A 122,383-nucleotide genomic window follows, 5' to 3' on the forward strand; every position below is an offset into this window, starting at 1 on the left:
ACAATATGTAGCTGTTAGGTGTTGGAGTAGGGTTATCTAAAATCTGTTTTCCTAGTCGAACTTCTGTATTGCAGCCGAATAAAAGGATTGAGTTTGGAAATTTCTTTTTTTATAAAGGTGGCTAGTGCCTTGTGTTTATATTCATGTGCCCTTTTGTAACAGGGCTTTGGGATCTGTTCTTTACCATTTGCTTGTAGCCTCCAATTATTCGGAATGGGTAAAAGAAAAGCGTATCTTCTTCTCTTGAAAGCGGATTCGAATGATTTAACGTAATATGAAAATAATGAACTTCCCACAAAGCAATACAAACGGAATTTTCTTGTTACAGTTTTGCTTAAATATTCGTTGGTGTTCAATTATTGGGTGATACTACAGGAGTTCAATTTCCCTTTGGATAAATGGAAGTACATTGACAAAAAATACACTCGTCAATTTATTAAATGGAAAATCAAAAATAAAATAATAGGGAAAACTTTTTACAGTTACCCATATTTTCTAAAAGTAATCCAAAGCAACATACAGTACACAGAGGTAACCCAAGCCCTAAACCTTGGCCTTCCAAGCCCCGCACCCAGTGTTAGGTGCCTAAACACCCGAACACCTAAACAACCCAAGTACACAAGATTACAAGCAAGGAGAAGCTGAGTCAGCATTTTTTATTGACAACAGTTCCCTGTATGCGATGAAATTGCATGCAGTGTCAATCAGCCATGTAATGCCCATTCCCACATATATGTTCACAGAATTGCTTCGAAGCGGGGTGTTTATGGCTCGTTGTGCATAAATATATTAGCTGGGAATTAAATTGGGCATAGGTATACGAATGCGAGAAAAAGTGGTCAACCAACATTAGAGTTAGACAAGCCCCAACAAGACTCAGAACACCAATGAAGGTATGGAACATTTCAACACATTATGCAGCCAAGAATACGTTGCCTCATTAGCTATTGCATTTTTGTCGGCCTATTATATGCGTTTATTACACACAATCTTTAGCCAGTGATCGCAACTGAAAGATTGCTGATTTTAGCTGTGTATAAGAGGTAAACATGTCAGTTTTGGGTTCCGGTAAAACAAGGGTTACAGTTCTGAAGATAATATTATATGACATTGCAGAATCACCAGATTAGGATTTCATCATATGATTTATGAACTGACGCACTAGGTGAATAATAACAAGTTGATGCAGGCAAGCAAAATAACTGGGGCAAATCAACCTGCACAATCAGCTGTTCTTCCATCAAAATTCATTGCTGGTTAGAATGCAACTGCAAGCCCCAAATGCCGATGTAATGGAAAAAATTAAAAGTACAATCACTAATATCACCACACTCTAGCAACTAATTGGCATTGTATTAATGCATGATACATGAAACAGAATATTTAACCAAAATTTCAACAAATAATAAACTAACAAGATCAACAAACAATCCAAACAAGTCCACAGGTTTGATTGCGGAAAAAGAAAAAAGAAACTGGGTAATCCAGATAGATATTGAGAGAAAATACTGAAATGGATCTTTAGTCTTCCTCCTCTCCCTCATTCTCAGCAATATTGAAGTACCGCAGCTCATAGACACTTCGGTCTTTGTTTGATGCAATCACCCGAAGCCAATCTCGCACATTGTGTTTCTTCAAGTACTTCTTAGTCAAGTACTTCAAATACCTGACAACAGAAAAGAACGGTAATGCAAAACTGTTCAAGCACATGATAATTAAAATGACCTGTTCGGTATACACATGCAATATCAGTAAGGCACCATAAGTAATATATAACTTGTTGAGGTATTTGCATCTTACAAATTCTACAACACCTTTCTAAAAGATTTCTAATAGATAAGTGCTTATTTAAAATATAAGTACTTCTGAAACTTAAGTTGTTTGGTTGTGCCGCAGAAGAGAATACCGGATTTTATATAAGATATTTTCTGCCGACTAGGAAAAACTCAAAATTTGAGCTTATTTAAAGCGTTGAAATTTCAAAAATATTTGGCAATTTAATACTACAAAGCTTGTTTAAATTTTTCGAACCAAAGAACTAGCAAATTTTTCATAAAAGCTTTTACTCTTGTAAGCTTGACTTCAGAAAGCCAGATCATATAAACCCTAAAATCCTTCTAATTTGAAATATCAAAGCTATCATCACAATATCTGCAATGGAAATAATCTAGTGGAAACTAACAAGTAAAATCATCTCACTCCCAGCAGGATGTCCTAGCCATAAAAGATAAGAAAATTTGGCATGCAGAAGTTACTATCCATACCATATGCAATCCAACAACACCAAAAACCACTGCACGAACACAGGTATCCCAATTCAATAATGATAACAAAATGACATGTAAAGTAGTTGTAGTGTCCAAAAATATATAGTTTTTTCAGGTTCCTAATACAACAGTGATTTACTTCCTTATTTAAGAAGTTGATGGCAAGCAAAACCACTTGCATAACTTAATGTTAAAAAGGACGTGCCTAGCAGCCATTGCGATCTAATAAAATCAGATGACAACTTAAAAGTCTAATTGCGAGTTATTTCAATAAAAGTTCTGTTTGCGATCTAATAAAACCACAACGTGCCTCTAACTTTCAACTTTCACTAAACAAGAGCAAATTGTTAAACAACTATTGAAGTCAAAACTTCCAATAAAATTGTCTACCATGCAGCAGATCTATTTCCCTAATCAAATTACTAAAGAAGGCACAAGTAATCAGTAGAGTGACGCATTTTCAACATAATTAAGAAGAATAATAGATTCGAAAACAGAACTAATAGGTACGAAAATACCTTTTAGAGAAGTTGCTGTCGGATGTGACAGTGATCTTCGTCTTCTCACGAGTAACGGTCACGGAGTCACCAAGAGCACCAGCCTTGCCACCGACCTTGATCCGTTCCTGGAGGAACTTTTCGAGAGAGGCGATGTCCATGATTTTATCCTCCACAGGCTTCGCGCAGTCTATCACGAACGTCGCTCCCTTCTTCTTTCCCTTGGCTCCTGCTGCTGCTGCTCCGCGACTCATTTTCGCTTCTCTTCTCAGAGACTCTGAATCAACTAATCAACAAGGGCTCTATCGGGCAGCTGTGGCTCTCTTTAAAATGAATGAATATATATGGAGGGTTATCAAAATGTTGATAACTCTCTAGGGTTTCGGGTTTGCATCGCTCGAGCGACGTCGTTTCAGTCCCTTTTTCAAATAACTCCTCCCTTCCCCCAAAATTTGGCTAATTTAATTACTTGCCCTTGCTTTTAATATATTATATTTCTACATATTATATTTATTTTTAATAATATGTAAATAAGAAAATAAAAATATAACAAATTGTTGAAACTAGCAGTGTTCAAAACCGACTAATTGAACTGGCTTATCAATTTTTGAGTAGAACCAAATTTTTGGTTTGAAAAAAATTATGAATTAAAATCTAATTGATTTATAGATTAATCAATTTTAAACAAAATCAAAAATATCAATTAACTGAACTCAATTATTAATTAATTAAATTTTTAATCAAATTCAAAAAAATTATATTTTCTTATTTTTTTTAATTTTTTAAATTATATTTAATATTATATTTAATTTTTATTCAATTTTTTAAAAACTGATGTCATCAATTAATTAATTTTAAAAATCAAATAAATTAAACTGAATAAAAAGAGCAATTTTTTTAATATTTTTTAATTAATATTCGATTTAATTTTTTAAATAACCTATTTTAGTTCAATTTTTTTATTCAAAAATCGATTGGATTTAGTTACAAGATGATTTTGAACAGCCCAGCTGAAACTGATGGTTAGTTGTTGATGGAGAAAGTGAAAACTGTGAAGCACCCAAAGCTCCAAGCCTCCAAGAAAGTGCAAATAATAACACCAAAAAATTACCCCCACTTTCTTCTCATGTTGTAGCGAGTAAAGTGACAGTAAAACTAAAGAGTAAATCGGAACTGAGACATGGAAGAATATATCAGCGACGCCGTTCATGCTCTTCCCTTACCGTTGATTCCATGCTTCGTGTCTGCAAGGTAACGAGAATCAATATACTATTTCATCATTGTAGTTCAACCTTCGTAGCACCAAACCCTTGCTACTCAAAAATGATTTGGAATTCTTTTGCAGGCGAGCGCAATCCATGGACTGTGTACAGGATCTCGTAGAAGAAGTAAAACGCTTACAAAATTTAGAATCAAATCAACTAGACTTCTCTTTTCTTTCTTTATATTAAGACTAATTTCCTGCCATTGCTATATTTTGTTGGTCTGACTGGTATTCTACAAGTTTCTTTGTGGTGTTATTGTTAATATGCTATTGCTACTTTGCTCAATTCCTAATCTAAATTTGACCTTCAAGATATTGATACATTGTTTTAATCTGATTGCAGACAAATTCAAGCGGTAAAATTGGCTTTCAATGTGGTAAGTAGTCTGTGTTAATCTTATTTTGTCTGCCGTGTCTAATTGTTAATTGCAAAATTAGGTATTGTGTTGCCGTCGAACTTCACAAGGTAGTGAAAGTAGTATGATATATGTTATGAGAAAAAGCAAGCTTTCGATAGTCAATTTTATACCGTAATTTTCATGCCGGAACACTTTCTGAGCATTTTAACTCGCGAAAATGGGGAATGATGACGTATAATCTTTGTGCTGTGCTTCAAAATTATGATTTTATACCATATGACATGCTTGCCAATATTTTCTGTTGCTCTAATCTTTCACTGCTTCTCTTTTTGGTTATTCTATTTTTACTAGATCATCAAGCCAGCAATCAGTCCTAAGGTGTTTCTTGAATCCCCTTTTTGTTTTTTCTTGATGTAAGAACTTGATCTTATTTTACTTGCTTAGCAACTCAGTTTTTTTTCGGTCTTATTGCTTACTAGTACTCACTGTGGAATTCAGGGATACCGAAGGCAAAATGATTGGGTAAGTTTTACAAATGATTCATTTTAATTTCATGTTTTTAGTGATTGGTTCCTTCTGTTGACACAAACATAAGTTTGTTATTCAGATACTATCAGTCTATCAGCATCGACAGTTATTTACCTCAATCTATTTGTTTAATATTGCTAACTTTGACATGAATTTGTATGGATCATAAAGTGTGTATTGTATCAAGCACATAGTCCTATTGGAGCATCATGATGTAATTCACATAGCAAGATTTTCACCCTGCTAGTACCAACCTCTGTGGGCAGAAGGGAGTATGGTGACAACTTCTCTGTCTGAGACTTTGGAAGTTACATGATTGCAGGAAACTTGACCTTAAATTAGTTTCCCTAAAGATGTGTGGGCTGATTTTTTAATGTATTAGGTAATAAACTGTATTGCTAATGAGTCTAGAGATAGTGTGAAGCACATGCAATTGAAAGCATCGTCATAACTAGAAAATTTCAGGTGCTTGATACACAATCATCTGTGTAGAAAGCCATACCAGAAATACCTTAGAGTGAGGATTATATGATGTAAACTCAAAGATTTTACCTTGTAATTAAAGATGTGACAGGATGCTTATTTATCTCCTGGTTTGATGTATATTTTTATTTTGTCAGGTGAAGCTTTTGTGCTGGGCAGTTGCTCCTATGGATTCATTGATTTTCATTAAGTGATAATTCAAGTATGTAGTACATAAATGTTTTGTTATCTCATCTACCTTACAATATTAGATAGGACAAGGGTGATATTGGGTCGTTCAATTCTTGTGAAAAGGAGTAGGTTTGTTTATATTAGGAGCAATACGAAGATTCAAAGAAGCTGAGCTTCCTGATGCTTATCATGAATATGAACATGGTTTGATGGCCTAAGAATGGACATTTTCAAATTAAGTTGAAATGATTCCTAAACTTAATTTCAGATTGTAAAACAGTCATATGCTATGTGTCGTCTTTTGTAGCATGGTAAGTCAACTATCTTAAAACTTGCTGAATCAATCACAGTGGTCAACAATCCATGGAACTAGTTTGTTACTAAACACCTTAAATCTCAGGTGATCTATGAAAGCACCGATAAATATGTTTAAAACTTTTTTGGGTTGGGTTGGTGTGGGCGCGGTGTGGGTGTAGAGGATATGGCCGTTGTTGGGATTTTAGTGTAATCAGCTAATCAGCTAACCAGTGTCAGGTGAAAACAAAATTGATATTATCAAATAATGAAGCAGACTGAAACTTTCTTGTAGAATGAGGATGGATTGCTAACGTGCTGCATCCTCTGTGGATAAGGCAATACACGTTAATAAGTTTTGTTTGTTAAAAAGAGCCTCCCCGAAGACTTGATACAGTTACATGACTTACAGATGCAAGATGAGTAATGAAAAAGTAATTTTATTTTTGGCCAAAGGACTATTTCCCACCCACCAACGCGTATACAAAATTTTAAAAATTCAAATATTCACTTAAATTTAATCTATTTTCATACATCCAACAATTTTCACTTAGAATTAAAGGTAAGATTGTTATTCTATTAATAATATCAAAATAAATAAAATTATATTTCATTTTTTTCCCTTAGTTTATAAAGTTAATAATTTTTTTATGATTAAGTTTTGAAAAATTTACTTTTTTCTTTTAAGATTTGGAAAACAAATTTCACCAACTAATCTAGTAAACGACAAGCTCCCTCTTTGGTATTTCTCTCTCAATGGCTCTCTCTTTAACCAACAAATGACTCTCTCTTTAATCAACAAAACCTTCACCGAGAAAAGAGTCATTGAGAGAGAAACATCAAAGAGAAAGATCATTACTCATCGGATTTATTTTTTAAACTTTAAAAAAATAATAAATTTTTTAAAATTTAATTCTTAAAAAAAATAAAATTTTTCAAATAGGAAAAGAAAAATAAGGTATAGTTTTATTTATTTTTTATATTATTAATAAAAATAATAATTTTATCTTAAAATTTTTGAATGTATGGAAATGATTCAACGTGTCACCTTGGGTGGGAAATAGTCCTCTCGCCTTTAATTTTTATATGCAAGCCAATGCCTTCCAGTTCTCACAAGTCGGCATCAGGCGAACTTCTATTTAATGCCGCTGCACATTCGAAACGGAATTTATCGGCCTCAACAGCGCCGCATTGATGGCTATCATTGTTTGGTACATTGCCGATCTTTTTTAATTTTTTCTCTCCAAATAATAAGCATTTGAAAGAGATTGAAAATGAGACGTTCGTGAGCTCATAATGTTTCATAGTTTGGCTTTGAATGATTCACCCATGACTAGGATGGCAAATAATTGCCCTATCAGTATCTGTCCCCGTAAACATTTATTGGTCAAATCTAGATTCTGTATTTAATATACATTATTATAATTCGATTCCTTCTGTATAATTTGGCTTGAGCTTGTGAAAAAGATTTCGAAGAAGAGATGATGGTAAAACGAGAATCCTAATACTTCATTTGTTGTTTTGTCTCTTTTTATTTTGCTATGGCGACAAGCGAATTTGCGTTCGTTTAAAAACAGAAGAAATAGAGACACCACTGAAGCAGATGATTGATTAATTTGAAAATTAGAATGTTCAAGTTCAATGGTCATTTTCCTGCCGTTTTTTATTAATATTTGAAGTTGCTGGTAGGCAGGATATGATTAAATAAAGGATAGGAGCCACGGGAGGGAGAGTTGGATATAATCTAGACCACAAGACTTGTTCCCACCTATGGTATGAGGTAATTCTAAAATCTGAAATATCAGTTCTAAAAAATTTAATATCATTTTCTTTTAAATTTTTCAGTTAAATATAAATGTGAAATTATTATTTCAATAATAACATTAAAAAATATATAATTTTTTTTTTTTGTAGTTTTAAAAACTAATAATTTTACTTTTATCTAAATTTTTTTAGTTTTGAAAAGTAATTTTTTTATTTTAAACATAAGGTTTTTTTTTTTATTCTGTCACTATCTCTGACATCGATAACTTCCTTTTTACTTCTTTGTTGTCGATGAACCAAGACAACAAAAGTTGAAGACCAACAAACAATGATGAGTAATGAAGACGATGAATCTTTTGGCCTTTGTTCTTCATCATTATTTGTCAGTCTTTAGCTTTTGTCCTCTTCATTTGTTGATGGTACAGAAAAAAGAGGAAAATTGCTAGTATATGATATAGTGATCGGAGAAGAAAAGAAAAAAATTATTTTTTAAAATTAAAAAATTTTAAATATGAATGAAATTAACAATTTTTTAAATTAAAAAATATATATAATAAATTATATATTTTTTAATATTATTATTAAAATAAAAATTATCTATAATTAACATTTTAGGCTTTTAGAAATTAACCTATGAGACTGAAATTTCGCCATTCTTGGGTGGAAACAAGTCTTTTGGCCTGCACTCCATCCCACGTTATGATTAATTGGAGGCTTGGTTACTGAAAGGTGATGTTTTCATCTCCCAGTCAAACTGACTTGTATTAATAATATATATATATATATATATATATATATAATTATATAATTATTAATTTTAAAATAAATAATATGTAATTATGTGTTATAAAAATTTAAATTAAAGAATGGATGTATGTGAAAGCAGCTCAGAAATTTACATTTGAAGATGTGAGAAGGATAGGGACGAGACTTCTGAAATCATAATAGAGTACAGACTGACGCAGCAATAGCATCTAAAGAATCTAGAAGTTCTCTGATTGACGGTATGGGGACGTGCCACCTCATCAGCACTGGAGCTTGTCAACGTGCATAGATAATAGAGGCCGCATTAGTTTCCTATTCTATTTATTTGCCTTTCTACTTCTCTATCTTTCAACCTTTTCTTCGCTTTTGTGTCGCAAAGCAGTTGGCTGGAGCAGAAATTTCTCTCTGACCCGGCGCCAGCCTTCATCGCATTACTATTTTCTGCATATTTACTTATCATTCTCAATATCATATGCATAAATATCATAGATCCGGAGGGAATGTTCGAGTAGATTGTTAATTTGATAACGTTGTGTTCTTTGCTTCTACAAGATGGAAGTTGAAATTCATCCAAATGGCAAGATGGTAGTCCAGTATCAGGAGGTAAGCATACTTTTGTAAGATTTATTTTTTTTTCTGTTGGCTGTGAGTTTTTTGGTTTATGGGAGCTCGGTGTTGAATGATATTAGGAGTATATAAGAAATGCAAGGGGAGTTGAGCTTTTTACTTGCAAATGGCTGCCTTTCTCTTCTGCAAAAGCTGTTGTTTTCCTTTGCCATGGTAGCTCCCTCTCCCTCTCTACCACTCTGATCTTCTCTCTCTGTTTGCTGGTTGGTTGTGGTAATTTAATTTATTAATTGGATTTGCAGGTTATGGCATGGAATGCAGCGGTTTCATGAGAGGTAATAAATACTATTAAATGACCTCTTGCTTTATTATTATTATATTCTCGTCATTTTGTTTTCCAGTACAGATGATCATCTTCATTAATTTGTTTGTATTTTTCTCCTGCCTAAGAAAACAATTGTTCAACCAATCCAACGGTTGTGCCCTTGCATGTTACGCTAAATAATTCTTAATCACAAATTTTCTTCTAACCATGAGTTAGCTCAACAATTCTGACCATTGAACAAATTGGATTGAAAATGAAATCCTTCCTGAAGCGTCCCAAAAATAGCTCATCTGTGAAAATTTAAGTTAATTGTTCATTTTGTTTCTTTTTTATCTTCTCTAAATACTGATTCATGGCACCCTTTTCCATTCTCCCGGTCTATTATTATACTTATACGTCAAGACTAATATTATACTGAACGTATGTTTGACTGAGAATATTTATCCTTTGAAAGTGATGTTTATCAATAGTTTCAGTATAAATGTATATACAATTTGTGCGGGCATGTGGGTCAGTTGTTGAATTGTGACCTGAGGAAATTGAGTATGTTGGTCAGCTAACGTGGTTTGGTAGGCTAACAATCAATTGTTGGGTTCCACTGTTTCAACAAAACGTAACAAACTTAAGAGAATCAAGGGCGTTGCATTTATCTCAACTAGTGTTATCAAATGTTGAATGGCTTAGGAATAGTCAATTTCATTATATTTGTTTTCCTACCTAACCTTGTCTTTGAATTAATCAAACAAAAGAAATTTGAAGACCCAGTTTTAATGTGATTTCATGATTTGAATAGAATGTGGAACCAGGCTAGCAAATGGCGGATATGCTGTGTTTGGCATTGACTATGAAGGACATGGGCGATCTATGGGTGCTCGTTGTTACATCAAGAAGTTTGAAAACATTGTTAATGACTGTTATGATTTTTTCAAGTCTGTCTGTGGTATGCATTCTGCAACAAATACTTTGTACAACACACTTTTGAAATGAAATGGCATAGAATGTTTCATTGTTTGGTTCAATTTTCAGCGCAGGAAGAGTTCAGGGATAAGGGAAGGTTCTTGTACGGTGAGTCGATGGGAGGAGCTGTGGCTCTTTTACTTCACAAAAAGGACCCAACTTTCTGGAATGGTGCCATTCTTGTTGCGCCAATGTGTAAGGTACCAATTATAATTAACTATTTCTAATGAAATATAATTATGATGGCTAAGTAATTTCCTTTTTGACATTCATTAAATGTTTAGATATCAGAGAAGGTGAAGCCACACCCTGTAGTTGTCAATATATTAACTAGAGTGGAAGAGATCATACCTAAATGGAAGATTGTACCCACAAGAGATGTCATTGACTCTGCTTTCAAGGACCCTATTAAGCGAGAAGAGGTGGGCACCTTTAATTAATTTTGATAGTGTTAGCAAGAAACCATTAACTGAAGATTTAAATGTCACTTTCCTCATGAATGTCCCAGATAAGAAACAATAAGTTGATATACCAAGATAAGCCCAGGCTGAAAACAGCATTGGAAATGCTCAGAACAAGCATGAGCCTTGAACACAGTTTAAACGAGGTTAATATCTTTCTCTCCTTAGGCCAGTCTTGTTATGTTATAACACAATCTAATGCATTTTCTTTAGAAGCTCTGAGTTAATAGGGAGTTTGTGTTTTGTGTTTGGCAGGTGACAATGCCATTCTTTGTGTTACACGGAGAAGCAGACACGGTAACAGACCCAGAAGTGAGCAAGGCATTATACAAGCGAGCCACAAGCAAAGATAAGACCATGAAATTGTACCCTGGAATGTGGCATGCTCTAACATCAGGAGAACCAGATGAAAACGTAGATATTGTATTTGGTGATATCATAGCTTGGCTTGATACGCGCACCAGTGATGCTAATGGCATTGTAGTAATACCCATTCACCCATCCTTTAGCAATGGCATTCAGAAACTCTCTGATACTCTCTCACCTATATCAATACAACAACAACAACAACAACAGCGTAGCTATTTATGTGGTCTGAAAGGGCGTCGCATGTTCCATCACTCCGCGATGTAGCTTTAATTCATTCTCTTTGTGTTTTGTATTGTGACTGCCAAAAACTTCTATTAGTGGTTTTTCAGCCCTTTCAAATGCAAAATGTACACTTTGAATTGCAAATAAAGTGAGGGTTGGAATTGATGATTCATTTGCTAGACGCTTTGCATTCGTATAAAAAAAAACGAAAAAAAAAAAAATGCACCTGCTCAACTTTAATGGTTATCACATTGGTCAACAGATTGCCCTACCTTTAAAGGGGTGAGCAGTGATAATCCTGGAATCAAGTTTCAAATAAAAGTAATATTTAATTATATTGAGACAACATAAAGTTCCATTACTCATTAAATTTTATGTTCGTACGGTTTTCCATTTTTCTGGATGGTCCAATTGTATTGAAACTTTCAAGGTGAGTTCCACGGTAAAGCAGAATTGTTTGATAGGCATGGAAGTGTACCGTCTAAACGAGTGTTCTGTTGGTTTTCAACAGAACTTAGCATTATACATGTCGGACCAACATGTTTCAGTTTTCAAAATTTCCAAAAAGCCATTGTGCTTATCAGCATTTGGGCCATGGAACTTCTTGTACTGACTTGGGAAATCTATGAGTGAATATTTTAAGGATATGGCTTCCTCTGCTGTTAGTCTTGTTGATTAACATTATCATGCTTGGCAGTGTGAGGGTATTTGCTTGACACTGCTAGATGGTTCTCGAAAATGTGAGGGAGATGTGGAGGCTGGTTCCTTTGCGCTGCTTTTATCGCTTGTCATGCTAATTTTCTAGCAAAGACAGGTACCAGAAACCAGGAAGGGGAAGAAGAAAGCTCTTCCGGAAAACAAAGTGACATAGCCAGTTCCTTGTGATCCTTATGATTTGCTGTGTCATAACCTCTCCTTTTAAAGGTGGTATGAGTAAGCCATTTGCCTAACTTGTATGCACTCAGAACCTGTTTCTTCTGCACTAACTAGTTGGTTTTGAATAATAATGCTGATGGTTCACATTGACATTGGATCAGGCCAAGTTGCATAAAAACAAACAACAAAGTATATGTTATTTATTTAGTCCCAAATCTCATTGTCTAATAAGCTTTGAAGGGCGAGTAGCATAAAAATTACAAAGATAACACATGCCAATCAGGAAAACTTTGAACCTATATAAATTGAAACAAGAGGCCTCATTTGCTACTACTGCTGCTGTTGATGTTGCTATTGTTCAAGAGAATGAAAAGAAGGGAATCCTATGGGATTAAACATTTCTGATTTTCCTGTCACTCTCAATGTATGGACGCCAACTTAAGATGATGATGTTGTGGTGGAGGAGGTTACACCACCTTCCTTATGATCACCAAAGATTCGTTGCCGAAAATCTTGGACCATTAAAGGAAGACCCTTCCTCAGGGACACCTTGGGTTGCCAACCAAGATGCTCTTTAGCCTTAGAGATATCAGGCTTCCTCTTGTGTGGATCATCTTCAGTGTTAGGTCTGAACTCTATCTTAGCATTGGGGTCAATTGTCTCCTGGACCACCTGCAACAATGAAATGACAGCCCTGATTTCTGAGGAATCACCAATGCAGGTAGAAAACATATATGTAAAACAGTAGCCTGCGTTTATGCTAATTTCAAATGCAGAAACCAATCAATAAAGCAAGATGTATTAGAAATTCTCTTGTAAAACTTTGTTAAAAGCTCAAATTTATAACTGGGTCATTGAATTAGATGTTATTTGTCTTGATCTTCATTACAATAGAGTTTACCGTGACTTCCTCAAGTAAAGAAACCAATTTATTCTAGATATATGATATATCAGCTTAGGTAAGGCAATTCTCACAAATCAGTATCTTCAATTAACCAGAACAATGAAAGGAAAAAAATATGAAAGCAACAATGCCAGAAAGTCAAAGAAAAATAGCAATTAGAAGAAGAATGCCGTCTAACAAAGTGATGGCTTACCTGAGCAAGTTCAAGCATGGTGAATTCACCTGGATTTCCAAGATTAAAAGGCCCCACATGCTCTCCTTCCATCAAGCGCATCAGACCCTCCACCTATTTTGACATACATTCAACAAACCATTTTGTTATCCTTAACAGTATCACCAAGCCAAATTTTTAAAATATGTCGGGTGGAAAATGTAAAGTTCCCTAGAAACCTAACTAAAACTATTAAAATACTCCTAAACAGTAGAATCCAATAAAACCTTACTCAGGAAAAGCCTACCCCAGCACCACATTCCAAACTCTGAAAACAAATAGTCCATTTCCTTTTTCAAATGGTTTGCCAATAAAATCTGAGCATTTATTTTCCAACCTAATATTAAATACATAGAAATCGTAATTTAAGTGCAGAGAGATTAGAGGGACCCGAGAATCCTGTCTTTGATACTGTCTTGTCCATGTTATGTATTTTCTTTTGCAACAAAAATTGATAATGCTAACAAAATGTGTCCAATACATCTATGGAGAATTAAGATAGCTGTCCCTGTTGGGACTTGATTGGGCTCTGGTCACATGGTATGTGCATCTTCAAGTTATAACTTCCCACAAAACATTTTAGACCCTCAACAGGCATTTTGGCACTAGTGAAGTCCTTTACTACGCTACAATGCCATAAATAAAATTACACTAGTAACTATCTCTTCTGCACAAGCATACATGCTTGAGAGAGAAAAAGACTCTTTTTTTAACTGTTCTGCAGCAGGTACCACATGCAGAAATCGGATCCCCCTTATACGCTAACCCCACATGGAAAAAATAATCTTAATTTGCATTTTAGTACATGCCCAATGCCAAGTGACTATCATATTACTTGTATGCTTTATTAAGAAGCAAATGGGAGTGAACAATCAATTACTGATCCTAGAACTAGTAGAAAAAAGAAAAATGAACAAGCAAGAACTCCAATAACGTATCATAATAATATAATAATAATAAAAATAGAAAAAAAAAATTTTCGTCTTACCAAATCAGAAACATATTGGAAACTCCTTGTCTGCTTTCCATCACCATAAACAGTCAAAGGCTCTTTCCTTAAAGCCTACATCATTACAGCTAATTATTATTAATTAATTAAAAACAATATCAACCCACCAGCCCACCACCATATCTTTTGAAAGTATATAATAACAATATCATCATAAAACAAACAAGCAAATCCACCTGGGCAACAAAATTGCTAACAACACGTCCATCATCAATGCACATACGAGGCCCGTAAGTGTTGAAAATCCTAGCAATCCTAACCTGAAAAACCAAAAAATATATATATATATAACCTCCAAAATTTCATCTAATATATGAATATAAATACACGCGCTAACTTTATTTTATTTAATATCTTCACGGAAAAAATATTTTAAATTAAAAATAAAATAATAAATTTAATAAAAAATAAAAAAAACAACACGCTGTTTTATTTAAAAAAAAAAAACGTTTTGTTTAAATTTTACCTCGACGCCAGCTCCACGGTGGTAGTCCATAGTCAACGTTTCAGCTGTTCGCTTTCCCTCATCGTAACAACTTCGGACACCTGTCACGCATTCGAAAAAATTCTGTCATTTAAATCAACTCTAAGAAAACAGCATTTGTCAGATCCGACAAACAGAAAAATTCAGACTTCCAGGATGACCAATCTACCCTCAACATTTCATTTGTTTTACTTTTTTGCCATTTCAACCATATGCGATGCGATACCTCACTGCTGAATTTTTCAAATACTGGAAAGTTCTTTTTCAAAAATTTTCAAGCATTGTAAACCCTGAGATTGCTGATTACAGCACCGCCAATCACGGCTATCAAAATCAGATCCCAAGTCATGAGCGCAACGTGTGTGGTGTCCATGTTAAACGGAAAACAAAATGAAATGAAACGACACAGGTTTTACTCAGACGGAACCAAAAACGCGTCCGCCAAAAAATACTGACCGATGGGATTAACGTTGCCCCAGTAAGTCTCCTTCTGTGGATGCTGAAGAGGATCACCGTACACCTCACTTGTGCTAGTTAACAGAAACCTCGCTCCAACTCTCTTCGCCAATCCAAGCATATTCAATGTTCCCACCACATTCGTCTTGTAAACTTCACGGTTAAGGAAATTTTTTTACTCTTAAAAAGTAAAATAAAAAGTTCTAACAGAGAATTTAAATTAGAAAAACTTTGAATAAAAAGGATATGATAGTCTTGACGGGATTGAACTTGTAATGAACAGGTGATGCGGGACAAGCGAGATGGTAGATCTGGTCAACCTCCAGCAAGAGAGGCTCGACGACGTCGTGTCTGATGAGCTCGAAATTTGGATTCCCAAAGTGGTGCATCACGTTTTCCTTCCGTCCCGTGAAGAAATTATCAACCACGATAACACTGTCACCCCTCGCGATCAGACGATCCACGAGATGCGAACCGACAAACCCGGCTCCACCCGTAACGACAATTCTAAGACCCTTTCGTTTTAGCCCCAAGGGCACCTTCCCGCCCGAATTAAACGACCCGAAACCGACGCGCGGGTTGTAAATTCTCTCGAGTGTCTCCACTGGGTGGTAAGACAATGAATCAGAGATGGCAAGGTGGTTGTGAGCGTAAGGGTTACTAGATGACGGGATGACTGTAAAAAACAGAGTGGCTAAAGCAATGCCAACGAGGACAAACACCAGACGCTGATTCTGGAGCATGTAACGGATGGGTCGGGTCACGACGAACCATGGTTTTATTGGTTTAGGTTGATACGAATCTTTCACAGAAGGACTCTCATGGCCTCTATATATAAGCTCAGAACTCATTTTTGAAACAAAAATCTATAATATAATCTAAAATTTTTAAAAAAAAATATTGAGATCAAGAGATAAAGAACAAGAAAAACAAAAGATGTGGACTGTGTTAGAAGGGCGCTGACGAGTAACGACACCGAGAAATGGGTTTCACCCGCTTGTGTTGTGGAGTTTCTCAGTTTTCGCCTGGTGGGTTTTGGTTTGGTATGGTATATAAGGTGTGTCGACTAAGTAACAAGGGCTAGATTTTGAGAATAATACGAAATTGCCATTACTCTTTTGGTTTGAAAAGTAAAAGTAAATGGCCTTTTCCTTTGGGTTGATTTGGTAATTAATTATTGTTTATTAAGGTTAATTACTTACTTTAAATGCTCCTCACTACACTTCAATTTCTTAGTTGGCTCATTTTACTCATTGGCACATTTAATTGCTTGTCATTTTTCCATGCGTATTCATAATTTATTTATCATATTGTACAAATTAAAATTATTAAACTTTGAAATAAATTAATGATATTATTATTAAAATAAAAAATTAATTTTAAATCTAAAATAATATCTACTCATTTCACATTTATTATATGTTCATGATATTAAAATTTGGTGGAAATATTGAGTGATTTGGGGGGAATGCAATGCAATCATCCATTAAGCTAACTTCACTCACTTTGCGTAATAAGGAAGAGGTCACCACGTTTATTAAATTAATTAATTTTGATGGTAGCTTACATAAGTCGATCATGGGAAAAAGAAAAATAATAAATTCCGAAGATTTCTCCAGAAAAATGAAAAAGAGAGTGTGTGTTTCACGTGCAATGCAAGCGTCATTCACATTTGTTGCTAAATTTATTCATGGTGGGATAATTTCAATTTTAATTTTAATTTTAATTTGGCAAGCACACAATTTTATTTGGATCCAACAGGACAGGGGGACGTGACATCTTGTAGACTTTGAAAATTCCAAATTGTTGTTTTCAGATTCAACTTTGTTTGATACAGAAAAGACATGAAGGCTGCTTTTGAAAGTCCAACCCCGCTATTGAATTGAGCTCTATATTATTTTTTGGCCTAAGAAATCAAATTTAAGTTATATTTTTCATTAATAAATCAATCACGGCCCAATAATTGCAACATTGCACGTTGTCTTTGTATTAAGGCCAAAACTGGAACACCTATTTACTGCTTAAAATTTATTAAATCTTGTTTTTTTTTAAATTAGAATCAAAGATAAAATTATTATTTTATTAATAATATTTAAAAAATTATAATTTTATTTCATTTTTTTTTTAATTTTAAAAACTAAAAATTTTACTTATATTTAAATATTATAAGTTTTGAGAAATGATTATTTCCTCTTACATTTAGGTTTTTTTCTTCTCCCTTTTTTGGTTACCACTTCATTACCGATGACTTCTTCTTTTCACTCTCATCGTTGAAATCTCTCAATCGATCGCCTTAGAAGCCTATGCGATGAAGAGAAGAGACTCTTCGTTGTCTTTTCATCTCAAAAGAGATCGTTAAATGAAAAGACGATGTCTTTTCGTCAGAAGACCTTCCACGATAGTCGTCCAAATGATCCCAATGATGAGGGTGGGAAAAGAAAAGCACATGTGACAGAATAGTAGTCAAAGAGGGGAGAAAAGAAAAACCTAAGTGTAAAGAGGACATAATCACTTTTTAAAACTTAAAATGTTTAAGTAAGAGTAAATTTGTTAGTTTCAAAGTATGAGAAAATAAATGAAATAAAATTATACTTTTTTAAATATTACTGATAAAATGATAATTTTATTTTTAACTTTAATAAAAAAGTTTAATAAATTTTAAATGATAGATAAATATTTAATTTTTTAAAAATTAAAAAATTTAAATTTAAAACTTTACCATACCGCAAGTGAAAATAAGTCCATTGGCCTTGTATTAATCAGGAAATAAAAGAGAAAATATTACAAAGGAGTGGGGGTGGTGATATTCGGACCTTGAATTACACGTGGAGGGAGGATTTGTTTTCGTCATTATGAAGCGACGTTGATTGTCCAGCTCTGGTTTTGTTTGTTTGGTTTATTATATTACTTTCCTTTTCTTCTCCACTAATTGTCGTATTACTATCACTCTTAATAATTATTTTATTTTAATACGAATATTGTGATTTATTAAACAAATTATTAATTAAATTTTCTGAGTGGCCAATATCGGTGACAATTGTCAATCAATTAGCCCATTGTTTCAGTTCCGATTCCTCTACTAACCTTTGACTTTTTTTTTTAAATTAATACGGATTCCGATTTCTTTGAAAACTCTCCAAATGCACATAATTCAAGATGGTACTGAAATAAAGAAATAGAAGATACAAGGTCCCTGTCCCCAAATAAAAACTACTCCCATTTATTTTTTCATTTGACGATTTCATTTTGATTCAAGGGCTCAATGCAATCTCAGCTATTTAAGTTAGAATCAAATGAACAAAGCTTGAATAAAAGATTGGACTTGTTTTATAAAACGGGTCAAGTTTAATTGATTTTAAATGCGGCTCTACCAAACTATTTGTAAGAAGAAAAGTAAAGATAATTTTATATGATGTCCTAAAGTGTATGTATATTCAATGTTTTAAGAAGTTTGAATATAAGAAGTGACGGAAAGCTCAGGAATCACTGCAGACTGCTCGCTGTTTACTTGGACCGGCTTGATAATCTTCAATTGATCTAGGTTCAACCGATGGTTTCTTAATTCTCTTCAACAAGAATATGCCAGAGTCAACAAAAGGGTACCTTCTCACTTTGTAAGCAATACTAGTAAAGGTGAGTTTGAATTTCAATGCAGGGGTTTGACAAAGATGACTAAAATTAAGCTTCCCTAGAATGCGCAATGGCATAGGGTAATACTGTACAAATTAATGTATTTTTGTAGGTTCCTTTTATCATGATGGCTTTGGTTTTTATTTTGTAAGGACTTGAAGAATAAGATGAGACAACAAAGATGAAGATATTAATTTCATTGGTACAATTCTTAATTATAAGTTTAAGTACTAGTCTGTGTGGCTTTAAGAAGCCTTTACTAAAGTTTCTTGATGAAGTTGTCGAGTATCTTTTTAGCTCAACAACAAGATTTCCATCGGTTAAATCAGCGATGCAGTTCACATGATGATAATAACAACGCTACAACTAACTTCACAGGGATCCTTTTAGTCGAATCATGAACACTCAAGACTAACTGTCATTCATTATTTCAAAGTTCATTGGTTTCATTTTGTCATAGATAGCTAGAGAAGCAGCTGTAATTGCCCATCTATTTGTGTAAAGATGACTTGATCTCTTCTTCATTGTCCACTGTGAAGAACTCTTATCGGTTTAATTATCGCATTCCCCTTTCACGAAGCTCCTCTCTTCTAAAGAGTTTTATACATAATCATCAATGAGACATAAGGAAACATAGCTCATTTTCAACACTTGAATGCTCCATAAAACCAGACGACCTAGTATGCTTTTTACACTTGCTACTCTGACTGTGATGTCATGAAACAAGGTTTTGACATTTTCTCACACTCATTTAAATGCACAACCTTGCACATATGATTATTACAAAACCCTGCAAACTTCTATGGCTTTGGCTCTTACACTCCCCTTTTATATAGCCCCTCTCTCCCAAAAAATCTTATTAGACTGGAGGCCTCTTATCAAGCCAGAATCATCTGGACCTTTCTCCAACGTTTGTTTTCATTTTATTTGTGGTCGGTCAACCTAACTGCAAGAGAATTGGGTTACTTAATTACAATAAAGACTCAGAAGTTACTGATTTTTGGCATTATTCTATCAGACCACAGCCCTTAGGTGTTAGTGTATAATAATACTGAATGTAGAAATTCCTTCAATTGTGGTGAGCATTTAATGAGATGTTATTGTTTGGTGTCGATTATGTATTTTGTTTCTCATCACCCCTTTTCCTTACACCATCGAAAGGCTGGCTATGGGTCAGATCAGAAAGTGAAGTTGATGATGACGCAGCAACAATGATTATGATCTTGGTAGAGTTATAAAAAGTGCTGCCAAACTTGACGAGATTGGACCTAGAATGACTACATATTGAGAAGATATTGCTTATAACATAACCATCCATTCTCTCTTTTCCTTTAAACTTATTCATCTTCTCCAGGACCTGTTGGTGACAAGAAAAAGCAGGAGAACGAGGAAGACGCTCAAGAAAGTGAGGATGACGCTGAAAATGTAGAAGATTAATACTGTTCCAGATTGGGGTATCGTATTATTTCTGGTAAATGAAGTAACTTCTGATAGTTAGCTTGGAGGTGGGTGCTTGTGAAGATGAAGGGGCTCCTATGAATTGGCTTACTTATCAAAGGATTGGGCAGCAGTAGTACCTCATATTATCCCATACGTAGAAATTATTTTATTTTAGTTTTCTAGGATTGTTTTATAGTCGTAAAGATAAATATATAATTTAATTTCATAAAATAGCTTCTGCTTTATAATTGCATGAATTATGTTTATTTGTCTGCTTCCTAGGCCACAAAGTAAAAAGCAAAAAACGAAATGCATAATAATTGATATTCAATAACACACCAACTAAACGAAGAGAAAGAAGCAGGAGTACTTGACAAACTTTCACTAGTTATCCAGACTTTCGAAGAAGCTCTTCAGAAGGGATCTCAAGTGTTGCTCCCGCATGTTCCTTACCAGGCTTCACTTCTGCATCAACCATGATTGGCATTAAAAATTAATAAACAGAGAAATTCAACACTTGGAAGGTCAAAATATTCAATGCTCTCTCACAGACAAATTAACGAACATATAACAGAGATTAAGGAAAGGTAATGAGAGGAATAGAAGTAGCGTACCAAAGCCACCACGTTCATTGAGTTTAGCTTGGACGATCATAGTTGAGATGAAATGAGAGGCTTCACGTGCCTCTTCAAGGAGTTTCTGGATCTCGGCATCAGAGGTAACATGGCGATTCTCATTGAATTTCTTACGGATCTCTTTGGCTGATTCTCTAAGCATCAGGGTGTCTCCAGCGAATGATTTCCTTGTGGCTCTTATCAAATCTCTGTATGCTCTCAATGCCTCGCCTCTCACCATCTTCTCTCGATTCTCTTGAAATCCGGACAATCAAGAACCCTTTGCCAGTTGCTCTGGATTCGTAACATTAAAACCATTTAACCCTCAATCATTTATGGAACACCACAAAGTTACGACGCCGTTTTTCACTTTCCTTTTAAATATTTTAATAGGTTACCTTAAGTGATATTAATTTTAATGCTTCATTATTTTAAGAAATATATATTATTAGGTTAATATCTCACTTGCATCTTTTAAATACTAACAAATTTTCTCCCACCAACTTTTAAAACTAATTAATTAGAATTTATTTTCGATTAAAAAAAAACTTTAGACTGTAATATTCTAAACGGTAATAATAGTACATCCTGATGTTATCTCAATCAGATTATACTTAAAATATTATAATTTGACTAGAATTACATACAACGCGGTGCAATTTGTCTAAATTTACCATCACAAATGTGATTTTATCAAAATTGCTCATAAAATAGTGTAATCCAACTATATTTTCAACTCAAATTATACTATTTCAAAAATAATTCGGATGGGATCCCACCATGTTAGACGTTATCTTATCAAGTTTACAACAGGTTTTAAAATTATTTTTTATAACCAATAATTAATATAAACAATTATAAAAAATACATTTAATAAAAATTTTAGAGTAAATCATTATCCAACTTCACTAATCAATATAAAAATCAAATGAAATATGTCAGTTAACATAACTAAATGACAAGTGAAAAATATGATTTTAAAAATTAAAAATATATTATTTTATTTTTAACTCAAAATCATATAATAATACATTATTATTGTTTAATTTCATATTAATTTTAAATTCACACAGATTTAACATATTAATATAAATATTGAATTAGTTGCATTCATATTGATATAAATAACTAACAATATTCAACATTTTAATAAAATAAATCTCGTCCTTTAAACATGAAAGAGTTACTGATTTTTCTGTTTATGATACAGTTAAATATTATTAGTTTTCAATCTTTTATAAATGTCTGGGAGAGAGAACTGGAGTAGCACCACTGGTCATGCTGTCCATATTCTTTTTGTGATAATATATATCTGGGACAGAAAAGACACATTTTCATGATTTGAAAAAGGTTAGCATAAGCACACTAGAAAAATAAATTACAGATCTTCAGTCATTAACATTATATAGGAAAATACAGTTTCATATTTGAACATTTTACAATTCACGCTGGCTTCAGGATACTGCTGTTATCCCCTCCCTACAGAGTTGAAAAGAATCTTACAAAATTTCAAAGAGTATGATATGAGACAGCATAGCACAGGGTCACAGAGATCATTACATTGTGAAGCAAATAAAGGAATTGGTAAAATTTGCTGAAAAGAAAGATTACTTCAGTGAATCAACCATTCTACAGTCATGTTTCTTGCGGCGGCACCTGTAATGTGATTTTTGATCAGAGAATGTGTTCTCCCCAACCATCTCCAGTTTTGAATCTGAACATGGCACAAGAAAACAGCATATCAATTAATAGCAAATCAATTAATTGAACAGTTTACAAGAGCGAACTAGAGGTCTGCAGTATAGAGAACCTGACCCTCTGAGTGGGATAGAAGATCTACACAATATAAAACCAAAAAGTCCTCATACCATTCTATATCCATGTAGGTTCATTCATCTACAAAAATCAGGGACTTAAATATGAGTAAGTCACTAAATGAAAAAGCACCTCCTCCACACCCAACAACTCTACTTCATCAACTCATGAACAAATTAAAATGCAAAAGAGAAATCACAAAAAATAATAATAACACAAACCAGCAGTAACTTTCTGAAACCCACAGTATTACACATTCTTTGTTATTTTCACAACCAACAAATATAGAAAGGATGAAGCTTATGTTGGTTATTCTAAATAGCATAATGCCCTCATCATAAAAGATTCTAACTTTTCCAGGCCAATTAGATCCAACATATAAAGAGGATCCCCTGACACAAAAAAAGTAATGCATGAGAAGCTTTGCTGGATTACAAAATGCAGCAAATGCTAGTACTTTATTATACATGCAGTTTTCATGATTCCAGCAACTAAGTTATTATCATTCCTTATAGAGTTCAGATGTTCCATGATAACTAGCAATTGGGTCGTATAACTTTGATCCAGCTACATCTAAAACCTACATACATGCCTACTTCTCACAATTTTCCACAAGTTCAGATTACTGACACCAGTTGTGACAGAACACATTATTGAAACCAGTTACTAAAATCGATGGCAAGTAAACTATGCAAGCAACATTGATGTAAATATTTCCAATAAACACACTTCCTCAAATAATAACCCGTTTCTACCTTTGGTTAGTTCAGTGAATTGCCAAGAGGAAGATTAGCTACTCACTAATCTTATACAAATCAGACATAGCATATTATTACACTTAAAACAGGGAAAACAAAAGAGTAAATAACTTATTTAATTAAAAAAAAAACCCATAGAGTATTCAATACCTCCCGAATGTTCTCCCCAAAACAACAACCTGCCCTCATCCTCCTCCTCATCAAACTCATCGCCATATCCAAACTCAGCATCACCACGGTAACCGGGTTCACTCCCATACCCAGATTCATTTCCCGGAGCATCTAAACCCCCAAATTGACCAAAACCAACTCCCAAATTCTCCTTCTCTCCACTTCCATTATCTCTATCCCTCCTTGAGTTTTTGGCTTCACTTACATCAGACGCCCAATTTGCCTCCCCGTTCATAAAAAGTTCGCCGCTTGAATCCGTGCCTACGGCAACATGAAAATCTGAGCAGGTACCATAGGCCGCAGAGGCTCCCACAGAGCAGCATCGGCGAGTCCCCCTACGATCGCTACTCCGACCGGAGACAGACCTGGAGCCGCGGCGGCGTCTTTTTCTGTGGACTAATCGAAGAGTGGGCCTCTTGTAAGAAGCAGTGGTGATAGATTTATCGTCGTCGATGAGGGACAATTTAGACATGTCAATGGCGTCCATGATGGAGAAAGAGGTGGCACGATCGGAGAGACAAGGACGCTTACTGTAGACTCCATTGGAGGAAGAGTAGGGTTTAGAAGAATCGGAGTCAAGGGTGTTACTGTTCTGGAGATGAAAGGGTCTCCAGTTGTGGAGGTGGAGGGTGCAGGAGTCAATAGAGTGGCGTGAATCTAGATGCTTGTGCGAATGCGACATCATCTATCTCTCCAACTCTAGGTTTTCATTATCAACATCAACAACCATTAAAGGCGATTTCTTGTTTTTGAATTTGCTGTTTCCGGAAGAGGGGAGAGGGAGATGCAATTACTTGCACCATCAATTCGACTTTTGTCACGGACTTAGACTTACAGCTGGTTTCTACTTGCCAATGACCTCAACACGTGTCGCTTATTGATAAGGTTGGTAAAGAGAATCCTGATGCTCTTTTGTAAGGGTTGATCCAAACTGAGTTAAACTTGAACTTGACTCAATTTATATGTAATTAAACTTTGGTTTAAGTTCATTTTAAATAAATTTCAGCTTAACTTATTTCAAACTCGAATTTGGTTCGAGTTTAAACTTTTAACTCGTTTGTTATTAAAACGATATCGTTTTAATACATATTGATTAAAACGATGTTATTTTATATCAAAATTTTTAATACACAAGTTTAACGAGCTAAACATTCCAAAGCTCGAGCTTAAGCTCAAAATGTTAAAGTTGCAAGCTCAAGTTTGTTTAAAATTAGCTCATTTTAGACTCATTCGAATTAAACTCAAATTCAAACCGGTTCGAATCCATCCATTGCTTCTTGTAGATTTTAGAGTGGATATTAATTAAATTAAACACTCATTTTTTCCTCGTAAACATTTTTAGGTAAATTTATAGTGATTTTATTTTTATAAGTAAAGTTAATTTTATTTTTGATAATATCTCTCTCAACTAATGATATTATTGTTTTATTAATTATGTCAGATTCAGTATAGTTTTTTGACAACCTTTCTTTCCATAATATACTATATTTAGTAAGTTATAATTCGAGGATTCAAAAACTTATTTGAAAATTAATCAATTTTTATTCTAATACAGATCAGGAAAAAAAAAAAACGTAGATGTGAAAAATGATATAAATGTATATATATATATAATTAGTGCGTGTGGAAAGTACTTGCACCACGCACCTGTAGGCACCGTAAGCACTTGTACATACCCGCACGCACCCTCTCGCATTTACGTCTATTTTTTGCATTTATGTTCATTTTTTTGTTTTGATACGTATTACACCAAAAATTAAACTGTTTTTTAATAAATTTTTAATTTTTCAGATCATAACTTATTAAATATAAAGTATGTGAAAATGTTGTAAAAAAAAACTATATCAAATATGACATAATTAATAGAGAAAAACATTATTAAAAATAAAATAAAATTTGTTTGAAAAAATAAAATCATTCAAAGTTTACCTAAAAAAATTTGGACAAACTTTTATATATATTTTAATTAATATCCCTTTTAATAGTTTGTCCGATAAAGGGTGAATAGGTTGGTCGGCCCAATTTACTCTAGGCACAAGTGTCAAAAGAACTATACTGTCTAGCCATAAAATACTTTTTGCATTAATTTAAATTTAAACCAAATTATTTTTCATCCTAATTATGAAAAAATTTCAAATTTTCAATAATTGGGTTTAGTATTTTTTTTCATCTATTTATAATTTTTTTACATTTATTATTATTTTCTTAAATGGCAAAAAAAAAAAAAAAAAAACTTCTGTCTTTACTAAAATGAAACAACACCATATCCCAAAAAATTATACAAATTTTAATTAACTTTATACACAACTTTTGGACAAAACTACCCTTGGTCACCACCAATTTGATTATCATGACTAAGTAGTTTAGAGTTAACTTGCAAGTTTTGAGATATTGATGATGTTCCTAATTTTTACAGGTTTTAGGCGGGATTGGTGGAATTGTTGAATAAATAGTGAATTTAGTGACTCCCTCAGGGTAATTTTTCGATGGTCAAACATTGAGAAACAAAAATAAATAAATAAAAAAGAAAAATAAATAAAAATAAAAAAATAGTAAAAATATTGTTAATATTATTAGAAGTATAAGTGATATTAACAAAATTATATTATACAAAATGGTAAAAATACTCTTTGATTCTTAAAAGGCTAAATGACTATTTCCCACCCAAGGTTTGATGTTTTCTCAAATATCTATCATTTAATTATAGAAACACCAAACACCCACTTATAGTCTGTTAAATTTAACAGAACCCTAACGCCAGAAAATTTTATCTCTTTTTGCTCTTCTAAACTTTAAAAACTAAAATTTTTCTTCAGCCTAAGTTTTAAAAAATGACAGTTTCACCCTAGGGTTTCATTTTGAAATCTCCGACGACATCTTCGGCTCCATTGCCGACGACTTCTCCCTTCCGAAGCATCCTCTTCTTTCGATGATCTCTTTCCTCCCATTTGGACACCTGATCGACGTCGGAGAAGCCTTGGGAGACGAAGACGACAGCTTCGTCTTCGTCTGGGAAGATTCGTCTTCCCCGATAAAATTCTTTGTCTCCCAAGGTTTCTCCGACGCTGATCGGACATCCAAATAGGAGGAAAGTGATCATCGGAAGGAGAGGATGTTTCGAAAGGGAGAGGTCATCGGCAATGGAGTCGGAGATGTCACCGGGGATTTCAAAACGAAACCCTAGGGTGAAACTGCCATTTTTTAAAACTTAGGCTGGGGAAAAATTTTAGTTTTCAAAGTTTAGGGGGGTAAAAATAGATTATATTTTAGTTTATTTTTAATATTATAGAGAAAATAACGATTTTACCCTTACCACCGTTAATTTTAACTGTTCATGGGTGGGTGTTTGGTGTTTCCATAGTTAAAGGGTGGATATTTGAGAAAACATCAAACCTTGGGTGGGAAATAGTCCTTTGGCCTTCTTAAAATTAGCATTTTGATGGATGAGTGAAAAAAATAGGTTTTCAACCTTAGAGGGTATGAAAATAATTTCGTTAAAGTTTGGGTAGACTTAAATTTTTCTTTTTTCGACCGGGTATATGCTACTGGGAAGCTGCATCTGACAGGCTGCAGGCAGACATCGAAAGCATCGGTTAAACAGTTCGGCGTAGAGGAGAAATGGCGTCTGGATGGGGAATCAATGGAAACAAAGGGAGGTGTTACGATTTCTGGGTGGATTTCAGCGAATGCATGTCCCGTTGCAGGGAGCCCAAAGACTGTTCTCTCCTTCGTGAGGACTACCTCGAGTGCCTCCACCACTCCAAAGAGGTCACCATCTCTCTCTAGAACCTTTAATTTCCTTTGAATTTTGTACAGATATAAAGGTTACCGAATGTTGTGCGTTGTTAGTGATGCTTCAAAACCCTAGATAAATTTCTGTATTTTATTTTATCATTAGATTTGATATTGATTTTAGTGGAATAGAATTATTGTTTGTTCCAATGTTCAATATCATTTTAAAATATTGAATCTGAACTGATATCCAGCTTTTTAGGCCGCATTTAGTAGCTTATCAGTAGTTCTTATGATTGTAATGATTTATTCTGAAATAATGTAATGATTAGATTTGGATGTGAAAATTACTTTCCTGAGGTTTATTTGATTTAACAATGAAGGAGAAAAATGTCATCCTAGTTTACCGTGAAATTTACAATTGTATGTTTGAGAAATTCAATGGTTAAGGAGTGTGTACCATATTAAGGTACTACTGATGAACTGATTAATAAACGTAAAATTTTGAATTTTATGAGCTTTATTATTCTTTGTTTAACCATTTAGCATCACATGTCATTAGGCGTTCATCTTGAGAATGGCAACATTCATGGGTTGTTTACACTGCTTACATATTCATTTTACATTCACATAAGAGTGGACATCTTTATCATTCTGAAAACTAAGGATTGTTTTCATCTAAAGGTGATTTATTTCAAACAAGGAGAAAGAGGAAACAATAAGATATTTCTTCTTACTCCTTACTTTTTACTACTACCAGTGCAATGTTTGTTCATGCAAAAAGGCGAGTAGTCATAATTCAAAAATTCCAATAGCTATATTATGTTGATTTTCAGTCTCTTTTTATGACTGGGATCCTCGAACTTCCTGTAACTGCTTTCTACTCAATTAGGGCCATCATTGTCAACGATGGTGCATATTAGAGTTGTCAATGATTTTTTTTACCCTGTCTAGTATAAGTATTGTTAGTTCTCTCTGATCTATCATAGAAAAAAGAAAATCTAAGATTTTTCATAAGCTTATTTTTTCTTTTGAGGTTGACACTTCAAAGTTACTATTTTTTCTTCTATTTATTTATTTAGTTTTTTTTTCTCTTTTTGAATGGGAATTTAACTTTAGGTCTGAATGATAATCTCTTCTAGCTATCCTCAACCACCAATTGAGCTTTTAGGGGAACACAATTTTAGTAGTGTCTACCAGTTTGAAGTTGCCTCCAATTTATGACTCTCAGCCTTCCACTTCAGATTTTGAGATTGTCTGATGTAACACATCAGTTGGTAGATCCAGATAACACCCACCGGCATCTTTGACCTTAATTACAGGCAACTCTTGTCATCATCCATGTTCCATTTTTGTCATCTGAGTCAAAGTCAATTGACTCACTATCTGTAGTTGGTTTTCTTTGGATTTTGCCAAATTCCCATTTTGATCCATTGGGTATGAAGAAGTGTTCAGAAGGGTTGAGCTATTTGAGTGGTGAGCTTGGGTAAAGTTATTTGGATTGGAATAATTCAAATTAAATGAGCTGGATTTGGTTGAATATGGATTAGGAATTAGGATGGAGGATGATAAACAAGCTTGGCCACTGGTGTGGCTGGAGCAGGTAAAACGGGTTGCAGTTTGGGTTTTTTTTTTCTAGTTGAGTTCCTCCCCCATCATAAGTAAACCCAATCTAAGAGTTTACTGCAATTTCATTTCCTTCGACAACAATTGGAGATAACCAAAACAACAATCATTCCCAACAATCGTTGTTGTCTTATCATTTGAGGCAATGGACTACACTTTGACAATTGATTTTTATCAAACACTATTGAGTTAACCGGGTTGCAGTTTGGGTTTTTTTTTTCTAGCTGAGTTCCTCCCCCATCATAAGTAAACCCAATCTAAGAGTTTACTGCAATTTCATTTCCTTCGACAAAAATTGGAGATAACCAAAACAACAATCATTCCCAACAATTGTTGTTGTCTTATCATTTGAGGCAATGGACTACACTTTGACAATTGATTTTTATCGGACTCTATTGAGTTAACCCCAAAATCTGACCACTATTGGATTTGTAAATTTGCCAAAATTTGTCGATATGTGGTCGGAGTCGCTTGAATCTACCATTTTTACTATATCAACTTTTCTCTACTCTCAATTCTCTTCACTCACGATTAAGATGACATGTTCATCTAATCCATCCTCATCCACAAGTAGATTTGGAATCATGAGTTGGTTCTGATTTGCATTTACAACGGAGACAAATTTTTAGTTCTGATAGTCGCCGAAACCATAACCACCTCCCATTTTCTTGCTTCATAAAATCTATTCTCCCTATCACAACTGCTCTGATACCACTTGATAGATATGTGCACTCGACAGTTTAGTGACTCCATCATTCCCCAACCAAACAAAATTTAATAACCAAAATGAATGAAGAAGAAATTAGAGTGGTTTGTATTGATTTGTGATATGTGTATGAACATATCATCCAGGTTTATCACATCCAACAAGCAAAAGGGAATTGAAACCCCCTCCCCAAGCCTGGTATTCTAGAGACTTGGTTCTGTCCCAATTATTTCCCACAATATTTTTTCTCTTCTTTTTTCCTTCCCCCAATCTTTCTCTTATTGTTGTGCACATCCTCTAACAGCCTAGCCACAATCCTGCAATGTGTTGTTTGTTGTCCCAAATGGTCTCCCGTCTCCCGTCTCCCTTGTGTGCCATTTGTACTCCTTGTACCTTTCTCCTGCATGAGTCCTAACATATATGTATTTCCCTTGAATTTTCTTCCTTGTAATCTTTTAGATCTAAGGTTTAGTCTAGAGTATAAATTGACTTGCTTGAAAGTTTTGTGAAATATGACAAAACTTTTATGAGTGTATTGTTACCATGTTTGAGAAGTTATCATTTAACTTGTTCAATTTTTCTACCTAGATCATTCAGAAATAATTTAATACAGTGCTTGCATCTCACTGTTTTTAATTTATGACTGTTGGTTTTGGTGGTAGGGCTGGATTCAATCTAAGCTGAGCCCCAGCAAGGGCTGGCTCAAGATTGATGAGTTGAAATTTCCTTAGCTCGAGCTCGAATAGATCGACCTCGAACACGGCTCATTTGATCCAAGCTGTGAGTTAAGCTTGAGCCAGCTTGGATTGCATCCAATCCTATTTGGTGGATTATCTCAATCTTTTGAAGGACTGACATTTTAAATTGTAACTAGTTAACTGTTTGAATGGATCCATATATCATCTTCTAGTATTCAATGTGTAAGTTGACTCTTATGGTTTTTGTGAATGTTTATTTCAGTTCCAGCGAAGAAACAGAATTTACAAGGAAGAGCAGCGAAAACTAAGAGCTGCTGCACGAAAGGAGAAGGGGGGTGGGGATGGTGTTGTTAGTCATCACACCTAGCCGTAATTTATAATCATTTGAATTTCAAGAATAAATATTATGGAGATGTATTTTTTCCGGACTGGTATTCTAACTTGTTTCAAGTTACTGGTTTTCTTGTTTTGCCTGATATAGACCTTTTTTTTTTTTTACTGGTGCGTGCAATAAGGCCAATAGTTTACCTTCATATGCAGTTAGACTGATATGCTTATCAGCAGAGTTAATTGTGATGGTTTTTGAAGCCTTGATCGTCCTTTTTTTGTGATTCTTATGGATCAGTTTGACTAACACCCTCCTCTTTTTTCACTTTTTATTTTTTTACTTTTTATTTTTATTGTTTTATTTCAGTAGATTGGTAATAATTGTGTAAAAGAAGAATTTGTACTACCCCAAATAAGACTTGGAAAATTTTCTAGGAAAAATCTTAGTAGTATAGCAACACATTTCAATCAATTTAAAATATTTTTTCTAGATTGTATTAAATTATTAATTTATCATTATGATAATCAAGTTTAAAGTTTTTTGTCTGTTTATATTAACATTAGTCCTGCTAAAGTTATTATTTTATTGATTATAAAGAGTGATTGGATTTTCTCCCTTAAGGTTTGGGCTCGAAACAATTTTTTGGGTGAGTGGTTCCTTAAATCTTATTTTAAATGTGGGAAACAAGACTGAAACTTGTTTGAACAGGTTCTTATTGCTTTGGATTGTAATAATAGTTTGAAGCTGAGCGTAAATGGTTGCCTAAATATGTTTTGGTATATTCCTTTTCTTTTTCATCTATTTATAATTGTAGTTATTGATATTTTGAAGAATTGAAGTTGCCAAAAAATAATCAAGGTCAAAGAAACAGTGTAAATAAATTTCGAGCTACGAATTCAATCTTTGCCTACATATCAAACCGAGTTTGAGCTATCCAAATGTACATGTTGTCAACCTCGAGAGTTTGAGTAGATCTATTTCTTATTTGAGTCGAGCTTGAGTGAATACTTGATGGAGCTGGTTTTGGATTGAATGCACTGCTATCTATTCATTTTCCTCACTCACTTTGACCCGGCGGATCCATTGTGCATCTGATCAAATATATCATGGAGCTATCACACACAAAAATGAATAAACAAATAAATAAATAAAGGGCAAAACTAAGGGCTGGCTGTTGAGATTTCTTATCGCTCTAAAAATGGGAGGGCCAAGCTCTGTGAAGTGACGGCAAAAAACAGAAGTTACTGCATTTTCAACGAGGGAACACTCTTTTCTTTTGCCTTCTCCACTTACTTAATTGCTCAAGTCATTGTGTGTGTTATAGACCACAATTTAAAACATCCAACTTTAATGATTTGTCGTTTCTCACTATTTAAAGCAAGAAAATTATTTGAAATTCAATTACATCCTAAAAGATTCTTTAACAAATACGTATAAAAACAGAAGACAGGTTTTCTGATCCCATTCTTGTCGTGGTCCTGGACCATTTTGCAGCCTGGACAGTAACAAGTGTGTTTGTTTACTAATTAATTCCCATAAAGAAGTAGCACCAAGTGTTTTGGATACGACTAACTCTGCCTATTCAAGATTGTTCTCCTCTGATTGCATTACAGTGAAAAAATGTTTCGACTTTCTTTCTTGCTAATCATTCTGCTTCATTTAGCTGTATCAGGACTTGCCGCTGATAAATTCAGTAGACATGACTTCCCACCTGGCTTCATTTTTGGCTCTGGCACTTCAGCTTATCAGGTCAATCACTTTTACTTAATATATTTTGTTCTTTGTTTTATGTTTAAGTTTATACATAATAAAAAAAGTTTACTAGAAAGGTTATTACTTTTATATTATCAAATTTATTATAAAAAAAGAGATAAAATTATATGATTGATAGGTGGAAGGAGCAGCAAATGAAGATGGGAGGACTCCAAGTATTTGGGATACCTTTGCACACGAGGGTCTGGTTTCTTAACTTTTTGGATGAAAATTAGTTTGCAAAATTCCACTGAAATGGAATATGCATGTGTAGCATTCTTGCGTTTTATATCAAACCACTTTCCATTTTAGACTAATTTCATCAAGTTGCTTATAATTCCTTGTTATTTAACTGAATCATCACTCCTCGTTTTCTGGGGTTTGCTTGAAATTTGAAAGAGAAGATGTTGGTAATTTTTGGATCAGTAGAGTCGAAAGTTAACATGGAGCCAAAGAAGACATAACATGTATGTTCTGAATATTATCGAATATATGTCTCCAATTTTTTATTTTGCACCTGTCAATATTCAGGGAAGGCACAGGGAGGCACGGGAGACGTAGCCTGTGATCAGTATCATAAGTACAAGGTGCATACACGGTGCTAGATAAAGGCCGATTCTCTCTATACAACTAAGTCACATATTAAATTTCGATTAATCCTTTTTTATTTTTTTACATCTTTTGCAGGAAGATGTACAACTTATGGTGGACACGGGCTTAGATGCCTACAGATTTTCCATTTCATGGTCAAGATTAATCCCAAGTATGATTTTTAATTGAGACTCTAACAGACTGAAAAAGTAACCAATCACATATTTATCCCGATGTTATATTTTTTCAGATGGAAGAGGACCTGTGAATCCAAAGGGCGTGCAGTATTATAACAACCTTATCAATGAACTAATCAATCATGGTGAGACCTAAATTTTCATCAATAATGGCCTGACATCAACTTTTTTTGCTTCCCAAATAATAACAGGCAGTGTCTTATCTTTGTTTTGATCAAGCAGGAATCCAACCGCATGTTACATTATTCAATTTTGATCTTCCCCAGGCACTTGAAGATGAGTATGGAGGATGGATCAATCGAAGGATTGTGTATAATTCTCAACCATTGGTGACTGATTAGATTTCTAAGCTCTGAAAATGAGTAAATGACTCTACTTGAATCATCTTTATGGGAATGCAGGAAAGACTTCACTGCTTACGCAGAAGAATGTTTCAGAGAGTTTGGCGACAGGGTTTTGTATTGGACTACTGTGAATGAGCCTAATATATTCGCCATTGGAGGTTATGATCAAGGCATTGTGCCACCTCAGCGGTGTTCTTTTCCATTTGGATTCAACTGCTCCAGAGGCAACTCCTCCTCTGAGCCATACATAGCACTTCATCATATTTTGTTATCGCACGCATCAGCTACAAGACTCTATAGGAAAAAGTATCGGGTAATATTCAATTTTTTTATACCATGTGCTCAACTTTCCATCTTTCTTATGACTCAGACAATCATATGATTCAGCAAAAAGAATCTTCACTTGCATCAATCCTACATTAAAGTTGTCTTTGCATTAAACTTGTATTTTCTAGATGCCAGTTTAGGCCATGATTATGCAAAATGGATTTTAATGGCAACACACATTGGTGCAGGGCAAGCAGCATGGTTATATAGGTGTCAGCATCTACACATTTGGGTTACTGCCTGTAACAAACTCCACAGAGGACATCATTGCTACTCAAAGAGCCAATGATTTCTTCATCGGTTGGTAAGTTAAGAATCCTACAAAACATAAGAACTGTTTCTTGTCTGCTCATAATCCTTATAGAGTGGCATGTTCTTTCAATTGTACCCTTCGTTTAATTAGTTTGTATGTGGAGGGCAATGCAGGGTTGCACATCCTTTGTTGGTTGGAGATTATCCCGATGTAATGAAGAAAAATGTGGGCACCAGACTTCCAGTCTTCACCGATCGCGAGTCCAAGCAGGTTAAGGGTTCTGTTGACTTCCTAGGATTGATACACTACTTTACACTTTCCATCAAAGACAATTCCCCCAGTTTGAAGCAGGAAGTCAGAGACTTTAACGCAGACATGGCAATACAGCTAGTTTACAGTAAGTTCTTTACATATTAGTTCTTCACTAAACTGAATGGTGGCTGCTCAATGATCTGAACTCATTTTATTTGGAATATTTTCTGGCTACTTTAAAAACTAAAGTGATTGCTTCTGTTTGTGGCAGCAATGCCGGATAATACATCTGCAGATGAGGTGGGATTTGAAAACCCATATTTATATTATTGGCTTAATTTGGTTGGGTTAGTTCACTGAATTCCTAATTTGCTTTATTTGATTCAGTTCCCTCCACAGCCCTGGGGTTTGCGAGGAGTGCTGGAGTACTTCAAACAAGTTTATGGCAATCCTCCTATTTTCATTCATGAAAATGGTCTGTCTCTAAATAAACACTTCTGCTTAAAACAGGTTCATGCATCAATTTCATGAAACACTTGTTATTTCACCAGGTCAGCGTAGTCGGCGTAATTCAACATTGGAAGATAGATCAAGGGTGAAATATATACATGCGTACATTGGGAGTGTGCTTGATGCTGTGAGGTATTCCAATCTTTTACCCTGCCAAAACTTTTTTTTTTTTCTGGTTATTAGAGTTACTTTATATGATTTAACTCTTTTATTATTATTATTATTATGTCTCTAAATCCCAAAGAAATGGATCAAATACGAGGGGGTACTTTACATGGTCCTTCCTGGATGTATTCGAATTGCTGGATGGGTATGGATCAAGCTATGGACTGTACTATGTTGACTTGGATGACCCTGATTTCAAGAGATATCCCAAGCTATCTGCCCATTGGTACTCCCACTTTCTCAAGGGAAACATCATCGATTCTAATTATGCTTTCAAGCTCAACAATAATTTATCTACTCTCCGTCAGACCCAATGCCTTCAGTAGCTCTACATACACGCATACATACAAACATCTATGTATTCCTCATATTACTCTTATACTGGTATTCCCGTCAAGAATAAGTTTGCGATGATCCTTTGTTTATACTGGATTCCTCAAATTTTCAGTTCAATCGTAGCAAAGTATATGGTGGTGCATTAAATTCACATTGATCAATAAAAACTTTGAGAGACAGTTGAGAATTTTAATATCACTGTACAGAGTAATGAAACATCCGCCTGTGACTTGGCAAGTCTAATGTAACAGTACAAATTGCATTTGCACCAAAGCTTATTGCCAAAAGGTTGAGTTTCAGGGGCCACGGGGATACAGCAACTTTCCCACGATTTACAAAATTCGACAACAGCTAAGGGTGATTGACTGTGCCAAAATTTACAACAGCGAGTTTTGCAGTTCACATATTTAACCTTTTTAAGTTCAATATCATTGAGTTCAGATGCATGCAATGCAAGCAACTTTCTGACAGGCAGGACAAACTTGCAAGAAGGTTTTGATCCCATCCCGTTAAGACAAGTGCCAAAAGCTTCCTGACCTGTTTCCTGACTCTGAGGTCCCATTAGTCTGATGAAATGAAACCCAACTTGAGTCTCTTGTTACAGCAGGGAAATGAGATAACCTCTCTCTTTCCCGTACATGGGAACGATTCAAAAACGGAGATTCTGCTTCTTGCAGGTTCTGCCCTGATGATGAACTTGGCGGAAAAATATAGAAATTACCATTCTGATCATGTTGTGGGAGTGCTGGCACTACTGCAGGCAAGCTCCTCGAACCATCAAATCTCCTAAAACCTGGCACTACATGTGTGGGCAAGCCTGATGCACTGCTCGACTGCTGCTGAGGAAGGAAGGAATGAGAAGCCTGGATCCTTTCAAGGTTCACAGTAGTGCTGCCAGGATGACAAGGACCAATTGAGGAGACAAATGAGCTCCCAGCTCTAGGACCAGAACTGAGGAAGTAAACGCATGCGAAATTAGCATTCTAGCTATCAAGAGGACAAAAAAATGAAAAAGGACATCATACTATTCCAAAATGTGCAACATAATCAAACTAAACACAAAAGTTGCCTCTTGTAAGCTTTCACAATCAAATGATTGATATATGCTCCTCATTATTTATAGAATTCAAAATATGCAACTTTCAAAAACATTATCTCACAGACAGACAAAGAAGGGAAAGGAAGAAAAAAGGATCACTATTAAAAATCAACCTTACTGAAACACAGGTGAGATACTAAGAAAAAAGACAGTCAAGCTCAACAGAGCTAATGGCTTACCCATGATCAGAGACAAATGGATGTAGGAAAGATCTGGACATTGTTACAGCATCAGATTCACCATGAGAAGATCTCAGTGTGGCAGGAGAAACAGAAGCTGGATCAACACCATTTATATGTCTATTGGATGTCGAGAAAAGGGGGGAATGATGACCCCCACTATGGTAATGGATGGCAGGAAATGCATGGGGAGGAAAAATCTCATTGTGTCCCGATGGACCATTCCAGTGATAATTTAAAAGAGAATCATCAACATTATTACTAGATCTCAGGGTTGTAGGTGGAATTGGTCCAACATATGCAACATACGAATGAGCCATAGATGCTACTTCTTGTTCAGAGAATATGGGATGGTGTCCTGGTAGGTCATGATCTACATGGATAAGATATTTCATTTCTTTGTTAGAAAGCTGGCTAGGAAATTTTTATCAGGAAAATATTTCAAAAGTAAATATCTTACATATGGTTGATGGAGGTTCCACCTCCCTGAAAGATATAAAGTATAGAAATGTCAGAAATAGTTCAACAGATGTCACTATGAGAGGAACTGTTAAATGGTTCAGGAAAAGTATACAGGAAAATTTTTTAAACAAGCAGCTCATGTTCTCTTTGTTTTAACAGTTTCACAATACGATTTCAACGTAGAATTGTAAAATTCCAACATAAGAAAAGCTAGATAAGTAGCACCAAACAAAAGTAAAATAACACATATCAAGATTGATATAAAAAGAATCTAAATGAACAATCAGCCTAACTGGAATCTGATATGAATACATGAAAACTGACATCAACATCCCCCAATATAATCTGCAAATTTACCATCCCAAAGTCTACATTTCCCTTACTACAGTAATACTGCTCTGATTGTAGTTTTATTCCTCTGAAGGTGGTGAAGTCATAGAAAACAACAGTACATGCAACTCAAAAGTAGTAGCTACAGAATATCAACTGTAAAGAAAACTGCATGAAGGGAGGTCCTTACTCAAAAGATGAACCAACTCGTGCCAATTCAGCAAATGGGCACCAGTGAACTCTATATGGCTGCCAAAACAAATTATGAGTAAGATGATGACAATCACAAATATCATGAGCAAATTCGTAGACTTTTTTTGAGTAAGATGATGACAATCACAAATGTAAATCACCATTAAAACATAGTAAATATTGTAAAGTTGTTAACTCTTTTGGCATGCTAACTCAAAAGATATTGTTTTCAGTTATATCAATGGAAGAAGCCTAGTCTCTGGCTCATAAGTTAAGATAAAACCATGAATCTAAGAATGGATCTATGCAGAAAAAAAAATTAGAAGCAAATGATTAAAGGAGCTGCCAACGTTCATTATGCAAAAATTGATCTGTACAATTTCAGGACCCGGAGGCAAACCTCAATGCTTGGTCCAGTGTCTACACAGCATTGGCATTAAGAGTTCTATGAGGAGTCTTTTGCCATATCTCACTGAAAAAAGAAACTTCTAAAAGAGAAAAGTCCTCATAACATTACATGGTTGAAAATAATTACATTTAAAAATTTTTCATTTTTTATAGCAAATCCAATGCCAAAAATCAGGACTTGAAGAAACTGAAACATGTAGAGGTGTTTGCTTGACCATGGCCTAGATGGCACTGAAAGACTACACTTTAGAATATATAATTGGCCAGTACAAAATGCAGAAACAAAAACAGGGGCAATAATAAAAAGTGAATTGACAAAGCTAGACCTATTTCAAAATTTTCCCCACGAAAGCAGCACGTTAGAAGGCCTTTGTCTTAATAGAGAACATGACACTACTAGAGATTAGACAATACACTTAATTGTGTTTACCATTTCAAAATTGAGAACAGAACTCAACTAAAGACAACACAATATGCTTAATTGTGCTTACCATATCAGAATAACTTAAATCATAGAAGTCCTCATCAGGTATCCAATCTTCCATACTAAACTCAGGAAGTGAACGACTAGAGCCATTGGCATACAACCATTGACCTTTTTCAATCTTCCGACAATTTGGACATTGCATAGCCCCCTTTATATTAAATGCTGAACCAATGCAATCTGCAAAATAGAGGGTTTTTACAGCTACAACAATGCATCATAAAATAACAATTTTAAAAGATATGAAACACTAGTCAGATAGAGGAATAAATCTAAATGCATGCGTTGAGCAAACAACATAAATGCAATCTCAATCTAGCCACACAAAACCAAGCAGTGATGTCAATGAAATTAAAAAAAATAAGCCTCACTGAGTTTTCAACAGCATCACAGGGATCAAGTTTCACCAATGATGACATGTCTATGTCCCTAAATTAATAGCATCCCAATTTAAGGCCTTTAACATTATCCCCATCACCCTTAAAGCCAAACCTAATCACTTTCCTCATCATGCTCTTCACACATTCAACTCGGACATATTTTCTCTTACGCCCTTAGCAATCCGATTGCACAATACCACAGAATCTGAAATCTAACAGCAATTAGCTGACTAATCCAAAGTGCTGGTGGAATGAAAAAACACAGATCCTTTACAGCATAAAAAAAGTCAAAAATTTTCTCCCCAAAATGCAAATTTTTAAATCGGCTATAAAATAATTGACCAAATATTACAATCAATTCGCACCATTTATACACATTATCGAACCTTTAAACATCTATACGTGATCTCACTAAGACCTGATGGGCATCTTCACACAATCCCAGTTATACTCACATTTTCATCCCCTTTACTCTCTCCAACACCAGAAAGTTCTAAATACTCGAGAAATTTCCCAAAATTGAAAAAATAACGATTGACAGTTGGTAGTAACTACATTAAATGAACAGAATTGAACATGCATGCAAGTTAAAATCAGACAGTTCTACATTGTCGCCGGAATTCCCAAAATTGAAAAATGAAATTTAAAATAAAAAGCTAACCAAGATGGAATTGATGGCCACAATGGAGCTTAGCGGTGGATCTGGAGCCATTATCAGAGACGGGGTCAAGACAAATCGAGCAGGAAACCAACGAAGAAGGGGGCTCAGTAGCTTGATCATCATCTTCATCACCACCAGCTTTTGAAGGATGACGATGAGTGGTCGTGGCTATAGAGCCCACCATGTTGTCCTTCGTCCCAAAAATTAAAAATCCTAAGCGACAAATCTGAAAACTTTTGTTTGCTCCTATCTATCTAGTTGTTGTGATTGTGAACCCCAAATCTACCTTTAGTTCTCTCTCCGACCTGTCAGTTTACATGGTTAAGACCTCACATGAACTGCCGTTGAATTTAACATCATCAATTCATCATCACCAAAATGGACGGTCTGTATTTTTCTTTTGGGCCAATTACATGTTCGCACCCAGGGTTTGATATAATCCATTCACGCCCACTAACTATCAAAAATCTAAAATCTAACCCGTCAATTAAATTTCACTATTATTATCAAAGATAAAATTGTTATTTAAAAATTTTATTTAAACTCATAATTTTTATTATTTTTAAGTTTTTAAATGTTTATTTTTACCCTCTAAACTCATATTTTTCAGGTTTTAAAATTCACTTTTTCTCTTCAAGTATAAGGTTGTAAACTTTTTTCTATGTATAACTTCCCCTCGACGTTGTTTAAAATTATAGGCGAACTTAGTTTCCTTTTTTCTTCTCTTTGGTGACAATTCGTTGAAGACGATGGTTGAATCTCTTTCTCCTCCCTTCCATCTCCCTCTCAGTCATCCTCTCTTCGCTATCCAACTGTCTTCGTCTAAGATGAAGACTTAGCACTGAGTCAATCTTTGTCTTTGTGTTTGACGAAGATGGTTGCACAGCTAAGGAAGGGTGATCGAGAGGGAGAGGGAAAGGAATAAAAAGACAATCATCTCCAGTAAATCGTCATCAGAGAGGAGAAAGGAAGTTGGGTTTAACTGTAACTTTTTAAAACTTTGAAGGGCAATCATATAAAAAAAATTTACAACTCTAGACTTTGGAAAGGGGGGGGGGGGAGTGAGTTTTTAAACCTAAAAAATATAAATTTAGGAGGTAAAAATAAAAATTTGAAAACTTAAGGATAATAAAAAATATAAGTTTAAATAAAATTTTTAAATGATAGTTTTACCTTAATAGTAATAGTGAAATTTAATAAACATGTGAGAGTTTAAACTTTTGATAATTAACAGATGAAAAATTGAGTTTACATCAAATCTTGGGTGGGCAATGTCATTTGGCCTTTTTTTTTTTTGGTTCATTCCCTTTATTGTATTATGCTACTGCCTTTCCATTATACACCGAAGTTTCTACCACAATTTTTCAAATAATTAGAAAGGTAAATATTAACTTCAATAAAACTATAAATATATATTTTGAATACATAAATGGTATATTATCATATGATTAAATGAATTTAAATTAAAAAAATAATATCAATCATATAATGATATATTACTTGTTTACTAAAAATATGTAAACATAATATTATTTTATAAACTGTAGGGTATTTTAGGATTATTATTATTATTATTATTATTATTATTATTAATTGTGTATAGTAACGCTCCTAATTAGGGCTTTCATTTATTTGATTTGCTTCCTTGTCTATTTTGATTTATTTCCCTAGTTTTATGGGTTAAATTATTAGTTTTATTCAAACTTAGATTGAATTGAAAATTTTTGAAAATATTGTAATAAAAAAAATTATATATACATATTTTGTATAAATCATTTGGGTACATATATAATATGTCACTTTGTAATCGAATGATTTTAAATTAAATATAAAGTAATATTCAATCATATGATGACACATTATCTGTATACTCAAATTATATATAAAAAAAAGTATACGCATAACATTATTTTATTGTAATTGGGTATTCGTATATATAATAAAAAATAATATTATACATACACATTTTTATATATAAATAAATACATATATAAATGTATCATTATGTGATTGAATATTATTTTATTATTAATTTAAAATCATCAAATTATATAATAATATATTTATGTGTGAATCTATTTGTGTATGCATAGTTTTATTATTAATAAAAATGACTAAGATTGTTGTATACAAAGATGAGTTGAATTATTATATATATTACATACCATATTTGGCAAATTGAACAGCAATGGCAAAATAAATCACTGAAACAATACGCGTAATATATTGAAAAATCAATTGTGAAGATTGCACAAGCACTACAAGGGCAGCCTTTTGTGAGCTGACCAATTTAGCGGCTGGTGGAGTGTCTCAGTGTTTGATTTTAGGCTTCTTCACAATGGTCACACACAGTGCAGTGAGCATGGTGAGCGCAGTAATCACTTATACTGCCCAGAACCGCCCTACAAAATCATTAAATATTAGATCAGAACAAATCTAGGGAGAAGAAACAGTGATCAGTGTCTTCAAAATTTTCAAATATATATTTAATCTCATGAAGCTCCAGTCAAGCAGAAATGACGTTGAGGATGGGATTAAGGAATGGATGATGAGCTTACATTTTGATGGCTCCATAGCCATGAATGCCCACGACTAGAATACAGGCATGGTGTTTTTCTACAGCCTCGCACAGCACATTCCTAGGATCTCCTTCTATAGCTTCCAATACTACTTCACTCACCTGTACACGTACAGAACAATCCATCACTAATTGAAACAGGAATCATAAACCACAAATAAACATCTATGTTTTCCTTTCCAGTTTGCTGGTGCAGATTTCCTTTGCCTTTTCCAAAACCCTGGCAGCGATTTTCTTCAAATCCGACTCCACATTCGGAAAAATCTCGACAGCTCCTGCAACTAATTTCCTTGATATCAACATAATTCTTTTAAAAAATATATTATAACAAGAGCGAAGAAAATTATTTTTTCAACGTCAGAACCATGTAGTATCTATCAATCATCAAGAACAGAAGAAGCCAGTTGCTTAGAACCGAAAAGAAAATACAACGGAGTCCATTTTTAATTAACAACCAACACCGTAACAGATTACCAGGGAATGGTTAATTTATTGTTAAAAATATAATTACCAGGTCCAGCAGGGCCGAGCACAGAAGAAGGAAGAGGTTTGGCGTGGACAATGACGAGCTTAAAAGGAGGATTTGTAGGGAAATTTGTAAAGAAATGATCCAGAGTCCACTCCAGTGCGTAAAAGCTGTGCTAACTGTCATCGATTCCTACCACCATCGTTTGCTTCTCAGAGTTCGCCATTGAAATTCAATACAAAGTTGCAGAGTTCGCTTCGATGAATGATCCAGCAAACTGAGTTGACAAAATCCATTGAATCTATAGATGCCGGAACTGAACCGGACAGAGAATGTGAATCACAATTTGTGATTGGTTGGTGTCTCATGTGCAATCATTGACCTGTTGGCTGAGGTAAAACGCGGTCGTTTAAGTAAAATAAAGTGTTTCTGATTTGTCAAATTGCGATTTGAAGATAGCAATTAAAATACTCATTGGATTTGAAAAGACCTTATAAAAGGGACAAAACAGCGTTAGAACGAAAAGGATAATTCACGATTTGCACGAATTTAAAGCTTGTTGAAATGTTACGATCTCATAAACTTTTATTATTCTTATTTGTAAAGGGGCAATAAACAAAGAGAACGTAGAAATCTGGCGTTTAGTATAACACTAAATTGGGAAATATGAATGAACTTTTTTGCCCTTAATCCTTGAAGACGTAAGGGAAACGCATCCGAAAACTATCATCGCCACCTGCTAAAGCCAAATGATAAAGCATCCCTGAGTGAAGACGCACTTTAATTGTTCATGGGTCAGGTCCGCAAACACAAATACAATGTAAACGAGTCGCAGGAGAGGAAAGATATTTAAACGTATTTTCTTGCTATCTGTTGCCCTAAGTGAAGAAGTACCAGCTGGCTGGCTCCATAAAGCTAAAAGTGAGTTTGGATGGTGTGTTTTTACGTTAAGATTGCCGTATACAGTGGAGCATCTAATCATATCATTAATGAAGCCGTGTAGGCCCTTCTTTATATCCAATAATTGAGCGACAAATATCTTTCCTTTTCCGTGATGGCTTCACATATTGACACGTGTAATTGATATCACCTGTCCCAGACGAAAATTTGAAGGCAGGTGCTGTCATATTCACACTCACATGGACTTTTATCGTATATTCTCCTTTATCTTTATGATAAAATACTAACCATTGTTTCTATCGCACGCTTTCCATAAAGTGACAGAATCTAGGGAGTGAAATAAAAAACGACCCTAAAATAAAATCAACCAAATAATATATATTTATTTTAAATATATAAATATATAATTTTAAATTAAAAATAAAATAATATTTAATTATATAATCATATATTATATATATATATATTTATTTATATAAAATAAATAAATACTCACAATATCAACCAAATAAAAAATATGCAACCCATCAAATTAATTTTTCAACAACATGGGTCCATGCTTGAACTGTACATGTTTATTAACCCACAAAATGTCTGTTTTTCATTTAAATCAAATTAGGAAAAATTAGGCGTCAATATCCATCCTACGTTGTTCATTTTATCTGATCAAAACATTAGGAAAAAATAGGCATTAGCTATGAAGTTTTGCAAGAAATATCAGGAGTACATGCAAGGCCAAGACGAGAAAAACCTACCTAGCCTTGGTATCAAGAAGCTCAAAAAGATCCTTAGAAAGTGCAGGAATGACTCTCAGTCTCAACAACACCTTGATGGAGTTATTGACGTCCAAACCTGCCTTCACCAATGCTCTGGTACCCCTTTTCTTTATAATTTTTCCCTTTATGTTTGTTTCATCTCTCTCTTACAGTGTTCTTTAATTTTATTAGCTATTTTAGTTCTCATTTGTTTCCTAAATCAAGGATTTTTTATTCATGTTTAGAAATTTGACGGTGTTCTCAATTCCTCAATCTGTAATTCGTTATAACTTTTTGGTTCATTCATTGCGGTTACTCATATATCCTGATTCAACTTGATTTTTAGTGTGCGATGGGACCTTCTTCCCTTCCCTTCTCAAAGAAATGTCAGCTGTGGTGGGGTGCTTCAATGAGCGTGCACAGAAATTGCTTGAGATTCATTTGGCTTCTGGCTTTTCAAAGTGCTTTCTGTGGTTTGAAGGCAAGATTCGAGGAACCCATGTTGCTTTAATACAAGAAGGCAAGGACTTGGTTAACTATGCACTGATTAACGCCATAGCAATTCGAAAAATACTGAAGAAATATGATAAGGTATTTTGTCCGATTTTGTAAAATGGATTTAGTATAATACATGCTGTTTCTGGTAGTGGCATTTCATATTAATTTTGGCTTGATGCAGGTTCACTTCTCTAAGCAAGGTCAGGCCTTCAGGTCACAAGCTCAAAGCAAGCACATTGAAATTTTACAGTCACCTTGGCTGTGTGAGCTTATGGCTTTCCACATCAATTTGAGGGAAACAAAAGTCAACTCAACGAAGGCCTCTTCATTTTATGAAGGGTGCTATCTCAAATTCAGTGACGGCAAACCATCACTCTCCTGTGAAATCTTTGATTCTGTTAAGCTTGACATTGACTTGACTTGTTCTATTTGCTTGGTAAGTTTAAGTTTTTCATATTTTGAATGGCATGCATATTTAAAAATGCTTCATAAGCAGTTAGAAGCTAAGGCTTCTGCTTCTATAACTTTGGCCTCTAGTTGTGCAATCTGGTATATCCAAGATCATTGTAAAAATTGAAAGCTATCATTCTCTGTTTGATATGGGAAATTGTTTACTTTGATTTCATTTTGCTTCAGTAATCTTTTTTTGTTTTTTCTTGAAACAGGAAACTGTGTTTGATCCAGTTTCTCTTACATGCGGCCATATATTCTGCTACATGTGTGCTTGCTCTGCCGCATCGGTCACCATTGTTGATGGACTAAAGGAAGCAGAACCCAAAGAAAAATGCCCTCTGTGCCGAGAGGTAATAGCCTTGACGATTTAGTTGCACAATCAGAATATAAATCAAGTGCTTAACTGTTTATTGCAATTTAAATTGATTCTGATTTCAGGCAGGAGTATATGAAGGTGCTCTACGCTTGGAAGAGCTTAGTATGCTACTTAGCAGAAGGTTTGCTTCCTTCAGATTTAGCTGGTGTTTAACTAAGTTATAGTGTAAAGAAAAATGAAACATTTTACTAGTGTTTCTTATCTGTATGATGCTTGTTCTAACAGCTGCCATGAATACTGGGGGGAAAGGCTTCGAACAGAAAGAGTGAAGAGGATTAGGCAGGCAAAGGAGCATTGGGAATATCAGTGTCGATCATTTATGGGCGTCTGATTAGGCAGACTCTCTCTTTGTAGTTTAATTTTTCAGTGAAAACATGGGGCAGTTTTCTCGTTCTGAATTTCAGTAACAATAAAACCTGGAAAATCCTTGTTTTCATTAAAAAACTTGTAGTGAGCCATAGAATAGTGTAGAAATATATTAAATTTATAATTGTAAAAAGGCCAAACGACTATTTCCCACCCAAGGTATGCTGTAATGACGAGTTTCCACCCTTTAACTATGGAAACACCAAACACCCACCCATGGCCGGTTAGATTTAACCAAACCCTAACGGTGGTAAATTTAATTACATTTCCCCCCCTAAAAGTTTAAAAACTAACATTTTTTCCCTAAGCTAAGTTTGAAAATATTGCATTTCCCCCCCTAGGGTTTATTTCCAAACCCTTCCAATTTCCAAACCCTTTTCCGTCGCTTTCTCTGGCGCCATCACCGGCCGTCTTCCCCTCCCGACGGTTTCTCTTCCACCGACGGCGCCTCTCAACTCGACCTCAACGTATCCGACGCAGAGATAAGCCGTCTGGGAAGAGAAATCGTCTTCCCAGACGACGAAGACGAGATCGATCGATCTCGTCTTCGTCGTCTGGGAAGACGATTGTCTTCCCAGATGAAGACGACTCGTCTTCCCAGAGGACGACGAGTCGTCTCGTCGTCTCGTCTTCGTCTGGGAAGACGTCGTCTTCCCAGACGACGACGACGATTGGGAAGACGAAGAACTTCGTCTTCCCCGACGAAGTTCTTCGTCTTCCACAGCTTCTCCGACTCCGATTGGAAGTCCAAATGGGAGGAAAGAGTTCTCTGGAAGGTGAGGATGCTTCGGGAGGGAGAGACCGTCGGCAGTGGAGCCGGAGACCGTCGGCAATGCTTCGGGAGGGTGAAACTGCGATTTTTGAAAACTTAGGCTGGGGGGGGGAATTTTAGTTTTTAAAGTTTAGGGGGGCAAAATATATTCTATTTTAGTTTATTTTTAATATTCTAGAGAAAATGACAATTTTACCCTTGCCACCGTTAGGGTTTGGTTAAATCTAACCGGCCATGGGTGGGTGTTTGGTGTTTCCATAGTTAAAGGGTGGAAACTCGTCATTACAGCATACCTTGGGTGGGAAATAGTCGTTTGGCCTTGTAAAAATCAAAACTTATATTACATAAAACTAATTGATTTATATTAAGGTTCAATTTATCATATTTATGTATCATTCATTTATATTATTTTTATTTAATGTGAAACTTGTATCGTCACTTAATATGTAAGTGAATAGTTTGTATTGCAAACAATTTCATCAACAAATTCAATTGGCCCGAATGACTATTTCCCTCATTAATTTTCTATTAAAATATTTTAACTTTGGATATTTCATATTTAATGTACCAATTTAGTGTGAAAAATTCGATTCTTTCATTATTTTTGTTAGAGAACTCCAAAGCCGGTTTCTAAGTACCTATTTCTGAGGAGAAATTAACATTAAAGTAGGGTCGCTCAGGAAAGGGAATACAGATGGGACAAGCAAGAAAATTCCTTTTGAATCAACGAGACCAATCTCCTGTATCAATTCTTACTTGGAATCTTTCGTCATAAACTTGGAGCTTATCTCATACTAGTAAAAAGGGCACACTAATCCTTCATTTTGAAACTGTCAATGGTGAGGCCATGTCACTGCACCCATCAACAATAACCCCAGGATGCATACCAGGCATAGAATGAAAACGATATCATCGAGCAATAGAATCACAGCCCCAAAACTCCCCCTCACAGTTCCTTCAAAAGCTGTGATTCTGTGGCAGTAATTGAGTCTTGCGGAACATGTCATTCTTTACTGTTCAACTCGAGCTTATATGCTTGTGATGCATTTGGTGAAGAAGGCCTTACCAGACAATCTTTGGTGTCGAAACCAAAGTCATTTTTGTCACAACCACTTCCAAAATGCTCTTCTAAAATTTCATTTGCAATGATGGTGGTGATAAAGATGAATGTTCCAAATGAAATTCATAGAAGATTGTAATTGATAAAATATGATTTTTTTTTTTTGTATATTAAAATTTCTAAATAATGCATGTATTTATATATATAATAGATTCTATATAAAAAAAAAAGTATCAATATAACGGTGACAATAAAAAAATTATATTTAAAATAATAGATTATATATTTATAATAAATTTCAACACAATGATGACAATGGCAATAATACTGCGACTTTACCCAATGACTAGAATTTAATACGAAGAGGGCAAGATTTCCTGGCATTATCAACAGAGCTGTCAATCAGTTTCCTGTATTTTCTTCTGGAATAATGTATTTCTTTTGGGTATAGAAGGTAACATAGAATGGTTTATTTTGTTAATATCACACTTACAAGAAGTGTTCAAATTTATTCTTTTTGAGTATATTCAAGAAATTACACAACATAAAATTTGTATACATTCATAGATCCAACCTTTTCCGGTGGAAAAAAAACAAAAACTAACGCAATAGTTCAAGATATGGCAATGGATCAGGTCAGGTCAGACTAGGTTAGCTTTGTTTTGATTTATTGGACTTATAGGTTGAGTCGGGCCCATGACCCATATAGTAATAAGCCTTAAACTAGTTGGCCCATATATATTTTTAAAGTCCAAAGCCTGACCCTGTATAATTGGGTCAGACCAGACCTTAAATAGGTCAATCCATTTAAATAATTTTTTAAAATTTTAAATATAAATTATTTTTCAATTATTAAAATCAAGAACAATACCTTAAAAATTTTATTTATGATCCCTCATTTGTGGCGAAGGAATATTGTGGTTATATAATGAAAAATATTATAAGTTTATAATATAGTATAAATAAATTGATTTACATACTGTATAAATTACAAACATAAATAAAATATATATATTGTACCATTTATCTACTCATTTTTAACATCCAAATCTCTAAATTCTTTTAATATTGGATTCATTCATAATATTTTGTAATGATAAAATTAAAATAAAAATGAAATTATAAACACAAAGAATTATAATTTATAAATTCAGATAATTTTCGAAAGAAAGTTGATGAGAGAAAATGAGATTAAAAATATAATAAAAGAATTGAGATTAAGAAAAATTGAAATCGATGAAAAAATTGATTGGTTTATATAGAAAAAAATAAATATATAAAAAATTAAAAAAAAAAAAGAGTTAAAGGTTTTTGCTTTTGTGGCTTTTGCCACAAAAGCTGAAGCCTTGGCTGCTGCTTTGGCAAAAGTGTTCTGTATAATTTATTTTTATTTTTTTAAATAGTAATAGATCGGACTAGGTCACCCATAGGTTTAATATTAAAAATCATGACCCGACCTGAAAAAGGCTCATAGACTAGACCCGACATGCTATAGTACCGGATCAGATTTTATTAAACTGGGTTTTAAATTCGTATTTCGAGTTGAGCTTCTATTTGACCTGGGTTAATTGACGTGTCTAGTTCAAATAGAGTGGCGTAGATGGGCTAGGATAGTGAATCAGAAGAGTGATGTCGATGGGATTGGAAGAGTAGCCCTCTCCTCTTCGATTTTATTGCCAACATCTTCGACTCCCATTGTATATTTTCCAATTGTCAAAATATGAGAAAAAAATGACAAATAATAAAAATTTAAAGAGATATGACTGATTAACTTACAAAAATAGTCGACCTATTAAAGACCTGCAAAGACACAATTCAGAACCTCTAGGTTATTCTCCAAACCTTACCATATCATGGGTTGATAGTGACATACCCTATAAACCTTACTATTTGACAACATTGCATTTGGTCCGACATAATTCTCTATCATATTTAGAATTATATAGAGTATTTTTTTTTTTTTAGCTAAATAGAGTTATACGAAGTTTCAACTCTATAAAAAATACAATCGGCTAATAATAAGTATAATCTCTAGTTAACTAGCCTTTCATACCACAAATTTTGTAAACACATTGGAATTATTAATGGGGAAAAAGTGCTAGTGCACATAGGCATGGAATTATCTAGATGCATACGAGTCCGTCATCCAAAATAAAAACTCTAATGCAAAACCTAATTGTAATTTAATGAAATTATATATATATATTTTTTTTAATAAATAATTAAGTATATAAATGATATGTAAACATATAATTTAATGATTTTTAATAAATAGAATAATATTAATGATATTATGACACATCACATATATACTTAAAACGGTTTACACATAATATTGTTCATTCCAATTAAAACCCTAATTCCATTTTTATCTTGAAAGAGGAGATTTATCTTTAATTGATAACACCTATCAGAAAGGAATATTCCAACCTTACAATTTTCTCGTATCCTTGTCGGCCAATTAGAAACACTCCTTCTCAAATTAACATATTAATTCTCCTCTCTACCTCTTCTGCCTAAACTAAAGTAAAATTATCTTTACAATCAGTCACCATGTTCTCCACAAAATCAGTTCGAAGAATCTTTTGCGGTCTCATGAAAAAATTAGGGTTAAGTAATTCCAAGAATTCGTACCAAAAATTTGCAATTTCTGAGGGGTCCAGTGCAAGAGGTCACATTGTAATGTACGTGGGTGAAGATCTTAAACGATATCAAGTTCCGCTCAAGTATTTGTCATTGCCCAAGTTTCAAGAATTGATAATGCAGTCGCTGGGGGATGATCTTGATGTTAAAGTCGACGGTCCAATTACGCTTGCTTGCACAACTGAGACGTTCGATCGATTATTGAAGCTCGCTAGGAGGCGCCGCACCGAAGTTGCTGTCTAGTCTAAAAAAAAGTGCGATTTTTGGGCTGGGGAAATTCAAGATTGATGTTTTACAATCTTTGTTTCAATGGAGGTCGTCCCAAACCTAACTGCTATTGCTTTCGGTGAAGTAAAATTTTGGCACAACCAAGTAGATTGTTTGATTGTCATTATTTTTTGTTTGATAATCCATATTGATTTTACTTAATCTGATGACTACCTTCTTCTTAATAATCTTTCTTTTGCAATCTATGGTTGTTGGTGCTTTCAATGTTTATTCAAAACCTGTATCAATTTTGTATTCTTTGATAAGAAGAACAATACAGACTAAACAGCAAATTACGGCGAAACAGAAGGACAGATAATTGGAATGAAGAATAAATTTATAGGTATTCATATTCAATCAATGTGAAATTGCATTTTCTTGTTATTAGTTTCATTACTCTGTTGTTATTGATAAGTAGAGCTAACAATTTTCAATACGGTCCGTTAATTCGATATGACATGACATAAATAATAGTAGATTAGTATTGAGTTTTTTGTTACAAAATTTCTTTTAGGTCAACCCTATATGATACAAAATTAAATCGAATAATATTAGGATTCACACGAAAATCACTCATACGATTCGAATTGACTCGAATATTTTGGAGACATGTCATTTAATAGTTTATAAAAATGTTAAAAGGCAATATCAACAACAGTTGAAATCTTTATAAATTGTATATAGTTATATCTTTGTATAATTATAATTATTCTTATTATTGTTTATTTTTTATTAAAATATTTTTATTTTATTATGAAATATCAGATTATAGACATCTTTTAAAATTCTTATATGTTGTATCTTTATAATAAGAATTTGAAATATTTATATATTGTATATAATTGTTTCTTTGTATAATTATAAGTATTCATATTATTTTTATTTTTATTTTAATATTAAGTATTAAGAATTTAATTTCGTTAGTCAAATTAGTAACTTGTTTTAAAACTCTTAGTATATAAATTTTTAGACTGTTTGTCAATAAGACGAAATGTTATATTATGTGTTGGCTGAAACACTATTTCCCATTTAAGTTTTACCTTAATATCAAAATCACACTCGTGGTAGTTCTTCTATTAAAGGCAATAGTAAAACCGTCATTTACCATAAAACCTAAAATTTATATTATTTTCTCTTTTAGTTTATAAAACTAATAATTTTTTCTTCATAATTAAACTTTTGAAAAACTACTTCCCCCCCTCCCCTAAGGGTTTCAATTTTTTTGCTGCCTCAGCAAAATCCATGGCAAAGGGAATCTGGCCATCGTGGAGAAGATGCATCAATGAAGGATTCAACAAAGAAGAAGCGTCCTTCGTCAATGATTATGGATGACAAAGCATCAATTTTTCTAGATACTTCTAGACAATACATCATCATTTAGATCTGGATGACAATATGTCATCTAGAAGTGTCAACAAAGGATGCTTATAGATGAGAACGATCTCAAAGCTATCAGATTCTCTTAAATCATCTTTGATCTCATCTGGAATCATCAGTCTCCAGTCTCATCTGGAAATCGAGCATCGATCTTCAATCCCAGATGCTTCCATGTGAAAAGACTCTCCTTAGACAACTTTTCTTCATCACTGTGGTCAAATTCCCTTAAACCATTGAAAAAATTGAACCTTTAGGGGGAAATGCAATTTTTCAAAGTTTTATTATGAGGGAAATTGTTAGTTTTTTAAACTAAATGGGTAAATGATATAAATTTTTAAAGTTTTAAAATTTAATGATAAAATAATGATTATACATTTGCCTCTAATAAAAATTTCTAACAGAAGTTAAGTCATAAATGAGTATTTAAGTTTTTGAACTAACGTAGGTGTAATTTTGATACTAGGGTAAAACTTGAGTGGGAAATTGTCTTTTGACCTTATGTGTTTTATCAAAATATATTAGAATAATTTAGCAAAAAAATTAAAACGATAAAAAAAATTTTTAAAAATAAAAATAATAGATAATTTCATATCAATTTAGATCAATTCAAATATTAAAAGATTCGATTAAAATTAAAAAATTTTGATATAATTTTAATTTGAGTCAAATTATAATTAAAAATTTTTAATACAAAACCTAATCTGATACAATATAAATATAATTTATTGACACCAACGACAAGTCTATTGATAAGAAAAAAATATATATATCTACGAAATTGTGATGGATTGGGATGAAAAGATATGATGGAGATTTTTTTTCTTCTATAATTGAGATTCACTTCCTTTTCATAGTCTTCATCTACCATCAAAGGATAATTCTATTTTAACGGTATAATTTAACAAATTGCCATGGTAAAATTATACTTTACCAGAAGATACACATAACCATAATAATAATAATAATATATACATACGATAATTTATTTTTAATTTAAAATTATTTAATTAAATAACAAAAAAATTACGCAAAAGGGTAGGCGTTTTCCATTATTAAAATTATACTTTCCACCAAAAACCTCCTTCGCCATATTGGAGAACAGCTGTTAGCATAAATTGCATGAGCAACATTCAATTATTTCAGTCACAGCTGCTACAAAAATCAAAATGAGAATGCATAAAAGATAAGAATAAATAGCGAAAGCTTCGGCTTTGGAAGGAGAGAGGAGAAAGCTGGCTTGAACACGTGCGGGCTCTTACTCAGAACCTTGGGCATCGAATTCTTGTACACTTCCTTCTTGACCTGCCCATCGCTTCTTGTATGCTTTCTAGGGTTTTGCTCGCGGCTTCCAGGTAGCTACGAGTTTAAAAGGGCTAGGGTTTTTACCTTTCAACGGTAATTCTTATGATATTATCACAAAATGTTTGATATAGAAAATTATTTATTTACGTTGCTACAGTTGCAATTGTTAAGAACAACATCCATGAAGATTTGCTCTATAGTCCTGCTGATCGATTTGCATACTCCTGAACCAATGACCCGAAGATTGAACGCCTCTCAAGCAAACGGGATGGCTTGTCAAATTCTTTCGCCCATCCTGTCAAGGAGAAGATTTCAGAGGAATAATGGTTAAATCTTGCCATGTCCGGCCACTCTACTAATTTCTACATGTTGAACTGTTAACCAATAAAGAGTTGAGAGAAGCACCCACCTGCATCTATAACTAAAACCCTATCGCAATCCATGACAGTTGGTATTCTATGAGCGATGCTGATAATTGTACAGGCTGCAAAATCCTCTCGAATGATCTTTTGAATTACAGCGTCTGTTTGTGAATCAACAGAAGCAGTCGCCTCGTCCATAAACAAAAGCCTGCTGCGCTTTAGCATAACCCTGCCCAGACATAGAAGCTGCCTTTGTCCCACACTCCAGTTGTCTCCATTATCAACCACTGAGGAATCAAAACATATGAGAATGAGATAAATGTGGGATTTAAGCGGTAGAGTAAGAAAAAGGAGAACGTCAGTTACCTAAAGAATCGAGTTTATCTGGTTTTGCAGCCACAACATCTTTAAGTTGGCAACGCTCAAGGCTCTACAAGAATTATAATATTTCCGGTAATGCAAATAATAATAGAAGTTCCAAAGATTACTCAGATGTGGCGATGAATATTAAAAAACAGGAATGACTTGTTTACCTTCCATATTTCTTCGTCTGAGTGCTGACCAATTGGATCAATGTTGCTTCTCACAGTTCCTTCAAAAAGGACTGGTTCCTGAGGAATGATCCCAAAGCGAGACCTAAGGTCATGAAGCCCCAGAAAGGAAATGTCGATACCGTCAATAATTATTCTTCCCCCTGAAGGTTCCACCATCCTAAAGAAAACTTGGATTAAAGTTGACTTCCCACTTCCTGTACGACCAACAACACCAATCTTCTCTCCCCCATGAATGCTGAGAGTAATGCCTTTGAGAACCAGAGGAGTATTGGGACGATATCTCACCTGTTTGCAGAATTTGTAATGCATCAGCATGAGATTAAGTTATTTGCCCGCCACAACAGTAATGAGGATGCCAACTTCAATGGTAATTGCATGTTTATGTAATCTATGATTGCTTGCATTTAGTCAATACTCAAGATAAATTCCAATAAATCAATAATTTTGTTGAATATTCCTCATGATTTATGCTAGCAATTAACCAGTTCACTTGTCTATGAACTACACTCCGACTACTTGGTAGAAAATAATCTGGAGAACCAGTTACCTGCAGGTCTTTGAGGTCAATGTTGCCACGCGCAGGCCAATTTGGAGGAGGAAGACGATCTTTAATCTCCCACGCTGCTTCTGATGGGATGTTTGTAAATTGCTTTATCCTCTCAACAGAGACCATCCGATTTTCCACAAAGCAACTCATATATATGGCCCAGAACAGCACAGCATTGAGGGACAACCCATACGAGAGGGACAAACCAACATTCTCTGCATTCAGTAAAATTTGTCAATTTTCTAAAATAAAAATTGTACAAACCAGTTTCATCCATTTACGCAGAGCCATGAAAATCAGGCTGGTTTGGCGGTTAATGTTATTATTTTGTTTATGACTATGCTAGGCTGTGCTAGACAAAAGTAAGTGTCAACATAAATATATAACTTACCTGGTTTTATAATGCTACTAGGTAACAAGATCATAAACAGAGTGGCAACGCAAAAAGTAAAACTTCCCAACAGTTCCAGACGGAAACCCAACCACTCATTTGATCCATTGTTGTGGAAATCCATACGCAAATTGGCATTAACTCGGTTAACATTTTCCTGACAGAATTCATGCTGCTTTGCGAAAGAGCGAATGGTCATAACCCCAGAAATGCTTTCAGAAAAGTGATGAATAACTGGCGCTTTGGTTATTGAATCGAGTCTAGTTAATTCCCGAGATGTTGCAAGATAATATCCCTACAACCCAAAAGAGACAACAATAATTAGTATGATTGATCTTGTCTCATTGTCATCACTAAAAACTCTTCCAAAACCAAAAAAGCAATGAATCGAGGAAGTTCAGAGAAACACAAAGTTCATACCCGGTACCAGTAATTCACCCAAGCAAGTGGTATTAACAAGAATACTGTTGGCCAAGCATATTGACAAGTGATTATGAAGATGCTAAGCAGCGTGATGTACATGGCAATGGTAATGCCAATAACTAATGGAAGGAAAAGATCAATGTTTGTTTGATCACTTGATGCCTGAAAAACAAAGAAAGAAATGAATCATCAGTCTTATAACCGTACTAAAATGAAAATGGAATGGAGAAATTCAGAATATTACTTTAACTATTAACTTCTTACCCGACTTAAAATTCTCCCTGAAGGCGTTGTATCAAAAAATGACATGGGGGCATGCAAGATACTATGAAGAATTTGGCTGAAAAAAATTTGGGCCGTCTTGAGCCCCATAAGCGTAACAAAAAAGGATCTCACCACTAACAGGAGAATTGATACAGCTGCAATAATTGCATAGACACTTATGAACATGGAAGGATTGAATGACAAAGCGCGCTCTGCTGCTGTTTCATATGACAGCCAATAATCACCAGCCATCAAAGACGCTTGCCACAACAGAGAAAATAGCAACGCTGCTATTACACCCCACCATCCAAATGCCTCCGTGCAGTATATTTTATATACCTGCAAGCTAACTTTACCAGTTTCTCTTTCTTCCTCATTGATTAGCTTAGAAGTTCCCTTAACAGAATTTGATCGATCTACAAGATTCTCACCATTTGCTTCCCCTTGGTTAGGAGATTTTGGTGTTTTGGGGGAATCTGCGTGGGGCATGGTTTTTCCTACTTCTACAAGTTCCATGGATGTTTCGTGAGCAGCTACTAATGCTCCAAAATCCATACCAGAATTTAATAGATCATTGTACTTTCCTGATTGTACGATCATCCCATCTCTCATTACCTGGAATCAAACACGAATTTGCACACAAATTTTTTAAGGTTTATATGAATTAGCTGTTGAGTTCGACTTCAGACAAGCATTAACTTTGAAGATTGAAACGTGAAAATCATACTCACAAAGATATGGTCAACATTATGCAAGAAGTCCACTTGGTGCGTTACAAGTAATATGGTTTTGCCTTTAAGAGCTCTTCTTACACAGTCCTATAAGAAGGCAAAAAAATGGTTTAACAAATTTAAGCATTGTTCCTACAGATTATCACAAATTTTAAATAATTTTACCGAGTTCTCTTGGAAAATCAATGACTCTGATTGCCACATTGAACAATGATTTTTCTGACTACTATTCAACCAAAAATTAATGTCCTTTTTATGGATTTGAAAGTTAAATAAACAAATCACCTTAAATATATCAGATCCTGTATGAGCATCAACAGCACTAAAGACATCATCAAGAAGGTAAGTATCACAATCCTGATAAACAGCTCTGGCAAGTTGAATCCGCTGCTTCTGTCCACCACTGAGATTAATACCACGCTCTCCGATTTCAGTCTTATCTCCAAACTCCATCATTTCCAAATCTTTCTCTAGACAACAAACCCTGATAACTTCCCTGTATTTCTCCCTGTTCATTGGCAAACCAAAGAGGATGTTTTCTTGAATTGTCCCATTTTGAATCCATGATGTTTGAGCTACATAAGCAGTTGTCCCACAAACTTTGACCTGTTATTGAGAAGCATATATATTCTATTAAACAACCATTTTACAACTTCAATAGTTTAACGCATTCTTATCTTCTGATGACAGGAATGACGTGTTTGAGGCATTGAAACTTAGCTACCTAATTAATGAAACAGAAAAAGGCGACTCAACAACTTGTTAATCACAATTCATACCTTCCCTGATACTTTGTGCATCTCACCAAGAATAGAGGCCAAGAGAGAAGACTTTCCAGATCCCACGGTCCCAACAACAGCAGCAAGTTCTCCTTTCTTGACCTTCAAATTTATATCTTTTAAACATTGTTCTCCATTTTCATCGTCCCAACTAAACACCCCATCTTTAACCTCCACAGCAATTCCCTCGTCACACCCCTCCACTCTTTCAACCGAATCATTCTCCAATTCCCTACTCATCATGTACTGATCCAATCTTCCCAGAGATATCATCGCTTGTGAAAGTGAGATCATAGATTGAGGGAAGGTCCTTATGGGCTCCTGCAAGATCTTAAAGATTGTTGTTGTGGTAAATACAGTCCCTGCATCAAGTGGGACTCCCATTAAAATGGCAGTACCAAATGTAATAGTTGATATCAGCACTGGAGTGCACCACATTACTGCAATATTCCAAGCTATTGAGTACATGAATTTGGATAGCCAACCAAATTCTGATTCGCGGAGGGACTGGATTCTCTTATTAAAATGTTCTTCCCAAGCCTGGAACTTAATCACCCGCATGTAATTTAGCATCTCATTTGTTGCCTTCATTCTGGAATCGCGTTTTTCCATCAGACTGAACTGGAACCTGTTTCTTCTTTGTGTGCCCAGCACAACAAATACAAGTACACCAAGTAGTCCGATAACTGCTGTGATGACTGCAGCACCAAGGTAGTTATATAGCAGAACCAAAGCAACACCGACTTGAAATGGCATTAACCAGATAGCATGTAGCTGTAGCATCATATCAGAAAGTTGCTGGGCATCAACAGCCATATAATTCACTATCTGTCCTAGCCCATGAGCCTGCCGGGCAGAGCAGGATAGCCTGAGCCCTTTTTTGTATAATGAAGTTATAAGAGTGGACCTAATAAGCATTCCAAGTTTCTGGGAGTTGAAGTTGAACTGGTGAGTTGATAACACTTCTATAAATTTTGCAACAAGGAGAATCAACACAAGGTAGTATCCTTCATAAACGGAACTCCTTTTTCCAGCAGTGTAATCAACAAAACTTTGAATAAGAACAGGTCCAACGTACATTACACAAAGCCTCACAATTGCAAGGAATGCAGTCAACGCAACTTCCTTCCAAAAGCACCGCAAGAGTGTGATTCCAACCGGGTGCTTGGATTTTTCTTCTGGTTTTGGCCAATGTAATTCAAATAACTTGGACATTTTTTCAGCTCTATGTCCTGGCGACAGTGATGGGACTTCTTCAATCTTGAGAGGGGACTTGTAGCCTTTAATAAGCAAGGGATTTATCCAAAGCCAAAAGGTCTTAGATACTGCAGAAGCTGAAGCAAATCCACTGACATTGGGTTTGCTCACAAGTGGTTCGTATAATTTGGTTTCTTCGTCCATTTCAGGTTCAGAATCTCTGGTCACTTTAATTCCAGTTGACCCTCTAATTGCAACAAACAGAAGGACAATCGACAAAGGAAAAGACAGCACGGAAACTATATCATCCACTCTCAAGCTGGGAGAAAGGGTTGCTTTAAAAGAGACCAAACGAACTATCCCGGAAGCCGAGAATAAAGAAACGATGACGAAATATGCAACCCAATAAATTCTAAGAGAAAGCGGATGAGTAACAGCTTCAAATTTTTTCTCGTGAATGATTAAGATTGCAATCACTGCATGAGTTATGGCTTGGACCAACCAAAACAGTGCATCAACTAGCTTCCATGACCATTCGGTGCTTCTACTAAAAGCTAAAATGCAGATAATTGTGAAAGAAAATGCTAACAGAACAGTGACAATCAGAGAGAGTTTGAACCATATTGTAGTTCTCAGAAGGGCTCTGTTGTTTCTGATGAGGGGCTTGTTGATATCAGAGCTGGGTGGTCGACCATCGGCTATGAACCTAGAACGAATCTTTTGAACTGAAAGTATAATGAGATTGAGCAAGAACAAGAGGTCAACCGCAGATGAAAGGACTCTTTGAGGACAGGGAGAGAGGAAAATGAATCTTAACCACTGGAATATCAATGGAACAGATGAGTCCTGTGACGATTGTATCACAGAGCTTGAACATGAGAGGGAAAGGATCCAAGATACAGAAGACATGATTCAGGCTTCACGAGAAATACTACAGAATGCGTCTCTCGTGGTTGATTCTCGTCAATATCCTTCTCCTGTCCTGAAACTGAGAAACAAATCATGTACCAGAAAAACTGAGAGCCCGCAGAAGGAGAAATCAATCCAACTTTTTGTTACACTAAAAATGCGTGCAAATACTGAAACTAGCTTAAAGCTTGTATTAAATAGACAGAAAAGTACAAAGTTTTTCTCTGTTTCATGAACTAACCTAATAGCAAGATTGTCCGGATTGAGAAAATATCAGTGAAGAACAAACAGCATCACAGAAAAGATCATGGCAGTTTAAACGTCAGGGATGGGAGATTCGTTAATAAAAAAATGATCATTTTAAAAAGCAGGACCATGTAAAATTAAAAAAAAAAAATTGCACTCATTCATAACCAACTAATTAAATCAAATATGAAAAAAAAAGTAACAAAAAACTTAAAGAGAAAAAGCGTTGGATGAAAACTTTTAGAAAAGAAAGATAAGTGAAAGATCATCTAACGCAGAGAAAGTGATAAGAAGAAACCATGCAAGAGCAGCATCCTGAACTTACCGAAAGAAGAAGAGAACCCAAAAGTTGAAGAAGAGAAAAAAACTTTGGTTGTTGGAAAATTAAAGCACAGAGATTCGCAGCATAAAGTTACTGCAGTATTACACCAACGAAGACACGGTCTCTCCTTTCACCAGAAGAAACGATCGAAACTGCGAACAAAATCCAACCAACATCTTACAAAAACAGATACAGATAAAAATAATAGAGACTTAATAAATGACTCGTAAATGCCACATAGACTCTGACTTGGAAAGACGGTGGCCTTCTATGAATTTATCAATACGTAAGTCCTCATTTATTTTGTTTCTAATCTTTGAAGCCGGGAGACTTAATCCTTTGTTTTAAGATAGCGCGTGAGGCCACTAACCACAAAAGTGTGTTAGCCTATGCCACTCAGGCTTCGGGCAGGTCAATTGGACAGCGGATAAAACCAGAAAATGGCACAGCCCAATGACGTTAAGACTGCGTTTGTCCAGATCAGCATGAGAAAGGTCATGTACGTAACGTAAGGCCAAAAAAAATTTCCTTTTATTTTATTTTTTACCCTTTTTATCCCTCTCTTTCACGCGCCCATCGCCTTTTCTCCCTCTTTTCCTAATCTCCAGATAAAACAAAAAGGAAATTTTTAAATCCCTCTCTTCCCAAAATAAAAAATAAAAAACTAAACAACTGCAATCAATTTTTTACACAAAAAGAGATTTCCGAACTCTTGGCTACGATGCAGTGTATCATTATTTAACTCCTTTTCGTTTCCCTTACATCCAAAATGAAACCTCATTCTGTAGATCCATGATTTGGCGGGTTTGCTATTCTTCAAGAACGCTGCTACAAAGCATAGAAATTAATTGTTTTCTTGCTTTCAACAGCGTTTTTGGATTTGTGGTTTGAATATGAGAAGGTTGGTAAGAAAGGTTATTTTGAAAAATAGATGAGAGGAATTATAAAGAAATGATAACGAAGAGAGACAATTTTCTCGTGAAGGAAAAGAAAACGAGTTTCTCGGAAAGATTTTTTTTTCTCGAAAACTAAAAAAAAAGAATTTTAAATTCATATAAAAATAAGACTTTAAATAGGTACTGTGAAATGAAAGGGTAAAATAGACTTTACATTTAATTTATTAAATTGGTTAATACTATAACATGTCGTTTTAACGGACTGTGGTATTTATGAACACCGTCCGAAAGCAGCGGGGCGCTTAGCGAGTGTTTGACTAGCGCGTGGGAAAATTATGTATTTGTTGATGTAGAATAAAACAATTTTAATTGTGCATTGACTGATAACAGACGGGCACCACCCTGTATTGACTGATAACAGACGGGCACCGTTGTGTATTGACTGATACCAGACGGGCACCCATTAATAGTTCCACAAGCCAACCTTTTGGTTTTTTTGTTTTTTAGTTCACCACCAATTGACTCAAATAGTTGACGGTGTTGAATGTTATATTCGATAACGGAAATGAGATGATTGTTAAACCGAAAATTGAATTAAAAAACAAATTATTTAAAAAATCAATTTACTGAATAATTTAAGAATAAATTTGAAATTGAGATAGTTTACAGGAGTGATAAAAATAAATAGTAAAATGTTAGAACCAAATGATAAATTAGCTGGCATAGGAAAATAAAGTTTTTTTTTTTATGATTATACAGTAATTGATATTCTTTCCGTTTTCAAAATGGTGTCTTATTTTAGAGATAGACATACATAGTAATAGTTGGAAGAATCATTAAAAAGGGGTTCCAAATTTGGCACACACGGCTTCATTTTTTTTCCTATCATATCTGTGACAAAATAGGATTTGCCAACACTAGAACATCTTGATTAGGCTTTTTTTTTTTTTTAAGGCCACATGATTATTTTCCACTCAAGGTTGGATATAAATTTAATTTTTAATTTTTTAATTATTAAAATATAAATATTCATTCATTTATTAAATTTTATTATTATTGTTTGAGATAAAATTAATATTTATTAAAATATTTAAAAAACCTAAAAATTTATCACATTTTTTCTGTAATTTTAAAAATTTAATAAATTTCTCCTCATCCAAGGTCTTAAAAATCAACATTTCTACCTAAGGTTGATGGTTGAAAATGATAACGATGATATTCTCCCTCCCTACCAACTTCTCTTTTTATCGCACTCCATTTTTGGCTATCATCGGTTGAAGAAACTGACCATTAGGATAAATTATTCATCTCCAAACAAAGTCGCGATTCGTCTTCGTTGACCAGTTTTCTCAATTAGTGATGGACGAAAATAAGTGGAACTAAGAGAGAAACTCGAACAGAGAGAGAATGTCGTCATCTCCAGCCGCAAATAACATGCTGGAAAAACCTTATGGGAGAATTGTAAATTTTTCAAATTTTGGATGAAAGAATTTATTAGTTTTTAAATCTTGAAATGAAAATGTGATAAATTTTTTATTTTTTTAAATATTTTTATTTAATAACAATTTAACTTTTAACAGTAATAATGAATTTTTATAGATGGATGAGTATTTAGGTTTTTAATAATTAACGAATGAAAAATAGATTTGCACCAAACCTACGGTGGGAACAGTCATATGGCCTTTGTTTTTTTTTTTTTTTTTTCAAGAATTTAGCCCTACTCCTATCTTAAATCAACTGCAACCATTCCCAAGCAAATTACACAAAGCAATTCAATTTGAATACATAAAAACTGAAAACCAGTAAAATTGAGAATTATTTAAGAACAAATTTTTTTCAAAAATTCATAAAAAAATTATTCTTTTTTCTCAATCAACATACAAAATTAATTTTTTTTTTCAAAAATTCATTATAAAAACTTAACTACAATACCTTATTTATCACATTATATCATTAAACTAAATTTATTTTAATATTAAATAAGTCAAATTATATAATTAATAATAAATCATACAAAAAATTTTAAATATTATTTTTAAACAATTAATCGGTCTAACTATCAATCAACTGATTCGATCACCAGTTGAACTAAATTGCCCCTTTCACTAAGTCTATATTTGATTATATTCTAAAAATATTTATCCAAATCATACATTTTCAGCTCTCTAATCCGACATGTATAATTAACTCTAATAGCCATAACCCTACCCAAATCCACCTTTCCAAATAAGTAAACTGAATTCTCATTTCCATTATCATTACCATGAGAATTTGAAGATGAATTATATTTGTTCTTAGTCTTGAAAGGGTCCAACCAATTCCCGCCATGACCATGAAAACGTCTCCGTTAAACCAGTTCAATCACCATATAACAGGGAAAACAAAGAAAAACAACAGCAGTCCACTAAAGTTCTGAGAGACTGTGAGGATGAGATGGGATAAAGAAAAGTGTTATTTTTTATTTAATTTAAATTTAAATATTAATAATAATATATCATAAATATTATTTTATATTTAATTTAAACTTACTTTTCCCTCTTTCTCTCCCGAGAATATACTGATCTATTCTGATATACAAGTTGGCGGGAACATTAGTGCATTAAAAAGCTTTCCTTTTGGAAAAGAAATTAAAGAGCGAATCCAGAAAGTGAACAAAAACGATATCTTGTTTGGATGAGAGCGGGCATGAGTAAAATAACTTTGAGGGTATTAACGTAAATGACTAACTTTGTTTATATCATGATTGAAACAGTGAAGGATTTCACATTATATTTTTCATATAAGTATTTTTAATTATTTTATTTAAAATTTTATTTTATATGTTAAAATAATTTTAAAAGATAATGTACAAATATGGTTAGTAGATAACTTATAGGTTTATGATTTATAATTTATGATTACATAAATATGGTCTACATTTTAAAGTTTATAATTTATAGTTTAGAGTTTAAAATAAAATAAAAAAGTTTTACTTTTAGAATTTAAAGTTTATGATTTATGATTAAACAAGTAAAATGTTGGGATTTGATTTAGAGGTTATTATTTATGGTGTATTATTTATGGTTCCAAATTTATAGTTTATATAGTTTAGGATTCACAATTTACGACTAAAAATTTATGATTTAAGTTATGGTATATGGTTTATGATTCATTATTATAATGCTTACTATTCAAGTTGTATATGTTTAAAGTGTACACTGTATAATTTATGATTTACGATTTACGTTTATGTGTTTAAAATTTAGATTTGATTAATAATTTATGATTTATGATTTCCAATTTAGGATAACACCGTCACACCTTTTTGTTTTGTTTAACTTTACAATGGTATGAATAATAAACTAAACATGGAAATTATTTGTAAATATATATATAAAAAAATATTCTTCAATAGATACTTCAATTTTACGCTTCTATCCTTTAATTATCTAAACAATATGTCGATAAAAGTATCATCGAACCTCTTTTGAATCAGATAGCATTTTAACCTTTATATTATCAAGTGTCATTTCATCTTCATTTTGGCTTTTATAGGAATACATAATATGCTTTGTTACAGGCAGTGGCTAGAGAGAGTTAGGGCCGGTAATCATTTACGTTGAAAAGTAAAATGCTTATTAATTCGTCAGACGTGACATCAGGGGTCAGGCGACAGATATGCATTATTGCCAGCAACAACCGTCAAGGGGTGGACATGTTGTCTCGGACTCGACCACTTCATTAAAGACTGAAGAAACAAAGCATTTTTGTCCATTTTCCACAAGAAAATCTAGACTAAAATAATGGAAGAAAGACAAAACAAAAAGGAGAAGGAATTCTGGGGTCCCCGATGGCAATGGGGTTATATTCATGGACATACAAACAGAATACGCAGTGCCCACGTAATAGTAGCAAAGTTGATTATCATAACACAAAGAAAGTTGATTATTTGGACTAATTCAGCCTCACCACCGTCTGGTTGATCTTTAATTTTTCAGCCAAAATTATTATATTTTTCAACGCATGGCAATAATGTCTTGTGCAGCAGGGTTGAGACGTAATGTTGACACTTCTGATTCAATCACTTTGAGACTAATCAAGGAGAAAAAAATGTACAAATGTGTCACTATAATTTGAAGCAACTTTCTTTGTCGTATCTTGGAAAAAAAAAAACGACTTGTAGAAACATACAAAGCGTCCAAAAAAAGAAAATAATAAATTATAATGTGAAATAGAAAAGATTGGTCCATCAATTCAACTCTCAAAATATATGCATTTTCTTTTTGGGGTTAACAAGATCCACACAGCACATGCTGGTTAGGAGGAGCGAGAAGCCGTAGGTCACGTGATAATCAGGCTGTCTATACAGTCGATTATGATTATTTCTAGCAGAGATTTGGCAATAAATATAGGATTTTATTGGTTCGTAATTTTTGTCGTCAAGTAAGTAAGTACATTTGTCTTGGACTCAATAAAGAATTGAGATAAAGTTTAATTTAATTTATTCACGAGGTCATATCTAATTTAAAATATTTAATTGAATAGTCTAGTCTAATTGTAATGGAATAATTTAAGGAAGATGCACCGTGACTTTTGTCACATTACATTTCATAATTTACGATCACTTTTCTATGCAATAATTTCTAAGAAACTGACAGCTATGGCAGCTAGCTGGGGTGGAGAAGGAAAAATTATTCAATCAATCACGTTCCATTCCAATAAAAAAAGAAAAAGGAGGATGGATGGATACGAAGACAAACTGTATACATGTGGCCGTGGAGATTCACAATTACTTCCCAAGATGTCGCCATTGATTCTCAGGAATCAACAAACACACATATATTTCCAAAAAGAAAAACAAGAATGATGTAAAAGTGCAAATTGTTCTCCGTCATTCGATTCGCCGAAGAACATGAAGTTTTCGGGTTGCCAGGAACCACATAACACATATCTTTAAGTGTTAATAAAGTCAGACAGATTTTTGTTTTTTCAAGACACAATAAGATATTGGGAGCAACAAGTTATTGTACCGGTCGAAGAGACCTCAGAAGTCAGCTCACCTCCCACGTGAAGATGCTGATTGTGGACCTGCACATCTGATAATTTACGGGTCTGAAACTGCCGGTGGGTGGGCTTTTACGAGAATAGCAAGTTTACCACAAACTCAAACGTCAACGTCATTAGTGTCAGTGGACGTTATTTCTCTGTGCCTTACAACTATTTTTAGAATGTCCCAAGGCTTGGGCTATCGTGAACAGCGGGCTTTTTATTGAACCCAACAATTCTTAGCTCATTAGGTCATTTACCTTTTCTCTAGTGGGCTCAGTTAGTCCAGGCCTAAAATCTCTTCTACCATTTCAAAATATTAGCATCGTTAATTCATGATCCATGATTCACAACTCGCACTAGTGGTCTGAGCATATTCGTATAATATTGTTGGAATGGAAATATCTAGAGCCTTTTAAGAAGTATTACAAGAGACGCTTATATAAGCCTTTGGTTAGTTGTTGTGTCCATAAAGTCTCAAAGCGGTTGCCTGTATTTAGGGTTTTACAGATTTATTCCATTTCTATACACAATGAGGTAAGCTCTTGAGCTCTTCTCTCTCGTAGATTTTACGCGATGCGATATTGTTTCTCTTTCTCAGACATTGCGGTTCTACTTATTTACGATTATGCCACCTTTATTTGACTAGCGTTTTCCTTCTGTTTAATTTGTACGATAATCAGTTAATATTCCCTTTGCTAATACTTGGCTCACTAAGGTTCAACTGCTATTTTACTTCATTTTGTGAAATATGGCCAATCTAAAGGCATTTTCTGTGATGTGTTGGTCGAGTTAGGGCTTTTTGATCTGGTGTGTATTTTATGCATTGATTTGTATCATTCTACTAGCAGTTGCACGCTACAGTTTTTTTTTTTTTTTTTTTATAGATTGGATTATTAGCTTGAATTCAGTCTTTTCTTTCGCTGTTTGATTTTTTAATATATTTTACAGGATGAGACAGTGTCGAAATATAAACAGTTTAATAATAAAATAGTTATCTTGACACATAGTAGAAGAAGATTACTGGACAATCACATTAGAGTAGCTTATCCTGTCTACAAATGAATTCTTATGAAAGTTGCTGTATGGATTAGTATGTGTAATCATGGTTGTTTGGTGTTGGTGTAATGTAAGTTGTTATGTCTTTCCAGTTTACATTTGGTTTAATCTGCATGCAAATTATACATTTATGATTTGTTGTTGTGGGTCTTGTACCTGTTTCTCCAAATCAAATCTTTTATTGGTTTAATAAGGGTCCATAGCTTAGACAATATTTGTATCTCTGTATTTTAACATCTTTTTGGGTTTTCCTTTCTTTGAATATGCTTTATATATATTGTAGCCGTGTACCGGAGGTGAAGTGGGCCCAAAGGCAAGACAAGGTTTTCATTACTGTTCTGTTACCTGACTCAAAAAATGCAAAAGTCAATCTTGAGCCAGAGGGAGTGTTTACTTTCTCTGCTAGTGCAGGAGCAGAAAACAACCTTTATGAGATTAAATTGGAACTTTTCGATAAGGTCAATGTGGAGGTAAGATGTTGCTTCTATCATACTTCAATGGTAATGTTTTATTGATGTGATAGGTTGTTTGATAGTAATTAGGTCTACAATGTTCATGTGGAAAATATGTAGAAAAGAGTGACTTAATATGATGATATATTCCTCCGGGATATCTAGTTAATTTTGAAATGCATTTGTCTTGGTCTCTAGTCATCAGACCTGGCCTACTAGCCTGCTGACCTAGCCCTTGAATTCCAGCCAGTCTACCTAATGAAAATTCCAGATTTCAGCAGTTACATATTTCCCAACAATTTGACCACAAAAACATAGATCGACTTAATCTGATGAATTTTTCCAGTGGAATAACCAGTAATTTAATTAATTTTACTATGAAACAATAATATGTATCAAGAACTAAAGATTTAACAAATAAAATCATTAATATTGTTGCTCAGACTCAACAAGTGTTGAGTGAACTAACTAAGACAGGGTTTTTATATTACTGTATGCTAGTAGTTGAAATTATTGTCATATCGGACAATTTGGTTTCATGGTTCTCAGATATTTTTGTGATGTGTCTTACATTTTTTGTTTCTAATTGGTTTAGGAAAGTAAAATTAATATCGGAGTAAGAAGCATATTCTGCATTTTGGAGAAGGCAGAGAAGGGATGGTGGAAGAAGCTATTACGTGGAGATGGCAAGGCACCGCATTATGTCAAAGTTGATTGGGACAAATGGGTGGATGAAGATGAAGATAATGGTATGCACTATATGCCTCTTTGAATTATATGTTTTGCTCCTGATATCTTGTTTGGGTTATGAATGATGATATCATTGAGAAATTTACTAGTGTTTCTGCTTTTCTTTATTAGGTCTAGGTGATTTGGATCTTGGAGGGATGGACTTTTCGGTATGGTTTTAATAACTCATGAACATTGCTGTTTTGAACATTTCACTGGAATATTTCCTCCTAATTTTTTCTCTATTTTCTGCAGAACTTTGGTGGCATGGGCGGCATGGGCGGCATGGGTGGCATGGGCGGCATGGGCGGCATGGGTGGCATGGGTGATGATGGAATGGGTGACATTGAAGATAGTGATGATGAAGGTAAGGATGCCATAAGTCTTTTTTAGTGGATTTGCTATAATCTTCATCATTTCCTAAAGGGATTGGGGTGTCTTATAGTACTTGTTCTGTCATAAATCACGTGGGTTAGATACAAACAACATATCATGATAGTGCTAAATAGACTGTTGAAAGTATGTTACAGACCCAGCCAAAACTGTATTTGGTGTGTGTTTCTTGAAGGGCATTTTACAATTACTGAGGCCTTTCATTTTTCTGTGTTTGGATTGTTCTTGAAGACTTTCAACTACAATTGTTAAAAGTGTATAAGGTTAAAACTGTAGATATATGTGTGCACTAGGATCTGCTGTAATTATGCAAGTCATATCATTCACCTAGGATATAGAAGGATAGGCATGGGTAGCTTCTTATTTGTGTAATATTTTTCATTTTGGTTATGAATTCTAACTTCCTGACTCAATGGACCTAGAAGTAGCAGACCCAGGGGAGCAAGGAATCGGCACAGCATCCGAAGAAACAAAGCCAGACAAGGAAGGTGAAAATTCGGAAGCTAATAAGGAAGCTGCTTCAAGCACATGATGTTGTGGTAGTTGGGAATGTCGGCTGCCATAATCTCTGACTTCAGCATAAAATTTTCAGTCTGTCTGAGGGGATCAATGAGTGTGTGTCTTATTACATGCCAGAACTCTAACTTGGATTAGGATGTTGTTTTTTTTTTCTTGTCACTGCATGATTAAGAGTGAAAACATTATTTAGGTCATATTTACATCCTAAAAACAATTCCATTGTTAACATTTCATATTTAAAATTAGACTAGCTTGCTGGTTTGTGTGGAGTTGTGGTTTAAAATTAACTTTCCATATCTGACTGGTTGATATGGTCAGAGTGGGATAATTTAAATATGATCCTTTGAAGAATGGTTTCCATATTCAGTTTTATCAAGGTTTAAGTTTGGTGAAGCATAAATGGAGCACCCATGTTAATCGCAGAAACATTCTAAGGGGGTATGTCTTGGTTTTCAAATTTCAATCGGATTTATTGAAAAATGGGTTGGCATTGCATAAGATTCAACCACTGTAAATGTGGTAATGCGTGATATTTATGAACGATAATTGACTGGTAAAAGATGGTCAACTAAGTACGACTTCGCTGGATCATAAATCCTAAAACCCTGGTTGGAAACGGTAGAGCAGAGGCATAGGAGACAGAGAGAGATGGAGATTTGGGCTCAAAAACTTTATTCAGACCAACTTCGGCGACGACTATGTTGTCCAAATTGTCACCAAGTAATTCTTCCCCTTTCAATCAATTGTTTCTATCTGAATTTTGAACCGAAGGGATGATTGGTCTCTAATGGCGGTGTCACAATCAACGAACACACTGAAGCTTTACTCGCCAGTTACCCGTCAGTATTATGGTGAATGTAAAGGTCACTCTGGAACAATAAACCGTATATGTTTTTCCGCTCCATTTACTCCACATGTTTTGCACTCTTGTTCTTCTGATGGTACGATCAGAGCTTCGGACTCGAGATCTATCCATCAGGTATATAACTTCTCTTTTATTTTTATTTTTATTCAGTTTGCTTTTCTACTTATTTTGTCTGTCTCAATTCTTAATATTTCACATGTCCAGTATATCTGCTCCCTCCTCTCAGGAGATCTTCAGCTTCTCATTTGGAGGATCCACTGATAATCTTCTTGCTTTTGGATGTAATTCACAGGTTTCATCAATTTCAGTATTTAACAATTGAATGTTTTATTAGTTGTCTAAGACATTGGGTGCCTGTACAGTTATGAACTGTGTGCCATTGCATACTGAAGTAATGGTTTGCGTTCGTTTTGGCCTTGTGATCATAATTCAAAGTTAGTGATTTCAGTTTTTCCCTTTTCCTCTGGTTCATCATTGGTGGAGTATTATGTATGTATACGCGTCAAAATTTATAGTTTCATATTTTAATGCTCATTGTCTTTTCTTTGGTTCAATTAATTTGAGTCAGATGCTCTTTTGGGATTGGAGGAACAAAAAGCAAGTTGTATGTTTGGAGGAGTCACATGTCTGAAACAATGTCTGTGCTATGTGTTTTTATTTTTATTTACTTCTGAAGTGTTTTTTCATCCTTGAAGATGATATCTACATAATTTGAATTTGGCTTAGCTATAGAGGAGAAAGGTGGGACATAAACCAACTACTATTATCAAATCACTTTTATGCATGTAAAATAAAAAATTAACCATTGTGATTTATTAATTAATTCTTTTAAAATTATTTTTCACTTGATTCTAAAGAAATCAGTGTTATTGTTGTGTTTGGGTGTATACACAATGGTTTTGGTACATTGAATCTAGAAAAATCTTGGTGCATGGACAAAGTTGTGTTGTGTTTGCTGGAAATGGCTGATATGCCATGCATCTACTCTGTTTTTGAATTTGTGTATGCATGGATGATTATATTACTTTTTGTGTCAGTGTTGTACATTTCTTTAGCGAGTTAACATCTGCTGTAGATGTTTTCTTCGATCTGTAGGTTTTGCTGGTATTTAACTGTAATTTACCACTACTTGTTGTATTGGGGACTGGAAGGATGGAAAGAATGAAGCTTTGAAAATGCTCGTCATTACTCATTATCCTCTGACAGTTGGACACTAGATCAAGTAAGTTTCATCACCTAAAAGAATTATGCTCGTCTTAGAAGACTGGTAGAAGCAAAACTTCATGCACAAATACCTTTTTGTGCTTATTCTATTACTACTAGATGCATCATTATCATGAGGTTGAATCACTGCTGTTGGAAGTATCCCGAAGTCTACTCTCTTGGGCAAATTGCTGTGAAGAATGAGAGTTCATATCAACTTCAAAAACAACAAGATTTTGTTCAAGATAGCATTCCCTTATCCAGTTGCCCACCTGATTTGACAGGTTGACTATTTCGATGATCCTCACTATTCAGAGGACTCTGGGAATTTATGGGTTATTGGTGGTTGGGGTGAGAAAAAAACCAATCTGGAACCGGAACTGTTGGGTACCGAACTTTTGGTTTCAGTTCCTACTCGGAACAGGCTTACCATGGGTAGGTTCCGGTTCTGTGCCCTAAAAAACCGGAACAGATTCATTGTAAGCTTTGTAAGATATATTTAAGTAACAACAATCAGCTGCTTCAAATTAATGACCTTCGGCTCTTGATCACATAACAGGGACTGTATGAAAGCATAAAATTAAAAGTAGAACATGTGTTGAGACTGGAAAAGTAAGCGATGAGTACATCAATGGAGATGAAGAAGTGAGGCTTTTAAAAAATGGACCGACGGGTTTACTCGTCAAGATCATCCCACTGTTATTCAGGTTCATTTGCATTCAACTACCTGATCAAAACCACCTGTATTTCCATACATTAATTTGTTCTCAGTCTGACACATTGTACATCAACATGTCTTATTAGAGAATAGCAAAGACAGAGACGTTACTGGGGGTTTTTCTTGCCCAATCTCGTGTATGGTTCCAGGCAGAAAGGCAAGACTTCATGCGACAATTTTAAAGGTGGTGCCCTCAAAAAACCGAAAGCAGCCGGTTCCATCCCCAAATGCAAATGTAATTTGAGAAGAGGATTATAATAACCTAGACCTAAGGCTTAATATTAATCTTCAATCATTAGTTTTATTCAAAATTTTAAATCCAAAAGATATGTTTTTAAAAAAAATTTAAACTTTTTGTAAAACACAGGTTCCGGGTAAGAATCGGAACCTACAGGTTTGGTTCCAGATAGGAATGGATCTTGTAGGTTCTAAGTTCCAATTACTATTTTTCAGAACCGGCTGGTTATGGTTTTGGTTCCTGTTTCCTAGATTTTTATAGGCATCCAGATCTATTCACCCCTAATTGGTGGTACAGGTGCTGGTACAGTAGCAACTATGATGGAGTGGCAACAATAGGTTCTGCAGAACAGTTCTTGGGGGTGCACATATTGCAGTTGTTCGGGGCAAGTTGCCAACGCCAAGTATGCGGAGTAGGCCTGCCCAGAGCCATGGTAATTTTGGATCGATGAATAGTGAGGACGGCCGCTTATGTTGCCGGCTGTCTGATGCTTCTGTAGAGAGAAATAGATCCTGGATTTCGGGTTCAATGGTTATGAGGTCACCTACTACTAGCGAGGAAAACAGACGTAATCCTTGCTGACAAATTTCAGTTAATTAATGTACAAGGTTCTGTGTTTGTTTCTTTTTTTTTTTTCAAGCTTGCTAGCTACTTAACTTAATGGGTGCCATCCTGTATTCGTTGGAATTAGTGAAGAGCTTTTTCTGGTAAGATTACTGAAATTATCTTACCATCTTGATTAACTACACTCCACACATGGCACAGATGGCTTAATTTAAGGTTGTAAACTGGTTTGTTGGTGCTTGTAAAAGATTGAACGTGCAATAAGAATAACAATACCATTCCCATCTCTCAAATACATGCAGGCAAAAGAGGAGCATTATCTAAAATCATAAACTGGACATTCAACTATCATAATTTCGAACCTCAGCATGGTAAGAACAACAACCGAGTAAAAAACAAACCATCATACAAAATCCTAAATTGAGTACTGTGATACAGCCTACATACATTTGTTACTAGAAACCAACCATTCAACTTCACGGGCCAAAGATTAAGATATATTAATCACCCTAACAGTTCAACATGGAAAATGGCCCAAAAAATTCCTTTAAAATGGCAAACTCACCCTCAGTTTTAAAGAAGCACATCAACCTCGGCCTCGGCCTCCACCTGCCATCAAATTTAAACATAATTTGTCCATCATTCAGACACTATGCATTATGATATCAATGAAACGAACAAAAACATAATTTATAAAATTCTCAGAGTTTCATGAGTATATGATGTAACGGCTGATCCACAAACTGAAGCTTCAATTTTTGAAATGAATAGGAAATATGTCAAGCAGCAAACTGCAATGTCAACCTTAAAAGACCAGCTAAAAAATAATCTTTCACAAATACATACATCCAACTTTAAATTTTAGAGAAGAAAAACCACTATTTCTTTTTGTCGCTACTTTTTCAGAAAGGTCTTACCTCTGCCACCACCAGTCTTTCCAACTGGTCCAGCCCTGCCTCTGCCTCCACCAGGACCCTTAGCACCTCCATCATCTATCCCACGACCAATTCCTTTTGTTTGCCTTCCACCAGGACCATCCTCTCTACCTCTTCCTCTGCCACGCCCTACTCCAGGTGGTTTGCGATCTGGAAGAACTCAAATTTAGATTTCAACCATGTATGGTGGAACAAAGGTCAATACAACTCAAACTGAGAGCAAATTAAATAAAATACACAAAGTAAATCCTCCAACATGGGTAAGGAAGAACATGACTGTCAAAGAGAGCTTTATGAATTACTAAAAGCCATTTGTTATGTTTATGTTGATTTAACAGACCTAGACAGTAATCAATCATTAAAACTGCAACATTCAATTACAATAATAGCAACTTATTCCTTGAAATTTATTGGATGTAGAATATTCAACCATGTTTTTTCACAGATTGATCTCTTCTTTAGAAATAGAGATAAGATAAACAGCTACGTCACTTGCTTAAAAATAGTGAGAAATAAATCATACCAGAGCGACTCTTGGTTTCTTCCTGAACTTTATCAATCACCTGAAATGCAAATGTAATGATTGATTAAAGTCAGCCACATAATGTTACCAACAGAAACAAGTGAACTACAACATTGTAGTTCCGGTCTACATGTTCAAGAGAAATTTCAACATTGTAGCTCTGCAGATTAAGAACCACAATGAACTTCAACCAAAGCAAAATTAGCAAGACCTTTATTTAAGTACCACTCTGGCATGCTTTATGTTGACCTTAAGACATCACTGTTTTTGAATTATTTCATATTTTGTAACATTAACAGGAGGCCCACATTTGTGGAATGAAATACAGCACGAACCATAAATTCAGTTCATCAAGAGGAGCTATATCCTCACAATTAAGTGACTTTTAGTACACAATATATAAATACAACTACCTTTAAACAAAGAAGTGTGTAAAGGAACAATACAAAGCCAAATAAAATTATTTCAACAAAGCAGAACAAGTATCTGTTAATGCATCAACAAACATGAGAGGAAAAAATTTAAGAGGTGATAAACAAAAGAATACCAATTATGATCCCCCGATGATACAAAATTGTAAAAGAAATGTATTCACCTTATTTTGATTTAAAAAAAATAAAAAGAGTGAATTCACCTAAGCAAAGTGAAACAACAATAGCTTATATAATATGTGAATAGATCACATACCTCGTCAGGAACTCGAAGATACTTGATTGTGTTACCACGGATGTAGCATTCAGGCATTCTCCAAAACCTATCTCCATCCTACATTATAATTCCAATTAAACCAAGTCTCTTATAGGAGAGAATTCATTTTAAATTGTCAATCCTAACATATCTCAAATAATATATGTGAGAAAGAGTAAGAAAAAGATAAACCCTATAAAAGCATAAGTACCTTGGAAGTACAAATTACTTCACGGAGATGGATGTTCATCCAAGTATCACAATTGACCAAATGCCCATTGTACGTCTCCCCGTTTTTAAGCTCTACCAACTGTCTCAAAACATAACCACTAAAAATTACAAATTATAACCAGAACACCGTGAGAGTACTAAAAAAAAGAAAAGAAAAGCAAAACACAACTTTATTTTAAACAAAAAAAAAATCATACGAAAGTGAATTATTGAGTTTAAGACGAAAACTGAAGACAAATTTCTTACCATAGGATGGCCCTGAGCAGTTTTAAGCAGAGAAAGAGGAAGCTGCAAAGACAGATTAATTTAATTAAAAAACTAAAAGCGTCAAATTACAAGAACGAAAACCAAAAAAACAACCCTCATCTAATAAAAAAAAAAAATAGAGGAAGACGATGCAATGTTGCTTTGGATACGAAAAAGACGCTAAAATCTCATCCCTTCAAGATTCGAACAACTTATTGCAGAAACTACGTTGAAAAAAAAAAAAGAATTGCCAAATATTCCTAGAGAAACTAAAAGAGCACAGAACGGAGGAAAGTTAAGAATCTAGCTTACCATGTTTTCTTTGGCAAAAGCTCGGCAATCAAAAAGAAAAGCAAAGAGCCTGCGAATTAGCCAAAGTCAGAAGTACAGAAAACAGTAGGAAAAGATTACATTCAAAGTTGAAAACCCTAAACAAATTGTAAAGAGAATGCACAGACTGATTTGTTTGAAACCCTAAGAAAAAGAATGGTTTATACCTATAGTGGAGAAGGAAAAGAAGAAATCGGATGTCTCTTCTCTCTCCTTTTAATTCTGAAATTGGGATCCACCGGGTTTCAGCTAAAGACGGTACGGCTGGCCAGTTACTCATCGACACTATGCAGTCAACCAAATATATAACACACCCAATTGCGCCATTTTTTTTTTAATGTTACTACTTAGCTTCCAAAATTGCCCTTAATAAATTATTAACTTTCAATTTCAATTATCATTTTTTCCATCCTTCAAGAGTTGAAACAAACTATTTACCCTTTTATTAATGGCAGTCATCAATATATCATTATTAAAATATTAAAAGAATAGCGTTATAGCATCTATTTTTTAATATATATATATAAATTATTATATAATTAAAAATTATTTTATTTTTAATCTAAAATTATTTTATAATACATATTAAATATATATCAATTTTATAAGTATTTTATAGATTAATTTTAAATAATAATTATATGTATATTTTTTTAGTTTTTTTTTTTTTTGTCTCCACTCTAAAACCAAATGCCTGTTATAGTCTGGAGATTTAAAAATCTAAAATGAAGTATATTATAAATATAAAATAAACACGAAAATTTACGTTACCGATAGATCACCTTGTCAAAATTTCCTATGGTGCTGTAACTAAAATGTTTTGCCACCGTATGATTAACTGATGGTAAACCCAAAACTTAGTAAATATGCATAAAATTGAGACATAAAAATAATGAAACAACTAAACTTCTTTTACAGAGTAATTTAGACAAATACCTTGGGTGAAACGCCCCGGGCCACGTCCACGGCCACTGTCAATAACCAGGAAATTGTGGCATTGGAGGAAGTGGGATTCTTGGGACACAACGAGGTTAATCAATTGTATAAAGTTATAATTAGGGTTGGCGTTAGAGAGATCGACGGGAGGAAGACTAGTTCGTTAACCGTGGAGTTTTTGCTGCCAAAAATTGAAGTGAGGAAGTGTAATTAGGATGTTTTTCAGTTATGCCCGGCTCCGGAGTTTCTCATGTCTATATTATACTTTAGACCATAACAGTGAGTGAAACAAAAGTTAAATCGACTATGCAATCAAATCCTATGCAACATTTGCACCAAAATCAGTTCTTAAATTTATTATATCACTCTTAAAAGAGTTAAAAAAATTTGTCACCTTACTTGCACAATTGAAAAATAATCTAATTGGCACCTTAACCTGGACTTTACAGTTAATTTATGCTTTTAATTTTAGAAATATGACATAGGGAAGAATCAATCATCTGAACTCCACAAGGCCACAGCAATTCACATCCTGGCCAACCTTTACGCTTGCAGACCTTGTAGGCGATAACCCTTTTTTACTTCTTAATTGAGATTGTCCAGAGAAGATCAGAGTCAGATGTCACAGTTATTTTCTCCCCCTTGGCAATATTTGATGTACTTACTAAACCGCCGAACCTCATCTCTGTATCATCTGTAATAGAAATCTCAGTAAGTTATCAGACCCCAGTAGCAAATGACATGACCAAACCTGATAAAAAAAAGGAAAATAAAACTAAAATTTGCAATTGATCGAATCACTAATTCAATATTTTACCAAATCCACAGGTAACAAGCAGCAAAATGGTGATCAAGAAAGGACTCATAACACAGGGAAAAGATATATCTGGCTGTTCATGGGTAGTTGTGACTACCAGTGTATTATCCCATGCAATAAGCAGTATTTGGATTAACATAAGAGACAATAAGTGGAGCTCTGACTATTTAAGTACCGTGAATAGGGTTGGATTCGAACCGAGCCCATTTGAGCTCAGCTCAAACGAGCCCGAAACAAGTCAACCATATACAAGCTCGTTCGAGCTCGAGCTCAAACTACTCACCAAATTTGCTAATTAAAATTTTTGATATAAAACGGCGTCGTTTCGATTAATATGTATTAAAACGACATCGTTTTAATAACAAAATAAATAAAAACTCGAACTCGAAATGAGTCGAGTTCGAGCTTAGCTTCCTCGAGTTCGAGCTTAGCTTCCTCGAGCTCGAGAACTTGAGCTCTACTATATAAAAACCGAGCGGCTCAGTTCGAATCCAGCCCTGACCATGAAAATTAGGAAAGTATGAAGCTAATGTGTTTGCAATAAACTTACCAAGATCCCATTGCAGCCCAGTTGTTGAAGTTCTCCCAGACGGCATTCCGATCGGAATGAGTCCACAATGTGAACCCTCAACAGACGATTGGATGTAGATCTCATGGTGGTGAGTTTTTGGAAGAAGGTGGATAAGGCAATCATCAGATAAAAGGATTATGCGCATGGTTGAGAATCGATAAAGAACATTGATGTTTCCAGCCTCATGGTCAAACCTTCCACCAAGTGCACCCGCAACAAGAATGCAGAGCTGCCCAGGAACACAAAGCAATAACAATGCCATTCAAGCACATAAACCAATGACTTTCAACACATTCAAGATGCATGAGGTACAGAAATAATTAGCCCAACCAAACTTACAATGACAAAATGAAATAATATTATTGATTATTAACATAAAAAGGTACCTAAGAAATTATATATGAACTTAAAAGAACTAAAGTAACTAAATGTAACTTACATTAGACTTCTCCAAGTTTGGTGTGAAGTCCCGAATGTACGCTACACATTTATGTAGATCTGTGGTGTCCTGATCATGAGACTCATCAATTACCTTGGTTCCCTGCATTAAGAAGCATGAACATTTGGTTCCCCACACCATATATACACAAAGCCATGGAACCACAATAAAGCAAGACTCTCAAAAAAAGGTAACTCACGCCCTTAAAATAAAACATTCAAAACATTAAATGTTAACTTGCAGTATGAATAATTTTGTGTTTTCATTTCTGTTTTAAGTGCCTGAGCAAAAGATTAAGGAATCATCTAGAAAGCCATGCAAAAGGTTAGCCTACCAAGCTTGCATAAAACTCCAGTACTTCTTTTCGAATTGAATCCATGTCTCCTTTAATGAGGTCTGGCTTGTACCTGATAGAAATCCGAGAGTTAGTGTTATGAGATGATCTGCTCCACATAAAAAGCATTTGTTCAAGAAGTTGGAAGACATCAATCCATGGAAACTCAAATCAAGCTGACAAGAAGCAATAACGCCTTATAAAACTCAGGGTAGTCTGCTGGGTTCATGCTCCAAAAGAGGCTCTGTAAAATGTCCATTAGTATGAAAGCGTTTAATTTAAATAGGTATTCCAACTGAAATTATCAGCAAAGTACGCACAAAAAGTAATAATAGTTCCGTTATCACGTTGGATCTAGGTTAGCTACAAGGGTTTATTTAAAAAATAAGTAAATAACTGGTGATTTATTTTGTTTTCCAGTAGGAATTTTAATGCTTGTTGGCCTACTTTAAGCTTTTCTCTCATTATCAGCTGTCGATATCCACTACATGACAGAATATTTTTTTTAAAACTAGTAATGCCAAATCACTGCGCAACGCCTACCCAATCTTAAAAAAATCAATCCAATAAAGATAAACAGTCCCGAAAAGAAGGCAGAAAGGCATTGCATATTTCGGAAAGAAGATTTAAAAAGGATTGATCATTTTCAGTATATGTAACTCGTACGAATCCTCGAGAAATACAAAAAATAGGCAGACCAAACGGAGAATTCAAAATTGAGTCAACAACAAACATAAATCTAAGTTTTAGCAAACGAAAGAGACTTGAGCAGAAAAACCTGTTTCGAACATGAGAAGCATCTTCATGAGGAAAGAATTGAGGGAATTCGTCGTACACACGGTTAGCGCCTCCATCAGCACACAAACGCAGTTGTGCTAACTTACGCAAAACAAAACAACTAAATCCTCGAATAAACAGATAAATATGAATTAGTGAGAGTGAGAATGAGAACGAGTACCGCGGTCCCAAAGAAGGGGAGCAAATCTGGGAAGGCGTTGATTAAGGACGATAAGTGCGTAGGTTAGAGAAGGACGAGTGTCGGCTGGGATTGTAGGAAGGAGGAAGGTAGATGAATGAATCATGACCTCCATAACCGAAAAGTCTTCACTTCTGTGCCGTACCACTTCCCCATAATTTAAATATATTTATTTATTTCGTAAAGCACATGCGTATTCCAAAAATAACCCCCACGGAAGGATTTGGTTTTGCTAGTAAAAAGATCGCACAACCACGACACGCATGCATGACGAGCAAACTTTTCCTCAAAAGTAAGCCAATACAAACTCAAAAATTTCTCAAACACACCGCAGTGAAAATAAAGCATAACTGAAGCTACTTCCGTTTCAGTTTCGTCGGAATTGAAGATGCCATCTCTAAATCCGATGGATCCCATTCAGATCCGGCGGCCATCGGCTAACCTACTAGTACTAAAAATTCCTCGAAACAAAAAGCACAAATTTAACATTAAGAACAAACATTACATAAACCAAAATACTTGCGCCGTGTGATTTCGAACTGATGAAGCTGATGATCAAATGGCGAAAGATATAAATAGGAAATTTATAAGTATATATTTACACATTCATTGTGACAAATTCCGCAGAAGCGTAAAGAGAATTGGCTGAAGACGAAAGCCTAATTTACTGATTTTTAAATCTTAATCAATCAATAATTAAATATATTTAAAAGAAAAGAAAAACAACTCGCAACAGTACAACTAGCCTTCCTGAAACCCGTTAATTAAAATACAACAACGCATAGCCAAGCCTAACAAAAAATAACCGTTTCAGTTTATGTAAACGCCAGAAAAAGGTTGAGGGGGAAATGTAGAAAATCATTCTTATTTAATTGGTAATTGATATGTACAGGCAGAAGGAAGAAAGAAATGAAACAGAAAAAGGAACTCTTCTCAAGTAAGTTTCCTGCTTGATTAAATATTGAAAAATTCCTACAAAAATTTCAGAAACCTATGTATAATACAATGGAAATGGGACCATACATGAAATTCCATAAATAAAGGTCCCAGATCTAAGCCACCTTTTACGATGACAAAGAAGAATGAACTACACAAGAATGGGCTATACATAATGATACCTCCTCTACATGAAATAGCTTAGTGATTTCTTCTTTCTTGATCCGCCTTCTCCATACATGTCATTCCACTGAAGGAGCTCATTCATATTAGTAGACTCTGATGATACACTGGCACATACCTGCATAAAAATGTAGATTCAAAATGTTTAGTTTTGACTGTAGTAATGTTTATAATATTAACAAATATATAAAGAAGAGCAAGACATTCATATCAAGATGTAAAATTATGACTGTCATACAGCCAAGCCACCATACATAGACAATTGTTCACTCTTACATATAACCCATTGTAATCTCAAGCTCACAGTAAGAAATCCTCAAATTAAAAAGCATGATGATATTTCCAAATACATTTTGTTAAGCTAAAACGCTAATAGAGCAGAGAGCCAGAGAAAAAGCATATTTTAGCTGATTACCCTAAAAAAAGAAAAAACCCATATTTTAAGGATTCAACTTGTAATACTGAACTTAGCATATATTTTGCTGTTGATATGGAAAACTATAGGTTTTGGTTCAGCACTATCATTAATCGAATATAAAATTAACTCATATATAAATAATGATTGTTTTTTCCTGTATCTTTCGTCTTTGTACGATGTTACAAAACATTTTTTATGGAATGCTTTAATTATAAAAGAGAATGAGGGTATCATCAAGCTTTAGCCAACAGCTATGCAGAGCAACACAGAATGAAACGCTCATACTTCTAACAGTTGTACAATTATTATTAATTGCTAAGAAGTGACGGCCTCAATATCAAAAACAATGTACTGATAACAAATAGCAAGCACAAATACCTGCTCATGTGCATATCTAAAATCCTCCATCTTCAGAGGACGAACATCAGCACTGTTATACAATGCAGGTGAAGGTCTATTCTCAGCCAATGCTAAAGCTCTCTCCTGAAATTTGAGCAATAAATCAAAATAAGTTTTTGGCCACAGGTCCATCCTCAAACGATACAAACTCAATAACCATTTATACAGCACTGATAAAAAAGAACTTGGCAAGACACAGCTTTTATGTTTCATTGCAACTTGAAGAACACAAATATCAATTTAAGCTAAATATACTGCATGGAGACAAGTTACAAGAGGCAGATTACATCACTATGATTTTAAACCATCGGAAAACACAAGAATAAAAGCCTTAAGTTTTCTTTTTTTTTAATAAAAGCATACCTATCATATGTATCCTTAATCTTCAATGTGTGTATACAACTTCTTGGCCAAGAGATGGCATTTACAAAAAGAGTAGTAAAAAATGCCAACCAGTGAAAGAAAGAGGCAACGATAAAACTGCTTGCTTGCAATTGCATTAGTTTTGTTCAAAGATTTTGTTATATAACTAAAACCAGATACAGTCAAGGTATTACAAGATGACTGAGGACATTTATAAATAAAATTCACTAGTTAAATAAACTCGGCCAACTATACTGTCAAGTATTCCAATAATGGCATATATATAAAATAACATTTCTAACAACTAAACCACATGGTCTAGTTGTAAAAATTATTTGCCAGTCCTGAGAATGATCCAGAGAGGACAGGTCATAATGCACCACCATAGGAGTAAGGGAAGAAGCAATTATCAAATTTCAAATGCCCAATGTTGGTAAACATTTTCCAGGTGCTATTTCTCAAACTGTATCACTATCCTATGCAATTGACATCAGCAGAAGCAATTTGACAGACCCAGAGGTGTTTGTCATGTTTGTAGGAACATGATGCAGCTATTCAAATACAACATGCAAGGCCACAAACGTACAACCAAGTATTTATTATGCATTTAGTGTTCCGGTAACATACACTAAGTCTGAAAATAAAACAATAATTAACATCAAATTTACTTTATTTTCACAAAATCACCCAACGAACCTTCTTTTCTTTCTCCAAAATTTCTCTTATGGGGCAGTGAGCAGCAGTCACACAAAGGTTCTGTCAACACAAACAGTAATTAATAATTAGAGGGACCAAAGCACAGGTAAAAAATTCCATTTTTAGATAAAGAATATGCACACAAAACTTTAAAAAAAGACATACCTTTAGATCACTACCAGAGTACCCATCAGTCATATTTGCAACTGCTTCCAAATCAACATCCGGTGCCAATTCCTCTTTGGCTAAAATAACTTTTAATATTTTCTCTCTGTTTGGGGCATCCGGCAAGTTAACCATCAATCTACACAAAAAGATAGTACAATAACATCAATGATAGTCATTTTCCTGCAAGATAGTAAGAACCAAACAAAAAGTATGCATAAGGCATTTACCTCCTGGGAAGCCTCCTAACCACAGCCTCATCAAGGTCAAAAGGCCTATTGGTAGCAGCAAGTACCAACACACGTTCTTTATCCTTTGTACGTAGACCATCCCAATTTACCATGAATTCATTCTTCATTTTACGCATAGCCTCATGCTCTCCTGGATTTTCCCGTCTTCCTAACATGCTATCAACCTAAAACAACCACCCAAGTGAATAAAATATCATTTGCAGCCAAAAAATATAAAGAACAGCAAAACAGTATAATTTGATGACAAGAAAAAACAGGGGATTAATAAAAACGATTGAGCCCAAAAAGAAGCAAAAGTGATTAACTGACCTCATCAACAAAAACAACACTAGGAGCAATTTTACTTGCCAAAGAGAAGACAGCTTTAACATACTTCTCTCCTTCACCAAACCACTGCAATTTATACAGAAATGTTAGGCCATGCAAACTCAAACTCAGGGGGAAAAACAAAGGCAAAAGAAAACAGATTGCTAGAAAATATATAAACCTTTGAGGTAATGCTTGACATAGATATGTTGATAAAGTTGGCACCGGCTTCAGTTGCAACTGCCTTTGCAAGCATTGTTTTCCCAGTGCCAGGAGGCCCAAACAGCAAAATCCCCTTGCAAGGCTGCAGAAAAAAGAGTATATCAAATGAAGAAAACATAAGATAATGCCCAATTCACTAGAATATTCAAACATATACAGCATGTCAAAGTGAAAACTTTAAATCACAAATATAATTGACAATGAAACCTTTGTCAGCTGTCCTTTGCAAAACAGCTCAGGCCTTTGAAGAGGAAGCATCACCAATTCCTTTAAGGTATCTTTCACACTTTCCAAGGCACCAATGTCATCAAAAGTAACCCCAATATCACTGGGGGGGATAACATCAGCAAGGAGTTTCTTCTCAAATTCATTCTCAGTAACTACATCCTGAAAGAAGTCAAATCTAAATTGTAATATATGCATATTTTCAGTGTATATTCCAATTGCCAGAGTGATAAAGCATGAATAAGATTGTGACAGAGAAAAGAAATAACAATAAATTTTACCTTCAGAGACTTTTTTAAGCTTTTGCTTTCACTTTGAATGCCCTGCAGAATGGTCAGCCCATACTTAATGCTGCAAAATGAACCACACGTAACTACTGTTAACATAAGAGGTGGGTTAGGAGCATTAAATTCCATATTTTTACTTAGCGGCAACTATAAGAGCACAGAAACCTTTCAGTAGATATCTTAAGTTTGGCATCTTTTTCAGGAGCTTCTGAACAATGCATAAAATGGTAGCTTAAAGCCCAGCCAACTAACTTCTCCACACCTATTACAATGGCAAAGTATAATGAATAATGTTGAAATACCACATAAAAGATTTATGATTTCAATAATCAGATAAAGAATACCAACTTTCAGTTGTAAGGTTTTGATCTTTAATGCACAGAGTCTCAAGATCAGGGCAATCCAAACCATTTCGGGCAAGGACCTGGAAGCAGAAATCATTATAAATAACAAAAACAAACATGAACTCTGAACTATAGTAATATTTGTAAGTAACCACTTGACCCAAAAGCTTGGGCAACAATTGACCTAAAAGCTTAAGCTAATGGGTCAAAGCCCACAATTAGTATTAAACGCTGTCATAAAACCATAGCATGGACCTAGATAGAAACCACAAAAACCAAAAAAAAAAAAAAAAGATGTAGATACATTACAGATATGGGTCTGAATAAATGTAAGACTATGTTAAGTAAAGGAGCCAAATCCAAAAGCTTAAACTTATATTAAATTAAGGATAAATACTTTGATACCATGTTTAGTAAAGGTTTAATCCAAAAGCAAACTTATAGGTAGCAGCCCAGTGGCTCTCTAACAATGTTTATCAGACCACTAAATGCATATAAATATCCAGAAATAATAAAAGAAAGATTTAACCCCAAACCTAGTAAAAAATAATAATTAATTGCAAGAATACAAGAAAAACACATCTTAATTAGCCCACACCAATTTACAATAGCCTAATTATTGGAGATATTTATATGGTTCCATGTAACTGTAGAGAGATGAGGGTACAAATGAGGGATCTCAAGGAGAGAGAGTGCTTAACTAGAGCCACGTAGGACAGAGACCTAAGTGCCTCTAGTTAAACTCATCTTATTCATAGGTTAAAATGCTGAAAGATCCTTTTCTCATTCGTGGCAAACATTCGATGAAATTTACACTTTGTCAAGTCCCTACAAGAGGCATTCACCATCTTGCCAGGCATAATTGAAATGAAGACAACTCAAAATCCTCAGGTAATACTCACTGAACGTATGCTAACAATGTTTGACTGCACTTTTAGAGTTTCAATATCACGCTCCAACTGCTGCTTCCAGTCCGTAAGTAAAGCTTCATCCTGCAGGATACTCAGAAAACTTAAATGAGAATTCCATATAATCATACAGCACTGGGGCACCACAAACAGATTCTGAGTTCAGTACCTGAGGCAGTTGAATAATCACTTTGTTTGGAAGAAGACGAGAAACTTGCTTTGCTGCTTTGGGGGTCTCTTTACTCCTATCATGCAGTCTACTAAAGTTATCCTGGATGAGAATCAATGAACATACATAATATATCATCTTAGTTTTTTTAAGAAATTGAAACTGCGATTTTCACAAAAATAATTGGAGGCTCAATGAACTCTAATAAAAGTGCCCCCAAATTATCAAAGTACAGCTAAAAGAGTAATAAACCCACAGATGTTTACATGAGGCAATACAGTGGGATATCAATCAATTAGTAGATTTGTAGACAATTAACAGGACGCATAATTAAATTTGAATAAGGGAAAACCTGTAATGACCCTTAGGTCAAATTTAAAAAATTTCAGCAGAAACACACAGAAAGCAAATCAAGAACGAGGAGTGAATTATGAGAGATGGGTCCTACTAATGGATCCAAAACAGAACGCGCTGTGAGCTTACAACTCCAACTTTAAAATAAGATAGGAAACCGAAAATTATCAATTATGGCTTCTATTTACCTTGGAATCTGTGTTGACTAGAGGCCTGTTATATCAGGAACATACATAAACTTGTTGATTTTCACCAGGACCCATATAGAAACCACAGAGAAACTAAACCCAGAGCACCAAAAAAAAAAAAAACTTAATCCAGTCTTCAATAAAATCACCAACCCAAGTTTATTTATTTTATTTTTAGGTAAAAAACTGAACTATCAGGCTACACTATGATGCCAGCTCACTAGTGTCAAGGAATGCTAGTCCCCACTCAGCAAAGAGTAAAAGAATAGAGTACATAGCAGTTACATACTTTACAAAAACAAGATTGCTCTGAACAATATATAATAATCATGTTATGTGTACTTACAGATTACTAATGCTGCCCAAACCTAGAAACAAAAGAAAGTGCATCCTGAAGTACAATACATGGTAAAATGTAATGAACATCAAAGTGGTGTGTAGTACAGATTCTCATCTCACATAGGAATCCTCATCCATATTAACACCATAAAAGAAAAAAAATGTGCAAACATGTTTTAAAACCACTAAAATTGCAGCAAAATAACATAAAAACAAATTGCAAATTTAAGAAGTTCTTAACCTTCCTAGAATGCAAAATTCTGCTAGACTTTCCAACTCAAACCATACAATAAACAACACAACTTGCATGTACAAGTATGAACATAAATCAATAGTTATCAGAACCCAAACACTTCAGAAGTGAAGCCAAAAGAAAACTCCTTTTGCCATGATCTTACAGGACCAAAATGGAACTAAAAGAAACATAATGTCAGTGCTTTGCATACCGGAAAAGCAAGGTCAAGTAAAGCTGTTTGATTGCTTCCAAATTTCGTAAATAAGAGGCCACCTGGATGAGACTGAAAAATAAGAGATTGAAAAAGCCAAATGGTTAGCAATGGTTCATTAAATCACAGACAGATATCATGAAAAAAGAATAAATCATGACTATAAAACTAACTGACGTATTTGAAGAGTACCATTACCTTCTCCTTGCGATTGTCCATTTGGGCATGGGATCCAATCACAACAATATTGCTGGGTAAATTTTCAAGGTTACCCTTTAATACACTATATGCATCACTGTTCCCCACCATAGACTTCTCCATGTCTTTCACAAACAATATTAGGGGGCCACTTTTGTTTTCATTTCTTGCAACCTAAAGATATGAGTCAATCAAGTGTTTAATACTTGACAATAGCAGTAGACTGGCAATAAATATCAAACCACTGGAAAAGTAATAAGTACCTCAAAAAGTTCATTAATTGCAAGCTTGTCAACATCATCACCTACACAAGGATCCAAGCGAAGTGAACTAGCTGTGGTGTGAAATGAAAAAACAAATATTAGATAATGGACAAAACCACAATATTTCCACAAAGAAAACCTCATTTAATAAGGGATACTTTAATTATTAAAGGAAAAACCTGGGCAAAAGAAACCGTAATGATCTTCACAAAAGCCACCTAGATTATTGCCATCTATGACCGTTTTATCAAACCTAACACCAATCTTTGAAGAATCATTTTCTTCAAAAGGAAGGACTACTCTTCCTTTAAGCCCAACAGTTGGCCCCCTGCATAAAAAGTAGATAGGGAAGTTAGAACCAAATACAAAAACAGAAAATATAATTATCACAACTTCCCACCAAATTGAAAGAAAAAGGACACATAATCACAAACCAACTTTGTTTCATACTGTTCAATTATTTTAAAAAAAAAAAAACAAGATAAAGGATTTGAGCAAGCATAACAACACCTTCACATAAATGCCAAAGATCCATACACAAATCTCTGTGCTTAGTATGCATACAAAATCCAGACATATATACATGGAAGCAGACTCCTGAATACATCTTTATGGTAAAGATATGACAGGGCATATAATAACTAGTAGTTAATACAAAAAAATAATGCAATAAAACTATTAGTGATATAAAAAGCTTGCAAACTGTACAAAAGTTTACCTTAAATTAGGTTGCATAGGAGAAGTTCCAGAAGGTAGATTACCCACAAACCTCACTCTATCACCTGAAAAGAAAATTTATAATCTTCAATCTGGCTAATATTGTAAGTTGTTAAGAAATAGTGGAAGTGACAAATTAACAAATCAGGATTGGCCCCACCACTACCAAAGCTAAATCAAGAATCTTTGGGGAAAAAACACTGAAAAGAAACAACATGCCTTTTTTGAAAGTGTAATTTTTGGATGATGCAGTCGATGCCTCTGGCTTTGGCAGTGCCTGTGAGCTTAATGCAGACCCACCGGTAATATCCGCCTCCACACTAGAAGTTGGTTTCTTGTGCACAAGAGCAGCTCTTTTAGCAAATACAGATGCTCTTTCAGGCCTCAAACTTTCTTTCACAAAATCAGTTTCTTTTGCCAACACCCCCTGAAGAAAAGATGGAAAAAAAGAAAATGAATTTTTTGGTGAATTAACAGTAGAGAGAACTATTTTATTTCATTAAAGAGAGCCAAATTAGTCATAACTCCCGGCTCACACATAAATCATATCTTTGATTTGACAACCTTATTCATGAAATTAGTTTTAGTAACATGATATAAGCCCCTTAATGAAATTAATTTTTATGAATGGCTCTCAATTATCAGCAACTTCTCATTCCTGTTTTATATCAAATATATGAACACAAAAGGAAAAACAGGTTAATAAATTACATAAATCAACTGAATACAAAAATTATTTTCTTAGAAACAATGAACAAATTATACTGAAAGGAGCAAACTGAACAGTGTAGTTAGAGAAACTAACACCAGGCAAGAGAAGAGAATCAACAATAAGCAACCTAGCACCAAAGTGCTTCGCAAGTGCCTTGGCCAAAGTCTCCTGATATATTTCCGAACCTATATGAAGTTTACAACAATGTTTCAAAAGGCCAAAACATGAGAAGGGAAAAAAATTAGCAAAAAAACTGCATAACACTGATAAAAAATTGGAGCTACCTGCGGGACCAGATAACAATATGCGAGGACACATGGTAGGAAGATCTGCTGCATACTTCACAAATTTATCACACTTCAAATGAATGTATGTTGATGCTATCAGAACATTCTTTGTTGTATCACTGTAGAAAGCAGATCATCAAATCAATACTAGAATCCAAGAAAACAAACCAAAAGATGTAAGAAAATACCTTGCATGCAATGCATTCATCTATGCATATGGAAATGCGATAAAATATCAATACCAAAAAAAGTACAGAACTTAATTTTAAAAAAGTAGAAGTAGGTTTGTACCATAAATAATACGGGAAATTCTCGAATGACACATCTATATTATCGGGACTCAGAATTCCTTCCTGTAAACTATCCTTAAATGCTTGCCGTCTTGAAGACATCAGAACCATTGAACGTCCAGATTCCTTAAAGAGTTCTCTAAGCTCCCTTTGGTCATCAAGAATTCTGGAAAGACTACCACTAATATCAAAGTCAGGAGATGAGGATCCAGCAATCATCTGCAGGAGTGGCCTTATTTCATAAGTTGTAGGCTCAGGGATCTTCCCAATTTCAGCATCTACACATGAATCAAGTTCAATGCTATCAAGGTTCGGATTTTCATTTGCAGCATCAGATGTTGGATTAACAGTCTTCCCCCTCGAAGAAAGATCGTTATTACTTGTAGTATCTTTCAATTCAACATCAGGGTCATCTGATCCATCACAGACAGAAGGTAGTGAACATATCTCAGTATTTTGCACATCCTCGGCAGTTTTAGCAGGCGGTGGAAGAAGCGACAAATCTTTCTTGAAGCTCGACAAAGATGCTAATATTGATGCTCCTGCAACAGCTGAGGGATCTCCTGATCTTGCCTCTACATGAATCGAATTCAGTGGAGCACTTTGTGCCTCCAAAATGCTCAGTGAAGAAGGTATGCCAGGTGCAGCTAAATTTTCATCATCAAGCTGCTGAAATATCTATCTCCTTGTCAAGGAATTTATTGAATATACCTCAAGGGTAATGACTGTCAAAAACAATTCAAAGTTACAAAAGTAATCATTCAAGATTGTTTTCACTTTTGCGGAGTCAAAACAAGCAATAGGAACTAAAAAAGAAATAAGTAGCAATATAACTCCCTACAAGGCTGATGGAAATATTTTTAATTAAAAAAGGATACATAAGAATGTTTTCCAGAAACACTAAAAACCACTTCATCACCTCCTCTTAAAATTACAGTAGAATCTTTATGGTGATGATTGCCATTCACTTCAACAACACCTTTGCCTCCTGTAATTTCTAGTTTGGCACCAGTTGAACCTCCATTCTAAAGTGTCATTAATGCAAAAAATAAATAATAATTGCCATCATAACATAAACTGAAATGAATCATGAGAATCATTTAGACCATGAGCATCCGCTTAATGGTGATGTCTACAAAATGCAATTGTAACAGCAAAGTTCTCTTACCTCTATGCGCCTCAGTCTACACAAGCTTTTGCTAACAGATGGGTCATTAAGATATAAATCACATTGACGATTCTGACCAACAGTAAAAACAGAACCATACATGTCCACATGACGATTCTGCATCGAATGCAAACACTAAAAAAGCATTAGAAACAACATGTGAATAATAAGAAAAACAGAAAACATCTAGATCTGTCTAAAGTTTTAGAAATCCTCACTCATTGACATGATGAAGCAAATTCCACAATCAAATAGAAAACATAAAAAGAAAAAATTGATTTTTCGTTCTAGAAAGACACACTTCCAAGAAAAGATTAGCCAGTTAAACTATTATAGGCATTTCCTTAACATAACAATGATTGAATATCTAATGAAAATAAATAAATTTCAATAACCAGGACAAGACAGAGTAAACAGGACTAACAGATTTTATTAAAAATATCTACACAAATTACTGTTGCAAACACATATCAACAACCAGAGGAACTATAAATATTATCCCGTCAACAAAAACTTTAACTAAAAAGCAACTTACAAATAGCACTATTTAAAATTTTTCAAGCAAACATCCACAATAAAACAAGAGACAAGAAATAGACAGGTGGCGGACACAAAGAATGGCACCTACAGCGTTCTAATAAGAAATTTACTAATTATGCAAATTAAAGCATGATCCATCTGCAAGAGGCATCACTAAAGAGCACTTTAAAAGACCTAAAAGAAACAATCATTTCAGCTGTTTATCTGACAAATACCAAAATTTTACTGGCCTTCTTTTTCAATAAGAACATAAAGACTGGCCTAGTTGCCACAGTGGCACTGGAACACTATCCCTCACTTGTTTGCAATTGCTGAACTCTGATTAGCAATTACAAACAAACACACCATATGCAGACCCTAAATTCAGTCAGAAAACCTTTCGTTTCCAGTTAAATAGACAAGAATAACAATAATTTTCTCAGACTATAAAAAGACGAATTAATATGTTTAACATGTTTACAGATATCCTCCAGTCTTGTTTCCAATCTTTACACAACCGACCAAACAGATCATAGATCACGAAAACAAAGAAACGCACCTGTGAATACTGTGAAATAAGTCTCGCCCAAGGAATTTTGGAAGCCACTTTCGCTAATTTTGTTGGGCGCTTCTTCACACGCCCACTGTTAAAAACTACGCCAACAGACTTGGATTTCTGTTCGTCCACCACGTTTTCACCTAAAACCCCTCACAAAAATAAATTAAAAAATCAAATTACGGAATTAATCAGCAAGAACAAAACCCTCGAAAACCCAGTCTTCAACAAAAATTCGAGATTTAAAAAGCATGCAAGAGAAAAACCACACCTGGAGTCAGCGGAGACACCAAGGCATCGGCTTCCATGTCAACATCATCCCGTTTGTTGGCGACAAGGGTCTTGGTAAAATCAGCGTTCTGTGGATCAGAGGATCGGCGCTCAGGGTCTCGAGATTCATAACCATACTTTGTGGTTTCAGTCGGTGGCGGCGGTCGTGCAGATACATCGTTCGTCGATGACGATGCCTCACTCGCCTAGGGTTTCACCAAAATTCAATCCAAACATAACCCAAATCAGACCCAGATTTAAATATTTTTCCTTTAAAAAAAAAAAAAATTAATAAACAAGATTGTACCTTGGACCGCTTATTAGAAGGAGGTGACACTGTTTGAGAAGAAGGAAGGGCGCGTTTGGCAGAAGAAGAACTACTTCTGGTTTCGACCATGTTGTTGATTGGGCTTGTTCTCTGATCCAATAAGAAAGAGCGTTTGTTTGTTGAGGAGAATCGAGAGAAACAGGCTATATGAATATGATTGCGGGAGGTCAGTTATCAAGATTAAAATAAAAAATAAAATAAAATCAAGAAAGAGAAACAGAGAGGGCATGAAATTTATAGGAGTAATTTTATGTGTATTTAATTGAGTAGCGTACATGGTAATATTTTGATACTTATTATAAATATAAAAAAAAAAAAATTACTTAATTTAAAAATAAAATCAGAGCATAGACGACTACTCTTGGTAACTATGGTTAAGGTAACTCTAAACTTATTTTTTATTTATATTATTGAATATCAAATCTCATAACTTTTTCAAAAATGGAAACCACAATAAATCTAATATATTTTTGAGATATGATTTTTTTTATGACAATTATATTATTATCCTATATGTAGATTTCTATTTCTTGCCTAAATTTGTTAATAAAATCGATTAGATTTTTATTCTTAAAAAAAAAATATTTTTTAAATAACTATACAATTTAAAAATTATATACATAAATTAATCCTAAATTTAGAGATCAATAATAATCACAAAGAAAAGTATAATAGTGTACATCTAGTTCTTTGTTTACTAATGACGTTACACAAGTGTTTTGAAAGAGAAAATAATTAAAAGTGAAATTAGCTTGAAAGGGTCATTTGTACTTTCATAAGGTCTGAAAATAGTCTAGTGTCTATGTGATTTCAAGATTCGTAAGAATTGTTACAAAAATAATTTGAAAAATGTCAATGAGATTTGCCCTAGATGTTAGAAGGCTTATATGTACGTCAGATTTGTTTGTGATTACGATAAATAATCATAACTTGTATGCTTTCAATTTGGTGAGAACGAATAGGGAGGGTGATCGAGGATGCACGTGATAATGTCAACAATAGCTAAGGAAGATGGGGAGGATGATGGTGACATTAGGTCAAAAATAGTATTAACAACAATATGAGTGACGGTAATCATAGTGGTGAAGTGTTCTCTTCAATTTTGTTGCACTCTTGCCCCTTCTTATGTTTTTATTTCATTAATGTTTTGCCTCTTCAACATTTTGATTTTGTTGTTGACTTCTCCGACTCTTCCTTGGGTTTTTTTTGATAGTCAATAAAGGAGAAGAAAAATAAATAAAAAAACCAATAAAAAAATAATCTGATTGTATAATTGGGGTGTAAGTGATATTAACCATATTATATGATGTTCAAAGTGGAAAATATATTTGATATATGGGTAGGAAAATAAAATTTTTAACCTCATTAAATTATATATAATTATAAATTCAATAACTTTTTAATAATGATTTAAAGGGTATCTTATTCACCAACCAAACTTAAAAGAATAATGATAATGAATAAGTAAATCAAATAAAAATACAGGTTAATGAAAGTCAAACAATAATACATGATACTAATATTATGGTGTCAACACGTAACACATTTCTCACCTAAGAGATTACAGTCCAACGAAGATTGACAAAGACTTGCCTAGTTCATTGACTATTTGAATCACAAAGCATAGTATAGTCAAACTCCTGCTCTACACAGATCTATAATATATTTTTTTTAAGGGTTACTTTTCGCCAAGTGTTGGTGAAATAACAAATATATACATGTAATAGATGAAAAACTCAAATATTTACTTAAGTTTTAGTTAGTTAAGATACATCTATAAATTTTATGTTAGGGTTAAAAGATAAAATTGTTATTTTACTAATAATATTAAAATAATTAAAATTATATCTTATTTTTTTATTTAATTTAGAAAATTAATAGTTTTTTTTTCAGGATTACATTTTGAAAAATTCACTTTTCCTCCTAAAATATCAAACTTGAAATCTAGTCACTTCCTTTGACAAATTGCAACCCTACAATAGATGAAGATGACATCTTCCAAAGAATGATGAGCGTTGTCCAAGGATGACTTTTCATCATTTGGAATGGACGATGCTCTGTCATCCAATGAAAAATGATGAGCATTGTCCAAAGATCTCGATAAGAAAAAAAGTCATTTTTTGAAGTTAAGATTTTTAGCTGAAATGTTAATTTTTAAAACATAGGAGAAAAATGAGATAAAATTATATATATTTTAATATTATTATAAAATAAGGGTTTACCTTTATATTTAATAATAATTTTAATGGAAGTTTAAAAATGAGTGAATGTCTGAGTTTTTCATTTGTCGTAAATATGCTTTTGAAATTGAACTAAAACTTAAATGGAAAATAGTTCTTTGGTTTTTCTTTTAGCTAAAGCCTTAACACTCAAATTGTTGGGCATCCAGGGTTTTGGTTTCAGTTTTTACTTAAAACTAATCGATCTCGAATAAACTTTGTATTTTTGAAATTAATCGGTTCTAGTTTTGGTTCAAACCTTTTAAATAATAAAAAATGATAAATGAATCAAAAACAAGTTTGCTATACACAACTAAGATCCGAATTATAACAAAACAATATCATTTTGTTCATGAATTTTGTTTGATTTTGTTCAATAAAGAAAAATCCTATTTCACTGGTTGTTTATTGATTTAGATATATTGAAGAAAAAATGAAAGAAATGCTAGGTATGAAATCAAAACAACAATTCCAAGTATACAACCATCATCCCTCCAAAAAATTCAATTCAAATGTGATTAACAAAAAATTCAGTCCATTAACCAAATATTTTTATTCGGTTCAGAACCGTTTGTTATTCAGTTTTGGTTTACTGGCCTTTCCAAACTGAAGGTCCAATTCAGTTAAGGGAAAGTCAAATGGCTTCCGCTAACAGATTTTGAGCACTCCGGTTAAGCATTACAAGAAACAATGGAGCAATTTTGGGTTGTTAGAAATTGAAAGTTGGATGGGGCTGATGTGATGAGAAGCAAAAAGAGGCCAACCATTGAGGCTGAGAAACAAGAGGGAGTATATGGGAACACGTAATCTCCAAATGAATACAAACAAAAATACACACCACCGCACAACCACAGCCTTGGAAGGCTACCCAACAAAACTCTATTTCAATAACACCAAAGCCAAATCAAAATTCTCTTGATTTTTAAATCCCGCACGATATTATTTTATTATTCTTTATAGTTAAAATATCTAACATATATTTCTTTATAATGAATGTGATATGTCTACCTATTCTTATAAAACATTAAATATTGTTTGTGTAATTTTATGAGAATATACTTTAAATATATAATAAGTAAGAATTTATATGTGTAAGATTTTAATAGTTAGTAAAATAAATAGTATATTAAAACTTTTAAAATAAGAATTTAAATTTGAATTTTTGTTATATTTATGAAATTTTAACTTATTTAGTATAATAGTTATGGTTTTGATCACTATGCCTCATATCCAATAAATACTGTCAGAAATATATATTTGACTTATAAATGAAAAAATTAAAATTTATATTACACAAAACTAATTGATTTTCATTAAAGTCTAATCTGCATATTTATCCACTCACTAACATTACACTTATTAGATATGAGACTTTAGTCTTCAATACTTTCGCTCAAGTACAACCACCTAAATTGTTAGATTCACTGTTTGACTTAGTTAGTACAAGTTAGGCCATTTGTTTAGTCGATTTTTGTTAGACTTGTTATTTGACTCAACTAGTTTTTGGTTGGATATGTTGTCATTTGTATCCAAAAACAAGTTAGGTTATTTGTCAGAAATATATATGAGACTTACAAGTATAAATATTGAAACTTATATTACACAAAATCAATTAATTTGTGTTAAACTTTAATCACACATTTATGTACCACTCACTTAAATTATATTGATTAGATGTGAGATTTTACTCATCAACAAATACAGATAGAGCAATCATATAATTGGATATTAATTTATTTTTAATTTAAAACTATTTAATTATATAATAATATATATATAATATATATTGGGAATATTATTATTTTAGAAATTCGAGTTCAAAAATTGGTAGATATACGGAAACAAAATGAAGGGCAGTTGGGTAATTTCAGGGTGGATATGAACATCAAAATATTCACCTACAAGCCTAACAAGAGCTGAAAACCGACTCCATGCGGCTTTGATAAAAATAATTTCGTCACTCAAGCGCAGACACCAACAACGGAACCTTATCTCTCTCTCAGTTGCCCTCTCCCAACGATTTTGTGTCTCTTCAAACCCAATCCAAACGCCAACCAACCAATTTAAATCTAAAACCCTAATCCCCTTTTCTAGTAAACCTTCCACCATGGACTCCAAAACTTCTGCTCCTGAAACCATCTCGCATCTATCAGGTTTTTCTTCTGCTTCTCTTTCTTATGATAATCAGAATACTCATAACTCTATGAACAACAATGATTCTTGGCCTGTTCATAATGGTAAGACTACTGGTATAAACGATAGCAATGGTGCTAATAGTGATGTTGGTTCTGAGGATGAGGGGTTTGTGAGCGGAGAGGAGGAGTTTGAAACGCCGTCAGAGAAGCCGGTTATGGCTAGACCAGTTGATGAAACCGTTAAAAAAACGATTGAAGTGGATGATACTGATGCTCCGTCTGTAGATTCTTCGGAATTTCCGATGCCCAACAGTGTTGCCTCGATTGAAAAGAATTCCGTGAATGATGCTGATGGTGATAATGTTTTAGGAGGTTCGGAAGTCAGAATTGTCAGAGGGAACGAGTCATTTGGTGATGGTGAGGGGGGTTTGAAGGGAATTTTGGGTGGGGTTTCTGTGAAAGAGATTGAATTTGGGAGTGTGGCTTCTGGTGAAAATGAGGGCTTGGTGGAAACAGGTGCGAGTGCGAAGGATAATCCTAGTGAATTTGTGCCTGAGAAGCTTGAGGACGTTGAGGAGCTGAAAAGTGAACGATTTGTGGAAACAAGGGAACCTAGTGAGGTGGTTGAGATTAAAGCAGAGGGTGTGAAATTCACAGACAGTGGGGACCTAGTTGTCAATGATATCAATCTTGATACTTTAGAGTCTGAAGCAGCTGTTGTTATTGTTGGGAATGTGGAGGAAGTTAAGGATATTGAAATTAAAGGGTTGGAGTTCCCAGTTAACAGAAATGTGGGCTTGGAAAATGGATTTGGTCCGATTGTCTGTACTGTTGAAGAACCAGTGGAGTTGAAGCCAGTGGAAGAGGTGGTAAGCAGTAATAATGTTGAAGCCACAGAAGTGCAGCCTAGTGGACAGAAAATTGGTTCTGCTGTTGTGGCAATTGAGGACAATTCTGATACTGTCAATGTTGAGGATAAAGAAGTAACAAAAATCGAACCAAGAACTGATTCAGAAGCCAAACAGATTGAGATTGAAGCAGAGAGACTTACTGATTTGTTGGAACATGAGGCTGAACATTCTGAAAAGGATCAGATGTTTTTGAGTGCTCATAGTGAAAACTTGGAAAATGGGATATTGGGGAAATCAGGATCACCTGAATCCGCAGAAAAGAGTACAATTTCAAATGTGCAAGTTTCTTTGGAAGCTGATGATGATGAAAACCATCATTCTGATGAAGTGTATGAGATTGAAGGATCGGTTTCTGATGGGGAGAATGATGGAATGATATTTGGAAGCTCAGAAGCAGCCAAACAATTCATGGAAGAGTTGGAACAAGCATCAGGTGTTGGTTCTCATTCAGGTGCAGAGAACTCTCATGATAATTCACAGAGAATAGGCGGTCAAATTGTCACTGATTCAGATGAAGCAGATACTGATGAGGAAGGGGAGGGAAAGGAGTTATTTGATTCTGCTGCATTGGCAGCTCTATTAAAAGCAGCAACAGCTGCTGATGCAGATGGTGGTGGCATAACGATAACCTCTCAAGACGGATCAAAGCTTTTCTCTGTTGAGCGTCCTGCTGGTTTGGGGACCTCCCTCCGAACTTTGAGACCTGCTCCACGACTGAACCGTGCTAACCTTTTTACGCCTTCCGGTCTCACAACTGGGGGAGAGACCGAGCTCAAGAATTTGAGTGAGGAAGAGAAAAAGAAGTTGGAGAAGTTACAACAATTGAGGGTGAAATTTTTGAGGCTTGTTCACAGGCTAGGTCAATCTCCAGAAGACTCTATCGCAGCACAAGTACTCTATCGATTGTCACTTGTTGCTGGGAGGCAAACTGGCCAATTATTTAACCTTGATGCTGCGAAGAGAACTGCCTTGCAGCTTGAAGCAGAGGGGAAAGATGATTTAGACTTCTCCTTGAACATACTAGTTCTTGGGAAAACTGGTGTGGGCAAGAGTGCTACAATAAATTCTATTTTTGGTGAGGAGAAGACTTTGATTGATGCTTTTGGGCCTGGTACAACTTCTGTGAAAGAGATTGTTGGAATGGTAGATGGAGTTAAGATCAGAGTCATTGATACTCCAGGCTTGAAATCTTCTGGTATGGAACAAGGTGCCAATAGAAAGGCCTTATCTTCTATAAAGAAATTTACAAAGAAGTGTCCCCCAGATATTATCCTCTATGTGGATCGGTTGGACAGCCAGACCAGGGATCTCAATGATCTGCCGTTGTTAAGGTCAATCAGTAATACGCTTGGTCCCTCAATTTGGCGAAGTGTTATAGTAACTTTGACTCATGCTGCTTCTGCACCTCCGGATGGGCCATCAGGATCCCCTTTAAGTTATGAAGTTTTTGTTGCCCAACGTTCCCATGTTGTTCAGCAATCCATTGGGCAGGCTGTTGGTGATTTGCGTCTGATGAATCCAAGTTTGATGAATCCAGTTTCTCTTGTTGAGAATCATCCTGCCTGTAGAAAGAATAGAGATGGACAAAGGGTGCTTCCTAATGGTCAAACTTGGAGACCTCAGTTACTGTTGTTATGCTATTCAATGAAGATCTTATCAGAAGCTAGTTCTCTATCAAAACCTCAAGATACTTATGACCATCAGAAACTCTTTGGCTTTCGTGTCCGTTCACCTCCTCTTCCTTACTTGTTGTCTTGGCTGTTGCAGTCTCGTACACACCCAAAACTCCCCACTGAACAGGGTGGTGACAATGAAGATTCTGACATTGACTTGGCTGACTTGTCTGATTCTGATCAAGAAGAAGATGAGGATGAGTACGATCAGCTCCCACCATTCAAACCTCTCAGGAAGGCTCAGATTGCTAAGCTTAGCAAGGAGCAAAGGAAGGCATACTTTGAGGAGTATGATTATCGGGTGAAACTCTTACAGAAAAAGCAATGGAGAGAGGAATTGAGAAGAAATAGAGAGATGAAGAAAAAAGGAAAAGTTGCTGCTGATGATTATGGGTATATTGGAGAAGATCCCGATCAGGAAAATGGAAGTCCAGCTGCTGTGCCAGTCCCATTGCCTGATATGGTCTTGCCACCTTCCTTTGACAGTGATAATCCAGCTTACAGGTACAGGCTCTTGGAACCAACGTCACAGTTCTTGGCAAGGCCAGTTCTGGATACCCATGGTTGGGACCATGATTGTGGGTATGATGGCGTTAACATAGAACAAAGTTTGGCTATTGCAAGTCGGTTTCCAGCAGCAGTTACTGTTCAAGTCACCAAGGATAAGAAAGAGTTCAACATTCATTTGGATTCTTCAGTTGCTGCTAAGCATGGGGAGGATGGATCAAGTATGATGGGCTTTGACATCCAGAATGTTGGGAAGCAACTTGCTTATATCATCAGAGGGGAGACCAAATTCAAGAATTTCAGAAAGAATAAGACAGCTGCTGGAATATCTGTAACATTTTTAGGTGAAAGTGTTGCCACTGGAATTAAACTTGAGGATCAGATTGCAATCGGAAAACGCTTAATGTTGGTGGGTAGTACTGGGACTGTCCGATCTCAGGGCAATTCTGCATATGGAGCCAATTTGGAAGTTAGGCTCAGGGAAGCTGATTTTCCCGTAGGCCAGGATCAATCAACTCTGGGTTTGTCATTAGTGAAGTGGAGAGGTGACCTGGCCTTGGGGGCTAACTTTCAATCTCAATTTTCGGTTGGGCGAGGTTCAAAGATAGCTGTCCGTGCAGGATTGAACAACAAACTCAGCGGTCAAATTACTGTTCGTACTAGCACATCGGATCAACTTCAGATCGCACTTCTGGGTATTGTTCCAGTTGTGATGACAATTTATAAAAGCCTCCGACCTGGGGTTAGTGAGAATCACTCTATATACTAGAACCTTTGCTAAGTTTTTTTGCTGTGCTTAGGAGTTGAATTTTCTGAATAATGCTTGTTATTTGGTGTAGAACTTTATCGCTATTACTAAGTTCGTATTATTTTGCACACGGGATTGTATTGAATATACGTTGGAAGTGAGAGGAAATTTGAATGAATGCATTTTTCTTTTCCTTCTTGTTCAAATAAGACACCTCATTCTTTATTAAGCAAAAGTGTGTTGGTGGCTTTGAATTGGGTGCTCTGATTGCACCCAACACTTTCTTTGAGCTACGTAATGTTGATGTGCCATAAGTGGAGAATGACTTTTTCATACTTTAAATGTGCCTATTTGTCATTTTATTAAAACTTGGAACTTGGATGAGAAATAATTTAGCAAATTAAGATGCATAATAATAATAATAATAATAATAATAATAATAATAATCATTAAAATGGATTGAAATGATTTTTTATTATTTATAATATTTTGATATTAAAAAATTATTAAAATAATTTTTATTTTATTATAATATATTTTATATTTTTTTAAAATAATCTTATTATTAATTAATATAATAAATAACATAAAATATATTTTAAAATAATTATATGAAAAAATATTTAAATAAAATAATATATTAATATTTTTTATCTTTAATTAAATATAATAATTCTTTATATTAATTTATTTTATTAAATTTTATCAAATATAATATTAATTTTATTCAATAATTTTTTTAAAAAATTATTTTTAAAATTTTAATAATAAAATATTCTACCAAACAAAATCATAAAATTTATTGTTAATATTCTTTTAAAAAAAAAAAAAAACAGATTTATTGCTAACGTACTTGACAGACATGCAAAATCAATAGTAACAACAACATTACACTACAGGTACAACCGAATAAAAAACCCAAACCAAAATCCAGCTATTCAGTTCTCAGTCTCTCCATTCGTCGAAATGGTGGGCCCTATCTCATTCTCATCAAAAACTTTTGCGATCCTCTCGATTGGAATCAACGGCAGATACTCTGCCACCGCATATCCCCTCTCGTCCGTATAACAAACCGCCTGGTTATACTTGCCAGACCAGTAGGTAGCCGTTGGGACAACGATCTGAGCCACTTGCGGGATAATGGGAAGCCGATTCAGCGACCTCCAAGCCGAAACTGCATATTGTTCGGCAACCGGCTCGTACCTCCAGTATAGCTCCTTGACCGTCGGCTCGTACTTGTAATACACACTGATTGAAATGTGCTTCGCAGTGTCCAGTACACCGGCGCGGTGAACTTCAGAAGCCACAGCTCGTGCCTGACTCGATGCTTGCTTCAGCAGAGAAGGCACATGCTTTTTCAGTTCCTTCAAAGACTCGTCCACCTGCAATTCAAGTGAACAAATGGATTTTCATTAATCAACCCCAACAATTAAAAAAATAAAAACACAAATAAACAAAGAACGTCTTCACGACGCGGACCTTGTGATCGACGAACTGGAGGAGTTCAAACGGAACATCATGAAACTTCTCGTAAACGGGACCAATAACGGCTTTAACGTTTCCTTCAACGGTTTCCACTCCGTGTTTAAGTGGACCGGAATTCTCCTTAGCGTATGCGTAGAGTGTTGAAAAGCAGACTATAATGTAGATCGCTGCCACTTGGACGAAATCTAGATAATCGAGTCTTTTTTCATTTTCTTGAATCCTCTGACAAATTGAACGACAATGTTATATATAGAAAATTACACCTAACAATAATAAAGATGAGAAGAAGGAAAAAAGAGGCTTTACCATGTCTGTATGATGATTGGCATCCGTATCGGACATTTTGAAATACGAATCAGCGTTTGAGTGGGATTTCAAGAGATTCTTCGAATATAACGGAGGGTCGTTGCAAGGATGCTTTTATAGGCCTGAAGAGGGGCATGGTGGAGGGGAAGGCGAGTGAATGCTGTAGTTGACACGTGGAGGTAGTAAAAGAAATATGATGACGTTTACCAATAAAGTGAGAGCGAAATGAAGAATATATTCTCTGAATGGCACGGACAGGTATGCATTTTGTTTGGCACGAGAATTGAGGAGGTGAGGCTCACTCTCACACCCCCGGCGTCACCCCCACCGCCATCCTACTTTATTTTGTTGAACGAAGATAAGATTCCCTACGGACAAGCAGGCAGAAGTGCTTACTTACTACAATTTTTGTTTCCCGGAAATTCATACTCTCTTGAAACTTAAATTCAAAATTTTAATTTTTTTGGAATTATAGTAATTAATTGTGCTTTCATAACTAACCATTAGTAAATTAAATGATTAATAATAGATTTTAAATTGTCATCAAGCAATGATATGATCGCATGCAGGCGATTGAGAAGCGTCATGTATGAACAATAATGTTATATAGTGCCAATTTGGAAATTACAACTTTCTATAGGATTTTCTGTGAAAAATGAACTTGAAAATTGAAGAATAACAATATGCACCCAAAATATGCAGGTAAACGTGCCCTACTCAACAAGGCAAACTTTTCTTAGGGTTATGGTGTTCTCCTTTTCGATTTAGCTCCTTCCCTTCCCTTCCCTTCCCTTCCCTTCCCATATCTGAAAGCCTGGCTTGCGAGTTATCTCAAGCTTCCAATGTCAGTGAGCTTCTCCTGACATTAGAACCAAGGACCCAGGAGTTAAGGAAACTGTAAACTTTTCGGCTGGTAGATGCTCTACTCTTCTCTCATCAGTTGAAGAAGCTTCTTTGACTCTGGTAAAATGCATCACACCACAAAGTCTCCAGGGAGGCAATGACAATTCCATCATCAAAATACATTAGATCAACATGCGCATGGATACCCTATAATTATGGAAACCTCGACATCAATGAGCTAGCTACACATATCAACTCACTAGTATTTTCAAATGTCACTATAAATGCAAGACAGGCACCACAGATAATAACCGACTGCAATAACATGATTTATTGATTTGAAAGTTTTGAAGAAAGATGCCAATTTTTATTCATCCTTAAATTTAATTGCAGCAGAAAAACTTTTAGATGGTGCACCTGGACTCTGAACAAGATAACCAACTCAGAAATTTCACATTCTCAACCATAAAATCTGCTTCAAAACATTTAACTTCCACACGCAAGGGCTGAAAAATAAAATTTATTATACTAAACAGGCAGATTGATTCCACCAGTTCATGATAGCAGTTCATATTGTCCATGTGACAGTAGGGACCCTATATAATAGGTAACTGAATATTGAAAACAATACATGAATGTTCCCAACCAACCTTTTCATCTAAAACTTAATTTCTTTCACAATGGAGAAAGTTAAAAAAAAATGATTCCAGAGAATTTTCCATACAACCCACAAGGAATGTTTCCCTCTTCATCAATCAACACAGCCTAAAACACCTGACCTTGCCACCCATCATTTATGGAATGCCTAATTCTTAATGATAAACAGGCAACAACCAGAAACATGAGGGATCTGCCAAACTCTTGACTTTGCTATTTCCAGAACCATCAACAAGCACCAGTTTAGGGCTAGAAATAATTTCACAAAAAATTAACCAGTTAATATACTAGAATTGGTACACCGTATAATTTAAGCTACTCAATAGCTGATTGATAATATTGACAACACAAATGACAACCAGTAAAGTAATTTACAAATGTAAATATAAAGCTAATTAGTACGGTACCTGGTTGTGTGATGCATCGATGAACCATGCTTCAGTAAAACTACGTATGAATCAGCATCATCAGTCTGAATGATTGTTATTAAATCAAGCAAGACAGAGAAGAAAAGTGCCATTTTGAATGGCAGAGAGCAAACAGAATTGGTGTCCAGGAGACAAAGTATATTCGTAAATATAATCCAGTGACTTCTTTAATAAGAGTTTGACAGAATGTCGGATCTTTTCCATGCTGCTGTGGTTGTTCAGAGTTGCCGGAGTCTGAAACACTTGTTTTAGAAATGTCTCCTCATCATCCATTTTTCCTTTAGAGGCACAGGAAACCTTTCAACCTGCCAGGGCAGGCATCCTTCCAATTTTGCTCTTACACACAATTAACATCATATAGCAACAACTTTTGTTACGAGACAGATGATCGTATTATTCATACATTAATTTATATGTATGCAAAATTATTATTATTATTAACAAACTAAGAAATCCTAACTTTTTATTTTGGCAAATCACGTATTTTTTACACCAAAGAATGAGAGATGGTCTTTGTAAAATAATGGCAACAACAAACTATTTGGAATAACAACCGCACAGTTGAACCATGCCAAGTTCATTGAAGTCCACAGCAGCTATTGATCGACATTTAGCTTTCTACCATAACCTGAATATTTCAACTGTGCGGGATAAAATACCTGAATATGAGCTATTGATCAACGTTTAGCTTCTACCATAACCCGACATTTAGAACAAAACCACCCAGCAGCAAAGTAGGTAAAATACCTATTTTAAACAGCTATGCAAATCCCATACTCTGATATGCTTTATTATTAATAGCTAAAAATGCAAATACCATATAAAAGAAAGAAAAAACTCACACAGATATGCAAATAAACATTAACTAGCAATGATAGCCAATCAATGAGTGAATAAGCTGTTCATATCAGAACCGCAACCAAGCTTTGGCACTAGTGTCTATTCTGGAACTCGAAACTCCATGTCTAGCCCGTAGACATTGCTAAGATTCTTTCAAGAGTATGATTTCTTGAGGTTCATGATGATGATGTCTGGTGAACCCTTCACATATTTGAGTCATCATCATTGCAAAATATGCTAATGCTGATTTAATTAGCAAGACATAAGCCTGGTAGAATAGAATTAGTCATGGAGTAAAGTAGGGTGGGCAGGCATGTAATATGTTAAGTGTAACTGGAGGCAGGCTTCACCAACAAGTTGCTGACTTCTACAGGATGATTTGACCTATAAATTTCCTCATCGGATAAACACCAAGTGTTAGAGAGGCTTAAAAAGATTATAATTACATAACTCAAGTTTAATCATCTCTGCACTTCACTCCAGTAAGAGACAGCTTAACTGAAATTTTGCCTCGGGCAAATTCCTTTTGATTCAAAGACTAAATTTATCCTATTTTCTGCAGGAAAAAAAAAATGTCATGCCATTAGTCAACATTTGAACTGTTAAAAAGCATTATAAAAGGCATTTCCATGATAAAAATGTTAAATTCTAGATGTTAACAAACTACGAATCTTATACACAAATTTCAGAGACAAAAAAAAGCTAAGTTAAAAATCTAAAGCCAATAATTAGATTTTGCATTTGGATGCTGATAGCACAAGAAACTAAATAGCATCTCTATATAAAATATGAGATACAGCCCAAACAGTATGCATACAAGATTTAGAACACTTGCTTTGTGGTTTAAAAGCATACACAGAATAGGACTACATCAAGTATTCTTATATTCTTTGACGCTTCAAAATAAGAGATGAAGTATCCAGGTTCTTTTTAACTTGAAGTTGGGTTCTTATAGCAATCTGGATTAACCTCTGTTGGTGAGCAACGTTAGGAACAAACAATATATCTGAACTTTGATATGACTGGTGCACCTGTGCACCAGGACATAAGCTCAGGTGATTTAAAGTTGAGTTGGTACTGTTGAATTTGATGCTAAACTGGATTAAAAGTGCATAACAACAAGGTAATTCCCCAAACTGAAAACAATGCAACCGATAAAGTAGAATCAGCGATGGTCAATTACCATTCCATATACAAAAAGGGCACAAATGAATCAAGTGGTTTTGCATAGAGATAGAGACAAAAAATAGCAACCAGCAGTTTCAGCAAACCTTCAAGCCAAATATAGAATTTCAACAAGAGGATCTACACATAAGTTCACCAGAGGATTTACTAAGTGATTTCAGAGTCACTATTTCAACAACCATGCTTTAACGATGTGCCCAATGACCAAAGAAAGGAGGAGCTCTTGAATGAATTTCCAATAACTTGGCTTAGATAAGTTACACATTAAATACATATAAACATCCTGAACATGTTCCTTATAAACCATATGACAGAATGCCTGCCAGCAAAAATATCATAGACTGGGATTTGGATCATCCAACCATCCTTAAAATAAGGAATCACCACAGGGATTATCAGTTGGTGCACTGCATCAACAATAATAACCACCATTAAAGCTAGTTCATAGCACATCAATATGTACATGCCTTGCACTGTGTTTTCCCTTGGGAAAGACTACATATTAGTAAATCTAACACTCATTAAGGAACAAAGGAGTATTATCACCACCAAATGTGATAAATTGCATGGATAGAAATAGTGCAACTAATACAATACATTAAATCTATGCAATAAAGTAGCAAAAGAGTTTGATCAAGTAGAGGATACCCTGATAGTTTTCTTAAATGATGGTTGTAGTAATCCAAGCTGATTTTTAACCTCAAGTTGATTGCTTGTCCCATTTCGAATTCGCTTAACATGTTTACTGACCAAAGAATTATGAGTGAAGCCAAAAATCTTAAGTATCTGATAATCACCAAAGTTAAAAGCTCGGTCCATCTGCTTCGAGCACCTTTCAACCGGGTAATCCCCAAACTTGGCACAAGGCTTGCAACCCACAAAATGAGTTACTAGAGGCCACCTATGATCAACTAAACCTGAATGATACTTCTCAATCCTTTCCTCGTACCTATCAACCAAAATCCCCCTATCACCATGCAAATAATATTCGCTCTCAAGATAAACCTTATCACCCCACTTATCCCTCTGATTAGCCAACAAGTAAACCATTGCTGACTGATCATCTGCTACTGCTTTGAAGGACGGCCTATCCGTAAGCTCCTTGTTTAATACCTCCCCAGCTCTATCCAGAATTATTCCTTTTGGTCCCATTGAAGCCCATGAATCAAGAATATCCAACGACCACTGACAATTCCTCAACACAAAGCTCCCAGTATTCAGTCCAGTCCATTTCTTTTGATCATAAACCATCTCATTCCATCCGTGCATCACCAAATTGTAGTCTTTATACCTGTTCCATGGAACCTCAAACGTCATATCAGTAAACACTGCTTCACTATCCATCCACCAGAACAACTCTACCGCTGGGTGAGAAAGCATTAAGTTTCTTAACAACAGAAGCTTCTCCCAGAAGCCTGCCATTTCAGCATCTAGAAGAGCCGTATTATAAAATATTTCTATCCCGTGTATTCTACAATAATCAATCTTGTTTTTCACTGACTTCAATAGATAATGATCACCTACCGGATTCTCGCACGCTCTAGGTGAAGATCCTGTAACAAGTAGGACTCGTGGCTTCTTGTCTCCAACAAAATTCGAAAATTTTGAGTTGTCTTTCAGCCATTTCAATTTTCGCTCGTCCCAGTCTGAGATTTTTGGTCCGAGAGAGTAGTGCTTGTGCCAGTCCGGTTTTTCATCTTCTTCTTTATCGTCCGAAATCTCGCTGAAATCGAATTCATTGTAATTGGTGCTTGCTTTCGGAAAGGTTGAGTTGGTGCTGTTGGAAGTTTCAGAAGACGCCGACGTCATTTGGAGCTTGTCTTTAAGGACTCGATGCGACTCAGCGCCGCGCTTTCTGGAGTGAAAATAGAAGTGATTACGGATTTCTGTCAAGTCCTGCTCCGGAGTGCCAAATTTACCGGCTCCGATAATACCCCGTAGGACGACGACCGTGAGGACGAGGCAGAGAACTGTGACCTTGCAGTTGCGTAAAGCTCGATAAACCTTTCTCGATCTTTGAACCCCTAAACACCTCTCCATCATTTTTGTCTTCCTTTTTTTTTTTTTTTTTTTTTTTTTTTAAAGCTCTGCAAGGCTTTTGGGATGACAGGTTCCCTCTAATCGAATGAAGCGCGCCTTTTATTAACCAAAATCAGCAGCATGTTTGATTGTTTTCAGATGCTAAGTGAGGCGATTGAATACGTGGGGGCCTACTGCAAAGTACAATACATCATCTTACCCTATCCATGGACCAAGTGAACATTGCCACAGTACAAATTTTGATCTATATCCTTACAAACCCTCCATAATTTAACTAAACCAAGGGCTGCAAAAATTTGGAATACTGACTGTTCAATTTGTAATGAATGGATCCTCATTAATATTAGTATCCAATAAATTATATACGTAATTTTATATATAAATAATAATAATAATATATTATCGTTAATCCTTTAATTTGTGTGAAACAGTATGTGCGCGACAGTAATAATTGAATTAATAGAGACTAAAATGGAATTTCAAGATACTGATGTGGGTTTTTTTATGTGATTAAATCGACATTTTTTGGAAAAATCAATTGAAGTCTAATGAAACAGTGAAATCAAATTATATGTTAATGCTTATTATATCTTCACATATTGTTTTAAAGGGAAGTACAACACAAGTAAAGGCATCATCAGCTACACTTCAAAGAAAAAGAAGCTTGAGATTTACAATGGCCAAAAACGCCGTCCAAGCCAAACATGGCTTTACCAAATCACTAGCTATTGGATTGACCTCCCGGTAAGCCCGACAACAACCCGCTAAAGCCCCAAACGTAGCTAAGCACAAAATCAACCCGACCCAATTGGCACCCACATGCAACACAATAGGATGCCAAGCTAAACTCAATAAAAGCTCACCCAAGCAGAAAGACAAAGCCATTGGGTTCTTGTGGAAACCACCTTCAGCCCATACAAGCCACGACGAGAGACCCATTAAGAAACTCGAAGCCATGCAAAATGTGTGTATCACCCACAATGGAGGGAACCAGAATGGTTTCTTCATTGCGACATAGCTACGACTTGAACCAAAAAAGTAGATGTCAAAAAGGATAAGGGCGAGAGGAAGAGCAACGGCTATGGACAATGATCGAAGGCCACGCTTGGCCATGTCCGCTCTCTTATCCCGTTTGTTTTTGGTGTAGTTGCTGTCCACGTTGGGCGTGTCGGCCGGGCCATCTTTGATACGGTGCTTCAGGTTTTGGGAAGCCATGAATGCACGTTTGTGTTACGTGTATGTCAATACAGAGAGAGAGAGAGAGAGCGGAAGAGAAATTTATGTGTTAGGAGAGCAATTTCAGGTGGATGTTAAATGGAGTAGAGCGTGAATCTCTCTTAATTGAAGAGGAAGTAAGACTTAACACGTGGCTATAGGAGATGGCAAGGACTGGAGAATTGGGTTACACGTGGAGGAGACACGTGTGCCAGCAATAATGATTTGGTCTTTGATTTCTCCTTCTCCTTCTTCTTCATTTTCAATTTTAATATTGTTGGGTGAATGCTGATACTTGTGGCAGCTAGATGGAGCAACGCGTGGAAACGCAGCGTTTTTGGTGAGAAGGATAACGACGAGAGTGCAATAATGGATAAGATCATATTCTAAACAACATTCTCGATATTGTTGTGTTAAATTGAATGCATTTTACTGTTGTATATTCTTGGTAATGGATTAATGCCTATAGATAAATATAAATAAAAATAATCAACATTGACAGATTCTGTAAATATAGAAATCAATTGAAATAAAAAATTAATAAAATTATAGGTAATAGGCTCAGCAATTCATTAAGAAAATAAAATATGAACTAACATTAGTAAACACAACAGGAAAGAAAATAAAAAATATTCTTTCTTCTAGACTAGAGTCACTATATCTTCTTAATTACGGCAACGCATTTTACTGGTACAGCCACGATTATAGGGGTTGGTTTCTACACCAGATTGACAGCTATTATATAATAAGAAGCACCCTTTCTGGAACATGGTACAGTAATTCGTTCTAGCGCTCCATAGCTTATTATATATGTTGCTGTTGAAGCCAATGACAATACACGATTGTTGATCTCGGAATCCATTTGAGATTCATCCTTTGTCACGCATTCTGCAATACATCTTTGGCATTGCTCTTTCCTTCCTGCCCAACTCAACTCTTGCTTACTGCTTGTATCAATGCTCCCTCGCGACATTGTTGAACATACAAGGACAAAGAAGACTAGGCAAACTACCAAAACTAGGCAAACCATGAGTTGTTGTGTTTTTATTTTGCTCCAACCAAGCAGAAGACAAATAACAAAACAATACTCAGATTGCTCAAATTTCTCAAAGGAAAATCAAATATGAATAAAGAATTGATTAATAGATGAATGAATAAAAATTATAAAGTGGATTCCTTTATATAACTTTATTTTACCTACTTACACACAGGGAATACAAGTTCAATTAATAACAAAAATTTAAATTAATTACAAATTTTAGGAAACAATTTTTAAACTTTATCCAAAATCTGGGTTTCAAGATAAAGATCCGGATTTACCCATCCAATAAATTTAAAATAATAATAATAATAATAATAATTACTATTATTATTCATGAAAAATTATTCTTTAAACTTAAAATTACTTGAAACACAAATATTAATATAATATAATATTACAATACATATATTATATATTATAATACATATACAAATATACTTTTTCGGCAGATTCTTCTGCAAAGAATGCGTATGTATATTGCAAAAGAATATGTTGCAAAGGAACATACACACATATTCTCTGCAGAAGAATAATGCAAAGAAAGAATATTGCAAGATTCTTCTGCTTATGTATGTATACATATATATTCTGCAAATATTCTTCTGCACTTGCTTTCCCTTGAAGAGATCACCATATAGCATAAGAGATCAGCATTGATTTGCTTTCTTGTGAATGAACAAGAAGAATCTAATAAGTTTTAAGGCGTTAGAGCAATGAAAATTTATAGGTTATTAAAACAATCCCTTGAATGACGAACAATCACTAACCATGCATTATATCGTCAAATAGTGATCGATGAAATTATTGATTGGTCATCACTCAAGGGATCACTTTAATGACCTCTAAATTATCGTTGCCCTAATGCCTTAAAACTTGCTAGATTTTTCTTGTTCATTCACAAGAAAACAAGCTGATGGTGATCTTTTATGCTGTATATATAATACTCTTATGCTATATGATGAGCTCTTCATGCAAAATATGCAGAATAGGTATGTATACATACATATTTCTTCTTTTGCAAAAAGCTAAAGAATATTGGAAAAAATTCTTTGCATTATTCTTCTGCAAAGAATATGTATGTATGTTCCTTTGCAACATATTCTTCGCAGTATGCATACATATTCTTTGCAGAAGAATATTTGCTACTGAAGAAGAATATTTGTATGTGTATTAGAATATTATATTATATTATATTAATATTTGTCTTCTTCTTTATTCACGGTAGCAGCAAAGGTAAAGGCATTTTTAGGTTTTTTCAGTTTTTGTGGTGTACTTATGAAACAAGTGTGAGGGATGATATATTTGTATAGATGAGCCTATTTTAGGACAAAAAAATTCAATATCTCCATAATAAATACACATGAATTATTTATTTCTTACTTCCCCTCATCAGCCCTTGATTTGAATGCATTGCATTGCATCCATTTTACAATAGAAGTGGACATTGACTTCATTGTACTTTGATTACCATGCTGGATTGGATTATGACCTAGAGATGTTCTACCAATTGAATCTTTCTTTACAGTTTGAATAACTCATAAGTAAACTCAAAGTTTTTTCCAATAGATCTCAATGATTAGTAAAATTGATGAAGTACTGAAGTTTCAGGAGAAGGTTTGGATTGGAGTTCTGTAACAGAAATTTCCTCTCTTTCAGAAACTTTGCGTGAAATGAGTATAGCACATGGCAATTAATGGTGGGCAACTTCTATCAAGCTTGGCAATGAAAAATGGTTAACAATTGTTTATTGGTATTCCCCCATCAAAATCTCGATTCGTTTAATTCTAGTATGGTTGACTGGACTGAGTACTTCTCTAATGGTTCAAAATGCAAATCTGGTCAAATTTAGGAAGCCATCTTTAATGTAAACAAAAGCCCACCCACGTTTGAAAACTTGTAGGAATAAGTAAGAAAAATTAATAAATATGGTATTTTTCTTAATTTTCTTTCGTTTTCCTTTTAAACAAACACAAAAACGAGGAACAAATTCTTGTACGTTTTCTTTTTTTCTACTACTTACTGACGTTGGCAAACTCCTCAACAACTGGGTCAGAAATAATAGTATAATCTCATTTGAACAATTAAATACCATTCCATCGTTTTTAATAACCTCATTAAACAGAGAATCCCCGTTTGGCATACCTTGAAACTTTCCCGTATTAAATAATGCAGCTTGCCCTGGTCAATGATCCTCTCAGTTTCTGTTTTTGTTAGCCAAGTCGACCATCTGGTCAATGCAAATCCTTAAGATTTAAAATAAAGACACAGTAGACCTCCATAGACATAATCGTACAATTACACACATCAAGATGCAGTGATAAAATCGTTTGATGAGAGGAGACTGAATTTTATATAAATATGTTTATGGCACAGATCACATTTCATGGCCGTGTGTTTGGGAGTCGGTGTGGAGTTTTGTATTATTTTTAAGCTTGACTAACGAACGAATAACAAAAACTTTGTTGTTCTTTATGGCGTTTGGGCCGCGCCTTGAACATATACCATTCTCTTCTCTTCTCTTCTCTTCATTCCTGGAAGGTTGCAGCCTGGAAAGAGCAAACTAAAATCAAATGTGAACGAGTGGAGTAGTTGAACATGCAGACCAACCCGACTTTTAAAACTAGGAAAAAAATTAGGCATTTAGACTTTCTCGCATGCTTTTGCAAGAATAAATTATATTCTGATCTAGGCTTGTCACAATATTAATGTACTTATGAATTTTCATCATAATTCGTCAACAAAACCAAACTCTTTAGAAAAGTCTTCAATTCCCTGTCCCACTTTTTTGTTTAGACTCCTTCTGCCATTACATTCATGCATCTATAAATTAACTTCTTCGAATCCAAAGCTCCAACTTTCATTTCACAATTTCGGTGCTTTCTGGGAGAGAAACCCAGATACTGGAAACTTGTTTTTCCTTTTCTTTTTTAAGTGTTTTGATCTGGTAGCATCTTGGAATTCTGTTATAACTTGAAATCTAATTTATCAGCATGGATATATCTTTAAAATCTGCCTTGTTTTGTTGTGTTTTGTTTGCTGTTTGTGTTTCATCCTATGGCCAGAATTGCGGTAGCTATAGTTTTACAAGCAATAAACAATATAGCTTTTGCAGTGATCTACCTGCATTGAATTCATTTCTCCACTGGAATTATGATTCAGCTACTACTACAGTTGATCTTGCATTTCGTCATGCTGGAACTACTTCATCGCAATGGGTAGCTTGGGCCCTGAACCCTTCTGGACAATTTATGGGAGGGTCTCAGTGCCTTGTGGCTTTGCAAACATCCGCCGGTGTTCGTCCTTACACCGCACCGATAGGTGCCTCCGAATCGATGCCACAGTTGAAAGAGGCTAGTTTGGCCTTCGGAGTTTCAAACCTTTCAGCTACTTTGGGGAGTGGTGAAATGATAATCTTTGCCAAACTGCAACTTACTAGTCAATTTTTATCAACCAACCAGCTTTGGCAAGTAGGTCCGATGAATGGAGATAGCCCTGGCACGCATCCCACAAGTGGAGATAATGTAAGATCAGTTTCAACCATTAATTTCGCCAGTGGTGAGACTACAGCTGGTGGAAGCAGTATCAACTCCAGAATTAGAAAGAGGAATGTAAGTGATTGAATTTGTTTTTAACTGAATTTACTTTTCGTCGTTATCTGATTAATAAGAGTAACAAAACAATATTAATTTTCAGATTCATGGAGTGCTAAACGCTGTGAGTTGGGGAACCCTTATGCCAATTGGGGCCATGATGGCTAGGTACCTTAGGGTGTTCAAGTCTGCAAATCCAGCATGGTTTTACCTTCATATTGCCTGCCAAACTTCGGCCTATATTGTGGGTGTTGCTGGGTGGGCAACTGGTATCAAGCTTGGCAACGACAGTCCTTCCGTTCAATTTGACACACACAGGAATATTGGCATAACCCTCTTTGCCCTTGGCACACTTCAGGTAAATCACTCTTTTCTCTCCAATCTTCACTTATTTGTACCTGTATTTTAACCAACTCTGTTTTCAGGAAGAGTGAGTATTTAATTACCTCATGGGCATGGTAATCTAATTAGACATTTTGATTTGGGTGATTGATGAGCAGATGTTTGCATTGCTTTTGAGGCCAAAGCCTGATCACAAATACAGATTATACTGGAACATCTACCACCATGCTGTCGGGTACACAGTGATAATTTTGAGCATCTATAACGTCTTTGAGGGTCTTGACATATTGGAGCCAGCCAAGAAGTGGAAGAGGATATATATAGGTATTCTGATTTTCTTCGGTGCAGTTGCTGTCATATTAGAAGCCATAACTTGGATAATAGTTATAAAGAGGAAACAGAAGACTTCAGAGAAGACCCATCAGAGCATGAATGGAACAAACGGAGTGAATGGCCATGGGCCTCATTATGATGCCTAGACACGGTAGTTTTTATGTATGTATAGCAGAATTACTACTGTCTGCTCTTTCTCTCTACCTCTCTCTCCTTCTTGTAATCTACTGTACCATTTTTACAGTCCATTACATTACACCGTCTGATTTATATAAATTCCGAGAGCTTACTATTTTTTGTTATGTTATTTTTAGTTGTGCCTGTGAGGTGAGATAGGTTGTAATTTTTTACCATATATACGGATAGATTCCATTGAGTTTTCTTTTTTGAATTATTGATTTGAGCTAGACTTTCTTGGCTTCAGTTCTGATGATCCTAAAACCTAACTTTGAGACTGGGTGGCAACTAGATTAACCTAATTTTGTTGGAAATTTGACTCAGTATTGATCACTCCATTATGCAATACCTTGTAGAAATAAATAAATAATTGAGCAGTGACATTATTTATGCATCATCCAGAAGCCAATAGGGGTTATGTTTTCGTTCACAAAGTAATGGTATATATATTTATTTTTTATACACAATTTATATATATAGTATCATTATATGATTGAGTGATATTTTTTTTTTAATTTAAAATCATTCAATCATATTATGATACATTATCTATGTATACAAAAAATAGATATACATAATTTTATTCTTGTTCACAGCTTGTTCGGCGTGAAAAATCAATAAAAACACAATAGGCTAAGCCGTAGAGAAAGAAAATAAAACATGAACCAATAATATTAAACACTGTCGGAGAGAAAATAAAACATATTTTTTCACCTAGAGTTATTAAATCATCTTCATTATTCTATTTCCACAAATGAAAACTAATATGAAACTAAAAAAAAAATAAACAGTCTAATTATGACAACGTGTTTTATTGGTGCAAGCACGTTGGTAGGGTTTAGTCTCCCCACCAGATTAATAGTTGTTATAGGAGGCACCTCTCTTTGAACACGTTATAGTATTTCGTTCTAATGCTCTATGGCTTATATATGGCGTTGTTGAAGCCAATGACAATACACAATTGTTGATCTCATTACCCATTTGAAATTTATCATTTGCCGTACATTCTGCTATGAAATTTATCACTGCCATAGGAAACCAGGTCATAGCTAAGAAAGCCCAACAGGCCCCTGGTAGAGCACATGCATAATTCAACAGTATAGGGCTCGAAAATCTGGCCTTGACTTAAAAAAAAGGAGATGTTCATCAGCCACAGTTTTCATGAACCATACAACCAATTCCAAGATGTTCATCCAACTTAATTGATGAATAATTCATTTAAATTATTCTATTTTACAAATGAAAAGCAAATATTAGATTGAGAAAACAGGCAACTTAACTACGACAAAGTGTAATTTGGGTACAACCACGATCGTAAGGGTTAACCTCTTCACTATATTGACAGTTATAGTAAGAAGCACCCTTATAAGAACATGGTACAGTATCTTGTTGTAGTGCTTCATAACTTATATACTGTGTTGTTGTAGCCAATTGACGACGGTTGATCTCATTATCCATTTCGAATTCATCCCCCTTAACCATGCACTCGGCTACGGATCTTAGACAACATCCTTTACTTCCACCGCTTGCATCAATGCTCTTCCCCGATATTGTCAGACCTACCAGGATTAGGCAAACTATCAAAACCGAACCAGAGAATGTTGCCATTGCTGTGTTTTATTTTGCCTCTTCCAACTTTCTTCCTGTATTGCACTTGTACTTAAGAACGATACTTGGAGGAAACAAGACAAAGGAGCCAGCCGGCAATTACCTCTAAACTATTCATACTTATGACATTGCTTTTCTATATATTTACCAAATATGCCATTTTCAACACTGACTTGTTAGTTGATGTCATTATAAAAATCTAATCAATCACTTTCTAGAAATAATACCATCGAAGAGGAAGAAGATGCACCTCTAACAAATTTAAAATACAATGCCTGCATTCATCATATGCGTTTGAAAGAAATATTTATGGTTATTTGGACTTGATATGGGCAATATTACCCGTATTTTTTACAATTTCCAAAAGATGTCGTTTTAAAGAAAGCTGGATTCTTGAATAGCATATGATTCTGACCTCTTCAAATCATAAACTATAAAATAATTACTTAATATTCAAATACACGTATGGATTACACAAATGTTAAAGTTGAATTGGTTCCAGAAAGGACCATTTCCAATTTTGGATGTAAAATATGACCCTCTTGGTGGCACTTGAAGCCACAGCACAAGCGGTTTCTCATTTTCCCTTTCTAACAAACGCACGCTTAATAAAGGTGTTCTATCATTTCCCATCTTGGCTTCTTCGTATCAAAGGAAGATTATTAATCTTCATAACATTTTGACAATGACTACAATATGGTATTTTATGTTCAAATCAACAAAAGATAATGCATATCTGTGAACAAAAATAGGATGATAACATGTATAGCTGCTATTGTTTGACAAGAGTGTATTATGTATACAATTTTATACATAAATAATAATGCATTATTATTTGATTAGATAATTAAAAATTAAAGATAAAAAAATACTTAATTATATAGTAACATATCGTTATTAATGCACAGTTTTATTGGTTTAATAAAAAACAATAAGTACAAATAATGTACACAATCAATGATATCTCATTATATAATTAGATATTACTTTTATCTCTAATTTTGAAATATTCAATTATATGATGATATGTTATTATTTATACATAAAATTGTATTCATGGTATTACTCTAAAAATTTGGCTCTGTATTTTGGCAAAACAGCCCTATTTAGCATGAAAATGTCATAAATGGATTAGTCTAATTGGGGCTATTAGAGCTTTTATAAAGTATGCGCTCTACCCACTTGGTGACAAACCTGTAAATTCACAACTAATATTTGATTATAGGAAGAAAGGCAACCCTTCGTGTTTCTTTCAGTTTTGTTCTTGTTTTAGTCACACCTACTGGACTAGGCTAAGTAAAGCCCACGACTTGAAACATAAAGACGCAGACCATGCTATGCTGATCCCTGTAAGAAACATAAATATACGTATATGAATATATTTTATAGGACACAAATTAATAAATATATAATATATTATTATATATTTAAATAATTTTAAATTAATAATAAAATAATAAATAATTATATTATATTATATTATATATATATATTTATATATTTATAAATATATACATATAATATTACCTGTATGATAAATGAGTCTGAACGGAAACGCGATACATAATTACAGAAAACAAATGAAGCCACGACCCACAGTCATAGGAAAGCCTTCAAGATCAAGAGTAAGCAACTTAGCCTGGACCAGTCCATAAGAAAGCTCAACAGGCCTCTGGTAAAGCAAAGGCATAATTCAACAGTCTTGGGTTCGAAAATTTGGCCCCCAATTTAAACAAGCTCCGGTGGATCGTCTCCCGGCCTTTTGTCTCCATGTATCCGTGCCGGGAGTTGTTGGACAAATAATATTAGTTTGTACATCATGTGAGAGAGCAACAAACAATTTCTTGCCTGCTGCGTGCGAGTGTTTTAAGTGCATTTTCTTATTAAAAATTTTATTCTTATTTTAAAATTGTTTAAATTTCAAAAGAGATCAATGATGAAAAGGAGAATCAGACAGTTCTGACACAGCTAAATTTTTATTCTAGCCAAACTATAAAACTCTGCGTTTTAATATCTTGGCATAAAATATAATGGATACATATAATATAATATTTGAACAAATATAATTAACAAATCCTCATCAGACACAGTTTTCATGAACCATACACGGAACGGATTCCAGGATCCAAAATGGCGTTGATCCAACTTGAATGGTGAGTAATTTATTTTAATGTTCACGATCACAATCACAATCACAGATTATGTGTGACTCCATGGTCCCAAGAACATCATAGTTCTGATGGGATCTTCTGCAGAATGGTTGGTCTTTCGTCTTCCAGTTCTTGTTGTAAATGAAGAAGAGTTAGGCCCTTCTTCAATGGCATCTCCAGCCATAGCAACCCTCGCCGCTTCGAAAGCCTGCCTGAGCTTTTCTCCGATCGTTCTCTTGGAATCATGATGATGATCGCCGCAGACGTGTTGATGTTTCATCATTCGGCTGTGAAAGGAATTTGGGTAAGATATTAGAACTAGGAGTTTTAGCTAGGGTAGATATATATACAATAAATACACACAGGAAGACCACTAAGGTAAGGATAAACGTGTAAAAATTATTATCAGTGGTAGGCCCAATTTGTTTCGTCGGGATTGGCTAGATATTTATAGTATGTGGATGACAGATCAGAATAATAATTTTAGTTGAATGGTGGTGTCCCAACTAGGGCAAACTTTTTATCTTTTCATTTATTTTATTCTTGGCTCATTATGGAAAATATTGATCTGGAATAATCTGTCACTTACAAAATTTGATCAAAAGATTTGAAGCTCAGATATTCACATATATCATAGAGTGCTAAGAATCTGAAATGCAACATAAGTAACTTTTATAAGGCCAAAGGACTTATTTCCACCCCAAGTTTGCTGTTTCTCAGTTAAATTTAAAAAAAATTAAAAACTTATATTCGAAGAGTTAACTTTTATATTTTCTATTAATAAAAAAGATAATTTAAATAAATTTGCTTTCTTAACAAAAAAATCGATGAGACAAAAGATTAAATAGCTACTGAAGAAATTAATTAAATAGGTTCTAAGCAAGCCCAACCCAAAAAAGCCTCATGCAATTGGGTTGTAAGTATACGTGACAAAATGGAGCGGCTACCAGTGTAATCCATTGGTAACCTGTCTAAACGTGGATATGAGTTTTAGATTTTTGGATCCGTATTCGTAGATAATGAATTTTTCTAGATGAATCGGGTATACCTATGGATACCCACAGGTCACCTTTTTTTTATTCATTTTTTTAACTTTAATATCAAATTTACAATATACTCAATACAAATTTTACATTTTTTTAACATGAAATAAATTTAAATCCACATTAAAATTAAAAAAATTTACTGTATTAAAAACAATTTTAAAAAATATGAACATTAAATATTTTGTTATAAATATTCATTTTATGTTTAATGCTAAAATTATTTTAATAATTTGAGGTAAATTTTCATTCTTCAATGAAATATTTATATATTTGAAAAGAAAATTATCAAAAATTTAAGAAGAATATATTAAAATAATAAAAAAAGTAAAAAATTAATATTAAGAATGCTTACATACATAAAATGAAAAATATTAAAAATTAATAAATTAATAAATTAAAATAATAAAAAATTAATATTAACAAATAATTTATAAGTTGACCTATATCCATCCAATCAGTATGAGTTTTAAAAATCATTATTCATATAATTTAATTCATACTTATTTTATCCACGCTTACATTAACCTGACTTAGTATTTAATTCGGCTCACCCGTTTGGTAGGACAAGTGTCATGAAGGTTGTCACTCAATGGTAAACTTTCAACAGTACCACACCCGGATAAAAAATTGCTTTGAATACAGCAAGGGAAGATTAGACCGCCCCAAATAATTGAACGAACACGGCTACTCTCTTTGGTATCACCTGTTCCTGCATCATTAGTAAAGACGTAAAAGGCGTTCGTTGCCGCTACAATTCTTGAACACAATTATTAACTTGTGCCTCCGTCATTCGATTATTCATTGGACCTAATTCTCTGCATCTCCATCACCACTAAAATTACTGTTTTTAAACATTATCATCATCTTGGTTGACGTTCATATCACCAATTTCATTTCCCATCAAATCACTCCTTCAACAACTCAACCAGTAGTTTATGTATCACTTGTTTTAAGTTTCCCACAACTTGGACTCTGCCTTTTCGTCGTGTACTCGTCATATCATAGCCTCTCCACTATAAAACATACCTTCTCTTTCAACACCATTAAATCCTGAACACCCAGTCCCGATTTGTTGTTATGCATCCAAGAGGACTAGCGATTTTAACTAGAAAAGATGTTGTTTGCTGCCAGCCTCCACCACTGACTGGAGATTGTTACTACTGTAATTCATGAAGAAATAAATAAGGAAAATTTGGACCGTCTAATCTTCTCTTGCTGTACTCGACTCACTTTCTGGGCATGGTACTGTTGAAAGCTTGCGTTAAGTGACAACTTTTCTGACACTTGCAAGGGTGTTTTCTGGATATATGCTTAACTTGTTTGATCTTTTGCTTGATATTTTGTCAGAAAAAGTAAATTTATCTAAATGTCCTTTTTATGGGAAATTAATTAAAATAAATAAAATTTTAAGCGTTTATACGTTTTTAAATCACTTTAAAAAAGTTTTATCAAAATAAGTAAACCATATTTTTTTTATCATTTTTACCCTTATGTTGAAAAATCAAGTAAAAATATTTTTTCTAAGAATATGCGTAGATTTATGGTGGTTACGATAGTGATTAGGGATTTTACAGTGAAACCCTAAATATGTCAAATTATGTATATGAATATTTTTGAATATTTCAAACGCTTAAAATGATGTAGTTTCGATGTTAATAGATATCTGGAAGTGTAGCCGTTGAGAGACAAAAGTGCGTAAATTTACAATGTCGTGAAACACTGTTTACATCGCGTAAAACACTATTCACATCACGCAGACACTGTTTACATCACGCAAAAGTAGATATCATAGTCTGTGAACAGGATTTTTGCGCGATTTTGCTTAGTTTTTCAACATAAGGGTAAAAAAAATACGGTTTACTTATTTTGATAAAACTTTTATAGGGTGGCCTAAAAACGTATAAACGCTTAAAATTTTACTTATTTTAATTAATTATCCCATTTTTATTATCAAAAAACGTTAAAATTAATTTTTATAATTGAGTTTTTAAGTTTTTTTTTTTAAATTAATGATTAAAGATATAGAAAAACAACAAATTTTGGATGGGAATAAGTTGTTTGGCCCTTTTGTAATTCAAAAGCCAATGGAACATGTGCTAATCTCACAACCAGGCTTCGAATTTAATAAAATGCCACTTTAAATTCGAATTTCTTTTATGAAGACTGAGATTCCAGTTGATGCTGTCAAAAGTTGACATGTTGTTCACCAGGAATCAAAGGAAAAAAGAAACTCTAAGGTTAGCACGAGTATGAAATGGAAATAAGATGCCAATTAGATGAGTAAAGAAGTGAAAGTTCCCATCCTAATTCCGGCTGACAAGCTATCGAGACAGGATACCTTACAAAATGTATTTTCTGACTTGTTTAAAAGCCCAATAATGGAGTTGAGCCTTCACTGTAACAAGTCCCCGTGGACAGGTCAAGTATTGGACCTCTAAAATGAGCCAACCAGCTCTTGAAAAATGATTGGCTTGGAAAGAGATGAGTTTGGTTGGGAAG

General features: G+C 34.5%; 21 protein-coding genes and 1 pseudogene across 40 annotated transcripts in view; 9 read left to right on the forward strand and 13 right to left on the reverse strand.

Moving 5' to 3' along the window:
* The window catches only part of LOC123223209 (blue-light photoreceptor PHR2-like), a 3,124-nt gene extending 2,875 nt beyond the window's left edge, over positions 1-249 (forward strand). The window contains exon 4 of the mRNA XM_044646317.1: positions 1-249. This exon is cut by the window's left edge and continues 154 nt beyond it. The gene's annotated coding sequence lies outside the window, so the exon portion shown is untranslated.
* A 1,085-nt stretch (positions 250-1,334) lies between these two features.
* LOC123223210 (60S ribosomal protein L22-2-like) lies at positions 1,335-3,101 on the reverse strand. The gene is made up of 2 exons (XM_044646318.1): positions 2,786-3,101; positions 1,335-1,666 (listed from the first exon to the last, which is right to left on the reverse strand). Exons 1-2 carry the CDS (start codon positions 3,016-3,018, stop codon positions 1,522-1,524), a joined length of 378 nt encoding a protein of 125 aa, XP_044502253.1. The 5' UTR covers positions 3,019-3,101; the 3' UTR covers positions 1,335-1,521.
* Positions 3,102-8,724: 5,623 nt separating this feature from the next.
* LOC123222971 (caffeoylshikimate esterase-like) lies at positions 8,725-11,465 on the forward strand. Its single transcript, XM_044646006.1, has 8 exons — positions 8,725-8,995; positions 9,082-9,172; positions 9,262-9,294; positions 10,078-10,224; positions 10,311-10,441; positions 10,526-10,663; positions 10,750-10,848; positions 10,958-11,465. The coding sequence occupies exons 1-8, from the start codon at positions 8,945-8,947 to the stop codon at positions 11,333-11,335; spliced, it is 1,068 nt and encodes a 355-aa protein (XP_044501941.1). The 5' UTR covers positions 8,725-8,944; the 3' UTR covers positions 11,336-11,465.
* Positions 11,466-12,341: 876 nt separating this feature from the next.
* LOC123223921 (UDP-glucuronic acid decarboxylase 2-like) lies at positions 12,342-16,269 on the reverse strand. Its single transcript, XM_044647404.1, has 7 exons — positions 15,482-16,269; positions 15,234-15,381; positions 14,760-14,839; positions 14,470-14,553; positions 14,273-14,347; positions 13,267-13,359; positions 12,342-12,841 (listed from the first exon to the last, which is right to left on the reverse strand). Exons 1-7 carry the CDS (start codon positions 16,082-16,084, stop codon positions 12,608-12,610), a joined length of 1,317 nt encoding a protein of 438 aa, XP_044503339.1. The 5' UTR covers positions 16,085-16,269; the 3' UTR covers positions 12,342-12,607.
* A 4,255-nt stretch (positions 16,270-20,524) lies between these two features.
* On the reverse strand, positions 20,525-21,340 carry LOC123222972 (mitochondrial zinc maintenance protein 1, mitochondrial). The gene is made up of 2 exons (XM_044646007.1): positions 20,918-21,340; positions 20,525-20,768 (listed from the first exon to the last, which is right to left on the reverse strand). The coding sequence occupies exons 1-2, from the start codon at positions 21,156-21,158 to the stop codon at positions 20,692-20,694; spliced, it is 318 nt and encodes a 105-aa protein (XP_044501942.1). The 5' UTR covers positions 21,159-21,340; the 3' UTR covers positions 20,525-20,691.
* Positions 21,341-22,283: 943 nt separating this feature from the next.
* Positions 22,284-24,487, reverse strand: LOC123223534. Of its 4 annotated transcripts, none has more exons than XM_044646720.1 (3): positions 23,641-24,487; positions 22,786-22,813; positions 22,284-22,631 (listed from the first exon to the last, which is right to left on the reverse strand). In XM_044646720.1, the coding sequence occupies exons 1-2, from the start codon at positions 24,344-24,346 to the stop codon at positions 22,806-22,808; spliced, it is 714 nt and encodes a 237-aa protein (XP_044502655.1). In that variant the 5' UTR covers positions 24,347-24,487; the 3' UTR covers positions 22,284-22,631; positions 22,786-22,805. The 4 variants fall into 4 exon arrangements, 2 of the variants coding, with proteins under 2 accessions (XP_044502655.1, XP_044502654.1); XR_006503802.1 differs by having other exon boundaries at positions 22,733-22,813; XR_006503803.1 differs by having other exon boundaries at positions 22,728-22,813.
* A 2,699-nt stretch (positions 24,488-27,186) lies between these two features.
* LOC123223535 (NADH dehydrogenase [ubiquinone] iron-sulfur protein 5-B) lies at positions 27,187-31,057 on the forward strand. Its single transcript, XM_044646722.1, has 2 exons — positions 27,187-27,429; positions 30,686-31,057. The coding sequence occupies exons 1-2, from the start codon at positions 27,280-27,282 to the stop codon at positions 30,788-30,790; spliced, it is 255 nt and encodes an 84-aa protein (XP_044502657.1). The 5' UTR covers positions 27,187-27,279; the 3' UTR covers positions 30,791-31,057.
* Positions 31,058-32,290: 1,233 nt separating this feature from the next.
* LOC123223536 (beta-glucosidase 11-like) lies at positions 32,291-35,671 on the forward strand. Its single transcript, XM_044646723.1, has 13 exons — positions 32,291-32,500; positions 32,643-32,706; positions 33,035-33,090; positions 33,191-33,266; positions 33,345-33,416; positions 33,514-33,601; positions 33,693-33,948; positions 34,151-34,266; positions 34,389-34,612; positions 34,739-34,767; positions 34,855-34,942; positions 35,019-35,109; positions 35,222-35,671. Exons 1-13 carry the CDS (start codon positions 32,372-32,374, stop codon positions 35,466-35,468), a joined length of 1,536 nt encoding a protein of 511 aa, XP_044502658.1. The 5' UTR covers positions 32,291-32,371; the 3' UTR covers positions 35,469-35,671.
* Positions 35,611-39,984, reverse strand: LOC123223537 (E3 ubiquitin-protein ligase RFI2-like). Its single transcript, XM_044646724.1, has 6 exons — positions 39,674-39,984; positions 38,640-38,812; positions 37,739-37,797; positions 37,217-37,242; positions 36,757-37,129; positions 35,611-36,429 (listed from the first exon to the last, which is right to left on the reverse strand). Exons 1-6 carry the CDS (start codon positions 39,855-39,857, stop codon positions 35,988-35,990), a joined length of 1,257 nt encoding a protein of 418 aa, XP_044502659.1. The 5' UTR covers positions 39,858-39,984; the 3' UTR covers positions 35,611-35,987.
* A 1,780-nt stretch (positions 39,985-41,764) lies between these two features.
* LOC123223538 lies at positions 41,765-43,157 on the reverse strand (annotated as a pseudogene).
* Positions 43,158-44,234: 1,077 nt separating this feature from the next.
* LOC123223539 (E3 ubiquitin-protein ligase BAH1-like) lies at positions 44,235-46,114 on the forward strand. Its single transcript, XM_044646725.1, has 6 exons — positions 44,235-44,489; positions 44,719-44,963; positions 45,052-45,306; positions 45,536-45,673; positions 45,762-45,820; positions 45,925-46,114. Exons 1-6 carry the CDS (start codon positions 44,315-44,317, stop codon positions 46,028-46,030), a joined length of 978 nt encoding a protein of 325 aa, XP_044502660.1. The 5' UTR covers positions 44,235-44,314; the 3' UTR covers positions 46,031-46,114.
* A 7,093-nt stretch (positions 46,115-53,207) lies between these two features.
* LOC123223540 (ABC transporter C family member 4-like) lies at positions 53,208-60,459 on the reverse strand. Of its 2 annotated transcripts, none has more exons than XM_044646727.1 (12): positions 60,215-60,459; positions 57,538-59,716; positions 57,044-57,364; positions 56,759-56,845; positions 56,028-56,642; positions 55,761-55,925; positions 55,341-55,635; positions 54,950-55,164; positions 54,382-54,687; positions 54,215-54,278; positions 53,896-54,135; positions 53,208-53,781 (listed from the first exon to the last, which is right to left on the reverse strand). In XM_044646727.1, exons 2-12 carry the CDS (start codon positions 59,641-59,643, stop codon positions 53,681-53,683), a joined length of 4,515 nt encoding a protein of 1,504 aa, XP_044502662.1. In that variant the 5' UTR covers positions 59,644-59,716; positions 60,215-60,459; the 3' UTR covers positions 53,208-53,680. The 2 variants fall into 2 exon arrangements, with proteins under 2 accessions (XP_044502662.1, XP_044502661.1); XM_044646726.1 differs by having other exon boundaries at positions 57,538-59,722.
* Positions 60,460-66,511: 6,052 nt separating this feature from the next.
* LOC123223543 (uncharacterized protein Os08g0359500-like) lies at positions 66,512-69,553 on the forward strand. Of its 7 annotated transcripts, none has more exons than XM_044646734.1 (7): positions 66,512-66,669; positions 67,475-67,661; positions 68,239-68,392; positions 68,505-68,542; positions 68,628-68,636; positions 68,673-68,739; positions 69,188-69,553. In XM_044646734.1, exons 1-7 carry the CDS (start codon positions 66,665-66,667, stop codon positions 69,295-69,297), a joined length of 570 nt encoding a protein of 189 aa, XP_044502669.1. In that variant the 5' UTR covers positions 66,512-66,664; the 3' UTR covers positions 69,298-69,553. The 7 variants fall into 7 exon arrangements, with proteins under 7 accessions (XP_044502669.1, XP_044502670.1, XP_044502671.1 ...); XM_044646735.1 differs by having other exon boundaries at positions 69,191-69,553; XM_044646736.1 differs by having other exon boundaries at positions 69,197-69,553.
* Positions 69,554-69,706: 153 nt separating this feature from the next.
* LOC123223544 (WD repeat-containing protein GTS1-like) lies at positions 69,707-73,019 on the forward strand. Its single transcript, XM_044646737.1, has 3 exons — positions 69,707-70,263; positions 70,376-70,441; positions 71,245-73,019. The coding sequence occupies exons 1-3, from the start codon at positions 70,072-70,074 to the stop codon at positions 71,320-71,322; spliced, it is 336 nt and encodes a 111-aa protein (XP_044502672.1). The 5' UTR covers positions 69,707-70,071; the 3' UTR covers positions 71,323-73,019.
* Positions 73,020-73,169: 150 nt separating this feature from the next.
* LOC123223541 (probable U6 snRNA-associated Sm-like protein LSm4) lies at positions 73,170-76,137 on the reverse strand. The gene is made up of 8 exons (XM_044646728.1): positions 75,992-76,137; positions 75,807-75,855; positions 75,495-75,536; positions 75,229-75,327; positions 75,018-75,095; positions 74,331-74,370; positions 73,790-73,957; positions 73,170-73,481 (listed from the first exon to the last, which is right to left on the reverse strand). Exons 1-8 carry the CDS (start codon positions 76,102-76,104, stop codon positions 73,459-73,461), a joined length of 612 nt encoding a protein of 203 aa, XP_044502663.1. The 5' UTR covers positions 76,105-76,137; the 3' UTR covers positions 73,170-73,458.
* Positions 76,138-77,077: 940 nt separating this feature from the next.
* On the reverse strand, positions 77,078-80,068 carry LOC123223547 (thiamine pyrophosphokinase 1-like). 2 transcript variants are annotated; one of them, XM_044646743.1, is made up of 6 exons: positions 79,880-80,062; positions 79,700-79,796; positions 78,922-78,994; positions 78,588-78,689; positions 78,128-78,377; positions 77,078-77,454 (listed from the first exon to the last, which is right to left on the reverse strand). In XM_044646743.1, the coding sequence occupies exons 1-6, from the start codon at positions 80,010-80,012 to the stop codon at positions 77,339-77,341; spliced, it is 771 nt and encodes a 256-aa protein (XP_044502678.1). In that variant the 5' UTR covers positions 80,013-80,062; the 3' UTR covers positions 77,078-77,338. The 2 variants fall into 2 exon arrangements, with proteins under 2 accessions (XP_044502678.1, XP_044502679.1); XM_044646744.1 differs by having other exon boundaries at positions 77,397-77,511; positions 79,880-80,068.
* Positions 80,069-80,734: 666 nt separating this feature from the next.
* LOC123223545 lies at positions 80,735-92,598 on the reverse strand. 5 transcript variants are annotated; one of them, XM_044646742.1, is made up of 27 exons: positions 92,384-92,598; positions 92,078-92,282; positions 91,810-91,958; positions 90,732-90,866; positions 90,442-90,588; positions 89,565-90,241; positions 89,271-89,392; positions 89,080-89,171; positions 88,494-88,701; positions 88,276-88,339; positions 87,737-87,885; positions 87,558-87,598; positions 87,295-87,468; positions 87,097-87,168; positions 85,770-85,871; positions 85,595-85,684; positions 84,697-84,772; positions 84,514-84,610; positions 84,343-84,412; positions 84,044-84,223; positions 83,796-83,918; positions 83,618-83,701; positions 83,288-83,472; positions 83,058-83,196; positions 82,893-82,952; positions 81,813-81,917; positions 80,735-81,134 (listed from the first exon to the last, which is right to left on the reverse strand). In XM_044646742.1, exons 1-27 carry the CDS (start codon positions 92,471-92,473, stop codon positions 81,021-81,023), a joined length of 3,750 nt encoding a protein of 1,249 aa, XP_044502677.1. In that variant the 5' UTR covers positions 92,474-92,598; the 3' UTR covers positions 80,735-81,020. The 5 variants fall into 5 exon arrangements, with proteins under 5 accessions (XP_044502677.1, XP_044502676.1, XP_044502674.1 ...); XM_044646741.1 differs by having other exon boundaries at positions 87,558-87,628; positions 90,732-90,848; positions 91,810-91,949; positions 92,384-92,597; XM_044646739.1 differs by having other exon boundaries at positions 87,558-87,628; positions 91,810-91,949; positions 92,384-92,597.
* A 3,956-nt stretch (positions 92,599-96,554) lies between these two features.
* On the forward strand, positions 96,555-100,803 carry LOC123223020 (translocase of chloroplast 159, chloroplastic-like). Its single transcript, XM_044646073.1, has one exon. The coding sequence runs from the start codon at positions 96,731-96,733 to the stop codon at positions 100,616-100,618; it is 3,888 nt and encodes a 1,295-aa protein (XP_044502008.1). The 5' UTR covers positions 96,555-96,730; the 3' UTR covers positions 100,619-100,803.
* Positions 100,804-101,377: 574 nt separating this feature from the next.
* On the reverse strand, positions 101,378-102,652 carry LOC123223524 (stress-related protein-like). The gene is made up of 3 exons (XM_044646705.1): positions 102,389-102,652; positions 102,077-102,304; positions 101,378-101,979 (listed from the first exon to the last, which is right to left on the reverse strand). The coding sequence occupies exons 1-3, from the start codon at positions 102,422-102,424 to the stop codon at positions 101,536-101,538; spliced, it is 708 nt and encodes a 235-aa protein (XP_044502640.1). The 5' UTR covers positions 102,425-102,652; the 3' UTR covers positions 101,378-101,535.
* A 322-nt stretch (positions 102,653-102,974) lies between these two features.
* On the reverse strand, positions 102,975-108,595 carry LOC123223523 (xyloglucan 6-xylosyltransferase 2-like). Of its 5 annotated transcripts, none has more exons than XM_044646704.1 (3): positions 106,990-108,592; positions 105,656-105,712; positions 102,975-105,540 (listed from the first exon to the last, which is right to left on the reverse strand). In XM_044646704.1, the coding sequence occupies exons 1-2, from the start codon at positions 108,382-108,384 to the stop codon at positions 105,701-105,703; spliced, it is 1,407 nt and encodes a 468-aa protein (XP_044502639.1). In that variant the 5' UTR covers positions 108,385-108,592; the 3' UTR covers positions 102,975-105,540; positions 105,656-105,700. The 5 variants fall into 5 exon arrangements, 2 of the variants coding, with proteins under 2 accessions (XP_044502639.1, XP_044502637.1); XR_006503800.1 differs by having other exon boundaries at positions 102,975-103,438; positions 104,296-105,712; positions 106,340-108,595; XR_006503801.1 differs by having other exon boundaries at positions 102,975-104,137; positions 104,296-105,712; positions 106,340-108,595.
* A 343-nt stretch (positions 108,596-108,938) lies between these two features.
* On the reverse strand, positions 108,939-109,708 carry LOC123223105 (translocator protein homolog). The gene has a single exon (XM_044646180.1). It carries the CDS (start codon positions 109,594-109,596, stop codon positions 109,030-109,032), a length of 567 nt encoding a protein of 188 aa, XP_044502115.1. The 5' UTR covers positions 109,597-109,708; the 3' UTR covers positions 108,939-109,029.
* A 3,787-nt stretch (positions 109,709-113,495) lies between these two features.
* LOC123222591 (cytochrome b561 and DOMON domain-containing protein At5g35735-like) lies at positions 113,496-115,197 on the forward strand. Its single transcript, XM_044645441.1, has 3 exons — positions 113,496-114,246; positions 114,332-114,586; positions 114,729-115,197. Exons 1-3 carry the CDS (start codon positions 113,629-113,631, stop codon positions 115,047-115,049), a joined length of 1,194 nt encoding a protein of 397 aa, XP_044501376.1. The 5' UTR covers positions 113,496-113,628; the 3' UTR covers positions 115,050-115,197.
* The last annotated feature ends 7,186 nt before the right edge of the window (positions 115,198-122,383 follow it).

This window comes from Mangifera indica, chromosome 8 (genome assembly GCF_011075055.1).
Source record: "Mangifera indica cultivar Alphonso chromosome 8, CATAS_Mindica_2.1, whole genome shotgun sequence".
In the NCBI taxonomy this organism is placed as follows: domain Eukaryota; kingdom Viridiplantae; phylum Streptophyta; class Magnoliopsida; order Sapindales; family Anacardiaceae; genus Mangifera; species Mangifera indica.

Bases quoted from the DNA above. Each gene is read 5' to 3' on its own strand.
- LOC123223210 (XM_044646318.1), bottom strand. From the start codon at position 3,018: ATGAGTCGCGGAGCAGCAGCAGCAGGAGCCAAGGGAAAGAAGAAGGGA. The intron at 1,667-2,785 runs GTATTTTCGTAC...TTCTGTTGTCAG, and splicing joins GACAGCAACTTCTCTAAAAG to GTATTTGAAGTACTTGACTA.
- LOC123222971 (XM_044646006.1), top strand. From the start codon at position 8,945: ATGGAAGTTGAAATTCATCCAAATGGCAAGATGGTAGTCCAGTATCAG. The intron at 10,664-10,749 runs GTGGGCACCTTT...TGAATGTCCCAG, and splicing joins ACCCTATTAAGCGAGAAGAG to ATAAGAAACAATAAGTTGAT. The intron at 10,849-10,957 runs GTTAATATCTTT...TGTGTTTGGCAG, and splicing joins TTGAACACAGTTTAAACGAG to GTGACAATGCCATTCTTTGT.
- LOC123223921 (XM_044647404.1), bottom strand. From the start codon at position 16,084: ATGAGTTCTGAGCTTATATATAGAGGCCATGAGAGTCCTTCTGTGAAA. The intron at 15,382-15,481 runs ATATCCTTTTTA...CGTGAAGTTTAC, and splicing joins TCAATCCCGTCAAGACTATC to AAGACGAATGTGGTGGGAAC. The intron at 14,348-14,469 runs GTGGATTTGCTT...GTAATGATGTAG, and splicing joins TTAGCAATTTTGTTGCCCAG to GCTTTAAGGAAAGAGCCTTT.
- LOC123222972 (XM_044646007.1), bottom strand. From the start codon at position 21,158: ATGGTGAGAGGCGAGGCATTGAGAGCATACAGAGATTTGATAAGAGCC. The intron at 20,769-20,917 runs GTACGCTACTTC...TGGTTGATGCAG, and splicing joins CAATGAACGTGGTGGCTTTG to AAGTGAAGCCTGGTAAGGAA.
- LOC123223534 (XM_044646719.1), bottom strand. From the start codon at position 24,346: ATGATGTCGCATTCGCACAAGCATCTAGATTCACGCCACTCTATTGAC. The intron at 22,632-23,640 runs GTATTGAATACT...TGCCATGTTCAG, and splicing joins TTGGGGAGAACATTCGGGAG to ATTCAAAACTGGAGATGGTT.
- LOC123223535 (XM_044646722.1), top strand. From the start codon at position 27,280: ATGGCGTCTGGATGGGGAATCAATGGAAACAAAGGGAGGTGTTACGAT. The intron at 27,430-30,685 runs GTCACCATCTCT...TGTTTATTTCAG, and splicing joins GCCTCCACCACTCCAAAGAG to TTCCAGCGAAGAAACAGAAT.
- LOC123223536 (XM_044646723.1), top strand. From the start codon at position 32,372: ATGTTTCGACTTTCTTTCTTGCTAATCATTCTGCTTCATTTAGCTGTA. The intron at 34,768-34,854 runs GTGGGATTTGAA...TATTTGATTCAG, and splicing joins ATAATACATCTGCAGATGAG to TTCCCTCCACAGCCCTGGGG. The intron at 34,943-35,018 runs GTCTGTCTCTAA...TTATTTCACCAG, and splicing joins TATTTTCATTCATGAAAATG to GTCAGCGTAGTCGGCGTAAT.
- LOC123223537 (XM_044646724.1), bottom strand. From the start codon at position 39,857: ATGGTGGGCTCTATAGCCACGACCACTCATCGTCATCCTTCAAAAGCT. The intron at 37,798-38,639 runs GTAAGCACAATT...TTGTTTTGGCAG, and splicing joins ATTTAAGTTATTCTGATATG to CCATATAGAGTTCACTGGTG. The intron at 37,130-37,216 runs GTAAGATATTTA...TTATCCATGTAG, and splicing joins GGAACCTCCATCAACCATAT to ATCATGACCTACCAGGACAC.
- LOC123223539 (XM_044646725.1), top strand. From the start codon at position 44,315: ATGAAGTTTTGCAAGAAATATCAGGAGTACATGCAAGGCCAAGACGAG. The intron at 45,307-45,535 runs GTAAGTTTAAGT...TTCTTGAAACAG, and splicing joins TGACTTGTTCTATTTGCTTG to GAAACTGTGTTTGATCCAGT. The intron at 45,674-45,761 runs GTAATAGCCTTG...TTCTGATTTCAG, and splicing joins AATGCCCTCTGTGCCGAGAG to GCAGGAGTATATGAAGGTGC.
- LOC123223540 (XM_044646727.1), bottom strand. From the start codon at position 59,643: ATGTCTTCTGTATCTTGGATCCTTTCCCTCTCATGTTCAAGCTCTGTG. The intron at 55,926-56,027 runs GTAAGAAGTTAA...TTTGTTTTTCAG, and splicing joins CAGGGAGAATTTTAAGTCGG to GCATCAAGTGATCAAACAAA. The intron at 54,136-54,214 runs GTAACTGACGTT...TTGATTCCTCAG, and splicing joins AGATAAACTCGATTCTTTAG to TGGTTGATAATGGAGACAAC.
- LOC123223543 (XM_044646729.1), top strand. The intron at 68,543-68,627 runs GTATGGTTTTAA...TATTTTCTGCAG, and splicing joins TTGGAGGGATGGACTTTTCG to AACTTTGGTGGCATGGGCGG. The intron at 68,740-69,187 runs GTAAGGATGCCA...CAATGGACCTAG, and splicing joins TGAAGATAGTGATGATGAAG to AAGTAGCAGACCCAGGGGAG.
- LOC123223544 (XM_044646737.1), top strand. From the start codon at position 70,072: ATGGCGGTGTCACAATCAACGAACACACTGAAGCTTTACTCGCCAGTT. The intron at 70,264-70,375 runs GTATATAACTTC...CCCTCCTCTCAG, and splicing joins ACTCGAGATCTATCCATCAG to GAGATCTTCAGCTTCTCATT. The intron at 70,442-71,244 runs GTTTCATCAATT...TTCGATCTGTAG, and splicing joins CTTTTGGATGTAATTCACAG to GTTTTGCTGGTATTTAACTG.
- LOC123223541 (XM_044646728.1), bottom strand. From the start codon at position 76,104: ATGAGTAACTGGCCAGCCGTACCGTCTTTAGCTGAAACCCGGTGGATC. The intron at 75,328-75,494 runs GTAAGAAATTTG...GTTTTGAGACAG, and splicing joins CTGCTCAGGGCCATCCTATG to TTGGTAGAGCTTAAAAACGG. The intron at 73,958-74,330 runs GTATGATTTATT...GAGTTCTTCCAG, and splicing joins AGAAACCAAGAGTCGCTCTG to ATCGCAAACCACCTGGAGTA.
- LOC123223547 (XM_044646743.1), bottom strand. From the start codon at position 80,012: ATGGAGGTCATGATTCATTCATCTACCTTCCTCCTTCCTACAATCCCA. The intron at 79,797-79,879 runs GTACTCGTTCTC...TGCGTAAGTTAG, and splicing joins TCCCCTTCTTTGGGACCGCG to CACAACTGCGTTTGTGTGCT. The intron at 78,378-78,587 runs GTAAGTTACATT...GTTCCTGGGCAG, and splicing joins CAAACTTGGAGAAGTCTAAT to CTCTGCATTCTTGTTGCGGG.
- LOC123223545 (XM_044646738.1), bottom strand. From the start codon at position 92,473: ATGGTCGAAACCAGAAGTAGTTCTTCTTCTGCCAAACGCGCCCTTCCT. The intron at 87,629-87,736 runs GTTTTTCCTTTA...TTCACACCACAG, and splicing joins TTACGGTTTCTTTTGCCCAG to CTAGTTCACTTCGCTTGGAT. The intron at 81,135-81,812 runs GTATTTGTGCTT...ATTTTTATGCAG, and splicing joins TTAGATATGCACATGAGCAG to GTATGTGCCAGTGTATCATC.
- LOC123223020 (XM_044646073.1), top strand. From the start codon at position 96,731: ATGGACTCCAAAACTTCTGCTCCTGAAACCATCTCGCATCTATCAGGT.
- LOC123223524 (XM_044646705.1), bottom strand. From the start codon at position 102,424: ATGTCCGATACGGATGCCAATCATCATACAGACATG. The intron at 102,305-102,388 runs GTAAAGCCTCTT...TCAATTTGTCAG, and splicing joins CCAATCATCATACAGACATG to AGGATTCAAGAAAATGAAAA. The intron at 101,980-102,076 runs GTCCGCGTCGTG...CTTGAATTGCAG, and splicing joins TCCAGTTCGTCGATCACAAG to GTGGACGAGTCTTTGAAGGA.
- LOC123223523 (XM_044646704.1), bottom strand. From the start codon at position 108,384: ATGATGGAGAGGTGTTTAGGGGTTCAAAGATCGAGAAAGGTTTATCGA.
- LOC123223105 (XM_044646180.1), bottom strand. From the start codon at position 109,596: ATGGCTTCCCAAAACCTGAAGCACCGTATCAAAGATGGCCCGGCCGAC.
- LOC123222591 (XM_044645441.1), top strand. From the start codon at position 113,629: ATGGATATATCTTTAAAATCTGCCTTGTTTTGTTGTGTTTTGTTTGCT. The intron at 114,247-114,331 runs GTAAGTGATTGA...ATTAATTTTCAG, and splicing joins CCAGAATTAGAAAGAGGAAT to ATTCATGGAGTGCTAAACGC. The intron at 114,587-114,728 runs GTAAATCACTCT...ATTGATGAGCAG, and splicing joins TTGCCCTTGGCACACTTCAG to ATGTTTGCATTGCTTTTGAG.